The sequence below is a fragment of the Nipponia nippon genome, unplaced genomic scaffold, assembly GCF_047370975.1.
Source record: "Nipponia nippon isolate SJK-2023a ecotype South Korea unplaced genomic scaffold, ASM4737097v1 scaffold_5, whole genome shotgun sequence".
NCBI classification, from domain to species: domain Eukaryota; kingdom Metazoa; phylum Chordata; class Aves; order Pelecaniformes; family Threskiornithidae; genus Nipponia; species Nipponia nippon.
The window spans coordinates 48,812,471-48,934,366 of record NW_028262369.1 but is presented as its reverse complement, the minus strand read 5'-3'; the positions used below and the strand labels follow the sequence as shown (position 1 = coordinate 48,934,366).

General features: G+C 44.6%; 2 protein-coding genes across 9 annotated transcripts; both read left to right on the top strand.

Moving 5' to 3' along the window:
* The first annotated feature begins 1,491 nt into the window (after positions 1–1,491).
* On the top strand, positions 1,492–44,139 carry SUCO (SUN domain containing ossification factor). Of its 8 annotated transcripts, none has more exons than XM_087732342.1 (24): positions 1,492–1,759; positions 14,664–14,769; positions 17,116–17,217; positions 18,487–18,632; positions 21,948–22,088; positions 22,278–22,428; positions 23,529–23,649; positions 23,872–23,996; positions 24,485–24,552; positions 25,225–25,332; positions 26,456–26,561; positions 28,259–28,279; positions 28,513–28,568; positions 29,504–29,595; positions 30,338–30,403; positions 33,249–33,323; positions 33,826–33,919; positions 35,003–36,169; positions 37,078–37,165; positions 38,586–38,690; positions 40,123–40,277; positions 40,636–40,727; positions 41,958–42,013; positions 42,184–44,139. In XM_087732342.1, the coding sequence occupies exons 1-24, from the start codon at positions 1,695–1,697 to the stop codon at positions 42,628–42,630; spliced, it is 3,753 nt and encodes a 1,250-aa protein (XP_087588468.1). In that variant the 5' UTR covers positions 1,492–1,694; the 3' UTR covers positions 42,631–44,139. The 8 variants fall into 8 exon arrangements, with proteins under 8 accessions (XP_087588468.1, XP_087588469.1, XP_087588467.1 ...); XM_087732343.1 differs by having other exon boundaries at positions 33,823–33,919; positions 40,636–40,718; XM_087732341.1 differs by having other exon boundaries at positions 33,823–33,919.
* Positions 44,140–48,075: 3,936 nt separating this feature from the next.
* Positions 48,076–57,071, top strand: FASLG (Fas ligand). Its single transcript, XM_009462511.2, has 5 exons — positions 48,076–48,100; positions 49,597–52,868; positions 53,244–53,289; positions 55,201–55,254; positions 55,674–57,071. Exons 2-5 carry the CDS (start codon positions 52,479–52,481, stop codon positions 56,066–56,068), a joined length of 885 nt encoding a protein of 294 aa, XP_009460786.1. The 5' UTR covers positions 48,076–48,100; positions 49,597–52,478; the 3' UTR covers positions 56,069–57,071.
* The last annotated feature ends 64,825 nt before the right edge of the window (positions 57,072–121,896 follow it).

The window sequence follows — 121,896 nt, the reverse complement described above, 5'->3', positions numbered from 1 at the left end:
GCTCCCGGACGGCCGTAAGGGCCGGTTTGTGGGCTGGAGCTCCTCTGGGGGAAAGAGCAGCTGTGGCCTGGGAGGGCCCTGCTGCTGCAGGGACTGCTGTGATTCACACCTTCCCATGCCTCCCTCCAGGCAAAGCTGTCCTTCCTTGTTCAGAGTCTTGACATGTGCCTGTGTCCAACGTGGCGCACTCATGACTAATCCACCTGTGCCTTTCAGGGCCGTCTAACGCCCTGTGGGCTGGGAGAGCGGCGTGTGTTGCTGCTTGCTGCAGCTCCTATTGCACTGCAGCAGTGGGAACCCCGATCCTGAGCTGTTTTTTTGTCAAGAGTAAGTTGCAGGGATGGTTGTGTTGGCTACCGCAGCTCAATGTAAAGCTCACCTTAATGAGGCCATGCTTCAGATGGGCAGATTTAGGTCTGACTAGCTACAAAATCCCTAATGTTTTGATATTAACTGTGGTGTAGTTCTAGGAGTCTACCCAAATGTGCCAGTACCAGGGACGGCAACTCCCTCCTGTCCCACATCAGGAGCGGGCGCCCACAGCTGCTGGGCCTTCATTCACCCTGAGCATCTCCCAGAGGCACTCCCCCAGCTCCCAGAGGGAAGGCAGCGCTGGGGAGGGAAACACGGAACGCCTGTGCAGGCAGCTGCGGGGCTGGGGAGAGACGCTGGGCCAGCAGGGCTCGGCCAGGCTGCCAGGCCCGGGGCACAGACCCACGGAAGCGCTCCCCGTGCAGGGCTCAGGAAGCGCCGGGCCGGCTGCCAGGCAAACCCTGGCTCGGCTCTTGCTCCTACAACGAATAAATGTGCACGGAAACACCTTAACCGCTTACTCCGGCACCCCTTGTGCCTGCTCGCACGGGCCCGCCTGCCGCCCGGCGGCCCCTCACCGCCCCGCTCAGGCCGCCCGCAAAATGGCGGCGGGGACCGGCGCGCGGCAGCCGACCCCTCCGCACCGCCCACCCGCCTGCCCGGAACTACAGCTCCCGGCAGCCCCCGCGCGCCCCGCCCCGCCCGCTCCGCGGCAGTTTTCCGCTGGGGGCCTCATCCGATACCAATCAGCGCTCGGCTCTGTGGGACAGTCCGCAGAGAGGCCTGGTCAAAAAAATTAAAAAAAACCTGTCATGTCGGAGCGCTGTTCCTTAAAATGTCCCTCGCACGGGAGGTAATGACGTTTCTCGCGCGCCCCGCGGCCCCGGGGTTTGCTGTCAGCCGTCATTTATTACTACGGCGATTTCCCTTTAACGGCTTATTTCACGAGGACACCTCAGCGGGGTCCTTGGAGGGGGACGGGAAAGAGAAGGCCGCTCTCTTGATTCGCCGCCGCGCTGGAGGGGAGAAGCCAATCTGCGCCGGCAACTGGGGCTGGGGGGCGGGGCCACCCCAGGTGCGCAGGCCATTGGTGGCGGGGGAGCGAGGGGGCGTGGCGGAGTGGCGGGGAGGGTGACGCGTATCCTTCCAGCTCAGCGCGTGAAGGGATAAGGGGCGGGGGGGAGGGGCCCGGTTCGGCGGGCAGTAACGGCCGCGCTCGCGCCGCGTCGGAGCCGCGCTCGTGCCGCGCGGGGGAGGGGCCGCTCCAACGGTCGTTCCTCCTCAGCGGCCCCCGCCGCCGCCGCCCGCGCTTCTCCCGCTGTCCCTCTGCCGGGGAGGATGCGCCGCCTCTTCCCGGCCGCGGCAGGTAGACGGAGGAGACGATGAGGGAGCCGCCCCGCCGGCTCCTGGCCCTGGGCTCCTGCCTCTTCCTCTGCGCCGTGCTCTGGTGAGTCCCGGCCGCGCCGCGGGCCCTCGCCCTCCTGGGGGGGAGGCTTCTCCGAGGCCTCCCGGGGGCGGGGGTGTCCTGCCGCTCGGGGCTCTCGGGGAGCAGAGCGGCGGCGGACCCCGCAGCCGGGCCCGCCCTCGGCCCTGCCGCTGCCACCTTCCCCGGCAGCCCGGGGCTCTCGGGCCGCTCCTGCTGTCCCGGCTGGGGAGCCTTTTTCTGCCCCGGCTGCGGCGGGGAGAGCGCCCTGGTGGGGATGCTGAGAGGCGATGGTCGGCGACGCGCGGAGCGGGCGGTGGAAGTGGGGATGGTGCCGTTAGGGAAAGAAAGAGGCTTTTCTTTGGAAAACCGAGAAGGTGTTACTGTGCTGGCAGCACGCGGTGTTGCGTTAAGGGAAAGGCAGGTAACAGCTTTTAGGAGGGTACTTCCCGCTCCTGTGAATAATAGTCATTTGCTGCCTTCGTGAAAACAAGCGGTGTCAGATGTGGAGTTAGTCCTCAGATATCGGGGGTGCAAAGTTACGCCGTGCATTTCTGTATGTATTTTGTTGCCGCTCTGTGCTTTTAACTGGAAGGCTTGCTTGCTTTTCCAATTTCAGGCTGAACTCTGGCTGCATTCTCTGAAAGAGCACGATGCCTTATTCTTGAAACTGATTTTCTGTGGCTGGCTGGAGTGGTGTTAAATTAAAGCCAATGAGCCCTTTCATATTTGCATTGGTTATGTCTTTGAGAGTGTTTTTTCATAGTGTTTACCTTAGCTATTCCTTGTTCCAGCATCTTCTGTTTACTTTGTTTTCAAACTCCCTTAAAATGTGACGTTTATTAGAACACAAATATGAGAATATATTTCTGTATGGTAAGTTCTAAGCTGCTTAAACTTTGGCCCCCTTTGAGCTCTGTGACTCACTGTTTGAGAAACGTTAGCCAGTTTGAACAGCAAACTGCAAATACTGAAACCTGAACAGCAGCAGGTGTTAGAAATAATTGTGTACCTGGTGTATTATTTTAGTACATTTCCTGTAAATTGTTTAAATAATCTATTTTAAAAAAAAGAAAAAATTGAAATAGTCTTCAAGTTCTGGATTGTCTCACAGTTGGTTCTAGTTGGATGAAGAAGGGAGAGCCCAGGCATCTCTCTGTACAGAATCAGTTGCAAATCTGGCGCTGACACTTGCATTACTGGGTTCGGACTATCCTGGAGCAAATTTGATTCGTGTCATCACATTTTTATTTTTAGAGACAAAACGGTGAGTCTAGAAAGTACCTGAAAACTCTGTTGCCGTGTTTACATTTAGCAAAATTTTAAAAGAAAGAGCTCCTAGCCATGTAGGTTAACTGAGCTGTGAACCTGGCATAACTGTCTCTACACAGCTTTTCTTTTACTTGTTGGACAATTAAGTTTTTTCTCACGGAAGGTTCTACAGCCTTTTTATTTATATGAACTCTACAATTTTTATTTTTCTTACTGTGTCTTGAAGGCTGATAACCTGTTTTTGCCTCGAGGTAATTCATTAACGAAGGTGTTCTCAGCTTAATGATATAGAAATGGTCAGAATGATTGTTTGGTGCTGTGTTCTCAGTCTGCTCTTTTAATGAAACTGTTTGATTTAAGAAGTGGTTCAGGCACCTAGTCCATATTGATAAAGGAACATCATGTTCAACTAACTTGTTGAAATAATATACTTGTTCTGTAAAGCTCAGACAACTTCTGTGTTCATCTTTGGTATATTTAGCAGAAAAATTGAGCTGAGTTTTTTCTTACTCTTTCAAGCAGTGTCTTAACTGATCTCAGAGCTTGCACTAGAGTATCCCAAACCTTTTGCTATTTAAAAAAAAAAAAAAAAGTTCAGGCTGTGTGTTCACCCTGCTCACTCTGGCTGCTTTTGATTAAAGAGCCAGTAGATTAATTCAGATGTTGGGAGGGGTATGACTCTAGTTCCCTAATCTCTGTTGTCCAAACATAAGTTCACACTAGAGAATTTAAAGTCCTGTGTTTGCAGGATGGCATTGTGGCTTGCTTTAATTTCAGTAGTCGTGTCAGATTTGTAATTGAAAAGTCTCAAAGTCTGTTAATTCCTGCCTTGTTGCTGGGCTATGTAACATGATAAGTTGTGATGTATTTAACTTTTTCCTAAAAAGAAAATCAGCAACTTTGTTCACATAAGCAGTTAAGAAACTTTAAATAGTAAATTGAAGGCTTTGTGTTATAAATGTTGGCATGTGTAATAAATGTTGGCTTTTTAAATTTAGTTGTCTTTAAATGTAATCTTCAAAGGAGAAGCTCTTTTCTTACAGATGAAAGTAGTGGTCAACAGATTACCAAATTAAAAAAGAAAAAGTGGGGGGGGCATGACACACAAGGCAAAACAGAATTGCTGAAAGAATACTCTCAGTGCTACTTGGGCTCTTTTTAGTTTTTTTTTTTTTTTTTAAACCTGGACTTTGTTTTATTTCTGGATAGACAGTTGCTTCTTTTGCTTCTTTTTTTGATGAAACTAAGCTTAAAAATAGGAAGTTTTTTTAATCTCCCATCATGCATTTTAAAGCTTGTCTAAAGAAGTTGGTCCAATGAAGAAAGATCAATGGGTAAAAATCAAGTGGAGAGAAAAAAGATTAACAGTTTAACTGGAAATTATTTGAAAAATCTCATCCTGTAAGTTAAAAACATGACTGTGTATTAGGAAATGTACAAAAAACGCAGAAGCTGGAGTTTAGGCATTTGTTAGCCGGTGTCTTTTCAATAAGGGCAACGCGGTGCTCTTTGGGAGTGCAGGATCAGAGAGTTGTTGGTACTTGAGGCTCTCTGAAGCAAACGGTGCATGGAACAAACACAGCTCTCTGACAAACCTGAGCCAGTGAGGTTGTTCCAGGTTGTGGTGGGTTGACCCTGGCTGGATGCCAGGCGCCCACCAAAGCCGTTCTATCACTCCCCTCCTCAGCTGAGCAGGGGAGAGAAAATATAACGAAAAGCTCGTGGGTCGAGATAAGGGCAGGGAGAGTTCATTCACCAGTTATGGTCATGGGCAAAACACTCAAGTTGGGGAAATCAGTTTAATTTATTACCAATCAAATCAGAGTCAGATAATGAGAAAACAAAAACTAAATCCTGAAACACCTTCCCCCACCCCTCCCTTCTTCCCGGGCTTAACTTCACTCCTGATTTTCTCTACCTCCTCCTTGCCGAGCAGTGCAGGGGGACAGGGAATTGGGATAGCAGTCAGTTTGTCACATGTTTTTTCAGCTGCTCCGTCCTGCTCAGGGGGAGGGCTCCTCACACTCTTCCCCTGCTCCAGTGTGGGGTCCTTCATGGGCTGCAGGTGGATATCTGCTCCATCCTGGACCTCCATGGGCTGCTGCGGGGGTCAGCCTGCCTCACCATGGTCTTCACCATGGGCTGCAGGGGAATCTCTGCTCCAGCACCTGGAGCACCTCCTCCCCCTCCTTCTTCACTGACCTTGGTGCCTGCAGGGTTGTTCCTCTCACATATTCTCACTCCTCTCTCTGTCTGCAGTTGCACTGTCATCCGTGTGTCGTCCGTCCCGTGTCCGTCCGTCCCCGTCCCCCCGTCCCCCCCCCCCCCTTAAATATGTTATCCCAGAGGTGCTACCACTGTCACTGATGGCCTTGGCCAGTGGTGGGTCCGTCTTGGAGCCGACTTGCTTTGGGTCTGTCAGTCATGGGGGAAGCTTGTAGCAGCTTCTCACAGAAGCCACCCCTGTAGCCCCTCACCCCTGCTATGAAAACCTTGCCAAGTGAACCCAATACACAAGTAGTTCAAAAGAGTGGGATGCCTGCGTGGTTTTAGATAAATACTTTTGATGGAGGTAAGGCTTAGGAATGTAGCGCTCTAAAAATAATACACATCTGTGCAGACTGGAGCTTTGACTGTACATGACACAATGACTCCCATTGTCCTGAATTTACAACGATTTTTTTTATGCTTCAGTTAATCCCTTTGTGTGGATGATCATAATGTAAAAAATACTTCTAAAACTTGTGGCGCTTCATAGTTTGACAACATAGAGTTGAATAAGTGGAGTAGATTTAGAAGCTTATAGGGATACTAGTACTATCTGAATTGAGACTAGCTGTGACAGTTGTTTGAACAGTAACCTGTATAAATTGTTCCGACATCCGCTTTTGCCTGCCATAAGCTGCAGTTTCAAACTGTTAGCTGTGAGTTTAATAAAGAAATAATGCATACACTAATTTGTCGTTCTGTGATTCATTCTGTCCCAGAAAGTGCTTTGCGTATCCTGATCTACTTAGCTTTTATGAACTCTTATTGTCCTCAGTTTTACAACTATGAGTAAAAGGAAGATGGGGATTAAGTGCATGTGGACATCAGGATTCTTTAGTTGTAGTTACATTGTGAGTATGCTGCATCAGTAAAGTAAGGCTTGCATCAAAGTGACTGGGCAGCAAGATGTGCTGTTTCTGATGAAAAACTCCTAGTCTAGTAGCTCTGACTCTGAAATCCATAATGAGAGCGTACCCTGAAAATTGTAAAGGTCAGATTGGGTCAGTGGCATAGCCAGGAATAATGCCTAGATACAAGTACATCGGAAGTGGGTAGATTCTGATATTGCTTTGTATTCCCCCTAGAACATTAAATGTGAAGATTGATGTGAATTTTAATGAGAGAAAATATTTCTAGTTTTAGTTCGCATTAGTCTTCTACATTTTTGAAGGTGTGCTTGTTTAGAGCTTCTGTAATGCAAGAAGAGCTCTGAAAAAACAGTGCTATCTTGGCAGTGTGGTAACATCACTGGTGTTTATTTTGCTGCTCCTGTCCTGCACAGGCAAAAGCTATGCAAGCCAGATTAGAGATCACAGAAGTAGAGGTTTTGCTAATTGAATACTTATTGGCCCTGGCTTTTGGCTTAAACCTTGAGCTTGCATCTGTTAATAACAGAAAGGTGTCAAGTGGTAAAGTTGAGGAGAGGCTTGTGTTCCAGTATAACACACCTCTTACCATAGAAGTCCTCTTTTCAGCGGAATATAATGTTTACAGGAGACTGCCCTACTGGTCTGGATAGAACCACTAGTGTAACTCGCTTGTACTGGGGCTCAGTTTTACCTGGTGATTCTCCTCATATGTAGTTACTTAAATCTCTTCAGAAGGCTGGTACTAAAATAAGTGTTCTGTGTGTGCATTTTATGGCAGGAAGAAATGATCCGGGCACTGTTCATATAATCAAAACTTTTGTTCCAGGCATCAGATTTCAGAATGAAGAGTATGTTCCTAGATATGGAGTATCTTGTTTGGAAGTGTCTTTGCTCTGTAGTTAAGGTTGGAACAAAAGCTGCTTTGGAACTCTTGGAGTCTTAAAAATCAAATACGAATATTCCTTGCTTATAGCCTGCTCAAGTTGAAGGAGCTGTATGCAAGCAGAGGCTCTGGTGTCTTATGCAAAACAAATGCTTGGCTCAATCAATTATTGAATGTTTACCTTCTAAAATTATTTGAAAATCAGTGAAGTGCTTTCATGCAGTATCTTCTAAAAGATTTGTCCTAGAAACTTCAAATTTGTTTTTGTTATGCAAGTGGTGTACTAAAGTGGCAGGTACCCCCTCATGAGGTTGCTGTATTGATGTGCAAGACCCTGCCTGTTGCAATGAGATGTGCCTTACTTCAGCACTTAATTTCAACTTTTTCTGAAATGTCTTTCTCTAACCTGTTATTAATTTTTTCTCACTTTAATGTTCTTATCACTGTGAGAATTTTACAGAATATTTTTTGGCTCTTTTGCTTTTCTTGTCTTTTAGTTTTTATTACTAATCTAGCTTTTGGTGAAGTCTGTGCTTCTTTCAAGGGAAGGATGTACAATGTCTTTTAAAGTTAACACTTGGAGGTGCTAACAGCCCTCTGCCTGAAGAGGGTGTTATTTCTGAGTATGAAAACTGGCTGAGAACACAGTAGTACAGAACTGCAAGTCTAAAAACTTTCTTGTAATTCTTGGTGAAAATACTGAGCTGCTATAACAAACAGACTTATCCCAAAGCTAGTGCAAAGAACTTTTGCTCGGGTGAGTGAAAATATTGGTATAAATGACTTAAACTGGATTGGAATATCAGTACGAGGTTCCAACAGTTCAAAATTAGCATAGGTGCTCAAAGGAACCTTCATGGCTTGGATAAATTTTTGGAATGGCAATCAAGATATTGTTGATGTCCTTCAAAGGTAAAAAGTCTATTAAAAATACCTTATAAAATGTCTGGGCGTTAGGTGATAGCAGCTTTACAATGATCTAGGGCAAAATTCATGTTGCTAAATTTACGCTAAAATTCCACTCCTTGGCACTATGTTAAGCTGTGCTGCATTTGCAGTGAGTTTTAAGCATGGGGAGTTGGTGCAAAGCAGCTGATGATGATGAGCCTACCTGTAGCAGGCCTGCAGTATCGGGCCCATGTAGACAAGCTTATGAATTTAAGCGATGAGGGAAATCTTCAAAGATGTGTAAGTTAGACATTACTACAGGCTCTAAAGGCCTTAAAGTTTAATCACAGTTCATGGCTATTCCACTATTTTCCTGTACTCTTTCTGGTCAGTATCAGGTTTTACTGTATTTTTCCAGAGTGTGTTCTTTTCCCCAAGCTCTTGCATTAAAGATGATAACTAGAGTTTGACAATGCAGGGAGATTCTCTTAAGCTACAGTCTTAGGTGCAGTGTTACAGAAGTCTGTTACCAAGAATCACTAGGAACTGCCTGTTCCTTTCAGCACTTCCAAATGGGCACCTTTTGAGGGCAGGGGTTTGTGGCTTCTGTCCCACTTTAAGTGCCTGAAATAGGGTACCTGGATACTCCTTTCAAGAAAGGCGTAAGAGGTATGTGTTTCAGTGTTACTTTGCAGCATGCATCTAATATAGGCTGTTGTCCATTGTGGGCACTGTATCAAAAGAATATACAATTACAGTGCAGTGAAGGTGGCTGTTTTTCTCTCATCCTTTCCTAGAAAAGGCTGCTGAGATAACAGCAGCCTTTTCTAGGAGAGGATGAGAGAAATACTGGTAGCGCTGTAAGAAAGGAATGAAGAGGTTTTCCACTGTTAGTCCTCGGCCTTGATTTCTGTCGTTTAACTTATGACAACAGTGGACAGTCATGGATGTATGGTATGTCCTCCCTCTGTCTTCTTGGATTTTTATATCTAAGTATATATAAGCTAGCTCAAAGCTAGCTTTCTTTTCCCCTCTCAGAAGTTACTGGCATGTGTCCACAATCTCAAGATCGGATCAGGGGGTGCAGAGAAATGTGTGGTTGAAGGTGGGATGCAGGACTACCCCTTCAGGCAGTAAATCAGTTAAATCTGATGAAGTATATGGTGCAACTGTAACCTTGTTTTGCAGTCTTTGCATGCTAATGCATTTAAAATGCTGAAAGCTGTATTTTGAACTGATGGTTGGAATCTCATTGTCTGAAGCTATGAAATTCAGTACTGTCAGAAGTATCTTTGTGTTGGGCTCCTCTGAATAAGTGAAGTAACTGTCTTTTTTTGTGTCACATTCCAGTTAGGAGACAATTTGGAGAGCACATTCTTTGCAAAGAGTGGGCAAGATATTGAAAACCTAAATTAGTTGCAAAATACAATGGATTGGTAAGGGATTTGCAAAAAAGTGCCAGTTTCAGTTGGTAGGTTTTTTTTTTTTTAGCACATGAATCAAGTTAGTGGATAGTGGTAGGAAATGAGATGGATCAGTGCCTTGCTGGCAGCATCCTTGCTTAGTCTAGATCTGTAGATCTTAGTCTTCAGCTTTTTTTCTCCCTTAAAGGTCCATCATCACTTTTAAAATTATTTAAGTAATGCATGCTACTCTTCTGTAGTAATAAATGCCTTTTAAATGAATGGTGTGGGTTTTGTTTTTGTTTTGTGTTTGGTTTTGTTTGTTTGTTGTTTTTTTTAAACCAGCATTAAGGAGGATTAATGGTTCTTCATTGCATTTATCAACACTTATTTCCACTTCACATGCAGAAATCAGTGTTGTGTCTGGGGAGATTGTGCTAAAGCAGTCAGTGCCTTGCAAATGTCTTTCCTCCTCTGACTGGTTGAAATATCACTGTTTTAAAAGCCCGGTCTTCATTTTCTGAGAGATTTACTTCGTTATGCAGGCCCTTTTAAATGCCAGTCCCTCTAGCTGAACTCTTTTGAGAGAAAGATGGATTCTACTAAGTTACTGGGGAGAGGGTGAAGGTTCCCTCCTTTTGCTGTTTTTTTCTGCATTACCAGTGGCTGGAAGGCAGATTACTGCTGACTCGAGAGTCTGGTAGTGGATCTGCTGAGCTCCCTGTTCTTACAGAGCCTTCTTTCTCTTTGACAGTTAGGCTAGTGATAGCAGTCACAGATCTGTAGGATTTGTTCAAAGCAAAATATATTTTCCTGCCTTTGTTGCCCTTTCATAACTTCTCTCATTTTTCACCTGATTAATCCAAAATAAATTCTGTAATCAAGTAGGTAAGCTTCAACCAACAAATAGGCACCTCTCCCCCATTCATAGGCCTGCTCTGCTGGCTCTCTGCCCCATACATCCAAAACCCACCCACCTTCTCTTGCACAGGCCGATTCTGAACTGATCCTATGAATATTTTCAGTAGAGAAGTGTCACACGGCCGGGACGGTGACATCTTCCTTCGCCCTCTTAACTGTTGGGCATTGGTGCATCTGCACCTGTTGGTAATACAACCCTCTGAGAGGTGCAGAAAATGTCAGTGATCGTCCTGGAGAGAGGCTGTTCCCTGTGTGTTCAAGGAGGGCTTGGTAATTGGTACACTGGTGATAGCTTCCTTTTATTTTCCCTTTGCTTAAAATTACTCTATCTTGCAGGTGTCAACTGTAAACTGTTTTGAACTGTTTCATTCTCTGGTGTCCAGAAATAGGTCTTGTTTGGGGAGAATTTAAGAAAACTCTTGAATCGTTTAGAGGACAGATGTGTGTGAACTGAATCTTGTGTGTCAGTGTTTTTGTATGAAGTCTTTGGAAAGGAAAGCTTGGGCTGTTTTTCTCTGGGAAGATCAAACTGTGGAAAAAACTGCTCTTGCCTTCAGATTTTGCTAATTTGGATTTTTTTTGTCAGCTGTAACTTGTATAATTTTCTTACCAGTTGTTTACTTTCTACTTGATTTTTATGCTTGTCAAAACAGCTATTAATAGCTGCACTATCTCTGATAGTCTTCTGCAGCCTCCTTCACAATTACTTAAGAGTTTGAGCCAAATTAGAACTGGATGGTCTTTGACATGTAGCCTACACTGCAATTTCAAAACCACCTGGCCTTTTGATTTTCAGTGCGTTCGTTTTCCAAAGCCTAACAGCCATCAGTAGACCATAGACAATTCGTATACCAATATGTGTACCGTACCATTCAGATAGGGGTGAGCAGACTTTCTGCTTCAGTAGAGAACCACAGTATGTGCCTGCCCTGTGAAGAATAAAGATTCCTCCCCGCCCCTTCTGTGTCTGGGCTTGCAGCTTTTGCTTTTGAGTTTCTGCATGTCAAGCTGAAAAATTCACGGTGTATTAGATAAAATAGCTTTTACAGTACATTAATGATGATACTAAAACACTCATACTTAAATTTCTTTTTTCTTTGAGATTTAATAGCAGCTGCTATTTTGAGTCATACTTAGCAAAAATGGAACTATTAAACTTTTGTATCCATGTAAGTCACTAACTGTTGGTTATGTGTTTGGGACAATCTTCTGAAGTATTTCTACATTGTTAGGTCACTTGAAGATATACCTTGTACCTGAGACAGTGTATCTAGTGACTAATCTCACTATTTGAGTATTAGATCTGCTTGCTTCCAAGTCAGCATTAAAATACTCCTCTTTTGTCATGAGAAAGGGAAGGATGTATTAAACATGCAGATGCAGAAGCTGCTGTGCTTTCACTGGACGTACTGTGCAAGTTTACTGAACTCAAGGGGAATTCTGTTCTCAGTAAATGAACATTTAAGTTTTCATGTTTGTTGTCTTTCTGCATATAGAGAAATGCTTAACAGAGGTGCTATGACATTTGGCAAATTTTTTTATTATGGGCTGTATCATTTATCAGCCTGTGGCTAAAGAAGCCTGTTGAATGAATATGCAGAATGCTGAAAGGCAGAAGAAAAAGAGTAGCAGTGGTCCTGATAAGGTGATTAATTTGATTTCTCACAGAATGACTGGTCTCACGTGGCCTTGCATTCCGTGGATTTGTGTTCTTAATGCTGTGTCAGAGCTTGATGGCAGCAGTTGAATGATACAGCCTGCCTGCTGCGTCCTCTGTTGTAGTGGGGCTCAGGTTTTCCTGTGGGTGCACGCATGCACACATACAAAATGAATTCTCAGTCCCCTCCCTTGCTTGGAGGGCTCTTGGGAGACTTGAGGCATCATGTTGGAGTTGGGCAGTAGACTGAGAAGAATTTCTGAAAATAAGCAAATCGGATATTGGACACAGATTATGTCAGAATAGCTTAAATCTATGAGCTGTCAAACTGCATTCTTCTAAAAGCTGCATTCATGCTCTAATAAAGCATGATTTGTTGAGTTAAAAGTATCAATATATTAAGGCAAGAAATGTATGCCTTTTGTGCTAAGTGCTTTTTGTGACTGTAAGTGCTAAAGTAGTTATTAATGCGGTTGTGAAAATATACCTTGTGTTTTAAAATTCTGATTCACAGCCAATGATATCTTTCCTTTTCTACATTAAGGGACTTAATTGTTGCTCTGTACAGCTCACTGAAGATCCCCCCCTTAGTGTAAGCAAAATAAGAAATAACTTATTTGTGTGCATGTATAATAGGGGTGGAATGAGCTACAGTATGTTCTGTATAATTTTTGATCTTTCTCTTGTATTTTTATGAAGAATTAGGGAGTTGTTATAGCTGAAAGGAGAGACCAGAGGTACTGGAATTAAGAGCGTGACGAAATTTCTCTATGAAATGATTCAAACTACTTTTCAGAAAAAGAAATGACTCAAAATATTTGCATAACTAATTTTTCCAAGTGAGAGCTAGGAAGTAAGGCCATAAAAGTCTGGTAACATTTCATTCAGTCTCTTAAATGTATGTCCTGTGCTTAGGATAAGACAGGTTTGATGGAAAACTTAATATAAACAAGTAACTACATGATAGGATGGGACTTTAAGATGTGTGAGAATGTAAACATCTCATTTTCAACTTAACTGAGATGTGACACTTTGTACCTGCTACAGTATGTGGTTATAAGTGTTTTCATACCCTTACATTCAGTGCTTTAGTGTCCAGTGACTGCAGCTGCTTCTGCTTGACTTGAGGGCTTCCATTTAGTTTACAGGAAAGCTGTTACCTCAAAGATAAAAGGAATTACTGAGGTGCAGTGGAGCCGAGACAGACCTGGGACACCTTATTTGTCCATCTCCAGAATAGTATGTCAGATCCCACAAGTTCCTTGTCCACTGTCTTCTGCTCTTCTGGTGGTAAGAGACCTGGATTTAGAGTGGCTAGTGCCTTGCTAACGCTCCCCACTGATGTGGGTGGAAGAGGAGCAATAGGTTTATAGCTCTATAAGAAAAGCCCGATTTTGTGATTGCTTGCAACCTGGAGAAGTAGTGCTCCGTGTGTGTATATATGCATGACACTTTTTAAAATTTGGTACTTGACTGTGGTCTATTGCAGCATGGGTTCCTCCTCGGTGGAGGAATCCACACTGCATATACTTTCCCATAAAGGTGATCTTCAAGTTTTTAAGACAGGTGGTAATTCAAATTCTAAACACTAGACTCATCTCAGTTGTGTAAGTGAATCCTGACCTACTAATATTCTTACTATTATGACTGACTTAGGGCTATGTTTTAGTTTTCAAAACTTAGGTCAGAAGGTTGCTGTATCCAGATTTCTTGTGTGCTTAAAGATCTGCTATGGACTTGTGTCCTCTTCGGAAGAGAAGGCCTTTTTTTCAGGGTGCAGAGTGATGTTTCTGTGAATTCACACGGGGTCATACTGATAACCTGGCTGTCACGTAAACAGTATTTCCTGGAAAGTGTTTGGCTTTAAAGTGGCAGGTGGCTCTGATGTTCAAGGATAGTTGAAAACTCCACCAAAAGCTCAGTTTGCATAGCATTTTGCTGGACTTATTTGAAGTGTGCACATCAAGGCCTTGGCTGGCCTATGGGCCTTGAAGCCTAATGGTTTGCCCTACAGATGTTACCTAGGATGTGAAGGGGGCGTGCACTATAAGCAACAAAAGATGCTGTTCTGATGCAAGTGTTTTTATAGATGTTGGCTGCTTTTCTGTGGAAACAAATCCATTTCTACTGAGAAGCAAAATTGTTTGGAACTGAAAGTATAAAACAAATCTCTGGAGGTTGTAGCTAAAGCTGGCACCTGGATTGCCATTTGTCTCTACATTTTGATTGGTTTTTGCATGGACCTTTTGTTTAATGTACTTATCTTCTCTACTTCTCTTAACTGTGCTTGATGATGCTGACCATACAGAATTTTCTCAGGTATGATCTATACTGGGAAATAAGGGGTTTTATTTTTTTAATCTGTGGCTTTAGTTTTTGCTTAGTAATAATCATGGCTAAAGATATTGCATTACTATATGATGAAGGATATAGTTGATTCAAATTCTTTCTAACTTGCAGTAACTTAAGTCATTTGTCAGCTTCCACTTTGTGGCCTGTTATCACTCCAATAACTGTTTTGCTGATACTTTTGTCTTTTGCAAGTAGTAAATTTGTAATGTGTTTTCTGTTATAATTTCTTAAAGTTAAGTCCTCCAATAGTTCTGACGAATGAGTATCTATGAACTGTGCATGTGTGTTTTTGTTTTTTAGGCACCTCATGGGAACAACTGAAAAAAGGCTGAGGAAGACAATGCTGAGGGAATTTTAAAATATTATTGATTCATTTTAAATCAAGAATTTGACACACTTTTTTTTTTTTAAATAGGCTTCCTATTTGGCATGTCTTTTGTAAAGACAGTCTTTCATCAGCAGTGCAATATGCTTCAGGTGATGCTTGTGCCCTGGCAAATGATGAAAATGCCCAGGAAAAGGTATGCTGAATAAATCATGTTAATTAGCTACTCAGTCTGACTTGATATTAAATAAAAAAAAAATTGATTCATACACTTTGATTCATAGAGTTTTCTTGACCAGAATGTTTAATGTACTCAGTTGTTCTGTGAATCATGATGTTATCTTTCCAAGTTTTTGTTTTCCTTTACTTCAAGTTTGTTGCTGTTATGTGACCATACAGCTGGACAGTTTGCGAGGTGGGGGAACAAACGGAAAGCTAGTAATGGTGGCTCAGGTTTTTTTATTTGGGTGCCAGATGTTAGAAGAAGTGGTCATCAGGGGTAGAATGTGGCTCTGTAGAGACCACGATAAGAGGTGATGGCCTGGATAAGTCTAGGCCACAGTATGCCAGTTGCATCTGTGTTGTGTTAAAAACCCAGTGCACAAATGATTGCTATCCTAAATAGAAGATTTAAGATTGTTTCATTAAGTCAGTATTTATCAGTTTGTTTTCTTCCTGTTTAATAAAAATTAATAAAGCTAAAATACGTATGTGAAATGCTAAGAAAAAAGATTCTGTCCCATTCTTATTTACATTACTCAGCACTTTAGGTTAAATGGAGTGTGATCGTCCCACCCGGATTAACTCATTAAAAGTTTCTGCATATTGCAATTTCATAGTGAGTTCCCAAGCAGTTGAGTCATATCAAAAGTCATCATAATTTCATTTATTTATTTACACAGGTAAAGAATCAGTCCTATGATAAGCATGGGTAGTATTGATGTTACTGGTCTTCCCATCGCCTCCATCAATCAGTAGTAGTGCTAATCGTGGTCCTCATTCCAAGAAAACTTTTATATGCTACATCAAATGTGGAAAATGTGTTGAGCATTCTAGTTGACTCAAGTGGAGAGCTTCCTAACAAGAAAAAAGTACTTTAAATATTGTAGGTTTCTTAAGCATTTCCACATCTAGGGTAGCTGTATTTTTTTTTGCCAGTTTGTGTGGCCAAATAGCATTCAGTCCTGTTCTTCTGGCTGCCTGAAAAACGTCCTGCTCGAGTTTAATGGCTGATGTAACAAAACTGGAAAGATCAAGTAAGCTTTGAGACTGAGAAGCCACTGGTGTACGTTTTTCTACTTTTTTCCAACGTTCTTCCCTTCATTCTAGTAACATGGCTGCATTGTTAAGCAGATTTCTCAACTTAAAACCAAAGATATGAAGTATACTGTACTTTTTACTTGTTAAAGAAAAATCTCTTGGGTGTATAAGAAATCTTGGGCATGTCTCTGTTACTCCTAACTAGGCTGCTGGTGGTGTCCTGCTCAAGAAGAGCAGTCTTGCAGCCCTTGATCAGTTTTCCTTAGATCAGTTGCCCCTTTGAGGCATTGATGCTATTTAATCTTAGGGACTAGGATGTGAGCTGCTAATAATTGGGGAAAAATGTTGCTTAGCTGTTGTCTTTAATTTGTAGAATGTTGTCTAATGTTGTCTTTGAGCTCTTGCCTGCTCAAGTTTGTACTTCCTGCTCTTCCAGTGTATGCCTTAACTCTCTCAAATGAATATGATCATGTAATCTTGTAATAGCATACCAGCCCATTTTGGATCTGAACACTAGCACTTCCAGTGTTTGACCACAGGATTTTAGATGGCCCTTATAAAACAAAGGGTGTGTAAATTTCTACCAGATTTTTTGCTGTATTTTAAAGTATTGCTTAAAAATAACTTGCATAGGTTGTAGTCATAACTTAAAAAAAAAGTTTGAGGGGCAAGTAAATTCTTGTTAGTTCTACAGTCTGGTGTTTTTAAAACTCTTTTTTCCTGTGAGTAGGTATTCTTTTTTACTTTGTGAATTCACTGCACCTGGTTGTAAATCTTTAGCTGTAAAAGAGAAAGTTGCTTTAAAAGGTTACAGCAGACTTGTGAAATTATTCTAGTTCTGCTGCTAAGACTGCTATAACTGAAATGTGCCGAGTGTTATTTTTTAACGGTTGTCTGTTGCAAGTCATTGTAGGATCACTTCCCCCCCCCCCCGCCCATTTTGGGCAGCACGGATATAGGGAGGATTTGTCAATATGGGAAGACATAGCAGAATGATTGACTTCCCTTAGCACAGAAATTGAACAATTTAAGACAATGCTGAAATGGTCTTTCCTGTGAAGATTTAACCGAATTGTTTTAACTTGCTGTGGTCTTCGTTCAGATGAGATTTTAAACATAAGTGAGCAGTGGCTCTGAGGATTCATGTAGCTTAACTTCTTGTTGATATTTTGGTGGTTGTAAAGGTAGTAGTATTCAGTCTGTACCAAACGTAACTCCTCTTACTAGAATAGAAGGCCTGTGTTACTGCATACTTACTGTCATTTTACCTTTAATATACTAGGGGGAAGAGGCTGGTCCCAGACTGGAGTCTGAGCATGCAGGCTCAAGTGCACAGAGTTACTCTACAGAAGAGCTACTTGATGACTTTACAAAATCTGACCAGGCAAGACTTTTATTTCATTCACTCTCTCCATACACTCTTCAAATGCTTCTTGGGTTTCAGTGTCTTTCATATTTGTTATCTAAAGCTCATAGTAACCACTTATCGCATTTCACTTGCACGTAGGGTTGCTGTCACTTGTGTTTCCAATGGAGGAAAAAACGTGTGAACTAGCAGCTTTTTATAAATAAAACATAAAAAAAACCTTCTCACTGTGGTCTTATATATAAATCAGACTTGGTGATTGTAGCAGTCCATTTTAGCTTTGACCCTTCCTGGCTTCTGTCAGTTCCATTTCCTTTGTTAAAATGGAAAAAGGGTTGTATGTGCCATTGATAACATTAAGTCAGTGCTCGATGTTAAATGTTACAAAGCTCACTGTTACAGATGATTTATTTAATATGTATTTTGAGGTTTTGTAGATTACAAGACACCATATGTAGGACATACTTCTGAATATATATTGTGTGGTTTAGATGTGTAATTCCATTCCATATGTAAAACATTCCAGACCTCTTCATGTTCAGTTAAATGACTTGGACTAATCCAGCTATTGACAGGAGGCTCTTGTTTAATAGTGTTTAATAGTATTAATAGTATTTAGTATTGTTTAATAGTATTACTGCAAGAGTTAACTTGACCTGTTTCAGTAGTTATGTACTCTTCCAGATTCAGAAAGCCTTATTTTGATTATGCTGTGTGATAGCTTGTGAAAACTGAAGAACTAGAATAAGTAAGACTCAAGACTACTAGACACTCAGAAGTGATAAACGATTTACCTCTTTGCTCAGTTACAACATGGAATAGACTTCTAAATCATTTCAGACCTCCATTGCAGGGATAAAATTGAAAGCCTTCCCCAAAATTAAGCTTAGGATAAAAATAGTAAATGTAAATTTTATTGTAATGGAACATGCCAATAGAACCGTTTATTTCAGTTGCTGAAATACTCAAGCTTGTTTTCATGTGGCTGTCTATAGAGATGCATGGTTGAGGAAGCTGTTGCATATGCCTTCTCAAATTAATATTTTTACACTGTTATTGCAGACTATGGAAGAGTGTTGCAACTATCCCAAGTACCACTGAATACCACCTAGGTTTATGAAGAAAAGAAAATTTATTTCTTAACTGTCTTGCTGTTTGGTTTTCAGGTTCATTGATGAAAGAAATCTAAGCTACTGAACTGTTAAAACTCCATACTAGACGTTATTGTATGATGCTTTTCCTATTCAAGTTTTGAAAAACATATGTTCATCTGTAATGTTTTCACAGACTACAGAAATGAGTGAAGCAAGCCAGCCTGAAGTTGAGACTCCACCTTCAGTAGATATAAACGAGGCTTCGTCTAGCATAGTCACAAGCACTGAAAACATTTCCAGTTCACCTACCTCAGAGATACCTCCAGTCTCGCAGCCCGAGTAAGCTTTTTTTATCTTATTGTTTTGGTCTTTGAGAGAATATCACTTACTCTGATGTTGTTAAAAGGGTTGCCTCTTCAGGTTTAGTAGGGATAAGACTAGACTACTACACACGATTCTTTTGCTGTACTTTGGTTTATGGTGTCAGTGCTAATGGAATACACCATCATTTACTCAGTGCGTGGATTGAGAGTTGTGTACTTGCCTGAAGTGTCATAGTATTGCCGTTATCAGTTTCTAAGCTGCTGCTTTGACAGAAAAAATCCAATGTCTTTTATGTGCTAGATAATCTGTACTATAAAAGCCTTCAGGTCTTTACCATTAGGATTTCTGCCCTTCAGAAATGTGCTTTCACATCTGTGAATAACAAGCATCAAGGCTGCTTCGGTGATGGCCTCTACTTTCGTTAAAGGATGAACTTTGCAGGATTTTGCTCCAGGACTTGCAACCAGAGCAGTTTTAAATAAATTCTGATATTAAGAGACTTTTGATGAAATAGTAAATTTTAGTATAAATGCAGCCAAGACAGTTTGTAATTCTGGTACTTAGTAGTGTATTGCAGAGTTACCTCTGCTGCAGGCAGTCTTCAAGAGTTAATGTGCTTAATCTTGTTTCCCTTTTGTGGAATGCTGTGCTGTCAAACGTGAACTGTAGTATGGAGATTGATGTGTATATACTTGTAGGTACTTTCACAGAATTCTCCTGGGCTTTTTTGTGTGTGCTAAGGGAAATATATTTTTCTGATTGTCTGCTGATAAAGATCTAATATTTTGGTAGATAAAAATTTAACACATTAAAAATGAAGTAGACTTCTCTTGTTCTTTGGTGTTTCGGATTTTTTAAGAGTCCAGTTTTTCTGGTTTACCAAATTTAGTTTCTTTACCATAGAAAAGGTCTTGAAATCTTATCTGCTGACTGATCTTGTCTAGTCTGCTAGGGCTAATGCGTAAGTACCTTTTGGTACTTCATAAGTGTCTCTTTAATTGCAAGTCTTTGAAAAATCAAGCTTCCCCTATTCACAGTTTCTATAAGGAAAAACTGGAATGTAATTTCAGTGTGTTTCTTTTTATAGCTTTTGTTGGCTACTGTACTAATTTGTTTGTGTAACATAATGTAAGTCCTGCTGTTGTCAGGTCTTAGAATGGGATTCAGGATCTTCTTTTCTTTTGAACATTCAGCTTGGTATCTTGTAATTGTTGAAAATAGTCTTGCTGTCATAGTTGGGTAATACTGGAGTGATGAACTCTGAAGACTTGAACTATGAAACAAGTGAACATGGAAACTTGTTTGGGAGCACCTGATACAGTTAATGCTTGGCAGTAGTGTTCTGACACTAGTACCATTTACAGGAAGAAAGGGTAGAATGAGTGTAGGAGAGATGCATATTTATACATTATTTCAAAAGTCAGTTTAGCTTTAAGTAGTAATAGGTGGTCTGTTTTTGTGCAGATTAACTCTAATATCCAAAACAGCTGTAGTCCAACTCCATAGTTAAACACGATCTTTAAAAAGACTCAGTTGCATTTGTTATCTTTAGACAGAATTTTTCCTGGTTTAGATGCTGATTCTCATCACTGTGTCACAAAGTCCAGCTCCCTTAAGTGTTACTGGTCTGATATTCCAGCAGGACCTTTTAGTCAAAATATTCTGGAAGTAAGTTTATTCCAAACTGTTTTTACTTCGTAATGAATCTTTTTTTTAGGATAGCACTGATTGTAGCTTTTCTATCCAGACGTAACCTGGGGAAAACTTCTTGAAAAATAAGCTGAGCTCCTCTTCTGGCTGCAAGTAAAGACAGCTGCCATGCAAAGTGAGCTTGGTAATGCACTTTAAAAATTAAGGCAAAGCTACTAACAAATGAAAGTACCCAAAGGAGAGGGAGCACTGCAGCTCTTAGGCTTGTGCAACTTACCTTCTGCCAAAAGTAGTTACTTGAGGCCAGTCAGGTACACCCCGGTGTCAGGGTATTTTTAAGTTTGTACTTGTCCCATATTTTATTCAGCTGATAATTACTCATACTGTCATCTATTCACTGAGATCAAGAATATGTGGAGCATGTTAGTTTTAAGTGTAGTGGTCAACCTTACTTCAGTCAAAGTGTTACATGCAGAGCTAAACTGTGTGCATTTCAGATGTGTGCGTTTTGGGGCATTCAGAGAAACTACTCTTTGTTTGTAGCTAATAAATTCTTGTATTCCTAGCATTTGTTATGTTTTGCTACCTAGCAAAAAGTCTTGAATACCTATGAGTTTTTTTGGTTTATGCTGTGGGAACTTTATCATATGAAAGGTACTAAAATTGACTCCCTGTGTGTTTTACAGCTGCTTCTGTTGATGATTGTAGCAGAACCAAAAAGATCCTCTTTTAAGTTGCTGACATGCTGTTTGTGTTTTTGCAGCTCTGTATCATGATATTGGATTAACCTAGTTTGCTGATGTTGAAGAAAGCTTATGTTGAAATTTAGGAGGCAGAATAAGGACTTTTACTTATACCTGGTTTTAACTTTCTAGATCAATATGAAAGTCATCCCTGTACTGGAGAAGTGAGGAAAGTCACAAAAGTTATTATTTATCCATTTTCTCTTCCCCACCCATTCCATCATTCCTAAGGAGCATATCGGGAGGCTTTCTTTTTATTTTTTGCCTTTGGCACACTGACTCTGTTCAGTCTTCTTGGGAGAAGGGAAGTAAAGCAGTGGGCAGATTAGCCAGTTTGGGCTGTTTATGCAGCTTGGATAATGGTCTGTTGGCTTACCTCATTTTTATTACACCAGCAAAAAAAAAAAAAAAAATCCAGTGGAAAGGAAGTCTGGCTGGCTCTACTATATATCGGTCTGCCATCCCTTTTCTCCACTAGTTTTAGCCAAGTTCTGTTCTGACTGTTTCCCATTGACTTGGGAACTTTAGGAGCTTTTAGTGATGGAATTCAGTCTCGTGTTTGATTCCTTTGTTGAAAGGGAAAAGAAAATTGCTGGCAGTCAGGTAACTATGAAGCTGTTCTTAGTTTGTAGTGATGATGAGAAAAAGTATCCATTGCAGTGTTTGCTAAGATGTTTGAGAGTTCTGGGAGATGAGAAGCTAGCTCTGAGTTCCTTTGGTGGGACAGGCAGGCTGGAAAAGGAAATTCTATTCTTGCTTGGGTACAGCTGAGAATGCAGTTCCACAAGTATAGCATATTTCATTCCTCCTTTCTTAATTATTTCTGTGAGACTGTTGCTTTTTTAAAACTTTCAAATATCTTTAGTTATGTGGTTGATTAGCAGGGTTGCTTGTGTTAATCAGAAGGGTAAAAAGCATGTTATTTCTTTCCCTTCAGTGCAATAGAAAATTCCCGTGCTGATATCCCTGTAGTCAGCTCTAGTGAAGCTGAGCAGTCAGAACCTGACTGTGATATTGGTGGGACACTTGAGGCTGACCCTCAGAGTGAGCCTTCCTCTTTTGTCAGTCCACCAGAGAGGTGAGTATTGAAGTAGGTTGTGAGTCTGAATAATTTAAAGGTAATTGGTTGGGGTTTTTTTCTGTCCTGGCCTTGCAATGAACATGTGCATGTGCTTGCTTATGTACATTTGTGTGCGTGTATGTTTAAGATTGCATATGGCTGAAAAGGTGATAATTGTATAGGTCCTAATACTCTTAAAACTTTCAGCCTTGCAGGTCAACATATAGAGAACATATCATCTTCACATGGCAAGGGAAAGAAGACAAAATCTGAGTTTGAATCGAAAGTGTCAGCAGCTGAAAAGGGGGCAGATGAGCAAAAATCTGCTCTGAATGCCTCAGAGAACTTAAAAAGGGAGGTAAGCAGTGCTGATATCCACTCAGTACACACAGGAGCATAATGACTTGTGTTAGGTTATCACTATTGTTAAAGATGAGCGATATCCATCACTTTTCTGATTGCCTCACACTTTGAGCACTGTGTGTGGTTCTGATATGGCCATCTCAATAAGGGTATAATAAACTGGAAGAAAAGGGCAGCAAGGTTGATTCATTGGCACAGAACTGTTTTTCTGAGCTAAGTCTCTTCAAATACTTGGGGAAATCAAACAAAACTATCTGGAGCAGAATCCAGAAGAAATGTTCTTCGTGTAACGGATAGTTTAACTGGGACTTCCTGCAGGATGCTGTTTTGGCTCTTTTTTGAGGGCTTTCAGCTATAGAACTATATGTGAAATAATTCTTGCTTTAAGTGCAGAGAAAATGTCGAACTACAAAGCAGTCATTCTGGAAACTACCTGTAAAATGTTGTCTACAAAATGACCTCTACACTTGAAACGTCTAGCAAAAGCTTTTCACATGTCCGGTGGTGTATTGGAAATGTGTTTGTACAAAGGAGAAGTTAAGACTTGAAATGGTATAGCGTATGGTTAACTTAAAGGGTTGCTGCTTTGTCAGGCAAGTCCAAAACATTATTTCTTTGATCATTAAATAAAACATTTTAAAATAATAACTCATTCTGCTGTTTTCTGAGGTGTTCAGAAGCTTCAAGGGACCTCTGGAATTCTGTCATGACCAACGTTCATATTTGAAGATTTCTACTACAGGGAAACATTTTCTCCTTAGGAGGAGGAAAAGCAAAAATCTTGACGAAAAAGCAGATGTTTTATGAGACGGAATGCTTATGTTTTACTTTAAATGTATTAGTTTAGCCACAAAAATTACCGGCATCTCAGTGAAAGAATCTATAATTCTGGGAGTAAATCATTACATGTTTTTTCTGGCTTGTGAGCTTGCCTTGTGCCTTGGCACTAAGTTTTTAACATTGGTTCAAACAATGTATCTGCTGTTGACTTGATGAGAGCATGGTGTTTTTTTTTTTTTTAACCATTTAAGTTCATCTTTGTTTTCACTGTTGGTTCTGAAAAATATTCACAATTGGTGGCTCTTTCTTTTGCAGAAAGACTATAAGAAAACAGGAGAAATTGACCCTACGTCAGTCATAACTCCAAAGGACCCTGGAGACATTCCAACATTTGATGAATGGAAGAAGAAAGTCATGGAAGTGGAGAAAGAAAAGAGTAAGTTCAGGATTCATTGGTTTGGTCTAAATACAGACCACTTTCATCTTGTCTCAGATTTGAATAGTGAAACTGTCTGAATTTGGAATGCAGCCTGGAACTTCATTTTTCTACTAGAACTACATAATTGATAGCATTTATTATTCAAAAGCAGTTCCCTGAAAGTGAAAAGACTGTTTGTTTTTATGGTTTGTTATAGTAGCAATATTTTCTTGTTCCTAGGTCAGTCAATGCACCCTTCTGCTGTTGGTGGGCAGCATTCCACAAAAAAGGTTCAGAAAAACAGAAATAACTATGCCTCTGTAGAGTGTGGTGCCAAAATCCTGGCAGCGAATCCAGAGGCAAAGGTAAGCATTTACTAATTATTAGTGTGTATTATTTCAGTTTACTCTTATGCAAGAAGTAGTACAAAATACACTTATTTAAAACTGAACACTGATTTCTGAAGTAATCTTCTATTTTTGTGTTCGGGTTTATTGTGATTTTTGATTTACAAAAATTGAATGTAAACTATGATCTGTCCCTTGTTTTAAGAGGGATCGCTATAGAGAAATTTACATCTTTAAGTGAATTTGGAAGGGGGAGCAGAGTCTATGCATTACAGAAACTGAACAAAGTTGTATTAAATGGCTCACCATAGTAAGTAATCTGTGATTGCCGAAAAGTAGTATGGCATACTGTCTCCTGTATATTATCTTGCTAAGAACGTTATGAAACTTGGTATTAGTCTATGTAACTAATATAAAACTTATTTCTGGAGAGAGGAGAAAAAACCCTTGGTGCTGCATTAGTATCTACCATACAATTTAAAATACTAATTCTCTTCTTTATTCAGAGCACTTCAGCTATTTTGATGGAAAACATGGACCTGTATATGTTAAATCCTTGCAGTACTAAAATCTGGTAGGTTACTGAGGTTTGCTTGTATGACAGGGGTGATTATAGTTTTCCATCACAATGGGTCTGTATGTATCCTGTGGGACTGACTTGACTTTGGTGTGCCTGCCTGAAATGTGTGTGGAAGGAACTCGACAGATTTAGCAGTAGACACTTCGTTGTGCCCCCCATAGAATTCTGTCTCTGGTATTGAGAAGTAAGTTTAAGGGGATAACTTTATTCACTTCAGTATTTGTAGGTTTTGCATAATTATAATCTTGCAGAAGAGAAAGCACTGAGTGTTCAAGTAAAGATTTTGGTTTCTTTCCCCAGCTCTCAAATAATTGTAGGACACGTGATCAGCATTTACCATGTATTAACTGGTATTTCAGGTGTGGTTTAAAGGATGTTTGCTATCCTTAATTTTCAGTTCGGTGACTTTTTTGCCTCTGAGTACAAGATGGATGAAGCTTTTGTAGCTGCAGGTGCTATCTAGAGTTACTAAGCTAGATATGCAGGTAAATGTCACTATAATTTTGAAGGGAGCAACAAGTGATGCCTCCTCATTGTACAGCATTTTTGTAGCGTTCTTTTATACCCAATGAAGAATGCAGTAACAAGATAAAGGAGAGGGGATTGTAATTGTAGAAGGAAAAGTGCTTTTTTTTTTTTTTACTAACTTCCTTTTTTGTCTTCAAGGTTTGTTATTGAGCTCTGTGAACCAGTCCAAGTAAAGCAGCTTGATATTGCAAATCATGAATTATTCTCTTCCACTCCTAAAGACTTTCTGGTGTCTATTAGTGACAGGTATGTTATCAAAACCTGCCTTTCTGAATGAAAACTGAAATAATTATTAAATAGATGGCTTCGTGAAGCATGATCTCTGTATGCTTGTTGTTATGCAACGTGTAATTCACTGACGTTATATGGATTTTTCTTTGTGTATATTATCAATTACTAGCATTCTTTTTCACATGGAAAGGCAACTGTGAGGTCCTAGAATACATGGTTTCAGTTCTTTCCATGTTTCCTGTATTTTTTTTTTCTTTGCCACCTTAAAAATGAAAAGGAAAAATTTGTTGAAAAGTAGCGATGAAGCAGTAGAAGTTATACAATAGCTAGGTAGTGGATGGCAGATCATAAAATGAACATGCCTTAACAGAATGCCACTGGACTTGTGGGCTGTCTCCTCCCTTGTCATTCAGACCATTTTCACATGTCTTCACTGTCTTCAATGCTGAACTCTGTCCAAAAAAAAAAAAACCCCAAACTATTAAAAAAAAAAAATTACAGTACTGAGGAAGTGGAAGGGGTAAGACTGCTATTGGTTGGCCAAATGGCTGATTAAAGGGTGGCTTTATTGTGTGTTAGGCAATGTCGTACCCCCAGTACTTTTAGGAGTGAGCAGATCATTCTGGTATGTGAAAGAGGAGACATTCACACAGTGTATCAAAAAAACTCACTTTCTTCTTCAGTGCTCAAAGCGTGTGGATTCTAATTTTCCAGACTTGATCTGTTGCCTGTTTCTAACTCTACTTTGCTCACAGTTTTTTGCTGCTTGCTTACAATAATATTTACAACTGCCGCTTCTGTGTCATGTTCTTCAGTGTTCATCTGAGGTGACTTTTTCCAGAAACTTTACTGTAGGCTAGTTGAATTTCAATAATTGGATCAAATATTGGGTTTCATCCTTCAAGGGCTTGCAAACTGTTTCAAGTTTGTGAAGAGGTACTGCTGAGGTTTTGTGTTGGGACTAGCCTTATCTTGCAACTCTTCTCTCTGTGATAAAACACATTGCCACTATCTTGCAACTGAAAAAAAAAATAAATGTGTTTTTTCTGTGAAAAGGCATTTTGAGAAACTTCAGCAAATTTCTGTAAACAGTGGGTTCTTGCATTTCGTTAGTTGACTCCATTGTTTTTCTTCCTAGGTATCCAACAAACAAATGGATTAAATTAGGTACTTTCCATGCCAGAGATGAGAGAAATGTCCAAAGCTTTCCTCTGGATGAACAGATGTATGCAAAATATGTTAAGGTAACTTAACACTGCAAAAGCATCCATGCTTCTCAGGACAGGAAGGGTTTGCTGGGCTTACTCTGTATAACAGAGCATCCAGAGAAACATGTTATCAAAGCATGCTTTACCATTAATTGCACTAGTTTTGTTAGTGGCCCTAGTGTGATTGGCCGTGTACTAGACCCTTGTCACACAATGACAAGTATATTCCCGTCCTCATAATGGCAACTGAGAGGGTCTTGGGAAGCACCTATTACCTTGTGTCCAAGTTGCTATCTGAATTAAGAAAAATCCAGATAGCGTTCTATTCTATTTGAGTTAATCAACTGACTCCTGAATATAAAATTGCAAGTATCAACCTATTTTGTCTCTTGGCTGTACTTGCTTTATGTATACATATACACACTCCCTGGAGCACAGATTAGAATATGCATATTCTTGATACTGTTGTGCTGTATTCCACTATACAGTTTTAAGTGAATCTGAAAGAGTAAGCATTTGAATTCTGGTTCTCATCAATAGACCCCAAGTGCAGTTTTGCAGTTATTCAATCATAACTGCGACTCATGCAAATTATTTAGGCTTACTGCTACTGGAGCACTTGCATGATCTCTTGGCCTTCAAAATAACTTAACTGGGATAAAAGCTTTTGTGAAAATATTGGGGGGTAGTGGAGGTTTAAATGAAAATAAAATACAGACTTTTAGGTCCTGTCCAGGGATGTGTTATCTTCCAATTATGGTGCTTTCAAAAAAAAAAAAAATTTTTGTTTGTGCTACTGAATTACGATTTGTGCTTTCATGAAGAAGTAGCTATGAATGATAGTTATTTAACTTCTCTACCCAGAAATTCTGCATGAGTTGCAAGATAAAGATTTCATTTATGTTTAATTCTGCTTTCTGGCTGAATTAATGCCTTAAGGTAGCTGGAATCTTGCAATTTCTAAGTGTGCCTAGTCTACAGAAGAAGAGTCCGAAACACTTTTCAAAAATTGATTTTTGAACTGGCTTAATGAACTTGTATAAAAAATAATGGAATTTTTTTGTAAGAGTGCTTTTATGGGACTAGTTATCTTGATCTCACTTGCAGATTATTAACAGTCCTTCATTGGTAGTGTCTACATAGTGGTTTAATAAATGCATTCTACACTTGCAAATTAATTTAGATTAAATAAATACCAGTGTGTAGTCAAGTTCTCACTAGGAATACTGATGACTGAAGCTTCCAAATGTATCATCAGATGCTCTATACATTTTCTTCCAGTAGTGTTTCTATAAATTGAAGTGTGTTATATTGAACTTGAAGCAGCAGCAGTACATAGAATGCATGCTATGAAGGGTTTTTTTCCTTTTGAGTCACTTTCTGTAATCTGTGCTCTTTAAGGGAAAAAAAATACACTTAGCAAATTTAATACACTTCAGTATTCTGTCTGCAATCATGCTGCCTAGAAAAACTGAGTAACTTGTTAAGTTCATTAATAAAACACTTGTTGCATGTTACCTTCTATCTGCAAGGTACAAGGGCTAAATGAAATCTTGCTACCTAAGGCAGATAAAGTAGTATTGCAATTTTATCCTTCATAACTTGTCTTCTTAGGCATTTATAGTACTGAATTAAAACCAACAAAACTCTGTAGTTGCCTGTGGCATGTGTTCAGCCTTTGTACTGACATCTATTTTTTTTTTCCCCCCCTCTTTTCCTTTCTCTCGCTTCAGATGTTCATCAAGTACATAAAGGTTAGCAACTCTTCTTTGGAATGATGAATGCATGGGGCTTGGGGTGTTCTCTACTGCGACTCAGCACTTTAATGCATGGCAAGAACAAATCTTTGAGTCTCTTCTGTTATGGGCAATCTACAAATTCCTTGAGTAAACAAAACTTGCAATTTCAAGATTGGATGTATATGTTGAATGAACTCTTGACTCTGTGGGTCTTTGGAGTTTTATTTTAAGTACCTTTTATTCTTTAGGTGGAGCTGATATCGCACTTTGGATCAGAACATTTTTGTCCTTTAAGTCTTATAAGGTAATATCTTAAATGTTTTGCTTTGTCTTTCTAGCTCCTTGCAGTGAGGATTAGTGTGTTTTAATAATAGCTGGGCAACAAATTCTAGTTTTCAGTTTAAGTTATTTGGAAATATTGTGAATTGAAGTAGTTGCCGCATTTACCTGCTGCATAGCATGCTTCATATCTGTTTAAAGAAGCTTTGAATCTTGTTATTTGATTCTCCAGTATGTAAGGAATAGTTTATATTTGCGGGGGGGTGTTAGGAAACAAGAGCATGAGCAGCTTTACAGGAGGACATGAGCATTTCAAGGCTGACCAAGTAAAACAAGGAACAAATGGTGAACTAAAAAGAGCAGGTGTGGTGAGTGCTTTTGAGAAGTTGCTGTGTTGCATGGCACCCCAGGTACATACAGTTAGTACTGCTTGGAATATCTAAATCAGAACAACTGTGTGTGTGTAGTTCAGAGAATAATCAGCCTCTGTACTGCTCCTAAAAGATAATTTCAGTAGTTCTGTCAAAGCTATGCCAGCATTTGAACCTGGGAACTCTAGTGTTGTGAGCCAAACCGTATTTTCAGTTGACAAGATTGCTTTAAATTGGATTGATTTGATTTTGGCAGAACAGGTCAAAGAGAATATAGCATGCAAAATGAGGTAGTCATGAATAGATACTCTTGAAGTTAGTCAAAGGTGAAGCTGAAGAGGATGTGTAAGAGCTCATGAAGAGCTTAAGACAAGGAAGTCTAGGTATGAGTTCAAGTAAAGGAGGAAATGTCTCTTTGGAATTACTAGAATTAAAAACAGGATCTTGTTTTGTTGCAGCACTTGAAAGCATGCAATGGACTTCATGGATACGAGTTTGTTAATACTGCTTATCAAATTATCTATTATGTCAAGTAATTACATGATTAATAGACTAATATTAGGTTTTTACTTTAAAACTTTGTTCTTAGGGTATTTGGTACTAGCATGGTTGAAGAGTATGAAGAAATAGCTGATTCTCAGTATCAGTCTGAACGACAAGAACTCTTTGATGAAGATTATGGTAAGCAAATAATTTCTGGATATTTAGCCATTCAGACATGTCTCGTGCTAGTCTGGTCACTCACTCTTTCCTGCATATGAGAAATTATTTGACTGCTAAATTTACTCTTGGTCTTGTTGATGGTATTTCAGCATTTTTGCGTTTATCCAACAGTCCTTTTAAGTTTTAAACCATGTGTTGTAACTGTTTGGAGGGTTACTTTAAAATGCTAGTAATAAGTCTCTGTTTTATTTGACAGGCTAGGCATGTGCTGGTGGTAGTAAAGGATAACTAAAATAATCAAAGCAGCTCACATGAAACAGGTTTATTCTTAGTGTCCGTAGCCCATTTCCTGAGATTGTATGATCAATGCTGCAAGCAATTGGGAAGGTGCTTATTTTGGCTTGCAGACTTTGTGTTTAAATAAGAAATATGAAAACACCTACCTCCAGCTCTCATGAGGAGGAGGGGGGGGAAAACCCTATACAAAGCTCAATGAGCTGTTTGCTGCATCTGTGTCATGAATCCTGGGGAAACTGAAGCTTGAATCCTGAATCTCTTTTGAGTTTCTTGTCTTTGGATTTCTCATTGCTTGGAGGTTGATATTTCAGTATGTAGTCTCTGACCTTTAACTCCATTCTTATTGTTTTATTTTAGTGCTGTCAAACTGACATAGTTGAATGACATGTTAAATCTTGAGGTTTATTTTCTTTGCCCATGACATTTAATTTTGATAGTCATAAGTGTTCTTCTTCGTACATAGATTATCTGTTGGATTACAATACAGGGGAAGAAAAATCTTCAAAAAATCTCCTTGGTTCTGCTACAAGTGAGTATGATTTATTAGAAAGATTATTGCTGTGGTGAAACAAAATGAGCTACTTGAAAGTGGAATGACATTTTTGCCATGCAACAGCTATGACTTTCTTATTTTTCTGCCTAAACAATTTATTGTGATTCCTATTTAATTGCATATGAATAAATAGTAACAATTTGAAGTTGAGGTATCATTCAAGAGTTCTAAAAATAGAACTTTCCAGATCTCTATTTTTTTGGAAACTTCACTTTCTGTACTTAAGGATCCTGAACACTTAAAAATAGGAATGTTACCAAGGGCTATAGATAACCAGTATTAAAGTGCTGTAGAACCTTAATTATTCAGAACTTGGAAATCTGTGCTTAATTAAGGTGCCTTATTTATAGAGGGCAATACAAAGATTTACTTTGTACAACTTAAAAGGAAGGGATGGAGAACACTTTCTGAGGAGGCTTTATGTAAATATTGTAGCTTCTATGTTCTTTGTAAGAGCTGTGTATTTTTTTTTTGAGACAACTAATGGTTCTTGACTGTCTCTTGTCACTTTTCCATTGGTAGACCTCTAGATGTGGGGTTTGTTTGGCTAAGAATGCTTGAATATTCAGTTTTAATGGTATTCTTAACTGCTAAATTATTTAGGATAGTATCAGCTGCCACACAACTTCTTCTAAAGAGCCCTTATACTGTACCATTCTTCCTTCTGTCCCAGTTAGTGAAGATTTGTTACTGTAGTGTAGATTTGCACTCAAAATGAATGCTCTTTGTACTCAGGCTTTCCTTTCACCCCATAGTGGATCAGAGCTGCAGAGTTCTTTCCTACTATTTCCTAGGAGGTAGTTGTCACTTAAGAACTAAAAGGCCATGGCTAGGAATATTGCACAGCTTAGTGCAGTTTTCAAAGAAATAGATAGTGGAAAAGACACTCTATTTCTAAATGTTAGCCTCTGACAGATGAGAGAAAGCAGTACATTCTTCCCTGACACTGCTTATCTCTTATCTGTGACTTTCAAAGTTTCTATCTTCAAGCTGTCTTGATGAGGTGTATTCACGTGTTCTGTCTGCAAGTGCAGTATTGCAAGGGTTTTTTTGTTCACTGTCTGAAAAATGCAGTGACTTTTCTATTGCTTTTTTAGAGTACTAAAGCTATGATGAAAAGATTTGAAACACCTGTTACTGTTAGTGCTTTTAGAAAGGCAGCTGAGTACTGAAACATTGCAGTGATCATTATTTACTTCTGGCTGGTGGATCTTGTTAATGAGACCTTTCATCTCTGGCAGGGTAGTCAGTGTTCCTTTTTTGAAGGAGTACTGTGTTTGAGTGTTGTTTTTTTTGTGCTGCGTTTTTTATATGTGCATGCTTGGACAAATGTGATGGAATTCCATTTTGCATTGTTTGTCTTTAAATACTGATACACAGTAAGGAAGAGGGACCTCTGAGGAGGAGATAGTGGGCTTCTCGGACGTTTGATCTCTTAAGAAGTATTTTACAGTCTTCCGCTAGTCTAACCTGTGAGGGTAGCTCACTGTTCTTCCTCCTGCCATTCTCCTAGACTGGCAAGCTTCTATACCAACTCTTAATTCTCCCTCTTTTTCTGCTTCTCCATCAGTAATAAGAAACCATTCATACTTCATTTAACATCTTTTGTTTATCATGACTTTTCAAAGAATACAGCCCCAGATAAATAATGTAATTCAGGAATGTAGTCTCTGACGCGTTTTGGAGGAAAGGCAGAACCAAGGTTCTGAACAGAGCTTCCTGGAGTCCAAGAAATTTGTCATTACTACTAAAATGCCTCTCTAACTTTATGAACTTATCCATGTAATGTACAGTACAGATGTATGTTGGTGGGTGGGGGAGAAACGGGCAAAATTGGGCCAAGTTTTACATGTTTACAATAAGGTGCCCTTTCCCTGTTCTTCGTCTTCTAAATAAGCCTGGCAATGATGTTTCTTTTCAATATCAAGACCAAAGAGTTAGCTGTATCTAATATATGTGCTGATATAGAACAGACCCTCTTTGCACTTACTTCTGTAAATTTTGGGGTGACAAAACTGTTCTACTTAAGATTCTTAAAAAAAAAAATCTAAGCCAGATCTGTGGATATTTGTTATGGTTTTCTTCCAGTTGCCTTGACTGATCTAGATTGCATTCAAGTAACAGATTGTAAAGTGTAAATTTTCTTCTTCAAATCTTAAAATAGTTAGAATTGTTATGTTGCAGCAGTATCAGAGCCAAAAATAAGATTTGGGATTAAGGAGAGAGGTATGATGCAAAATGGCAGAGATTCCAGCTTAGTTTGAATGAATCTGTAGTTTTCTGTATCTGTCCTGCTGTGGACATCCTGTGTTCAAAGGCAGAATTCTATCTCGCTCACTTAGCAAATGACATTTCTTGAGTCACTTCTTTAGTGCTATTATGACAAATGATCCAACCTGTCTTTATTAGAGCTCCTCCGTTTGAGTGTTCAAGCTCTAAATTTCTGGCTTGAGACCTCCCTCAGTGGGTTCACACACTCAGATTGTCAGAAAATTCCATGCTTAAATATTCTTCTGTTTGTCTTACTGTTCCTTGGTTTCCTTGGTGGACTAATGATCAGTGAGTACTTCTCACTGGTATTAGAAGGTCTAGCTGGTGAAGGTTAGATAGGGGTTTTCAAATATAGGTTTCTAGCTTATAAACTTATCCCTTAAAAGCAAAAGATGCATCCAGTGTAATAGAATGACTAGGTTTTTTTTTTTTATGTCCTTATGCTGTGATTTGTTTCAAGCAAGTGTTACAAAATAGCGGATTACTCAGTGGTTCTAATTTCTGGACCCTCTGAATATGTCCTCTTTTGATTAGTTGTTTTCTCTTCTAGATGCTATCCTAAGTATGGTGAATATTGCTGCTAATATGCTAGGAGCCAAAACTGAAGAGTCATCTGAAGCTGAAGGTATTTTTGTTTTTTTAGATGACAATCACTCTGGAAAGTTTTAATTTATTTTGTTTAATTTTTTTTGTGAGGAGTTGGATGATCTATGTTTAAATGACTTTTTCACCTTTTATGGGACATCTGATTTGTGCTGTAGACTTCTTATCCTACTGACTGTGAAAAGTGGAACAAAGATGCTGAATTTGCTGAGAAAGGGAACTGATACAAAGATAACAGACATGTTTGTTCAGCTGTATTCAGAGATCTTTACTCTCTGTATTACCCAGCTTCAGGTGTAAAGTCTTAACCTGCTGCTTCTTCCTGGAAATATTTTGGGACTGTTCATAACACTGTATACGCAAACTGTCAGTAGCACTTTCATTCAAATAACTTTGAATGACATCTGCGGTTAATTTGGTGGTGCAGTTAATAATCTAAAAAAACCCAAACAAACCCAAAGTTCATTGAAAACAAACGTAGTTCTTGAATTTTTATGTTCATGTTTTCCTCCTTCCTGTAGCAGGGAACGAAACTGTGTCTGAAAATGTCACTGCCACCCCTGCAACTTCAACAGCTGCACCAAGGCTACCTGAACCAACTCCTGTTCCTTCACCAGAGTAAGTGATGGGTGTTGGGGTTTTTTCAGTGTGTTCCTAGCAGAGACTGACATGCACCAGTCTGGAATCTTTGGTAGTAGAATGTTCAGATATGGCACACCGCCTTAAATGAATAAAAAGGCAAGTACTTGAAATCTGTAGTATGATAATGTACTAACTAGGGAAATTTATTGCTTTAGTTACTGTTTATAGCTATTTCTGTTATGATATGTTTTGTTTTAACACTTTACTAAATGTCAAAATGCATCACTAACTTTCTCAGTTGTTTGTATTACTTTGTTTAGAAGAAGTAGGAGGAGTGTTTTGCCCTTGGCTATTGCAGATTTCTTGGGTGGAAACTGATGTAATATTCTTCCAGGTTTTGCAGGCTGTTTCCTGCAAGGGAGACTAATTAGGAATGTAAGTTGTATTGCTGAAACTTCAGTTATTGTATTGACAAAAATTCTGTTTTAGAAGCTCATATTTTTTTGCTAGGCTTTCCTTGATGAAAATACGTATGCAAAGATATGGAATTAGGTTGGGAGGAGGAGTTGTATATAGATATTATGTGTGTGTGGTTCCCCCCCAGTTGATTACAATTGTTTAGAATTGATCTGGCCACTTAGAGCTGAGACTCTATAATATTCTATAATAGACTCTCTTAAAATGTTAAGACATGACTTGTGCTGTATTTAGTGGGTTTATGGTTTCCTAGCACTCTGATTGTTGAGAGACTGAGGAAGGTCAGTGGGAAGGCTGTGATTCTTGCATTTGAAGATTGCAGCAGAAGAGTAAGATGCTTGCTATGTAAGAACTTACTGGTATTTGAACTGGTGACTTTTTTCAGGGGTGAGGGAAGGGGCAATATCTGATTGAGAAGGCTTGCTCTTTCAGAAGCAACGGTCGAAATAATTTGTTTGCAAATCGGGATTGAAAAACACCAGAGAAAATACTAACTTACAGAATTTCTGACTATATCCAAACTGGTCTTTGGTCACTGGAATAAGCTTTGCTAATTTTCTAAGAGATCCTGCTTTTGCAGTCTCCCAGAGCAGGCATGTAAAACTGTTGAAGTAACTTCCTGTCTTTAACTCTTTGTTGTAGACTTGTTACTACAGATATTCCACAAATAGATAAAGAGCAATTAATTGTGGATATGACAAAAGAAAGTCCTATTGTTCAGCTAGTACAAGAGTATGAAGAAGACACAAGCCAGTCAACGGTAACCTTGCTGCCCAGTGACGATCAGGAAGAAGAAGCATCGGCATGGTTTGAACTTGAGACAGAAAAGTACTGCTATGACATAGCAACAGCATGTTGTATTTCCACCTTTTCAGAATACCTGTTTAAATGGTGTTCAGTTGCAGTAGCCATGCATCGGCAGCGTAGTAAAACTGACAGTAAACAAGGACAAGATTACTCTGCTGATGGTCAGCAGCCACAGGCGGTTCTGACCGAATCTATACATACATCAGTAGATGAGCCTCTGCCCGAGCAATTAGACAGCAAAGTTGAGAGACCATCTGGACCTGCTGTTGCAGTTGACTTCAGCAGTGTGGTCCATGAGGGCATCAGTAATGAGACCACAGATTCCATTGAACTGGAACCAAGCCATCCTCAAACTGTCTCTCAATCCCTCCTCTTAGAAGTTACTTCTGAAGTTAAGCCATTGCCAACAACAGACATGGCATTGGAGCCTGCAAAAGAAGATGCAGGCCAGGTAGCACCAAGGGTGACTCCCCAGGTGGATATAGCTGAGATCAGTGCAGAAACAGAAAAGGCTGAGAGCTCTGTTGCAGAAGAAAACCCTGTAGTTTCCGAGACGAATATGGCCACTGAGGTAAAGGAGATGAGCACAAGAGAGACTACTGCTACTCCAGTGATTTTAAAGCCTACAGAGACTGTTCTGCAGCCTGAATATACACTGGGCGTGTTAGCCAGCGATGCTGGGGAAGGAAAGGAAAGCACTCCAGAAGTGCAGAAACCTGTTTTGCCTGCTGTTGAGTCTTCTGTATCTACTGAAACAAAGGAGGATGATCAGGCAACTGAAGAAGCTTTAATGGCAATTCCTGTCTCTGGGGGACCACAGAGAACAGCTACAGACTTCTACGCTGAATTGCAGAATTCAACAGATCTAGGCTATGCTAACGGAAATCTTGTTCATGGATCGAATCAAAAGGAGTCCGTCTTCATGCGCCTTAATAATCGCATAAAAGCCCTAGAAGTAAACATGTCTCTCAGCAGCCGTTATTTAGAAGAACTTAGTCAGAGGTAAGTCTGAGGAAGACTGGTAAGAGTCTTATCGCATGTAAACATGATTTTAGCCAGCTATACAAAGGAACGTACACATATGGAAAGCAGTACAGTGGAAGCAGAGTATAACATAAATCACAGCATAAAGCTTTACGGAAAACTGAGAAAAGTACCTAATCCTAGGTGGCTACTGGAGACCTAGATGTCTGCGGGTGACAGGGGTTCTTTTTCTGTATTTCAGATACAATCACGTTTATTTTGTTTTGAGGAATATTGCTGTGGGTTTTTATAGAAGGATAAAGTGTTGCCAGGATGTAAGCACTAATCCTGTCCATAATCCTTTCAACAAAAGGGCATATCCTGCTGTTGCTGTTACAGGGAATGATGCAGATCTACAATGCTTTCTTTACTGAATTGATTGTTTCCACTTAAACTACCGTGTTATCTGTAATAACTCTTGTTGAAGAAAGGAGCATGGAGAGGGAACCAAGAACTTTCTGTGAGGGATGGGTGTATATTAGCGTTATATATCTGTGGTGCTCCTTAGCCATAGGAGAATCAGAAAATGTACCCATTTCAGAATTGGTTCCAAGGAAGGGACTCTTAGTTATATTTACTGTTGTGTTGTCTGTCCTGGCAGTTGTGTTTGCAGAGAATTCTCCATAGTGAATTCCAGTAAATTGGCGCTAAGCTCTAAGGTGTTGAAATAGATTTGACTTTAACCTTGGAAAAAACCCACAAAAAAAAAAGACACACATCTCTGTTTTATGTGTGAAACTTTAAAAGAAATACTACTTGATATTTAAATAAAACTTCTTTGGGCAAAGAGACGTTTTCTGCTGGCATAGTTGTATTTTCTGAAGACAAATCTAGTGCCGAGGAGTTTTATGAACTAGCACTTCAGACCTTTACGCTCTTTGTTTTAGGTACCGAAAGCAAATGGAAGAAATGCAGAAGGCTTTCAATAAAACAATAATAAAACTTCAGAATACCTCAAGAATAGCAGAAGAGCAGGTATGGTTTGTTGGAGTACTTAAGTGTTTTCCTAATTAGGAAAGCTTACTTTTAAGAAAGAGTTGCAAGGAGGTGCAGAAATTCTCTTTAAATTGAAGATTTTTATTAGCTGCATGTCTGCCTTTTAAAAGCATCCATTCCGTACTTCCCAATTTTTTTCTCTGTAATAAAATTTTTAGATACGTTCCCAGTTGTTTTAGAATAAAGCCATTTCCAGCTCTGTTTTCTGATTTTGTATTTGAAGAAAAAATCAGTTGTCGGCTGGTAATGCTTAAAACTCTTAAATGTCTTTATCAATGAAAAAGTTATCCAGGTCATTTCCAACCCTTGTTTCCTGGTTGTAGATGTACTCAAAACCCCCCTTGTTTTTTTTAACTTGTTTATTTTCATCTCTGATTTAAAGTATAGATAGACGATTGCCCTGATGCTGCTTAAGAGACCTAGCCTTTAGAAAAGGGGAGGGGTACAATAATGGCTTATGCCAAATTTGCATTCGAAAGTGTAGTGCATTTAATAAAAGCTTTAGTTCATTCTTTAAAATGTGATTTAAGGAAGTGGGAGCTGAAGGGGTTTTTCCTGCTCTGCGATCCTAGCTTTCCTGAGCAGCTGTGAAATATAGTGCAAACTGCAGTGCTGAATAATCACCAAAGCAACTGTGCCTGTGGCATTGCAGACTTAATCCCAAACTATCTGAAAATTTCCAAAATGGAGTCCCAGGCCTGTAGTTTGCTCATCCATCAACAGTGAAGTAAATAGCAACTTCCCTGAGATCATATGCATGCTCTTTTCTGCTTTTTTTTTTTTTTTTTTTGAACAGTATGAAATGCTGGTCAGTCAGAGGTGCTCCTCTTGGTTAACCTCCCTTGATATTCTACTCACCTTTCTTAATTTCACATGGGATTAAGAATCTTGTTATTAGGGCTCTTTCTGGGAAGGAAATGATAGCTGCAAAGGACTTGTTCCTGGCTGGCTTGGGCTCCTGTCATTAAGTGGCTGGCTACCTGATCGCTCAACAGAAGCAATGCATCAGCCCTCAGACTTTAGCTGTGCTGGGTCATCTGTGTGTTATTTTGTAACACGACAGTGCTCAGCTTCCTGGTAGTTATTGCATGGAGCTGGCTACTTAATCTGCCTTTAATGAAGATAGCAGAAGTCACTGTAACGAAATGGCCTTGGCATAATGTTACAAAACGTTATTTGATAAGTGAAAATGTTGATGTTTTTAAGTGTGTATATGACTAATACTGCTTAAGCAGTTTCAAATGTGATATGAAAGTTGTGTTGAAAACAATGCTGAATAAGTCACATGGCTACAAATACCTGGCTGTGTCAGACAGAACGGTAACTCGATACATGCGAGACTATATGGTAGTGGGAACCTGACAACTAAATAGCATGGTCATGACTTTCTTTAATACAGGATCAGCGGCAAACAGAAGCCATCCAGCTGTTACAAGCACAGCTCACCAACATGACGCAGCTAGTTTCTAATCTGTCAACAACTGTGGCGGAATTAAAACGTGAGGTAATTATAGTTCAGCAATATGGCATGAGAACTCAAAGGAAACAGATGCATAAACATATCTCAATTTGAAGAGGCCTGGAGTGTTTACACGAAGCTTTTCATCTGAGAAGTTGTCTGTAGTGTTGCTTTCAGCCTACTTTAACAGCTGGCCAGGGGAGGGGAGGAAAGCTTGAGTAGCTTGAGCTGTATTGTACACAGCAAGATTGGTAATAATTTCTACTACAGCCCTACTAGCCCCATGATTGTAGTTGGAGCTAGGGATAAAGATAAGACTTAGAATAACTTAATATCTCAGCCTTCCCGTAGTGCATTGGAATTGGTATTGTTCTGTGAAATGATTCTTGATGAAATTAGACTAACCACTGACTTTGAAATGGCAATAATGGGATTTGTTGCCCATATAGAATGTTTGACCTGTGTCAGAGGGAATGGTAAAGTTCACGCTTCCAGAACTTTTCTGGCACTTGCTGCGTTATATGATGAGTTGGCTTTGTTATACAGCTTCAGTAAAACGGGATGCTTTGCAGTGTCCAGCACTTATATTGCCCACTTAAATATTAACAGACTCTTGCCATAGCAGGTTTAGTGTGCAAGAGCGTACTGGCCAGTGTGAGAACTGGGCTGTAATAACAGACGAGTATGTGGAGGGTTGCACTCTTAGCTACTGAATGGGAGGCTCGTATGGCTAAGGCACCCTTCTCCTTTCCCCTCTGGCTATTGTGATCTTTTGAGATTAGGGAATCTTGGCAACAATATTAGGAACATGTTCTCTCAGATGTTTACATTCTCCAGCAACTGTGCAGTTCATTTTTTTAAACATTATCTGCAAAATACTCTTGGATTTCAGCTGCTGTATAATTCTAATAAGCTTCATCTGTCAATCTTCAGAAGTGAACATACTTGAAAAAAATCGTTCTGCTACGTTGTGAAATGGAAGAGTAGTCAGAAAGATGAAACCCATTGAATCAAGTGAATATAATGGTATTTATTCTGTGAAGTACTGCAATGTCAGCTGATGAAAAGCATCACGTAAAATTGAGATAATATTACATCCATGTCAACTGTAAAGCAGAGAAGTTACTTTCTAGTACACTTTCTTATGGAAGTATATTACTTTCAGATAGGTTTGAATGCTCTTTGCAAGGGGCAGCTGCTTCTTTAAGTTATGGTAGTGCTGTAGTCAGTGAAATCTTGTCCTGTGTTACCAGGTAGTGGTTTTCAGCCTTCACTCTTTGAATGCTTTGTAGCCAGTAGACTACATCAAACCTCTGAAAAAATACTCAAATTTGGACAAGTGTTTAGTGAAATTGGAGGAAAGTGACTTGAGAACATGTCTATTGTGTTCTTTTAAAGATTTTAAGATTTGAAACACAAGATTAATAGCATCATTAAATTATTCTTTGTCTTTAACAACTATATCAAATTCTTCCAGGTTTCTGATCGCCAGACTTACCTTGTGATTTCTCTGGTTCTCTGTGTCATTCTGGGCTTGGTGCTTTGTGTGCAGAGGTGCAGAAGCACTTCTCAGTTCTGTGAAGATTACCTCTCAAAAATTCCCAAAAGTAATCACTACCCTAGCCCCAAAAGGTAAGGTATTTATATTTGAAAATTAATTGTTCTTGCTGCTTTTATTGATATTTCCTAAATCCTCTGGGACTGGCACAGCTGCTTTAATTGAGTCTTCTTTCTGCAAACGCAAAACTGATAGCAAAGAGCCATTACTGCTCTGTAGTAACGCTCTCCTAGGGGCGTTTTGGAGCTACTGCACTTAGCATGCCTTGATAGGTTGTTGCAAATGTAGCACTGTGTCTGTTTGCCAGGCTTTCTTGGGCACCTCAGTGAATAATTCTGTCGTTCTGGCAAAGATGTTTCTTAATGGAAAATGCATATGGCGAAGTCCTGAGAAAAATGTGTTTAAAAAAGCTTTGTGGATTTTGTTTCCTAGATGCTTTTCCTCCTATGATGATATGAATTTGAAAAGAAGAACTTCTCTTCCACTGGTCAGATCACAGTCTTTTCAGCTAGCTGGTAAAGAAGGTATTATTCACGTATCATACATCTAGTCTCTGGTGTTACTCTATTAGCGCTATACAGTGCATGTGTTACTGCCAGTGTCTGAAAATGGAGTTGCAGGTTAATGTCAAAGTACACTAGATTATAGTAGTGCGCGTATACATTCTGTAGGACAAGGTGGTTCATGAACAAGTTACCCAGACACTCACAGAACTGTGCTAAATTATGCTAAAACATTAAATGTAGTCTTTGCTGTCATATATACTCTACAGATGTTTTCTTGGGGTTAGTAGCAATCCATGCAGGCATTCAGGTCTACAAAGCCATGAAGCTTGCAGAAAGTGGCTTTTTTTTTTTTAATGCTAGCCATGGGAAGTCTTCCCTATGTCTCAGAAGCCCTGATAGCCTGTCTTTGAAACTTGGCAGATATTTAGGATTGAAATTTATCAACTGTAGTAAGAAAATTTAGACTATTTATCTTGGCTGGGGTATGAGGAATGATCTGGTCTTCTCAGTATTCGTGTTACACTCGGGACAACTGAATTTTGATTTCTTAGGCCGTCATCATCACGCAAAACCAAAAGTGTTGCAGATGACAGTAACTACCAAGTATGCAGCTGACACTGCTTTTCTGGGTGCAGCCAACTTGCTTCATGGGTTTTTGTACTGTGAATAAAACTGCATGAAAACTCGTGAGTTGAATTGGGAGCATGTTGCAATAGAGACTAACTAAGGCGTAGACTATTTTTTTTGCAAAACCACGCTTTTTACGAATTCTCCCCTGCTTCAGCTTGGAAGAATGATTTACAAAGCGCTGATGGAGGAATGCCAGACTGGTCTCATGTCAGTCTGAACATCGGTGTCCTTGATAGGTACACATGCTTCTAGTATCTGTCCTGTCATGGGCAGGCTGCACATTAAACACCATTATATTGGTAACAGTTCATTTTCGTAGAAGCTATCTTCTGCTGACTATTGTTCCTTTTCCCCAAGGGGTGTTCTCTGCACCTCTCCTATGGCCTAATCTATCAGGAGGTCAAGTGTACATCACTGACAGCTGCCATGGCAGCATACAGGAATTCCTCGGTGTTGACCTCACTTTGTGTTCATCTGTTGCACCTCCATTAACTTATAACGGGAGCAAAAATGTGTGTGATAAGTGGAATGTTTTGTTATGCCGTTATTTATTTAGAACGGTGTCGCTCTAGAGCTGGCAGTGTCAGGACTGCTAAATTTATGTTCCCTCTCTTACAGTGGATCCAGAGGACCTGTACATTGTAGAACCCCTGAAGTTTTCCCCAGAGAAGAAGGTACGGTGGCGGGGAGGGGGGGGGGGCGGGGCAGGCTGAGCTGAGCATGTTTCTGCCGGCAGGTGGTGCATGTCTCAGCTGCTCTCCCCTGCGCCGGTTCCTAGGCTTGGTTTTTACGCTCTGCTTGCCTTACAGAACCTAACTGTTTCTCTTTCTACTTTTGGTTTCAGAAAAAGCGTTGTAAATACAAAAGTGAAAAAATAGAGACTATTAAGCCAACAACAGAGCCTCTGCAACCAATAGCCAATGGGGAAATTAAAGGAGGGAAGCCGTTTACGAACCAGAGGGACTTCTCTAACATTGGGGAAGTTTATCACTCTTCGTATAAGGGTCCTCCATCCGAAGGAAGTTCCGAAACGTCATCGCAGTCTGAGGAGTCCTATTTTTGTGGCATTTCAGCGTGTACGAGTCTGTGCAATGGACAGACCCAAAAGACAAAAACTGAGAAGAGGGCTATAAAACGAAGACGGTCTAAAGTTTCAGACCAAGGGAAGCTCATAAAAACTCTAATACAGACTAAGTCAGGGTCAATGCCAAGCCTGCATGACATAATCAAAGGAAACAAAGATATAACAGTGGGAACACTTGGTGTCACGGCAGTTTCTGGACACATCTAAAACTAGCTGAACTTCTCAAACAGGAGAGTGTTTGTTCGTTTGAGAACAGTCTGTGGTATTCTGTGGGAGGATAGTGGGAGACGAAGAGCTCGACTAATTGGAAAGTATTCAGAAATTTGGTTTCTGCCTTTTTAAATAGATGGGATTGTGTCAATCTTGGCTATAAGCTGCAGCTTTACAAGGCTGATAATTTCCTATGAGAACAGCTTGGGGGGAGGGAGGGCAGGGTTCATTTTATAAAGGTTTTTTTTCATAGTTCCTGGGGCAGAGATTTTTTGAAACCCAGTTTGTTGGGTGGAATAGGGATAAAAGCCTAATCCTCTTCCTTTAGCTTTGTTCCTATTTCTTGCACCTTCCCATATTTATGTGCCTTTTGTCTATTTATAATGCCACTGGAAGAGGGGAGATACAATTGTTTGTCATTTGATTTATTTTGTAATTTCTCTAGCTTTTTTTGAAGATGCAACACTACAGTGCTGTAAAGGGACATGTGTTGGCCTTCAGCTGGACTCAGTAATGTGGACTGGATACTGTAAAAATACTAATAGATGGACTTGCCTGACTAGGCTCTGGTTTTGCAAACTCGGTTGAGGAAAATATCTCGCTGGGGATGGTAATCACGTTTATTTCCACCTTCAGTTACAAATCAGAGCTGTGGGCCGACGTACTAAGTGAATGACAGTTGCTCTTTAGGATTTCCTGCGTACGATGGGATTTTAGGCTGACGAACGCATTGTTATCTAAATTGCCTGCTGTAGTTCTCTGAAGGAAGTGAATGGGGAAGGCTCACTGCTTCTGTGCTGAGAGTTCGGGGAAAAAGCTCAGCTGAAGAACGTGCGGGCGAGCTGGTGCAGCTGGGCAGTTCGCCGCGTGAGCTCTGGGTGTGTTGAGTTTGCAAAGCCTTGAAGTCTGACCAGTCAGGCTGGTTCAAAGTGGATATTTCCGTAATGTTTGCTTTTGTATTGGCTAACAAATGTGCAGTGTTTGTATGGTTGGTATTTTCATATCCAAGTGTTTTTTTTATTTTGACTGTGATTGTATATTTGGATACTATAGGATGTGTGATTGCTAAAATGTTGAGTGTGTATCTGAGCGAGTGGAGCAAAAGGTTATTCCTTTTGGCAGGTGTTACAGGTTCACATTGTAAAAAATAAGTTAACTTATTGAGCACTTTTAGTGGTACCCTTTTTAACAGATCTAATGCCTTTCCTGGGTATTGTATGTAATGTGACTTATTTAAAGCCTTTGGTTTTTTTTGCTGCTTTCTTGTTAGTTTATGAATACTTTAAGGTGATGTACTTTTGGAGTTGATCTGCACAATTAGCCAGTCAGAGCACAGGAACCAGACATGTTGAACGTGAATTCAGAAGGGTTTCAAACCTGGATGAGGAAAATACACACCACCTGAGTGCAGCGTACAGTGTTGTGGAACAAGAGTATGTAACTACAGAGCTGTAGTGCCATTAGAAACTGTGAATTTCCAAATAAATCTGAACACTTTGTCTTTAATTTACTGGCATTTTTCCTTTGAAAATGAAACTTGTGGCTTAATTTCTTTTCTGAGAAGGACTAGTCTTTAAATTTCAGTGCAGAACTAGGACTGGGGTCCTTTGGGCCAAAATAAGGGGTTCACAAACTTATTTGTCAGCCTAGATGTGTTCCTCTCTTTAAAAAAAGAAAAGGAAGTGTGCTTTCCTTTGCCGCCCTGGCAATCACTGAGCGGTGGCTCTTGTCAAAAAGAATCAGCTGAAGCTGGGCACGACCGAATTCTTAAAACAGCCCATCGTCACTGTCTGGCTACAAACCGAAGCCTGACAGACCTAGAGTATGCCGATAGGTGTAGAATGAGGCCAAATGAGTCATCGTGCAGTATGCAGGTGACAAACGTGTCTCTAACGGGGGGGGGTGGGGTGTATTTTTCCTTGGTTTTAGCTGGCCTGTAAGTGTTAGATGAAAGCAAATTTCCTTGTAAAACTGAAATTAGACCAAAGATGGTGGTGGCCGTATATATTTATCAACTACACAGTGTGAGTATATAGCTCTGGGGCACGGAAGGGTTGCCTTTCCTGGAAGCAGCAGTTCCATGGATGGCCAGAAACTCTCTTTCTCGTCATTTTCTGTTTTGCTGCAATGGACAACTTCTCACTTTGTCCTGCGTACACTTGCCTCCTGGACTGGATTACCCCACAGCACTGGTGAGCAATCCTTGAAGATCCCTTGGAAGTGACAGTTGAGGAATTAGCAGCACTCCTCTGTGTCAGCAGGGGCTTGTGTGAATTCAGCTACAGGGAACGGGGACACAGTGTGATGGGGAGCAAAGGCGTTGCCCCCAGTGCAGACTTTTCCAGTATTTTAAGTATCTGGCTAACAGAAATTGGGGTCATATGGTGAAAAATGTCAGCCTGTTTTTTTTTGTGCTGGGTCAGTAGAGATGGCCGTTGGCGGCAATGACTCCCGTGAGCGAAGCACGTCTATCACAGGCGCCGCTGGGGTATGTCAGCCAACGAGTGACTTTCACGTTCCCATAAATACGCTGCCTAGCCATTTCAACTGCGTCTCGGTCTAAACTTTCCAATCAAAGCGTAGGTTACGCTTCAGCCACTGAGAAACCCAGCATCTGAAGGAACCTGCTGAGCCGATGGTGCTATGGCAAACGCGAGCATGTTTGTTCTGGCAGTAGACTGGAGAACGAACCACAGCTTCTGCCTGCTGCTGCCTTGCTGCTTTCAATTATTTGTAACCGCTTTGTTTTTTTTTTAAAAAAAGGCTCTTAATGTCAAGTTCGTATTGCTTAATGTTATCCTTTCATGTGGGCTCTTGAGTCATTTTTTACTTCCAGTTTTATTAATGTCACACAGACTCTGGCTTTCAAAACTTGTTTCTTCACTCTGAAATCAAGTCTCTCAAATTGGTCATAATCTTTCTATAGAGATAATAGTTTCTAATGAAGACAGCTTGTAAATCTTGACAAATTCCTGTGGCGTTGTGGATACTTAAAGGGAGAGCCTAGTCCATCTTGTGCTGCTGCATAAGGCTGGACGGCTGTCGGTGCGAAATACCAAGAACCTAGCGCGCGTACGCAGCGGTGAGGACTGCATCGCTGCAGTCCTTGGGCAGGTCTTGAGCCCAAGGTCAAAAAACATTTAAGCAACGCAAATGTTTCCATGGGAGGACGGATAGTCACAAACGTATGCATTGTATAAGTGAATTATTAGCCGTGTTTGCCAAAATAAGGTATTTAGGTTATATGCACTAAGCATCAGAGTGGAAATCCAATATTTTTAAAATATGCAAACTCGACCAGGTGTGTGGTATTGGTAAATAGAGAACTGAAGTGTACGGTGTCTTTGTGTGGCTTCTGCTTTTGTCAACTTGCAGCACGAGATGAAACAAGATGGAACAGCTTAGCATGCCTCATCTAATTAGATACAAACATGTTCCGCTTCATTTGGAACAATTAAAGTATAGAGCCCTGACCACAAAAGTGCGGTGGGTAGGCTGTCAGGCAGCGTGTGTCTCATCTCCTGGAAACCCTGAGTGTCAAACAGCAGCAGGCACCGCTGAAGAAATTACCGGGGTTTGTGACAGCTCGAGAAGAATTAGTGTTCCCAGAACTTGTTTCGATAAAACGTGTTAGCTTAGGAAAGGATAGCGAAACTCATGAATCTTTCTTACGTATCCCTTATCTAATTTAAGAATAGTAATTTTAAAAGAAGGTACCAAGGAGCTTTCTGCTGCCTTACTGCTGTCTCTCATATTGGACACGTGGCCTGGGAGCTGCAACTGGTCTTGCCTGTGCTGCTTTTCATTAGAGACACTAATTAGGTCACAGATTAGAGGTGTGGCTTTTGGCAGGGAATGGAGATGAAGTTAACTCTGTGCTTTGTAGACCTAGAAATGGAAAAGAAATTTGTTTGCCATCTTGAGGCTTGTTTTTCCTTCGTTAGATGTGGTGGCTGGAGCCTACATCCAGCTGCTGGGCCCTCTATGAACTTGCAGCAAACAAGAACCCTTGTCTGTGATTTTCTTTTTTCTTCAGAAAAATAACTCGAAGCAGCTAATGAGTATCTTCTATGAGTTGTAATGCGACACGCGTACTGCTGAAATGTCATGGTTGTGTACGTTGCCCATGAAACCACCTGTAGCTCACAGTTAAATCCCAGGAAAGTCAGCTGAAGGCCCCTTGGGGTTTTGGGAAGTTGGCTGACGTGGGTCGCTGGCGTCGGGGTGCTCGTGTGATGAGATGGGCACATCTTGTGTTGGGCTCTCCGTTTGCCAAACGAATGCCAGAGGGCCTGAATTCACTCGGTGATGCAGAGCTGAGGTGTGATCCTGGCGGAACTCAGTAGGGGTCTCAAGGTAGATCTTTTTTTTTTTTTTTTTTTTTTTTTATGGGCTGAGAGCAGCTGCTCCCAAGAAGGAATAAAATTGTCAAATACCGACTAGGCCACACAGGCCAGCAGAGCCAGCTGGTGTTTTCCAGTTCTAAGGCTGGCTCTGTGCTGGCAGCCCGGGGCAGGGCACGGATCCTGCTGAAGGGCTTGTGACTGCAGTTCTCGACCGCCACAGGGGAGGAAAGGAAATCGACATCTTGCGTGTTTGCTGTGGTCTTCCTCGCACCTTCTGAGTGGCCACAACAACATGTTCTATTTTCTCCCATGACTAAGCTATTGTAATGGAATGACCTGCTTCTCATGGTCTCAGATATTCAAGCGGTAGATCCCATTACCGCATAACCCCCATACCTCATTTCCTTGCTCTTATTGCAGACACAAAAAAAAATAAAATCTTACTCTGCCGCTTTCAATTCTTCTTTTTCTCAGGTGCTTTTGCTCCTTCTCCACTTGGATTCTCTCCTGCCTCAGGTCAGAGCCCTGCACCTCTTCTGCTGAACCCAGGGCTGCTGCCTGCTTGTGGGATCATGGCATAGCTGGCACATGCTTAATGAAGGAGAGGACAAGGCACCTTGCTCACTGGAAGAGGGCCATATTGAGCACTGCAATGCCAGGCCAGAGCCATTAGAAATGGATTTTGAAACCTGCTCTTGAGTGTGAATTTGTAAATGTCTTTCTCATGAGCTGTTGGCACCAAGACACGGCTCTACGTGTGCCGCAAATGCTTCTAGCAAAGAGCAGTTGTTGAGGAAATGAAAACTATCATCGTTGCCTGGGAAAACTGAACTGTTAAAAAAAGGTGATATAGAAACAACACTAAGATGTCAGTGCTCACCACAAAGGCTGGGTGAGTTCTGGTGTCTTCCACGCCCCTCGAAGGCTTCAGTGGATGGAGACCCTGCTACCTTTGGAGGCAGTTGTCACAAGCATCCATTCCAATGGTCGGTCAAAAATCCATGCCTCTCTTGCGCAAACTCCTTCAGCTTTGGCTCCTGGTTAGCGGCTCCCTGGGGAGATTTTATTTTCGGAGAGATTCAAGAGCTCTCTGCTGCTGGAAATCGTCCGTCTTGATACAGGTTTTTCACATACTGTCCCTCCCTCCCTCCCTGCCAATCTGCTCTTGAATGGACCAAGTTGAACGCCCTTGTCCAGCAGTTATTGCCACTTTCCCTGAGCCCCTCTGAAGTTGAGCATGACCTTGCAGTGTGGGTTCTGGGACTGTCTGTAGCTGCCCAGTGCTATATGTCAGCCCATACCTATGGGAGCCCGTGGGCTTTCCCTGCTGGAAGCTCATGTCCAGCTGGGCTGCTTCTCTCTCAGTTTCAGAACTGTGTTTTCTTTCTAGGATGTTATTTTCTATCTAAAGAGTTTGATCTGCAGTTCTTGTTTCTAGACTTGTTTTCTTCTGATTAAATTCTCTGTCCTCATAGTTACTTAGGATCTCTTACCAGTTATTTTAATCTGCGAATGTTACTGGTATGATATTTTGCTTGGTTTTCTCCGGATCCGTGGTAAAGGTGTTGAAATAGCGCTGTGTTGAGGACAATCCTGGTGGAAAATCAGAAGCCTTGTCCTGGATGGTGCTCTCAGTTACTCTTTCCCCTGTACCTGTAAGTGAGCGTTAACGCGTCCCATCTCTTCTGCCAGCTGTGGCTGATCCTCACTGGGTTTGCAGTAGTTGCTTCTCCTGGCTCTGATTGCGCGGTTTAGCCTGGGACCGCAAAAGGTTGCCGAGGCTGTTAATACCTCGGGATAATACTTTGAATCCCATTTTTTGAATGCAAATGGTTCTCAGCTTCTTCAGTTGTTCTTGGGTGTAATTTATGCAGCCCTGTGGGCTTTCAATAGTTGCTTTTTAGCATTTCCACTAGTCACTAGTGTAATAGGAAATATTTGTTAATCACTTTCAGACAGACACATATCTGACTCTGACCAGAGCCTGGTGAGATCCTGTCCTACACAGTGGTTCACACCTATGGTTTTTTAAAATTTTATTTTCTGTCAAGTATTAGATCTGGATCATTGTTCAAGTCCTGCTTTCTTTGGTGTATTTCAAGCGAGTCATCCTTCTGTCCTTAAATCTGCTGATACAGACTCTTAGCTGCTGGCTGATTCTCTTTGTCAACATAAACTTTAGCATAATGGTGTGTATCGTTAGTAAGAGCTCCCACCTCTCCTCTGGGGGCGAGGTGGGGATGGAGAGGGTTCTTCTGAGCGAGTCCTCTTTTTCTGTCTGTGTAACTGTGGCTTGTCTTTTGTTGTTTTTGGCAAAGGGGGGTGATTCTCTGATAAAGGGTATGGAAGGTGTTTATTTGAAAATATTCCCTCCTGTTCGAATGACACGGCTGCTGAAAAAAAGAGTGTGCATCTTGCAGACTGGGTGAAGAGGGGGATAGGGAGGCAGACAGACAAATCTGACACTCCTTATGTCCTCTTTTCTTGCCCAGCTGCCCTTGAGCCATAGTTTAGGAGAGCTCAACCTTGTCTAAGTTCTGGCTCTAGGCCTTCTAGCGAGGTAGATTCGTGTGACCTAAGTGTCTGTCTACAGCAAATTGTCCCACTATTCTTTCAGAAGCCCTGTTAACGTTGTGTGTCGCTTGAGCAATAGGAAGCCAGCAGAGCACAGAGCCTGCAGGCATCATGACGTGCTACATGGACACAGCCCCCACTTGCCGCTGTCTTCCAGCGTGTACCATCTTGGCGATCTCTGAAGGTGCTGACAGGGCAAACGGAGAGGGTGACAGCAGGACCGGCACAGTAGAGTGTGCTAGGAAGGGAGAGGTCTCTGAAAGCATGCTGTGCACCAAAAATGATCCTTTGATGGTAAAATAGCCCCAATCTTTGGCTTACCACAACATGTGGTAGTAGCAGGCTCTTGATCTGAGCATCCGAAACAGAAGACGCAGCAGACATGGCTGAAATGGCTTTCATTGGTTTCATCATCTCTGCCTTATCACCCACCCCTATAAAAAAGCATCTTTGTGAAAATAGGAAGCAGTAGGTGAGAAATAAGTACGCTTCTGACATTTAAGGGGGACTGCTACTGTGCCCACAATCCCACCAAGGCAAGCTGTCTGCATTAAACACAGTCAGCGTCAGAAAAAAAACTTGAGAGTGGATCCTCTCTGGGCAAAGCTGTGCGCTCAATGACTTTTGATGTTCTTGTCAGCAATGCCTCCAACTTTGAGGAAGTCCTGGGCTTCAGTCCCTGCTCCCTGAGCCATCGTTGTATTTTACAGCAGTTGAAGGGGCCACAGAAAGCATTAAAGAAATGGGAACTCCCTGACACCTCTGTCCGTGTTGCAAAGAGCCATGGGCACGCTGTGCTCACCGCTCTGAGAGCAAGGGAGTGCAGGCACTGACCGAGCGAGGAGCCTGCGTGGGTGATGAGTCCCCCCACGTGTGGCTCAGGCACCCGTGGCAGCAGCAGGGGCTGGGTGCTGCGCAGGCGGGGTGGTGGAGAGCGTGCTGGCAGGAGATGCTTGCCCAGCCGTCCTGCTGCCTCTCTTGGCTCCCTGTGCCTTGGAAGCACCTCTCTTTCTCTATGGCCAGCACTGGCTAGCAGGCTGGAGTTCACCACGTGGCATGGGAGGTGCGGAGCTGAGCCCAGCCCTTTGTGTTACTTTGCGTTACTTTCTCTTGTAATGGTTGTAGGAATGGATGAGGACCCGTCCTCAGACTGGCTGGGGAGCAGCCTTCTGGGGTGCAGAGAGGAGGACTGAGCGAGGGTAGGCATGACCAGGCTTGAACTGCTGGAGCTGGATTGATGTTGGTTTTGTGTCTTTTATGTCAGAAACCTAGAAGTACGAGAGCGCCAGACGGGTTGCTGAAGCCTCTCATGCTGCAGATCGCTGCTGCAGCAAACGACTGTGGTGAACATCTTCAAAAAGCAGTGGGGTGTCTGGTGGTGCAGGCAAGGCTTTGAGGACACATCTGACTTACTGGTGTGGTTGGAGGCAAAGCTGAGCCCTTGCTTTGGAGAAACAAGTGTGCGTATGTTGTTAAAGCATGCTGTTCTCAGACCCCAGTTTTGATGTTCAAGATCAAAGCCTGCGTGTTGGGATCGCTTCCTTCAGCCACAGAGGAAACAAATCTCCAGTTTGTTCTTGTATTAAGCATTTCCTTTTTTTAAATACTACCCCATACAAATACACACTTCAACACAGGTCTGTAAAATGGAAGAGCAAACTGCTGTTTATAATTGCCTGTGTGCACCTCTAAATCCGGGGGAAAATCTTATTGCTGTCACTTAGAAATCTGTGGTCAATGGGGAATGGAAATTGAGAAATTGGAAACTGAGGAATGGAAATGTCCCCGTCTCTCCTCATTATGATTTTGTAAAGAGCTCTTATGAGCGCTGATCCTTGCAGCATGGCCTGAATTCTGGATCCTTTCTTGGAAGGCGAGAGAAATTCTACCAAGATGAGTAGCACGGTGTCTATCCCAGGCTTTAATCACAGGTTACTCAGCCAGGTTAGGTCCTGCTGCAGTGCTCAGCGTTGTGCTGAAGAGATGATAAATAAAGCCCTTTCCTCTCTAACGCATCTTCAGGGTAGAAGAGGAGTGTGGGATTGGAGATAGTATTTGCAGAGGTAAGTGGGGCGGCAGAAGCTGCCGTAAGAGCCTGCTTGTGCCCCAAGGCACTGTGTGTTTCCCACATTACAGCGTGCTGCTGGTTCAGCCTGGCCAGTGCCCTACAGTGATTTGGTGTGGGTGAAGGCAGCCCACTGAGCCGGCTTTACTTGGGCTGCTAATGCTGGGGCAGCTCTGCTGAGGCCGCAGCACTGACAATGTCTGCCTCTTCTCGGGTAGGACGGTTTTTATCACAGTGGGACAGTGTCTGCGACCAGGGTTCTGCGACTCAGGATCCGTGCCCTGTAGAGCAGCCAAGGACAAGGTGGGATGCGTAACAGACAGCAGTAAGTAACTTGTCTTTTGTGAAATGAAGGAATTCCCCCGCAGCCACAGATGCTCTTGGGATCAGGTCTTCATCCTTCTGCCAAGGGGAAGAGTCCTCAGCTCTGCCTCTCCCCTCTTGTGGAGGATGCCCGAAGCAGGAGAAGTTTTCTCATTTCCTCTGCTTGTGGTCCAGGATACCGCAGTGGAAAAGCAGCTGCATCTGCTTGAGTGGGCTGCTGGAAAGGGTGGTTGGCTGGTGGGTGTGCGCTGGGCTGACTACTCAGCCCCTGACTGGCAGCGCAGCCCTCGCGTGTGCCCCGCAAGCGCTTGGCTGCTGAGTGCAGCATCTTCCCGAGCCCGGCCGCTGAGTGTGGTTTTGTGCGAGCAGTCTGCTGCTGGGCTGGTCCCGCTGTGTGTGCGTGCCTTGGTGTGGGAGGAGCAGGCGGGTGCCCCAAACTTGCAGCCGAGGGCGGAAGCTCTTTGGGGTTTGCTGTTGATGCTTGAGGCTTTCATAAACGTTTGCAGCATCTGAGCTGGGTGTTCACTGCTGGAGTGATGCAGGCGTATGAAGGCAGAGCTGGGTCTTCCCCCAGGGCTCAGTCTGGGACAGCCCCGGCAGTTTTTGGCTGCCGTATGGAAGATAACGCCAAGCACGTCCAGCCCATCCCGCTCCCAGCCATGCAGCAGAACTTGAACTACGTGTACCCCCAGATCTTTTGGGTGGACGGCTGTGCCAACACAAGTACTTCCTGCCCCCCGGCACCCCCTGTTGCTCCTTTCCCACCACCGGTACCCGACCGGAGGAGAAAGCCAAGGAACAACAGGGAAAGGAGGAGTGTCGGCTTCCTGGTGATCTCCTTGCTGATCCTGCTGGCCCTCACTGGAGTGGGGCTGAGCATGTTCCAGATTTTCCACCTGGAGAAGGAACTTGCTGAACTCAGAGAGGTGAGGTCTGCCTGGCTGGTCACAGAGGCTCTGGGGAAACAGGAAAAAAAGAAAAACTTAAAACTGGGTCTGAGATGCTCAGGTGGTGCAAAACTCCCCAAGGGGCAGGCTGGTGGCATTTAAATGTCTGCCACGCCAGTGTAAGTGGGCTTGCTTATTACTGTGGGGGACTGCTCTATTGGTGACTGATGTATCTGGATGTCTTCGTGTTTCTGAGTGCTGCAAGGTCTCTTTCCCTGTACATTTCTTAGCATTTTGCAGCTCCCCATGAGCACCCAGAACTATCCACTGTTGAAGATAGTCCTTGGCTGCTTTAGATGATGCCCTTATGCTCTCACTCTGCTAAGACAGCTTGTCGCTCTTCTCTTTTGACAGTCTGCCAGCACTGAACACATCCCTCCAGCTTTGGAGAAACTCATAGGTGAGTTGATGTACATAGAGGAGGAACTCCTCTGTGTTAGCACGTGTGAATGCTCCTGTCGAACTCTTCCCTCTCCTCATTGGGGGCAAATGCAGGGTCGCAGCTCGATGCTCTGAAAGTGCTGATTTCACTTGCTCGGCTGGAAAAAGAGCTTTATCTCCCGGGTGTGGGGAAGGGGTACTGCACCCTGCCTGCTGGAGTGCTTAGAGGTGTCAGCCACAGGTTCCTGGGACAGTGTGCCTCTACCCTGGGCCTCTCAGGCCCAGTGGGGCACCAGTACTGGGGGTACTCTGCTGTAAAAGTGAGTTTCTGACTGTCGTAAACATATAGTGACAACATGAACAGAAGGAGGAGAACGGAGATGAGCACCTCGTGTGTTACTTCCTTCTCTCCTTACTCTTTCTCTTTTTTTGGGGGGAAGATGCAGAGGGTTTCATTTTCTTTGGGGGTGGGGGATTCACTCTCACTCTTGAGAGCGCAACTTATTTTTTCCTAAATTCTTTTGGTACAAAGTCTCACTGCAGCCAAAGCTGTCTGAGAAGAGCCTGATTATATGTGAGGGTTTTTTTTCTTTTAGAAATGTCATTTCAGTGAAATTGAAACTTTCCACAAGAACCAGCTAATTTTTCTAAATTTCATTTAAGAAAAAACCAGACAGTTTCAATCTGAATGGAACAATTTAAAAATCCTATTTTGAACTTCCAAGCTATTATTTTACTTTTACATTCCATGTTAATGTTATCAGTGAGGACATCGCTTTTTAAAGATGGCCAAGTCGGAAAGAAATTTTCAGCTCTCTTAATTTTTGCTAGATCCGAAATTTTCTTTTTTTTTTTTTTTCCCTTGAGGATTTTGGTTAGGAGGAAAGTTAATTTATTTTCAAGTTTGTTCTGATACTGAATAAAAGCAAATTTGGAAATAGCAAAATTCTCTGGAAAGGGCAGTCCTGCTTCCCATCAACTCCCATATCAATAAATTCTGTAATCTATTGCTTAGGGGAAGGGGAACTGACGCTTTAACTGGATGCTCAGTGCCCTGATCACAGGCTGCTTTAGCAGTAGCTGAACATAAGTCATAAATAATAACCCTGAATTTCTTGAGAGAGATAAATACAGCCAGGGAAATTGTGTAAAGGAGAAGGGAGAGAGGAGAGGAAAATTTAATTGGCTTGAGAAAAGAAAAGGCTTCTTCTAAAATCTGAGAGCATGATACTTGGAAGAAGATACTGAGAAGAAGGATGGAGTGGGATGGGGTCCCAATACGAAGTCACTGTAACTGGCCCATCTTTCCAAGGGGAACTGAGCCCTCCAGGGAAGGCAGAATTTTCCCAGCTGTGCTCTGCCTCTCTGAGGACAAGGTCTGCCTGGCCAGCAGGATGGTGTCAAGTGTCTTCTCTGATCTAGTTGTAAGGAGGGTTGGTACTCAGCAGACAGAAGTCCACTGCCATGGGTACATCTGCCCTTGGCAGTGCTGGACTGGAGGGGGGCAATAGAGCAGGCTCATCTGCGACAGGTCATGAGCATGGGAGTGGAGTGCATTACTCCATGACCTTGGCATGGGCCAGAGATGCTGGGTAAAGGGGCAGTATTGTCCCTCTCCTACACCCTGATGCGAGGCCTCTGCTTGAGCTCACCAACTGAGCCATTTTAAGATGAAAGCTCTCCTTGCTCTTTCCCCTTGCTTTTGATCACATCTGGATCCTTTGCTGCAAGTCTTCCTTTTTAACTCCTCCTCTTGCCCTGCAGCGTTTGCCCAAGCACCACTCTGCCTCCCTGCACTAAGCCATGGTGCTTATATGCCCTGTGCTGCCCTGAATCTGCCCCATTTCAGCTTCGTGGTTGGCTCCCTCCTGCTCTCTGGGCTGGCTTCTCCATGGAGCATATGGCTAATGTCTTCCCTATTTTTGTGCAGGGGAGAAGGAGCAGTCAATGAAAAACGAAGAAAGGAAAGCAGCACACCTAACAGGTAGGTGCTGAGGGGCCAGCAAGGTGTGGGAGCAGGGGATAGGGCAGACGTGGCTGGGGTGAGAGGGTGCACGGTCATAGCTGTGAGGAGCCCACCTCACACAGGCTTTCCTATTTTCCTTTGGTAACACGTGTGCTCTGACAGCAGGAAGTTACTCCACAGCTAAAATCTTCCCCTTGTTTAGGTTTTTCAGTGAGGGGTTTGGGTTTTGGTTTGCAGCTGGGGTGTGCGGGCTGTCACAAGTGGCTGGTGTTGAGCGAGGTGAGAGCTCCCACCAGTGTGAGGTTGGGGCAGACTTTCCATGCTGCAGACAAGGGCTTGGAGAACAGTTGACTTGTTGTGACATGGGGTGTGACTTCAGGAAAAAACCACACAACTGCTTCTACTTACTGCACTTTTTCTCTTGTTTTGGCTTCCAGGGAACCCTGCCCAGAGTGACCTCCCTCTGGAGTGGGAACCCATCTCTGGCCATGCCTTCACCAATGGCATTCAGTACCGCGATCAGGGCCTCGTCATCAATGAGACCGGCCTGTACTTCGTGTACTCCAACGTGTTCTTCCGGGGAAGCGTCTGCACCAGCCAGGTGTTGACCCACATCGTCTACAAGAAAAACCCAGCCTCACCAGGCAGCCATGTGCTGATGGAAGACAAAGGCATCAACTACTGTACGAGTCAGAAAACATGGGCCCGGAAAAGCTACCTGGGGGCTTTATTCAAGCTCAGGAAGATGGACAGTTTGCACGTCAATGTCTCCAAAATCGCTCTGGTTAATTTTGAGGAATCCAAGACATTCTTTGGCTTATTTAAGCTTTAAATGGGGCTGTTGGAGCATGGCTGGCAGCCACACACACACACTAGGACCTGCAAGGGGTGAGTGCTGCCTGAGCGGCTTTGGCCAAGCCGGGGTCTTGCACCAGGAAGCCCAGCAAGAAACCATGTTTTGGCCTTCAGCATGAGAGGGCTCAAGCAACTGGTAAAGGCTTGAAAGCGGACCTCTGGGAAGCACCGGGGCTGTACTGTGTCAACCTGAAGAGATTCGCACATTTTCCCCCTCTGAAAAAAATTACAAACTCAAAACAGAGTATGCTGAAGACCCCGTTGAAACTCACTACTTGCTACCTGAGATGATGCTGGTGCCAGGGAGCCCACATGGTGTCATGGCCCTGGTGAGCCTGGGCCAGCAGGCGTGCGGGGACAGCCAGCGGGTGTCGAGGAGGCCCCTCGAGCCAGGGCTGCTGGTGCCTGGGCCGTGCCGCGCCACACCGCAGGCAGTGGTGTGGGAACAAGTAGCGCGGAAGCCTCAGCTGCCCGCACCAAGCTATGGCTGGCCACCCTGCCCAGGCACTCGGCCCTGTGACTGCTGTACTACAGGCACCTGCCTGCTAGCTGGCTTGTTACGCATGATGTGTTTGTTTTGTGTTAAGTTATCGACCGTTCCCATCCCAGAAAATGTCCCCCAACCCCTTTATTTAACTCATCCCGATTGCCTTGCAAGGAATGTGCCAGAAGCAGCGGTGACCTGAAGGGGGTCCTGACCCTGGAGAGAAACCATGACCGTGATGTGGTGGCAGGGCTGGTGGGGAGGCCACGTGTTCTGCTGACAGGACCTGAACAACATGGTGGTGGTGAACAGCGGGGCCTGAGATGACAGCAGCATCTCCAAACCCCTTCCTGCCCTTTTGACAGAACAGGGTCCCCCATGGACACCTGGTCCTGCCACACCCTGCACAGTGCAGGTGGGGGCATGCTGGCCACGGCATGGCTTCGGCTGGCCCCCTTCTCATGGCATATTCTCTCCTGAGCAAAACACAGATGGTAAATAAAGGTATATTTTTCTAGTAAGTGGTACTGTCCTGTCCTCTCCTTATTTGGGGCAGCAGGCTTCTGCAATGGCCAAAGCCCCAAAGGCTTGTGAATCAGGGACCAGCAACCCTGCTCCTTCTCCAGCAGCATACCAGAAATCTAGGAGCCTGACTCCGCTTTGCTGGCTTGGTGGGGCACAGAGTCCCCACCATGGAGCTTTGGGGTCCAGCATTGACACATCAAGATCTGGGGACCAGGGAGGTGTGACATGGGCAGCACAGACCAGGCAGCCCAAGCCCTGTTTGGCCATCAGGAAGGCAACTGATCTCAAAACACAGGCTTGAGCTTGGTTGGAGCCAGGCACTTGTTGCTGAGCAGAAGCGCTGCCATCCCCAAAGGCACCATGCTCCTCCGGGTGCCCTCCAGCCCCAGCAGCACTTCCCACGTGGCAGTCTGAAGGGCAAAGAAAGGAAGTGGTGCTTTGGCATTAAAAAAACCCCAAAAACCCAAAACCAAAAACCAAAACAAAACCGAAACATTTGCTCACTCTGGTGTCTGGTCCATGGAGCTCTTCCTTTGCATGAGTTAACCCTGGGGCTGTCTGCCATGTTGCCACCAGGCAGTACACAAAGGGTGCAGCTGTGGTGCATTATCATCTTTGCCTGTGGTCCAGCCTTCTTGTAACTCTGATGTTGGTCACAGTGAACAGTGGCTCTTCAGCCACCTGCAAAATTTATTTCCTTTTCCATGGTGCTGCTCTCAGCTCAGTGGTATGTGGCCTGTGGTTTGCTGTTGCTTGCTTCAGGGAAACCGGATTCGTCAAAACTTAGAAGTGGACTGGCTACTGCTGTGGTCAGCGTGAGGTGAACGCTGCAGCTCTCTGCTCACACAGCTGTTGCTGCACTCTGGTATTTCCACTGCATTTCTCAGGATGGAAAATGCCTCAAAAGGTCAAAGTTTAGGGACCTTTTTGCTTGACTGATGCTTTCTTACTGTCCCCACCCCCTCCTAGTATCAGAGGGGCAAACCACATAGTGCAGGGATGGGGGGTGCTGTATCCAGACCCCACCAGGAAAGGCTGGAAGTTGCTGTCCTCTTCTGATTGCTGTTTGTGCTGCATTGCTTTCCCAGTGACCAGACATCCAAGTGGGGAGTGGGCATCTGTATGTACACGTGCCCACAAGCTTGCAGCTATTTCTGTAGCAAAACTAGCTGTGAGCAGATAGTATGCTTCCTTTCTTTACTGGCAAGCAGCTTGGAGAGAGAGCAGTCAATGTCCAGAGGAAATTCACGCTGAGGTTATGCTCTCTGCTAGTACTGTGTTGGTGAAGGGCTGGAAAGCTCCCAAAGGTTTCTGTAAGTCAGCACACAGTAACCGATATAGACCGTGAATGTAGCCAGTTCGGGGGCAGGATACGGCCGTTGCTATTGCTGCACATCTGGAGGGGGCAAGGATCTGTTAGTCCTTTCATCTGAAATGCTAAAGGCAATGCAGACCTGCGCGTTTCAGAGACAGCAGCACAGTGGGGTGGACGGTCATGTTATAAATAGTGCTGGGGTCTCCTGAGGTGCACAGAGCTGGCTTATCCTTGCAGGGTAAAGCTAGGTGCTGCTAGGCTTGCTCCCGAGTCAGAGAGCGGCTGTGACTGCGTTGAGTCAGCAGCACGGCTGCCAGCAAGACGTGTTTCTGATTTGTGGTCCCTTTTTCAAATATCGCCCTAAACTGACCAGAGCAAATCCACTACTTAGCTTGTGGGCTCTGACTGAAGGTTCAGAGTAAGGTCACGACAGTATTAGACAATTTCAAACTGCGTAGAGTCAATTCATAGACTGCCTGTGCCACAACAGCTTTATTAAAGTAATCTGTTTATCTAGCTAATGAGCTGTTCATTTAGTGAAATACTTGCTTGCTACCATTGAATACTTAATGAATATTTAATACTGACATTATTAATAGCTCTTGGACTATATGTACAATTATTTAATAAAAATATTCAAATTATTGAAATTTATTTTGAAATTATCAAGTATTTTGTTCCCTCCCAGGAAGGGAAGGGTGTCTGCACTAGAAAGGATATCCCAGGTCCATCAGCAGGGCTGGCCATTGTGGTGTTTGGGTTTTTTCTGTCTTGAGGAACATAAGTGACTCTTCCCTGCAGGTCATGTTTCTGGATTGCAGTGGTCTGAGCTGACCTCCTCTCTCCTGATGGAGCAGCCTGGGCCATGTGTGGAGGTACCCCAGGGTCTGGGCACCATTTAACAGGGCTCCAGAGAGACTCTCCTCTGCGGAGAACATGGCTGACAAGAAGTGACAAGCCCAGATCATCTCCCGATAAGAGGTTTCTGGTCTGCTCCCACTTCCTGGGGGTCTTCTGAGGCTCACGTCCTTTCCTCCTAGGCACAGGCGTGCTTTCCCATGTGATCCAGCCTGAGGGACCTAGTCAGCACTGAGCCAGCGGGCACGTTGCAGGCACACAGGCAGCTCTTGTGGTCAGCTGAACCCTTCCCGGGAGATGCCTGTCCATTTGGGTGCGCAGCTGGCCAAATCGGGGCTCTGCATGACATCATAGAAACATTTGTGCTGCTGTGTGGCCGAGCGCAGCGAGCTGCTTGATAGTACGGCCTCTCTTGTGGTTGATGTGTATCAGACGCTGCATCCTATTTACCTACCCCGGTGGAGGAAATGGGAGAGCAGCATGCCAGTGTCTTAAAAACCTTGGGTAGGCTCAGTGTGTACAGTAACCAAGGGGGTAGAAGGGACTGTATTATAGAAAGGACTGTACGGACAGGGTCATCGCTGCTTCTACAGCAAAAGCACAGTGGAAGCAAAGGTATGCCCAGTGAGCTCTGAGAGACAGCGTACAAGCAAAGAGCAAGGTAGGATGAGCAATGAGCAGGGCTGGTGTGTGATGGGCGCTGCTGCGCGGTGGGTGCTGTTTCTTACAGATCTGTGGAGATGGGAGGTGGTGTGCTGGTAAATAGCCCCTGCCAGTGCCTGCTGCAGCTCTGCTTTCCCCAGCAGAGAAACCCCACTCAGAGAGGGAGAAATATACCCTGGACAGCTATGGCCAGCATCCCTCATATCGATACTGCATATTGCATCCATGTGTCCTGACTCTTTACCAGTCCATAGTCACTTGTGATGGGGAGGAAGGTGAGTGGCACACAGCAAAGGACTGAAGGGCACCTGTAATGCAAAAGCAGAAGGAGCAGTTGCTGATCTCCAGCTGATCCCTGGCGTGTGCTGAGGCATCAGGGTGTCAGAGACAAGAAACGGAGCCACAATGTGGACTGGCTCTCGGCAGGCTTGCTCGGATACATGTCTTGGCTCAGAAACCTCACAGCTTAGCTGTTGTAGTTAGCTGGAACTGTCACTGTTGAGACGTGTTATATATGACTGTTTTTGTAGCCCTCCCAGGGAGAAGAGAGAGCATGAGTAAGAATGGAAGAATTGATATGTCTGAAGCCACTCAAATCCCGTGAGTTCAGACAGCAACCTTCTATTTGATCTGACAAGTTTCATTGTTGCTTTGGTTGGTTTTTTGGGGGTTGATTTTTTTTTTCTTTTTTTTTTTTTTTTGCTTATTCATTTACCTGAAGCCAGCCTTGGGCTTTCTAAGTTTCTGTTACAATGTCTGATGGGGTTACTTCTTCCAGCCCACGGAGCTATAAGGACTCTGCCAGATTTTTACCAGGTTGGGAAGGAGCATTCTCTAGTGGTTAGAGAGGGGAGAAAAAAGGAAGGGAGGTAAACCTAAATATTGCTATTATTTTTCTAGTACTCTGACTTGTGGACATATTACATCATGGTTACAAAAGTGTAATTTTAGGCATGACTAAGTGACTGAGGTTTAACGTAAAGAGAGGATGAGGTGAGTAAAGAGAGGAAGTGTTTCGATGCAAGGTGAGGCAAGTTGCATGTGAATTTCTTGTTTATTTTAATTAAAAAAAGAAGAGAGAAGAAGAAAAGCTTGACAACTTGTTGCTGATTCATCTCTCGGGGTAACACGGAGAGTCAAATGTTCCGTTCCCTGCACATGACCGAAGCCCTGACACAGGAGACGTGGGGCTGCAGGCTGTGGTGCAGGAGACTGCTGGCAGTGTCTGCAACGATGTCTTCTGCCAGACAAAGGTGTGAAGAGATGCTGGGCTCCCTGCCCCCTGCCTGTGGTGTGACCAGAAATGCTGCTGTAGGATCCTACCAGTAGGCACTGGTCTGGCCGGTTACCCCTGCCAGGACATCGGCAGTCATGCGAACAGGCACATAGGCTTTCTGTTGTGAAGACTCATGTTTTTTTGAAAATAAGCTGCTCTTTTCTCTGGGTAGCAAAGAGTCAAAAAGCTCTAGGTGGAATAACAAACCCCAACGTGCTTTCTCTGCCTCACTTGTCTCACCATTCCTCAGCATGCTCTGTATGACTCAGTCCTCTCTATGGAGAATCAACTTCTCTCCCCCACTTAGAAACCATCATAGAGATTTTACATCCCTCTCTCTTTTTCCTGTACTCCACAACCAGTTTCCTTCCACAGCAGTTGAAAAAGTCTCCTTGCCCAGTTTCCTTTTGCCATTGGGGTTCCCCTTTGTCAGGTCAGTCTTGGGGAGTGAAAGCCTGCTGCTGGGCAGCTAATTCCCTGGGACGTTCAGCTTGGAAACCTGCACTGGCCAGGGGAGTAGCTGGCCTTTTGAGCCATCTGAAGGACTGTCAAAACCAGACTGTGTGCTCTCCTGAGCCCTGTGCAGGGGACACGCATTTCTCCTGGCGTTGCTAGTGAGGTTTATGTCAACACAGAGGCAAAAGATTTCAGAAAAAGGCATTGGAGGGGGAGATTTGTCTCTCCTAATTGGAACAGTCTACAAGCTAGCTGTTCATGCTGGAGGTGTGATGAACATGAAATTCTCTAAGCAGGGTGCAATCTGTTTATGGCTGGTGCAATTCTCGGCTATCGTGGGGTCAACCTAAAAACCGGCACAAGCTGCCCAGTCTCAGCACAGGCTCCGAAGGACATGCTGACAGAGTGGCTTGCTACCATTCTCTTTACCCATGCTTCCTGCTAAGTTTTCTGCATGGAAAACAGGTATCCAAGATTATTTTGTCATTAAAGTCCTGAAAGAGAAACCTAAACCATGGAACATCAGAAATGCTCTAGCAAAGAAAGAGGATGTAATTTGCTCTAATTCCCTGCTCAGTTTCAACAGGGAAGGAATGGGAGAAATTCAGCATATTCAATAGACAAATCCCATCGCTGCACTTGGTTTGAGGTGAGGGTGGGTTGGCTGGCTAGTTTTTAAGTAAGCAGAAGTGTGTTGTTGCAGCCTTTGTGGTGTTCCTTGCTGTTGTGCTCTGAAATTGGTACTGCGTGTCCTAGCCATCGAGTAGTCCTGCCAGGCTGTGTGCAGCCGTGAATGTGCACTGCTTTGCTGCTGAGAGCTAATTAAAGGCTTGGACGTGACAGGGAGTTATTGTGGCTTAGCCAGCTACTGTCTGTTACCACAGCTGTGGCCATAGCAAGCATGATATTGTTGTCAGAGCCTTTGAAGTTTGGGGGTGGAGGGGTGTTTCTGCCTCCTGCTTGCAGCTGCACTTGCTTGTTTATCTGAGCTGCCAAGGACTGGAGTGAGGAGCTTTGCGAGGGCTCCTCTGCCACCCTGGTGTGTGAGTTTGTGGTGAGGGTGGGGAACGACCGTTTTGAAGATTTGCTCGAAAATTGCCACTAGCACCCTGTGGAGACCCTGCTTGCTGAGCTGGAGGATGTGAGTCAGGCAAGGCTGCTGAAGGAGAGAAGAGGATGGTAATTTCTTGATTCAGGTCTGAACTCCCTGCTAGGTACTGTCTCCCTGCCCTTGAAGTGTTTATTTTGCCATCATATGCATTTTATTCTGCATGGAGGAGTTCAGTGGCAAGACGTGGTGTGATCCATCCATCAGTCTATGCATCCATGTAGTCACTGTATCTAGTGCCCTCCCAGTCACAGAATAAAGATGTCTCAGACCTGGCAGGGTTGTCTATGCAGTGCTACAAGAGAAGTACCAGTGCTGTGGACGGGGCCTTGAGGTGTGTGACTTTCATTTTAATGCTAACGTAATTTGCTGCTCTGAGTGGTCCTTGCGCCCAGAGTGCACACAGGATGGAAAAGATTCGGAGATGGTTCCCCAGCCTGGGATAAAAGCCTGGGGGAGCCTATCCTCAGTGCCTCCCCTGGTGTGTATCAGTGCAATGATGGCTAGTGGCATCAAATCTGCTTAGGAGGCCAAGGAAAACCATGCCACAGAACTCCCCCCCACCCCTTCCTCTTGTGCTAGGAAATGTCATTAGAAAGGCTTCTAAGTGCAGGTTGTAGCAGAAGGCATCCTGTTGGTCTTGTAATTTCTGTGGGTTTTAATTTTGTTTGTTAGCTCATCACACAGGCTGAGGAGAGAAACAGAAAGCATGAGAGAACCTGAAAATGGGCTTGGGACCTTGCACTGAGGGGCAGGGGCAAGCCTGTCCTGGCAGGGAACAGGGCACCAACAGCACCCATCCCTGCTGGCACCAGGCTCTTTGCTGAGGGCTGGTGGTGGCTGTAGGTGGCACTGGCTGCTGGGATCTTCTGCCTCCGTGCGCTGATTTCTCTCTCCTGCAGGACCCTGGCCTGAAAGGTCTAACCACCATTTCAGCCAGAACTGTTCCCCTCACCACCATCCTTTGTCTTCATGCAGGCGAAGTAAACAAGTAAACAAAAATCCAGCCTTGTTGCTTGGAGGCAGCTGGAGGATACACTGAGGGGACAAAGTAAGAGAACATGGGGACATGGTGGCAGACTTCAAGGCTGCCATGCTCAAGACTGCTCTTTGGGACTCTTGGGGCTGAATGCAGAGCATTCCAAAAGCCATACAACCACTGAATTCTTTGAAAAAAAGATCTTAAAATTGGCACTTGGTAGCAGCGCTTTTGTTTCTCTGTGTTTCAGCTCATTGCCTGTAAACCATGCTTAGCATCTAACTTTATACGGCACTGTGAAGAAAAGCTTGCTAATTTCTCTGCTGTGCTCATATTGGGGTTATGACCAGCATCAAAAGTGCATAAGGAAATGGTGACAGCGGTGAGCCTCCTCCCTCCACCAGCCCGCAGCCAGGTCGAATCAGCACACTGAGCCCTCTGGAGAGAGAAAATATATATGGACAAATGACATGGCTTAGAGAAAAAAAAAAAAAAAATCAATGTTTACTGTCTTAAATCATTGACTCTCCAGGAACCTCACTTAGACAGCAAGTGTTGCTTCTTTGCACAGCCTTTTTGGGAAGTCTGACCTCTTACTTGTGACCAAATTGCTCTCCTTTGCTTTCCTGGCACTGTTTTCTAGTGATTTGTACCCTTTGCAAGTCTGGTACTGCTGCTGAACACTTTGCCTTTGTTCTTAGGGTGTGAAAACCATTGAATTGCCTGTTAGCAGTGTGCTTCACATAATTGGTTTGGAAATTCAGTCTTTCTTTCACTGCTTTTACTCCTCTCATTGTTTACTTCTAATTTCCTCTGTGAAAAAAAGAAAAGAGAAAAAAAGAAATAAGACATGTGCCCCCCCCCCCGCCCCCAAGCCCTACTTTTTAAAAGTGCTATTTCCTGTGGTCTTGAGGAGCACATTGAACACAGAAATGTGAACCTGAAGTACCTTTGTGCTCTCTTGCTGATCGTAAAAGTGAGCAGGTAGGTGGTGAAGCCCTGTGCTGCCTTCCCGTAGCCCCCCAGCCTTGCGCAGGGCAGCGTGTCTGTCGGGAATCCCTCCTTCCCCATGCTGCTGCATGGGGCTGTGGTCTCCAAAGGCCCTGTCAGCACTGCAGACGTGTCTCCACTGGAGATGCAGATGGAAACACTGCTTCTTTTCCCTCTCAGCGTCAATGTGTACTGAACAGGGCCAGCAGATTACGTCCCTGGGGGGAGCCAAGGGAGGTTCAAAGTACTCAGAGTCTCGCCTGGAATATGTGATAGAAGTGACACATTTTAAACTTGTTAGATGAATACTCCACACACCTCCAAATGCTCTAAATTTAAATCATACTTGGTACTTGTGGTGGGTTGACTCTGGCCAGCTGCCTAATGGCCACCCGACTGTTCTCTTGTTCCCTCTCCTCAACAGAATGGGGGAGAAAATGAGATGGAAAGGCTCATGGTTGAGATAAAGACAGGGAGGTCACTTACCAATTACTGTCACGGGCAAAACAGACTCCATTTGGGGAAATTCGTTTCTTGCCAATTGAAAGAGATTTGGATAGTGAGAAACAAAGACAAAACAGTTTCCCCACCTCTCCTTTTTTCCTGGGCTCAACTTCACACCTTCATTCCCAACTGCTCTACCTGTCCCCCCCGAAGTGGTACAGGGGGATGGGGAATGGGGGGCTGCGGTCAGTCCATAACAGCTCCTCTCTGCCGCTCCTTCCTCCTCACACTTTTCCCCTGCCATGGTGCGGGTCCTTCCACAGGCTGCAGTCCTTCAGGATAACCCCACTCCCGCGTGGTCTCCCCAGGGCTGCAGGGGATCCCTGCTCTGGCACCTGGAGCACCTTTCTCCTCCTCTGCCTCTGTCCCCAGTGTCGCAGGGCTGTTTCTCACACTTCTTCCCCTCACACCTCACTGCTGGGCAGCATTTTTCACTTTCTTAAACGTGTTTTCACAGAGGCACCACCAGCTTCTCCAGCAGTGGGTCCATTACTGAGGCGGCCAGAACCGGCTGTGTCCAGTGCGGGGCAGCCTCGAGCTCTCCTCACAGACACCTGCTGCCAGTGCCTGGGCACAGTTACCCGATGCCCTGCTTCAGGTAATACTTGAAAGGCTTGGGAAGCAGCGGCACAGCTCTGGAAAGGTATTAATAAGAAGAAAGGTGTTAACGTGCAGACACGTCAACGTACTCGAGCTCTGGGACCTTCTTTGGGGCTGTGCCTTTGAGCACGAAGGAGCAACGCCGTCGCGGGAGGGCGGGCAGCACACGGAAGGATCTGGAAACGGCTGTGGAGGGGAAGAGACACAGTTGTGCAGGTACAGCGAAAGACTTGTGAGGAGATGGCTGTGGCTGGGACATTAGAAATGACTGGCCGCAGTCTGTGTGGGAAGATAGAGAGTAATTATTACTTAATAAGTACTATCTATGTCTATAGATGGGTATTCCCCCCCCCCCCTTTAAATGGAGCAAACCCAAACATAATACAAATTTCAGCCAGCCACAGAGCAGATAAAACTGTCAGCAATTTAGGCAGGACACTTGAAGTGTTTTGGGTTTACATTTGGAAGGAAATGGAATATAATCATATCATAACCATGATGTAATACTTTTATTTCCAATGGTAGCTAGTTCACTAATATCCAACTTAAAACCAGAAGGCCTGGAGGACTTGCACGGAGAACTTCTGTCAGTGGTGTTTCTGACTGGAGCTACCTCAGCTGCTGGTGTTAGGTCGAACCAAGTCTTTGCGTGCGTGTTGAGGATGGGCCAGTAGTCTGATGTCTGTTAAAAATGAAATTGCCAGTGTGAACGCAGAGCTAGCGGCTGGAAAGAAAAGCCTGAATAGAAACTAAGAAACGCCTCTTTTCAGTAAAAGACAACTCAGAGCAAGGAGGGAGAACAAAACAGAAGTAAAAAGGTTTCCCCGCAGTGCTCCCCAGGGCCGCTTGGTCCTCGCAGCCGGGACCTTGCCTCCAGCCACCAATGCACTCCTCCTGCCCCAGCGAGGTCTCTGTCACCCCCGAGGTTTGTCCTTGTGCCACAGGCTGACACCCAGCTCCTCCTGGGACTCCTTTCCCTGCCCTCCCCACAAAATCTTGGGGCCCTTTCCCCAGGCAGGCTCAGTACCTCCCTGAGGATGGGACAGGTTCCCACCTGACCTCCTCTTAAAAGCAGGTAAGAAATGGCGAATGCACAAAGTCTGTTACATGAAGCTTTATGAGGGATTTAAGGAGTGGGTCTACAGAAGTCTAGTCTAACAGCGGAGAACAGCCAGTAAGCAGCCGGTGAGGTCCATCCCTCCCAAGGACAGAGGGACATAGGGGCTTCAGACCTGCTGCCTCCCTGACAAGAGTGGGGCAGAGCCATCAAGCATGGGGCAGTGAGCAAACAACTCTGGGGTGCAGCCTGCCTGCTGCACGCCCCACACGCCAGAGGCACTTGCTTGGTATGACACCCAAAATGGCTGCAGCAGCTGTGTGAGGTGCGGAGTGGGAAGATGGCCGTAGCCAAGTGGGATGCTGCCTCATGAAACCCTGCTAGAAAGTGCATTTCCCAGCTATTGCACAGGGTCTCGTTGCCCCTTTTTCTGGCTTGATGTCCTGGGAATGCCCTGAGACCGAGCTCTTTCACATCGGGGACATGCAGGAGTTTGAGACGGTGGGTATAAAAGCATGAGAGCACAGTTCACTTGTGCTTTCTTTACTGCTGGGCCTTCTTCATCACAGCCAGTTTCCCCTTTGAAATTAGCAACCTTTGGGGTTGGGAGTAGTTACTCCTTTTTCACCCAGAGCAACATATGTTTGGTCCCCAGGCAGTATTTTCCCACGCAGCCTTTGCTGGCGGCTGAAATCTGTAGCTGTGGTTTGCACTCTGCATTGTATTGTTCTTTGGTCTTTATTTCTGGTTGCATTTTTTTGATGGCTTTCCAGGTTACGTATGATTCTTATTGTTATCTGTTTTGATGATTTACATGTTTCTTGTCAGCATTTATTGTGCTTTGATGTAGACTAGCGTCATGGGATGTGTGTGTGCGCACATCTACAAGTGTCACCAAGGTCCTCTCAGCCATCTGCGATGACTCACATTTTTCATGTTATCCTTTTGTTTGTTTTTCCTTCATCATTGTTAATGTTTGCATGAACTCAAGTCTGGGATGTACTCTATTTTAAAGTTCCCTCCAAGGGAGATACTCGCTTTATATTAAGACATTGGAATAAGTAACTGGCAATGCTAAGGATGAAGGGAGTGTGAGCTTGACTGGAGATGCAGTGCCTGTGCTAGGCAAAAAATAGCTTAAATTGTGAACATTGGCAGGTGGCAGCCAATTGTGCATGTATGCATGTGGGTGAATGTCCAAAACGGAACTATTTTCCACCTACCGCAGTGCCTAAAGCTGATACAACATCTCTAAAGGCAGCTTCTCTCCACGCAGCTTGTATGGCATACAGCCCTGTGCCCAGGCAGAGCAGGGTACAAGACTGGTGGTGGAGGGGGAGAAAATCATGGGGTGAGGAGCCGTTGTTTTCTCCGAAAGGCTGGGGCAATGGCTGGTGAAGTTGAAGGGTGCAGGACAGGCTGCAAGCAGCAGCACAGAACAGCTTCTTGTGCCTGGGAGAGTCTCCCGCTAATGCACTGCAGGCCCCCTTGCGCTGGGGCAGGAAGCACGTGCAAAGGGTTACAAGTGCCCCAAAGGAAGCCCTGCTGATGAAGAAAATACAAGGCAGAGTACCTAATATTGTATGGGCTGTTTATCCCACTCGGAGGTGGCTACGTTCCAGTGTTGGACGGAGGGAAGAGCTGGTCTGTAAAAATACTTCAGCTACCTTGTAAGCAAGGTTATAGCACCTTTGTCTTTTGCCACAGAGCTTTGCTTTGCTGGTATGAGGTGGGACCTGGAAGCTGAGGAACATGACTGCCACAGTGGCTGTGTTTGCAAGGTTTTGGGACCTGGCAGAGAAGTGACTTGAGTGAGCAGCCAGCAGATATGTTTGGGAGGGAGGTTAGGACACACAGGTCCTGTGGCAGCTGCTGGGGAGCGCGAAATGCCCTGAACTCCTTGCCTGCAGGTGGGAACTGGGTAAGGGCGGGTATGGAGGCTGACAGACCAGAAGGGAGGAACTATATTGGGGCCCCTCAAACTCTGCTTGGGTGAGCAGAGGGTGCATCCTTTCATTTCATAAGGAAATTAGATTCACAGATATAATCTCCTTTGTCTCAGAGCCTAGTAGCTTGGGGACACTGGTCTGAAATGACTCTCGGTGTGCAGTTTGTGAGTGAGGGCATGGTTATGGGGACATTTTCAGCTGAAGGGGAACGGATAAGAGGAAAGGTATGGCCACACTAACCCTGCAGTAAGGAGGAAGCTGAAAAAAGGGGCAGGACCAGAGGCCTGGGGGGAGGATCAGGATTTGGATGGACATTGGCAGGGGTGTCCACGCTGAATGAAGCCACAGGTCTTCCAACCACATGAAAAAGTTGTTTGGTGGCACAAAGAAAGCTGAACAACAGGTCCCAGCTGTAGGTAGGGCAGCTTCAGGCTCCAGCCCCATGGCATATGCACCACTAACAGTCAGCTAAGCCAGTGTCCCTGTGTCCTGCCTGTGTTCCTTGGCTCTGCCACTCAGTGCTGTCAGGAGGACTTGTGGTCTGCGACGTTAGCACCCTCACCTGCCAGGGCACTGCAGCATTGTGAGAGTGGTGTGATACTTCCAAAACAGCCTGGAGACAGCAAGGCCCACAGGTGATTCATAAATATTTGCATTCTGTAAATGACTCTTCTGCTGGGATGGGTGAATCACATCTGGTGGTGGTGAGGGCTTGGGGGGAGATAAGGCCCTTCTTTCCATGAAGGGCGATGGAGTCTTCCCTGCCCCAGGTGCTCTGGCAGCACAGCCTGTGCTCAGCTGAGGACCTTTGGGAAACTCCTTCCTGCCTGTTGAGCAAGGTGCCCACCTGATCCTGCAGCAGTCCCCATTCCCTGTGACCAGGTGGATGCTTGGGATGGTGCTGAGGGTGTGCAGCAGTGCCACCTGGCACCCATGGCCTGGGCTCCCCCCATGCTGCTGCAGGCGGGCGTATTGCCCGCTCTGGAGAGATCCCGTGTCTCCTGCAGGGCCACGGTGACCGCCCACGCTGCCCTCCCTGCTGGGTGGGAGGTGATGCTCCAATGTTTCCATGGTGCTTCGTGGCCGCAGGGGCAGGAAGCACTGATGATCTAAGCTGTGAGAAGAACTTCTTCCCTGAGATTGCTGGTTTCAGCCTTGGGTGGGTTGTGGGTCCCTGGGGGCCTGAGCAGGGATAGCACTAGTGTCTGGCTGGCCGGCTTGCCATGGGTTTATTTTAATCCCAGCAGTGAGGCTTGTCCTGCAGCTGGGAGACAGAGGTGACGAGTTGTGGGTACAGGATGAGGCCTCTGCATAAGTGTGCATTCTCTGCAAAACTTGCAGCCTCCCTCGGAGAGCCCCGAGCTCAGGAGGACACCCCTAGGAAGAGATTCTGGCTCCACGCGGGCCAGGGACTCTGGGACTGGGAACTACAGAGTGGGCTGACACATGCCAGCACCCTGCCTGGTGCAGGAGGCTGGGCAGGGTCTCTCCAGAGAGCCCTTCCCACCTTCGTATGCTATGGCTCGATGGCAGATCCTGGCTCAGCCCCAAGCGAGAATTGTCCTTTCTCTGCACAGTGTCTCTGTGCTCAGGGTGATACTCTCACGCAGGGAAACTCTCCTCCAGCAGCCAGGGAGGGGGAGAGGATGTGGAGGAGGGGCTGCACAGCTCCTCCCCATTCCAGACACCTTTGGGGTGACCGGCTTGTTCCACCCGTAGGTGCTCACAGCAGGCTGTCCCCCTGTGATGCCTCTCTGCCACCTGGAAGGGAGCGTAACAGCGGCGATCATGATAAACAGCTCGGAGCTTATTAGAACAGCAGATAGAAACAGAAAATATTTCCTCTTTATTTCATGCAAACACAGCTACAGGAAACCAAGCTACCTTGGGCAGGAAGCAGAGGTTACTGAGGACAGGGACAGGAGAGCCAGCGGGGTTTTGCATGCGGCAGTCTTGATCCACTGCTGCTCCAAAGAATTGTCACCATCTTCATTTTCTGATAGGGTCTCAGGAGCCTCAAAGGGCTTTGGTGAGGGGGAGCAGGGATGTCAGGCCTGTAGCCTGAGAGACAGTCTGCTTTGCTGTGCATCCTGTACCTCCCAGCCGTGGCTGGATGAGCACTCCCAGGAAACGCTCCGCGGGGAAGGAGCTGAAGTCAGGACAGCTTGTGAACTGCTGTAATGAAATATATGGAGGCCTTGAAGACTGAGGCAGGGAGGCTTAAAGAGCACAATTTAAATGGACACCCTGCTTTACACATGCAAATTTGCAGACTTGTTAGCATGTGATTTCTGGATGCAGATACCACATGTGACCATGTCAAAGCGGGTTTTGGCAAAACCATACCTGAATTGCTTTGAGAATGTTAAATGGGAAGCTGAGTTCAGAGTAATCTTAAAAGTAAAATCCTCAGGAGAGTTAAAAGTAGATTAAGATCCAAATAAGCATCTGACTGAGTCCAAAGAAGTTAGAGATAGCTATTGCCGGTATTGCATTATTGAGACTATTGACTAGCTAGCCACAATAATATTACTTCCAGCTGTAACCCTGCAGAGCTTTAGACAAATGAGGTAATATTAAAGTTCTTTGTGACTGGAGCTTTCCAAGTTCTTTTGAAGATTTGCCACATAGGTATCTTGGGACCAGTGTGGGCTGACTGTGATATGAAGTATATCGAATTGAAAGTTTGAGGTTGGCTCATCAGTAAAGTGCTCAGTATTGATGTGAAAGCAAAGAGCCTGAGTGCACAGAAGAGGCATCCTGTGATAAATCTTCACGGGATATAGTTTGCAGCCTTCCATTGCTCTTCCTCTGCCTTTGGTAATCTGTTTAACTGAAATGTCCTTTCCAAGAGATGGGTCACTGTTGTCCTCATTGCTAAGCATGCAAAAAATGTCCTGAAAAAGTCAAGCATTTGTAACAAAATTGCCATAGGCTTGGAAGACTATATTATTTGGGTAAGCAGGACTTCCTGTGAGAAGTGGAAAGAAGTGAGAGGAGAAATCATCTCTCTCAGTAATAAGAAGTTGTTCAGTGATTTCTGACCTGGCTTAGGGGCCCCTATCTAAGCCTGAAAGAGTTGTGTGAGAAAATGCATGCTAACTTTGAATCCTTGGAAGAGAGGGAAATTCTAGAGACTGGGAACATACCAGTGACGCGTGACAGTAGGTGTAAGAGTCGCCAAAGAGCTAATATCACACCTGAGAGAAGACTGGAAATCTTAGCAGGGTCCAATCCCAACCTGGTCAACGGGGAAGAGCTGAAGCTGCCTCCATAGTTTACAGGTGTCATCTGGAACTGCTTTATTGTCTGCAGGCTTGGCTTGCAGGCACTTTTAATTTCAACGTCAGTCTGCAGTCCTTAAGGGCTCTGAACTATTTCTAAAGGGACAGCAAAAAGATATCTAAAAGCAGTTTTAATTTCTTAGAGGGCCTCCGGATCACTGATGTGACTGATCAAATCCCCCCTGTGAAAATGTGGGAACAGGCAAATAACAGCAGAACAGAGAACGGAGGGGGGGGGGGGGGGGGGGGCTGGGAGGTCACCTACACCTGGGTGTCCAACTGCCACTGAATCATTTGTCACTGCAAACCCCAGCTCAAGGGTTGCAACCCTCTGGTATGATACAAAACCACTTTCTGGGATTGAGTGACCCCAGAGAGCCTCTAGGATTGTCCTGAGCAAGCAACTCCTTGTGGCTCATCCGTGCCAGGTAGCAGAAAAGTCTTTGAGCTGGAACAGACAGACAGAGGAGCAGAGACCAAAGGCAGCGGTGAGTGACTTTCATTCCTCCTACCTCTTAGACAACTTCTGCGGCATCTACCTTGTAGTGAGACTGCAACTTAAACCATAGAGTTTAAGGAATTGCTGAGAAGAAATTCAACTCTGGCTTGTAACCACTGTTCTTGGGGAAAAATACAGAAAACTTTTTCCCTTACTGGAGAAAGGCCTGAGATCCACTGGTGAAAAACAGCCTAATCTGGGTGAAAAATAAAACACCTGGTTTGCCCAGGGAGGGCTGATTAACCTGAGGAATTCTGATTTGAGGCATCCTCACATCTGTGTGGAGAACAAGGTTCAGCCAAAGGTTAATTGCCCTAATTGGGCAAATTACTTAAAGCAGGGTAAAGGTGAGTGAGGGCTACTTTAGTTGTGCTGTGCTGGCTGGGAGGTAAGGCTGTGTGATCTTCTACCTTCATGCTTTAAACTCTGCAGCTTAATGTTTGTGTCTAGGTCTAGGGCATTACTACTGACTTGGGTTTTGCCGTGTGCATTTGAAAGTGGTCTGGCTTTGTGCTAATTAATCTCTGGTAGCTGATAAAGTGCTGCAAAAGGAGGAGCTTGTATTCTTAATAATCCACCAAATATTTGTTATTGGGTAGGGCTAGAGAGTGGACAGAGGCTGAGGGGCCTTTGATCTGACCTAGGAGCTCGTGTGGTGTGGTTCTTGCATCCTTGGTGTAAACACTCAGAACCACGTCTCTGGTGGTTTGTTGGGACAGCTGGTGATATGGCGGCTGGACAAACTCCAAAGGCAGCAAAATCCGGTTCAACAAGGATTGTTCTGGTTTCCTCCTATGTCACTGATACCTGGACTGCAGAGGGATTTGTGCACCTTGGCTCTTAAAATATCAAGTCTTGTCTGCACTGCCTAGCCGCAAAAGTGGTGAAAGCTGTACCTCTGTGACCTTGGCTAGCGCGCAGCTCCATGTAACTACTTGCAGGCCTCTTCACATTTTCCCTCAGGAGTGGGTGCCTCTGAAGCCTTTGGGACTGCAGTCACAAAAATACTCTTCTGGGGTCATAAACCAAAATGTGAACCTTAAATCCTGCATGCTTTTTTCGCACAGGAAAATGCAGTCAAAGGAGAGAGAGTGCGAGACTCAACTAACCAGCAGTCACACAGGGATCAAAAAGTGTTTACAAGAAAGGAAACCGCTTGTGAAATCAGCCTTGATAATTTCACCTGACCAGATCTGCACTCCCTTTCTGCACATTGGAGCACTGGCTCTCCCTCAGGTTGCTGCCTCACACATAAGGGCCGAAGTGACTAAATAGACATGTACAAGGCTGCCCTCCAACATAGGCACCTCAACTGGAGTGTTTCCAGCTCTCATGCCATAAACCCACTGGTGCAGACTGGGATATGCTGGACCGGAGCAGAGCAACTGCAGGCACTGGATGGAGCTGGCTGTGGACACTGCTGTGCAAGGTAAGGGGGGAGAGGGACTCTGCAGCCTTATGGTGTGGAGGGAGTCCTGTTCCAAGTCTGGGTTGGATGCCTTGCCTGGTGTGAGTTTGAGTCTGGGAGCAGAGTTGGGGGACATCTCTAGGCAGCGTGTCTCAAACTCTCTCAGGCACTGTTTGATCAGAAGCAACATAGTACAAATGCTTCCCCTCTGAAAGCTGATCTGGTGAGATAAGGTACTATCAGTAGGTATTTCCATTAGACATAAAAGAAAATAACCCCTTTTCCACCGCCACCACACTGGTTCCATGCCCCAGTGGAGGGAGAGCAGCTCTACCCACTCAGCCCTCCTGCCTTCTCTGAAGACCAGTGCTGACCCAAGGTCTAGCAGCAAAGTGGCCATTCACTCTAACCCAGGACTTCTCTGTACTCTGGTAGCCTGTGCAGAAAACGGAGCAGCGGCAGGCTTCAGAAGAAATGGGTGTATACTGCTGCTCCAGAGTGAGCTGGCAGTAGCCCCTGTATAAAGCGGTCTTTTAACTCACTCTGTGCCTTGTCTTGTTGCCCAGTTGCACCTCAGCTGAGTGTGCTTCTAGCCTTCTCCTCTCTGCAGTGGGGCTGGAAAATGGCAAAGAAACTGTGTATGTATTGATTAGCTGTGTTAAGGGATTGAAATGTGGAACTCTCTCCATTGCTTATTTTCATTTGGCTTGTAACTATCATGTACTCCCCCCTGGTTTGTTTGGATGTCAGAGGCTGACCATCTTCATGCCGGAGACCTCAAAGCTGTGCACAGAGTGAGGCCCTCTTGCTGTAGCGCCTATGTAAAATGTGCTTGTCCAGGGTTGTTGAGCGAGGCTGGCAAGTGGGAGTCCTCCTTCCATAAGTTCCTGGGGAGGTTTTTGAAAGTGTTTTGAGTGAGGAAGGTTCATTCCTTGCAGTGCTCTCTCAATCCTGTACTGCCTCAAATTCTCATCCATGCTGAAGCGAATTATGCCACTTCTGAGATGTGGCAGCCAGAGAGTTTTGTCTTAGAGTTGTTATTTTTCATGTATGAAATGGGCTTCTTTTAAATAAGTAGGAGAAATACCATTTCTCTTTTCAAAGCCCTTTTGTCCTGCTCTAAACTCCCTGCTTAGGCAAAAGCATTGCAACAGCCCAGGCTTACTCATTTGGCCTTTTGCCAAGGGATGCATCTTTGTCACCAGGTCTGGGACAAGAAGATGTTTCCTATTTTCCAGCTAACAGGAGACTGTTCATTTAAATAGTTGTTTGGAAACCATGTTGGTGCCTTACTTTCCTGTGCTGTCTGGTAAAGGGAGTTGCTTTTTCAAATCCTTTGAAAAATCATCCCCAAAGATACAAGATCTTTGTGCTAGCTGGAACTCTGTTGTTAGAACAAGAATATTCTTGTGATGCCTTTTCCTCTGAGGTTTTACACCATGTTTCTGATTTTAGCGTGTTTATTTGTAGAATGGTAATTCCATGAGCGTTCCTCTGGTGAAAATGCTGCCACTTGGCCGGGGCAGTGGGTATGCAGAGGAGTGGTGAGGGTGGCCGGTGCAGTGGAGCATCACCCTTGTTAGCTCTTGTGTGCCTTGGTCTTTATTACCATGTGTATGGTTTTGTTCTGAGTGAGGTGAGAGGTGCGTTCATACCTTGGGTAGTGTAGAGGTTCGTGCTTACTAATTGCAGCTACTGAGCTGTCCTGGGGAGGGTTTTTTGCTCTTACCAAATGGTTAGTCTCTAGCAGCCGCAAGGTGAGGAGGGGCTGATGAGGAGGCCTTTGTCTGTGGGTGTGTGGAAGAGCAAGTGGGAGAGCTGTGACTGAAAGGAGATATGGCCCTTTTCTCTCCCCATGTGGGAACTGTGTCTTAGGCCTGCGTGCAGCCCAGCAGCAAGCAAAACCCTGCCCTGGGAGGGCAAGGACATGGAGAAGGGCTGTACCAGCAGACATGAGTCAGTTCCTGCTGCGGCTGTGCCTCATCCTGCCCTCTGAAAGGGCATGTACCAGGTGGGGCTGGTCCCTTGGCTGTGGGTCCTGCTGGCTGAGCTCATGTCAAGAGTGCAACAGAATGAATGTCGCTCTCCCAGCAAGCGGGCAGTTCATCTGGATGGCATTGCCTGCCTGCCCAGAACTTGATGTGCCTTTGCTGCCTAAAGTAGTACCTGGCGCAAAAACTTCCCCAACTCATCCTGCCCTGGGCTGAAGGCTGCAAAGAGGAAAAGTCTTGTATAAGGTGAGAGTCCCCAGAGGAACATATGGAAGGGGCTGCTGGGTGGTGGGCAGAAAGAAAGAGCAATAAGTATGTGTGGAGGCAGAGCAGAAATGCTAATGGCAAGGCAGCATGGTATGGAGCAGACCAAAGGGCCCCAGACTCTGGGACATAGCCACTGTGTTTATCGTCCCTGGCACAGGGGAGGGGAGAGATGCAAGTGGCTTTGCATGCTGATGTGATGAATGTTATACATACCCAAATAAGTAGGAAAAATACTGTTCTCCTGGTGATTCTACCTGCCCCCATAATCACTTGCATCTGCATTGTTTTTACCCTGCCCACGCATTTCAGCTGCTCCAATAGGCACATGAAGAAACCACCCTCCCACTGCAAAGTGACTCAGACTGTCACCCCTCCAGGAAACCAAGAGATAATCTCACTAGGGTTGATAACAGCAGCTCCTCCTTAGCTTCACAGGTGGTGAGAGACCTCTCAAATGCTGCTTGCAGCAGCTCCAGGGGCATCCCCACCTCCTCAAATTCAAATGTGCTCTGGAGATCAAAGAGCTGAGCTCCTCAGCTGCAGCCTGGGACTGGGTCACCTTTGCACAGAGCAGGCAGGGGACTCCTCCCGGGGGTGGCTTTTCGCTTTCATGCTTTGCACTAGGCTGCCCTTTAAGGCTGGCTGCTTTTCTGCCCTGCTCTGTCCTGTACTCCAACCCTTTCCTCTGTGGCAGCCATGCATAGCGCACTGTCACACATGGGATGGAGTCATGGTGTTTCTGGGCAGAACAAGACAAGGATGTCCTAGGGGAGAGCCTGATGGGGGAAGTCCAGACCAGGGTGGGAGGAGCACGGCCTTCAGGAGCAACAGGAAGGCTGTCTCTCTCCATTTTCGGATTATGTTTGCTTTAAATCAGAACTTCAGAAAACCAAGATAGTTTGTGGGCGCAGAGTCTAGTGTACACGCTGCTACCAGGGCAGCCATGATATATTGTGACTCTCGTGTTTTTCCCTGTGAGATTTCTGCTTTGTTTGGCAAAACAGTAGGCACTCGGGATTTCTCTTCTCCTTCCTGGTGATCCATGGCTGTCTGATTGTAAACTGTCTGAACCCTTACTGGTGTGAACCTTTAGTCACTCCCATCTGCTTCCCGTACCATCCTGTGTAAGTGACTCTGAAATAAGACTGAGTTTACTATCTTCAGGGTATGCTGGGGTTGGAGACAGACTATCCTCGTCTCAAAGAGGAGGGGTAGAAATGCAAATAAACTAAGGCTGAAAGAGCCTGTTTTGGGTACTCCAAAGCATCTGTCAGGGTGATGTGTATATTACTTTTAAGCAAAATCTGTCAATAGTCAGCATTCAGTCTGTTCAAAGACACCTAGCTCCGTGCAAATTCAGCACCGCCTCTTCATCCCACTGGGGAATGACTGCCAGAAGTCACAGCGGTGGTGGTGGAGGAGTGGGGGACAAGGTTGGGCACACTGATACCTGGGGCATGCACTGCAAGACACAGCTTTCTCAGCTTGCAGTTCCCTTATGAGATGGGCATTAAGCCGTGTATTGGGGACCTTTCAAGTATGCTGGGCCACAGAGGGGAAAAACAAACTCTTTAAAGCTGTCAGGCTCCGGTCCTCTGAGAAAATCCCTGCAGGACACAGCTGCCTGTGGGAGAGCAGAGGCAAGGGCCCTGTACTGGATTGGTAGGCAGTGCCTTTGGTCATGCCATCCTGGGGGGCTCTGCTTGCTGAAAACTCCTTTAACAGGTGCGACACTGGGTTTCCTATCACCCCTCAGTGCTTTTTATTTTGGATCTGGGAGGATTCGTGTTGGTAAGACACTGCTTTGTGACATCTGCCTCTTGTCTTTTCTGGTGTGGAGGGAGAGAGGCATAGATGTTTTACCAGACTTGCATCATACAGATTGTGTGCTCTCTTCTCTTGCCATAAGGACTGACCTCTCAAAAATGGCCAGAGCGCTGGACGGATATGGAAGTATTTGGTTTGTGGCATGGGCTCCCTAAATGATCTTAATTAACTGGTAGCTCTTTGGGGCACGCTGATTCATTATGTGTGCGCACAGTGTCCAACACAGGGACATGTTGGTTTTACTTTGACAATGCAAATAAATCATGGCGCTGGCACTCCTGCGCGGTGGCCCTGGTGGAGTTTGAGCACAGACCACTAGGTGTCTGTATAAACCAGGCTTTAGCAAGCAGCGGTCCCAGCTGTGGTTTGAGTTTATTGCCTATAAACAGCAGAGACAGAGCACAGATTCATAAATTGCAGTCTCATGCAGAGAGCACAAACGGGTGGCAGCAAAGAAGGGGGTCAGAAGCAGATCATGCAGCACGGGCTGGGGTGGCACATGACCAGGAGGTGGCTTGAAGGAGCCCGAGGCCAGGTTAATGCTACCAGCTCGCAGCACTCTGGTGGGACATGCTCTGACATTGTGGTTGGAGCTCCCAGCAAGGAGTCCCCACAACCCCAGTGAAATTTGTCCCTTGCCAAGAAAGCCTATTTTGTTTAATGGAGAAAGGAGGGGATTTTGCTCTTTGCCTGCAGTGAATCCTTCCAGTTGCAGGCTTGACACTGCCTCCATGGCAGAGCTTGGTCTCTGCTGTGTGAGAGGTCAGTACAGTTGTGCTTCCACTGGGAAAAAGGTGTTTTCTCAGCTTGCAGTTTCCCTATGAGATGGGCACTAAGCTGTGTATCAAGGACCTTTCAAGTATGCTGGGCTACAGAAGGAAATACAAACTCTTTAAAGCTCCAGGTTCAGGTGGTTCTCTCTACACTATCCTGGCAGCCATGTGTCTCTGAGCACAGTGACTGCTTTGAGCAAGGGCTCACAGGTCTCTTTGGAAAGAGAGGTCAAGGTGGTGAGAAGGAGCCCTACTCCCTCTCTGCCTCTCTGCTCCCCAAATCCTCAGGTGCTCGTTGAACCCGTGTCCCACCCCAGAGAGCTGCATTTCCCTGCCAAAGCAGCTTGCTTTGCTTTACCTCTGCAAGATAGGGTGCTGCCAGTACCAGAGAGCAGCTGCCCACCTGCCTGCTGCGGAGGTAGAGGCTCTCCCGGTGCTTGTCCTCTCTCACTATTCCCCTAAAACCACTAGAGGGCAGGGAAGGTCTCTGAAAGAGCAGGGTGGACTCAAAGCCTGCTAGAAAGAGCTCAGCTGTCCTTGAGGTGAGATCCTGCACCTGAGGAAGGATCCTGCTCTCGGCTTCCTCAAGGGGTCCTGGGGCAGGCTGGGCTTACTGCAGACAGGCCGGGTACAGGAGCAGTCCCTCGTTCCCCAAATCCCATTTCCTCCTGCTCTGCTCCCCTGCAATGTCCCCACATCTACATAGACCCTTCCTACTCTGCTCTACCTTGCTTCTACCCTTGTCCTAGCTCACCCTAGGCTGGAGCACTGCCTTAGCCCGTCCAGGATGCTCAGCTCTGCTGTAGAGATTCAGGAGACTTCTCCAAGGAACAAACAGTCTCCCTGCATGGTGCATCTGGCATTTGATGTCTCTGACACGTGGGGAATCAGAGGGCACAGTGGCTGAGCTTGAGTGCAAGCCCCTGAACTGCAGAATGCATGAGGATTGTGGAAGGCAGAGATTACTTTAGAGTTGTAACAAAGGAGTAGCACGTCCCCCTCGTGCTGGCTGTGTGGAGAACTGATAGGAAGTGGCAATGTGCAAAGAGACTGTGTCCCCTTACAGAAGATCATGGGTTAGCCCAATGCAAGGGGCACCCGTGGCTGTGGGAGGCAACTGGCTTGTGAACCACCCACAGCTGCACCTGACCCTGCTGATGTGACATTGGAGCTCTGGGAGCACAACAGGGCTAAGGGGAAGGTGCAGCTATGGGAAAACAGTTACTGCGTGTTGTGCTCCTTGTACTGCGTCACACCAGATGTGTGCATGAAGTCCCTGAGCCAAGGGACTTCATCAGGATATGGCTGGAGACGCTCTCTGGCTGGGAGCGTGACCTGGTCAGAGCTGTGGGTGTTTCCGCAATTCCCAGGCATGCGGATGCACTCTCCAAAGATGCATATCAGACCCACGCTCTGCTCCTCGCTGTACCAGCTGGCGGAGCCTGGGGTAAAGCAGCCCCAAGCAGAGTGGGCTGCAGCTGGCAGATGAGTCAGAGGAGGCTGAGGTACTGCACAGAGGCATCGGAGCCATAGCACAGGGTGTAAATGTGGAAGGGGGGTAATGTGGCAAAGCTGTCCCTATCTTCTACCTTTACCTTTAAAAGAACATTTGTTTCTGGCTTTTCTTGAAGGAAGCCTGGGCTTTCAGGAAGATCCTGCCTATGGATGTCTGTGCCCAATTAGGGTATTGCTCAATGGTGTTTATTCCAGGGCCGGCATTTGTAAAGTATGGAGCAAACCATGTGTCTCTTGGGGATCCTGTCTGTCTTTTTTTTTTTTTTTTTCTTTAATTCCAGTTAGCAAGGCAATCTATTGAAATTAGTGTGGACAAATAGTCTCCAAACTGATTGTTTAAGTCATGGTATTGGACAAGCTCTGATGTACCCTTTGAGGAAACCTATGAATTCATGCTTCAGGGAAAACACCACTGCTTGCTCCTGCATGCTCTTCCCTGTTGCACCTATTTTTGAATCCAACAGACACATTTGCCAGCTTATGTAGGGGAAGGGAAAAGGACTGTATTTCTTTCCTAGGAAAGAAAGTATGACCACTCACATTTCTGACACAGCTGGGAACAGAGTATGGAGCGCTGCAAAGGCAGGGCTAAGGCTCTGCTGGTTACCTCGCAGCTGGGCTGTGTCAAACCAAGACTTTGTATGCTGTGTCGATGGTGTGGGTACATGTATCCTCTGGCAGCCTGGTCACATAAAGGTTTTTTATAACTTCAAAGCTCTATGGACTGACATATTTCGGGCTTTTAAATCTTTAAGTCCTGGATTTATTCATAAGCCAAATAGCGTACTGTTAACACTGTTTTAGCTGTCTGGAAGTACAAGACCACCTTCTGTATCCAACACTAAGAGCAAGAAAAATGGCACCTTCTGCTACAGCCCCCTAGAGGCCTATGGCCTCTGGGTAGAGGTGAGAATAGGTTATAGCTGGATGCAGAGTAAGTGTGTGAGATAAGAGCAGGAGATGGGAGAAGATGCCTCAGAGGAGTGGAAACCTCCAGCCAGTGCTTGATGCAGCTTTTGGAAAGGCTCACTCAGCTCTGAATCTCTGTGCAGGATGCTGCTGACAGAATATGATAAAAGCACTGAGAGTCTGCAAGAGATCTGCCTTCTCTGGTTGCTGCCAGCCCGAGGCCTCCTACAGAACAGCAGAGGTAGAAAACTGCTTCAGTTTCATAGATGCTCTGGGACAGGGTGCCCTCTTCCAGCACTGAAATCGGTGGGTGCCCCAGGAGGCTCTGCGATGGGCAGGCCAGGATTTGTTTGTTGCTGAGCAGCTGTGACGTAATGTTGCTCCCCAAGCTGTGCATGCGGTTGGCCAGAGAAGTTCAGAAGCATCTAATCCTTTTGCAAAGTGCCCCCTCCTTTTTCAGATTTGCATCTGTTCTTCCTTTTGAGCTTTCTTCTTTGTAGAAATGTTTGTGGCACAACATTAGCCTCTGTTTTGTTCCCCATGACACAGCTGGAAGCGCTTCCAGTTTGTGAAGGAGACAAAAGCCAGCAGGAGAAGACAGAACATGGAGAGGAAATAGGGGGCAGCTAAGAGCACAGCAAAGAGCCAAGGAAGGGATAGAAGTATGCAGTGCCCTGCCAGAGATGTATTTTCTTATTCCCAACTGAGGACATCTTTTCAGTAACTATTGAATGAGCAAGCTGGTGCCATGGTAATCAGGGACACATTTGGCAGCAGCAGTGTCTGTGGTTGCAATCATTGATTGGTGATTGCAGTTACTGCTTGCAGCTGTGGCTTCTACTTGGTTTCTACTTCATGAGTGATTTCCTGTCTTTGGGTTGGGGGTCACATCTCAAGACACACCCTATTTTGTGACATATGTTCTAATTTTTTTGGGTGCTGCCTCTGTAGCAGAGTGCTGTGCAGTTGCTTCTGGCCTGTTTCTCCCCAACAAGCAAATTCTTGGCAGCATGCATGTTGTGGCCATGTGGGACCTGTTGTTCCTATGGCTTGGCCTCATCACTGCCACAGTGACAGTCTTGTTGGAGATGCTGGGGGAAGACTCAAGGAGATCACCCAGACTCACAGTGACTTGCTGTAAGCCCAGCCTTGTTCTGTCATAATGCGAGTGAGGTGACCTCCATGTGGAGAAGATGATGACAAGGGAAAATACTTCTTGGAGGGTTAAGGTGAGATCAAGAGCTGGGAGAATTTGCACCCACCAGCTGACCTTGTGAGGCCTTCCCAACTATGTTAACAGAAGTTGTATGACTTGCTTCTAAGCTTGGGGTAACACCCAGCCCTGACAAGGCTTGTTTCACACCCCTGTGAAATTATGGGGTCAGAACCAGCCATGGGTGTGAAAATCTTAACACTATTTGAGTGAGACGAGTCAAAACCTCCAACAACCAGTGTCCTGCACTGAGTGACTCTGACATTTCTGAAACATGATGCTGAGCAAGTCTGTGCTCCTATCTGAAGGCAGCTCCTTATTTGGCTGACAGCTTTCTATTGACAAGCTTGGAAACTTATTCCTCATCCCAGAAAAGTCTTGCTCTAAGGGAGAACCAGCTGAAATTCCCTGTGAGCCAAACATTGTAGCCATTTCTTTGCCAGTCTGATGGATTCACTCTTTTGCTCTTCAGACAATTCTTTCTGTGCCTAAAAATGCTTTGATTTGTCTGATTGCAGGATTCCTCCGAGCATCCTTTTTTCAAGCAAGCTCGGAGCTGTAGCTTCTCCCACCATATGAGCTGGTAGACTGGCTCTGATGTGGTTTGTGGTTACATGTAACACGGCTCATGTGGCCCTCCTGTGCTTTTGATTTTCTGAATCACCAGTGAGTGCACTTTCACAAGCAAGTGTGAGCCTTGCTCAGGACATGTGTGTAAATACCATGGAGATGCACTGAGAGGGTCAGCTTCTTCCAACCTGATCTGCAGGGTCCCTGTGCCTACTGGAGGCGTGGGTGTGCAGTCCCCAGGTGCTGCTGCAGCAGGCACTGTGGAGCCCAGTACTATGCAGCCCCAGGAACCACCCCACCAGGCACAGGCCTTGCACCAAGCTGCTGCAGACTCCAGCCACCCACCAGTATGGGATGAAGTTCCCCAGGGTTAGATGGTATCCACTGGGTAGTGAGAAGTTATCGGGGGCTCCATTCTCATTCCTCACTTGCCAAATTATCTCCTCTCTGTTGACAATTTGATGCAATGTTTGAATCTTGAAAGATTCAAAGAGTCCTGATGTTGACCTGCCACAGTGTGGGGACTTTGAAGACATTTGCTCTACTGGTGCCCATGCGGTGTGTCTTAAATAAATAAAGAGCAGACACTGGTGTCCCGAGCTGCCAAACCAGCCATGACATGTCAATGGCAAAGAGGCCGGGCATGATGCAGCTACTGGAACATGGTGTTGAGTCAGTGTGTTTTCTGCTAAAAGATGGCAAAGCAAATGACAGAAAGTAAGCTTTGCAGGAGCACTGGTTTCTCTAAATTGCAAGTCAGGCACGGGTCTGTGTCAGAGCCTGGGTCCAGTGGGTGCTGGCGTAGTCTGGAGCTACCACACTGTTGCTGGTCCTAACGCAACAGTATCTCAGACAGAGGCAGGATGTCCTGTTTTATTGGGCTGTACTAGAGCTAGACACCACAAGGAGCCGAGTTCAGTGCATCTGCAGAGAAGTGTAATGAATCACACAGACCCAGGAGTGGCATCTCTGTTGACTTAGCAGGGTGATTATGAAAAATGCGGCACAGCTGATGAACCAAGATGCTATTTAAAGAAGAAGATACCTAAGAACAGGAACTGGTGCACAACAGGGTCCTCCTAGCACACTTACAGTAACTTGTAGGTTGTCTGAATCTCTCTGATGTATGTGTGCTGCCTTAAATGCGTCTTCACCTCTCTACTTGAATGCTGCTGAGCTTACAGCAGTAAGTTAGCAAGCCAGCTAAACCGCAAAGTCTTCCACAAGGCCTGACCCCATTAATCAGCAAAGCAAAGTTTCCCCCCACCACCACCCTGCCGAACTGTTTCATAGCCAGAGATACAGCACATTGTGTTGGTAATGGCACCCAGTGTTGGTAATGGTAGTAGATGTGCAGGGTGTTTGAGCGGTAGTGGGAGGGTGATAGGAAAGAGGGTGCCCTAGATGAGAAGGTGACTGCAGTTCTGCTCCAAAATGGCACCTAAGGAAACAAAAACTGCTCAGTGAGAGGCACAAGTAGAAGGAATCATGCAGCTGGAGGTGAGAAATAGAAACTGGTGGTTGAAGTCACCTAGAATTGAGACTCAATCTGAGAAGAGCTTTCTTATGAAAACAAGAATGCGATTAGAGCTCTTGTTAGAAAGGAGAATGTTACACTCTGTAAAGATCCTGAGAGATTTCCCATAAAACACCTTGCTCCTTGGGGTTTTGTCTCTTTTAATTCCTTGGTGCTGCTTCTGTCCCAAGCAATGTGAGACAATACTGTCCCTTGGAGAGGAGGTAATGATACCAATAAAACCCAGCTTCTGATCCTACCCCGACAGATGCAAAACAAACGAGAGGATATGGCAACCATCATTACAAGACTCTCTAGTTCAACAGCTCTTCTGCAAAGGAAGTGACATTTTCCTATGGTGTTTTCTTCCTGCCATGGAGTTCATCATCCTCTGCTGTTTCCTTTAAAGAAGAAGAAGGAAAAAAAAAAAAGCCATACTAAGCAAATTAGCCAAGTCTTTGTGGTATATCCAGGATGGACTCCAGAGAGGTGCTACTCAGCTTGCTGAGGTTTTTTTGCAGTGTTTTCTTATGTCACTCATTTTGGGTAAGTCAAGCACTTGTGAGGCCCTTAGAAATAGAAATTTCAAGATTGTGTTTGCATTCTTGCCATATAGATAGGTGCCCTACACTCCTACTGGCAGATTTGATTTGGAAGTGCAGAGACTTTGCATGCCTATAGATCACATTTTGGGTCTGAGTCTTCTGGGACACAGGCTTGAGTGATGTTCAGATCCAACTCTCAGACAGGGCCTGGCCCGTTTCCTTTCATCGTGTTGTGCAATGATGCATTTACCTTCCAATATCAAAGACTGGCGGTGCTGTGCAGCTGTCTGAGAAAGGTCACCGAAAGCCAGAGGAGTTTCACAAAAAACATAGATGAAAAGTTGACTCAGATTCACTGAAATGAACAAAACTCTTCTCTTTTTCTTTTAGAATTATCTGTTTTTTGTGAAACTCACTGGTTTTGCTGTGACCTTTATCTTTTACTCAGTTGCAAGAGACTTTGTTTTTGCATGCACGTGGGGAAGGACTTTAATACAGACAGAGTTCACATCCTGTGCTCGATGCTGCAGGATGGATTGAGATTTCCTGTGGCAATCTTGTCACCAATGGCTCCCCTTGCCAGCCTCTGCTGTTGCTGGTGCTGCTGAGTGGGAGGCTTATAGCTGGCAGTGATGGGTGTTGCTTCAATCCAGCACCTGACTCTGGCAGCCTGGTGATATTCCTGCCTGCCTGGGTTACCTCAGGCTGTGCTAAGCCATCTGTGTGCTCTGGGGAAGGTATCCAGAATCCTTCCCTTCATCCATGCAGAGTGGTGGGGAGGCACCTCTTCTGTGATTTGATGCTGTCAGGCCAAAGTTTTTCTTGCCCACCACTGACCGATAAAGATCCTGGAAGATAAAAAAGAGCTGTGGCCTCTGTATGAGTGGCAGCGTCCAAGGCCGTTCATCAGCCTGGTCTGAATTCAGAGGATTTTGCTGGCATCTCTGATATCCAGCTACAGTGCCAGGCAGACATGCTGTTAGTGTGGCTCCTGCATCCTTTTCTTGTAGCACAGTTTATCTTTTCTTTGTGTAACCAACTAGGTAAAATAGATGCTCGATATCTGATGAGGTGTCAAGAAGGTGCCAGGGTAGAATAGAAAGCAATATGAGGTTGTGATGCCCTAGATACTTTTGCGGAGGAGTGATATTTGAGGTAAGAGGTCAGAGTCTCAGGTGACTTTAGGATGCTATTAATAGCCTGTCAAGCATGACACCTTGCTTTGAAACCAGCAGCTATTGGCTGTGGCAGCTGATGGCCTCTATGTGGGCTGGTGGTTCCCGCAGACACCACTGAAACCAGTGCTCTTGTCTTGCCACTGCCATCTCGAGAGAGAGGTAGGGGAGCACGGTGGAACCCCAGTGACACTGTGCTGAAGATAGAAGGGCATGATCTGTTTAGCTGGATTGTCTTCCTAACACATCTGCTTTCCCTTTGAGAAATCCCATGTACATGTGAGTTGTTTGTGACAAAGAAAGAAGCTTTCTCAGGGTGGAGTGCCCTAGCCATCAGCGAAAAGATGTCCTGGTGCTGCAGGGTGGGCAATGGTAGGGGGCCTTGGTTCTGCCCAGACAGCGTGATTTTTAAAAAGTGAATTTAACTGCTGGTTGCAGAGCAAGCTGTCCATGGTCTTATGTCTTGCTGCAAAGTGATTGAGAGGCCTCTTATTTTAGTGTTTTGAGGGCTGATGATGACTGGAGATGAGCAAGTTCCCCAGCTGCAGCTATCCTAGCCCAGGAGGCTTGTGCCTGTGGGGCTTGCTTGCTCTTTGACTGCAGTGGTAGCCTAGGGCTCTGAAACACTATTATGGTTCCAAGCCCAAGCAGTCTTTGTGTGCTATAACCATTCCCATATCTGTAGGGAGACCCTGCCTTTGTTCCCCTCCAATGAGAAGTGGATGGGAGTCACCATGCTTTACCATAGCCATGGAAAAAGAAGGGAGCTTGTCTAAGGCATGTGGGTCTCTTCATTGTCAACAGAGATGCAAAATACCTCAGGGATGATCCCAGCATCACCAGCTTGAGCATAGCCTAATCAATCTGCATGATGTGATTGGGTGGATCAAGTCTAAATGCACGGGAATATCCATCTTTGTTTTCTGTAGCTTTGAAACCAGATGGGAAGCTGGGAGGAGAAGACTGATCTTGATGAAAATGTGAGTTTGGGAGCCTTTTTGGTAATGTTTTCAGAAGCCTGTAAAGAAAGTACAGCCTAAATTCCCAAATAAATCCAAAGAAGTATTTTTAAACATATGCCTTCTGTCTCATTTGCAGTTACGAGAACAGCAGCTGGGCTCCTGTATCATTTTGAAGATCGATGGGGCCTGAGTCCTGGGTATCTGGAATGCTTATTCAGAGGTTTCCCTAGTGCCATATTGTCTATGTCTTGTCTTTCCCATCTGTCAAGGTGTAGAAGTCATTCTCAGGGCATGTTCTTATAGTCCTTTCAGTCAGTTGACTAGCTGATCAGACAAGGTGGTACAATTTCTGGGTTGAAACAGGGACCATGTGTATGTAAACAAAGATGTTGCCTGGGTTTAATTAAAGCTGTGATTAAAAGCCTTGTCCCTCAAACTGGGGTAGAACCTGGAGAGGAATCCTCAGGACTTGGGTATGCAGTTGGTTTAAGGTGCCTTTAGGTGAAGTGGCTGCATTTGCTGAGCAGCAGGAAATGTATGTGTGTCTACTGGCCTCCCTTGATCATCGGTGAACGGCATGTGAGTGCAGGCTGGTTGTGCAGTCTCCCCACTGATGCATGAACACACTTGTGCCGCTGATGATTCACAAATACTTATACAGGTTTGGCTGTCAGGCAGTAGCTCTTTGTCTGCTACCAGTTGGTTTCAGCCAACTAGGTGTCAGTTAGAGCTGACTTGGAAATAAGCAATTCCTTAAATGAGAACGAGCATCTAGAGCATTTGCGCCTATCCAGCTTAAGTAGTTGAAGTTCACAACTTAAATCTCACCAGCATAACTTGCTCTGCCCCTTCACTCAGCTGGACCTCATTCAATATGTAAGTCCATAGGAAATGATTCCTTATTAGAAAAGATGGGGATTGCTAAAAGGTGCATTGGGAGTTGCTCTATGGGGAGACAACCAGCAATACCAAAAGCAGAGATATTGAGAGGGCTGGAGGTGAGGAGTACTCCTTATCTACTATTTTCATTAATTCCTCTAGATTGAAAACCTGGTGCTGGTTAGCAAAATGTGCTTTGGATAGAAGTTGGGAAGCAACTTCAGCATGGGGAAGGGCCAGAATATCATACCAGGAATGCTGATACCAGAGTACTAGAAATGGCTGAAACTCAGCAGTACAGTGTGCAAGGGCGCTCAGTGACTAATAACAAAAACCTATTCTTAAGCAGAGGCCTCATCAGTTAGAAAATACTGAGAAGGGGAAAGATGTCAGTGTACTGGCCGATCACAGGATGACTATGAACCATCAATATGATGTTCTTGTGAAAAAGGCAAACTTAGCATGAGGATCCACCAGGTGAGTCGTGATGGGCCCTAGTCCCCTGTGTGGTGCAGTTGTGAAGAATGATGATGTAAATGTCCAAGGATGCTGGGTGTTTATTACACAAGATCATGTTGAAAGGAAGCCTACAATAAGACTAAGCAAAATAAAAGGATTGAATATTTGGAAGGGACAGGAGCCTAAACTGAAGGATAGTCAGAAGAAGAAAACCATGAGAAATGGTGATGAACATATCTGAGCTTCAAATTAGGATGTTTTCTAACCGTCAGGGTCTAGAATATTCTCCTCCTAGAAACAGAAGTGGCAAGAAATCTAGCCTTTCCCTGAAATGACATGCTGCAGCAGACTAAATGACAGGCCCATAATAGCACAGGATTGGCTTTGATGGTCCGTAAGCCTTCATCCACTTCAGTGCTCCCTGACAAGCTGTTGGTTAAACTGCTGCAAGTTTGTAGATAGTTTCTGACCACAAAGTTAATCAGTGGAAGCCAGTTCGCTGAAAATGTGTGGAAGCAGGCATTTGTAACCGATTTAACTACAGAATTTTGCAGGGATTTAAACTATGCTTTTCCAAGCTGTGGGTTCACAAGCCCCAAGTTTGCTGAGGCAAGAGAAGCCAAGATAGATCAAGGGAATGCTGATTTCAGGAAAGTGGCCCTACATGCATTCACACTGATTTAAGTACAGTATTTGAAACCTTGTTACTAGATGACAAATCTGTGATTTCCCTGTGTTGTTAAGGGCTATGATGAAGGAAGTGAGGGATACGCAAAGAATTCTTGCCCAGTTGGGGTAATTAAAAACTAGAGAGATTTGGAAAGCAAAGGTGGTGCTTGATCATCCGTGTACGCTTGGAGTGGTCTGTAGCTGCTGCAACGTTTTTCTGAACTGATGCTTCTGCAGCCACGCTCCAAGACAAAGCCTGTCTTGTAATCGTCATTGCTCTTACACAATGTAGACATCTGCTGATTGGTTGGTACAGACTTAAAATACTTCTTGCTTGTATTGCTAACTCCCAATTCAACAGTGGTTTAATTCCTGTATTTTAACAGTGGTGTAATTTAAATAGGAAGAGTCATATCTGCTGGAGAAAAAAACCTTCTTTCTTTAGAGTCAAAAGGGACTTGGGTAGTTTTGTTTGGGTCAGCGTGGCAGGATCAAAAAGTCAGCAGGCAGCCCTAGAAAAATTAAATTTAACAACACTGTTGTGTGATGCATGTTCTTCTGTGGTACCATACAGGGCCTGGGGATGTCGCTTCCTCCCACTTCTGTGCTCCAGCAGGCTGAGCTGAGCACGGCACTGCAGGGGACAGAGATGGTGCAGCTTCCCCACCTGCAGCCAGAGCACAGCACCCTCAGGTTCCATCTGCTCTGCTCGCCTATACATCAAATCCAGGGGTTTGCTTGCTCTCACCTAAAGCCCTGGGTGCCTCCATGGTCTGTTTCCCTAAATTGTGAGCAGAAGAGGGGCTGTATTGGGTCAGAGGGTGGCCTGAAGCAGATGACTGTGGCAGAATGTAAGAACAGAGAGCGAGCATGTGGTAGATTTCTGCAGCTTCCTCTCTGATCCACTTTGCAGCTTTTACTTTAGGCTTTAAACCTTTGTTACATTCCATGCTGCCCCAGCCTCAACCAACCTAAGCATGTTCCTATTAAGGGAGTATCTCTTTTTACCCATTTAGTGTACCTGCTATAGTACTGATCTGAGGGGGTCTCTAGTTAATGGCTTTTAGAGCTCAGGAGATGGTCCAGGAGCTTGCTCTGTTTGTGCAACACCTAAAACTTCTCCTGATGGTTGGGAGGGTGGGTTCAGAATGAGAGACCCGAGTGCTTTTCCAGCAAACCAGGTACAAGCAGTGCAGTGCCAGATCATTGCTGCTTCCTGCAGCAACATTGGAAGCCCTCACAGAGAGGAGCATCTGGTTTCCATCAGCACTGCGTTGCCTAACTTTTGCCAGGAGCCTATCTACTGCATCTGGTCCCACAAATGGATACCAAAGGCTTAGTCATCTCCACCAAGGCTCCTGATGTTGCTGAACCTGTTGCAGCTCAGATGAAATTAGAAATTGTAGGAATTTTCTATTAAAAACATCTCTAGTAACGTGGAATTAGAGAGAGGCTCACTGTTCTCTCCTGCTTGTGGATATGAAGATTGCAACCTGAAGTATTTGTTACGAAGTATAAGCTGATGCCTAGCAGGCTGTTCCTTAGCAAACCCAGCATTTCTTTTGATCATTAACTTTCCCTGCACTTCCTGCTTGTTCTGAGAATTGCTCTGAACTCCCTGGTAGCAGCTCATTCTCCTATTGCTGCTTTCTGCTGAGTTTATTTTCCATGGATGCCTTTTCCAGTGCCACGTGGTTCCACTGTGGCCACTCTTTAGAAACAGTACAGAGCTCAGTCCAGAGAGCGAGGGGGTCCTGATGAAGCAGGACTGATGTCCTCACCTTTCCTTTTGCTGGAAGTGGTTTGGTCTGCAGAAGGCAGCTGGAAAAGCTGAGAGCTCCCGGCAGCTCCCCAGGGCTGATTTCCTTCGTTTGCTTCCTCCTGCTCTTGTATGCCACCAGGCAAAACAAGGGGGAAGCCACTGGAGCAGTCTGGGAGCAGTTTGTCCGTGTCCTTGCTTTTAACTGAAGTGCAAAGCAGTCGGTATCTAGGTCTGGCTTCTCTTTGTGTTAAAGCGGTACTGTTGTTTGAAAGCCTGGAAACTACTGTTCTGAACATCGCTGGAAGGAAATGAGCTGGTTTTGTGTTTTAGCAATAGGGGATATTTCTTGCCTGGAGCCATACAGGCATGTGTCAGCGGCTCAGTGGTGGATAGGTCACACTGAAATATCTTTTAAACAGAAATCCCCATTTGGAGAAGTTAAACTTTGTGGGCTTTATTCTTTTCCCACTTGCATCCTCCTTTCTGAGATGTAACTTTGCTTAGTTCATTGGAGTTGTTATAACCCACCTCAATGTGAGTAAAATCAGGAGGAGCTCTTGTATTTTTAAATGCAGCTCTGCGCGTGTAGCAACTGTCAAATATCAAGCTTACTCCTAAAGCCACGGGTTTTAAAAGAACAACTGGAAAGTTTAGGATTTCACTTTGACTCATGCTACTTTTCTTTTTATGGGAACATCACTAAGACTCTCCTTTCTTGATACAGTTTTGAGCCAACAGGAGCTGGGATAGCCCCTTTGATGGAGCGGTGTGTTTGAATTTCATAGGAACTTAAACAGACTCCAAGGTGTGAGAGTTAGTTAACTCAATAGCATGTGTGTGTTTGTTTTTTGTCTCAGGAGAATGTTTATAAGCCAAAGTAAATGTTAGACCTTGTGTTTTCCCCATCCAGATACTGAAATGATCCAGACACCTGGCTTATAAAGAGTGACTTTCCAGTAAGAATTTGCATGTTGTTTAAGTTTGTCTGAAAACTGAGCACAGGAAAGTCTTTGGGTCAGAAAAGTCTGATTTTTCTACAGTAAAGTCTAAACAGGTCAGACTTCCTTTAGCAAAAGAGTATGTATTGTTCAGGGTTTCACTTATTTAGTAAAGCAGAGGATATTTTTCTCATTGCCAGTCAAACAGCAACAAATTACAGATAAATTGGCAATGCAACACGATAAACTTATCATGGTATGAAACCAAGGCTCTGCTCGAACAGCACCGCTAACAAATTCCTTGTGACTCGATATTAATGATGTGGTCTAGCTTATTAGAGATAAAGAAATTGAAGTGGGTGCAATTTTAATATTAAACCAAGAAACATACTGAAACTTAGACTTTATCAGAAGATAATTAAACAGTCATCTTTATTTACTGTAAGCCTTCTTTTTCTCTTCTGCCAAAGAGAGAGACTACTTGGACTACCAGCACTTGCTTATCTAAGTGAAAGATAGATGGGTATTTATCTGGAAATTATAACTGCCAACTTCAGCTGGGTAATTCTGACTAAGGGAGGTAGTTTGGGCCAGCAATACCGAGGGTTTTGACAGATGAGCCTGTGACTAACTGCAGCATTTTCTGGAGTTGCCACCACAAGCTCTCACAGCTCTCTTAGCTTGAACTGGCACTGGAAGTCATTTTAATCTATATCCTGTGCTGAGAAGCGTAGCCCTGAGCTCAGGTGCCTCTTTGTCTGCTTCTGGGAGAAGAGCAACTCCTTCACCCACCCCAATGTCTTGCTCTGTGCACGAGAGCTGGCCCTTGCTACCTTTGCTCAGGTGAAATCTGCAGGGCTGCTCATCTTCAGCATCATACAAAGAGGCTGCAGTGCTCGCAGGAGAGAAAGCTGGCTTGGGAGCTCAGCAAATCCAGCACAAATCTAATACCCTCTCTGTGCCTCAGTTTCCTAGGAGACAGGGACAGTAAAGCTTACTTTCCTATTAACAGTTATATGAGGGTGAATGTGGAGAAAAATAATGAATGAGAAATGTCTGTAGGTTGTATATGTGACACTTCATGCAAATCAATGCATTGCTGCTTTACAATGGGTATTGTGTCACCCTCCACTTGGAAACTTTTTGCCTTAATTGACAGCCCTGGTAGATAGAGCTGTCTTTGTCACTAAGGAAACTACAGGATGAGGCTCTGTCACCCCCTTCCTTGCTAGCGTGCAAGCCTGACTGAGGGGGAGTTTGCCACGGCATTTAGCAAGGCTGGCACTTAGCACAGGCTAAGTAAGGACATACTCAGGTGACAGACCAGTGTGGTAGAAAAGTTGTACTCTCAAACAGCACTTTCCCCAAGCGTCTTGGTGTGAGGACCCCAGGGGCATGGCGGATACTGCACCAGGAGAAAGGCTGTGCAAGAAGGCAGGAGAGCCTGGTTGCTTGTCATGCTCCCTGCCTCTTCCTCTGTACCAGCCCAAGGTTGGCTATGCCGTGCTGTCTGCAAGTGCTGGGAGCTGGTGCTTGGATGTGACAGGGAAGGGTGACACAGACAGTGAGTTTGTGACTGTCCCTGGGCACAGAGAGCTCGTTTGGTCTTCACCTCTGGCAGGTTTTTCCATCATTGCTCAGCCTGCAGATGAGGCACAAGGGCAGTTTGGTTCCTGTATACTGTGCAGGCTCTTGGTTTCCCAACCATGGCCAGCAGCGAAAGGCACCACAGTGGATGGGTCATCTGGGCGATGGCCACGTGGCATCTTCCCACGTGTCTGTGCCTGGGGTATGTAGCTGGAGTGAAACAGCTCGTGGCACATGGGAGTCAGACACAGTCTCCATGCAAAGATACTGAAATGGTCATGGAACTGCCAGCATCTGAGCAGTGTTATCCCTGAGAAAGGGGGCTTGTGCCTGAGAAAAAGACATCCATACTGCTCAGGCCTGCCATGGGCAGTGCTGGCACAGGGAAGCTCTCGCTGGCTTGGGGGCACAGCCAGCTTCCTCTACACTCACCAGTCTTGCAGTCAAGATGCCCCTGTCTAGCTCCCACTAGACCAAAAAATATACTTAGGAAATCCAAAACCAATGATAAGCCTTAGCACACAGCCTGGACTTGCGTCCAAACCCGATGTGGAGATTGCATATGCTTATTTTGAATTAGTCATTCCAGAGTGTGCACTGGTATTTGTTTTCCTCACACAAGAGCCATGTGTGGCTTTAACAAATTTAATCTGTCTCTTGGGCTTTGGCTGCAGGAATGACTGCTGACAGAGCCAGCTTGCCCTGCTCTTTGCGGTCCCATTCACAGTGTTGCTGGCCCCTCTTCTTCCAGTGTGGTTCACAGCTCCCTGAGTGGTGACACTGGAGCACTGGCAATGGGATCCCCTGCTCCTGTTGTGGCACTGAGAACAGAGCATGGGAAGAAGGTGTCTCCTGGTGCCAGGAAGAAATGACTCTGGAGATGTGCCTGGGCTGCAGTTGACCTGGGCTTGCAATGGGTAAGATGTGCAGACTGACATTCAAACTGATGGTGGAAAAGCAGCAAACAGACTGTGGCAGTTGTGCAAGGGAAAAAGGATCTAGTCTCTCTCCTTGTGCATGTGAAGGGCTTTCTTTGACTTCTTGCCCAAGAAATACATGATTTTCAATCCCTGCTAGTTAATTCCTGAAGTTTATCAATTACTGGTTAGTGAGACCATGAAGTGCAGGTCACTTGGTAGGGAGAGCTTGACTCAGGTTTCCCAGGCTGTGGGATAGTTTGTGGGGAAGACTTGCTTTCTGAAAGTCGCTCCTGACATGCGCTATCTGCCTGTGCACGCTCTGAGGGATGTGAGACCTGGCAGCTCTGCCTCCAGCTGGGCAGTGAGTCCAGCTGCTATTTCTATTTATCTGTATTTTTTACTATATTTGTCATTTAAATTTATCTTTTGTCTACACAGATGTATCTTTATTTACCTATATGTATTAATTTTATTAATTTATCTGTAAACGTCAAGAGTCTGCTCGTGTCCTTTGTAGACACAGACCCATGGCCCTTTCCCTGCCTCTGGCAGAAGGGCAGGCTGGTATCGGTGCTGGTGCAGCTCCAGCGAGAGCTGAGGCTCTGGTTCATCCCTCCTCATCCTCTCAAGCTGGGCTCAGGCACAGCCTGGGCACGTCCCAGCCGCCTGCTGGGGGAGCTCTGGGGCAGATCTTCCATCCCACCCAGCAGAGCTGCGGCTGCCTCCCGCCGCTGCCCTGCTTCTGGCTCTGCCTGCAAACTGCTGAGCAGAGAATGGGTGCTAAAGCTGCCGTGACCGTTCTGGCACTGCTCGCAGGCTTTCCAGCACAGCTCAGAGTTTTCCAGTTGCTTGATTTTTGTGTGTGTATAACTCTTGGTTATTGCAGAGTGCTCGGAGATGATCCTCACATCCCAAGCGTCTGCTCTGTGTGGGCAGGCTCTGCCCCTCTCGATATGTGGTTAGAGTAGTCACACGGTGTCCATGGTGTCGTGGTTCAGGATATATCGGCCTTTGACTCTTGAAGTGGTCAGAGTTCAACAATCTGTGTAGCCAGAGCAAATATTTCCTGCAGTGACCTGTTCTGTTCCAGCCAGCAGAGGTGCTGGGGCTTCTGTTGTGATTGCACTTGATTACACTGATGTTCCCCAAGGTGACTGGGGGCTGTGTGCAGGTCGGGCAGAGCTGAGCCAAAAGCAATGCCTTGAAAAGTCATAGGAATTAAGAGTGAAACACTGATGGCTTTGGCAAAATCAGCACACAAGTCACCTTTAAGCCAAAATCAGCTGCTGATTTTGACCTATGGCAAGATAAGCCAAATGACTTTCAAAGTGGACAGTTCTCTTTTGGTTTCTGTTTTATTGCCTTTGTTAAAACATTTATGACTTAGCTTCCTTCTACAACACATCCAGCTTCCTCTGTACAATTGCAATCCTCTCGATTTCTTGTTGATGTGAAAAATAACTGTGGTAATTATATTGCTGTTCCTCTAGGGTTTCCTGACTAATTCCTGAAACAATACTAATTGGAATGTAATGTCACCTTAGACTGTACATCTAGAAGAGAAAACACGAATGAGCGAAACCTAAAGCATTTCCTCCAGCTTCTCTCTATAGCAGCAGGAAAGGGAATGCTTCTTTTTTTTTTTAGGACTCGGATCTTGCATTTGCTTCCAATATGCAGTTCCCTAGGTAAGCCAAGCTGTTTTGTTGTGTTTTTAATTTGCCAGTACCCTTCAGATACGTTCAGTGCTGTGCTACTTATTAGTACTCTGAACTGGCTGTTCTCCAGCCTAAACATACATAAACTCTGCTACTTGTCAAACCTGCCACTGTGTTGCTAATATTGGTGATATGCCTGGACTCTGGCACATCGCAGAGATCTGCATCTTGCTGGTTTTATCTGCTGGGATATCCTCCTGGTGCCTCATAGGAGAACTCATTTTCCTCCCATGGCATCTCTGTGCAGAAGTCTTTTTCACCTGCTATCCTACCTGGCTGAGGAAACCCCTGGGTCTCTCTGGTTGCCACTCTTCATTTGTAGCCCAAACAACGCAGAGACCTCAGGAGGATGAGCAGCAGAATTTCCATGCAAAGAAGCAGATCACAACAGGGTTGTGAGCTTTGTCTGATCCCTAGCCACTAGCGTGTGTAATGAGGGATGCACACTGCTGGTGTTCCCCATGCCACCAAGCTGTCAGTCTTTGACCACTGCAAGTCAGCTGCAAATTCACTTGAAGCATGCAAGCGAGCCTGTCAGTCTTGTGATGATGGCTACACAGTCAGTACTTATTAGCATGACTTAGCTATGAGCACGAAGCATCACAAGTGAGCCCAGACATAATAGCTGGTTTTCCAGGAACGGTGATCCCCAGCTGCATGGGAGCCAATAACGAACGGGTGCTCACAGTTGGCACCACAGTACAAGCAGGAGGATGTACTCGCTGCCTAGCGTTCTGCTCCCTGTCTTCCTGCAGGGCTTCCTTAATAGCAGAGGTTCACAAACACCAACAGGGGAGTGACTGGAAAAGTGCAGGATGTTGGGAGTGCTAAGAGGATCTAGCTGGGACAAGGTTAGATCTTGTTCCTCCTAGAGACATTGTGATGAGTAGGGTCTCTGTACTATTTCCATTCTTGGGGGTGGGAGTCTCTCCATCCAGAAGTGGCTCAAGTAGCAGTGTACCTGCTGTCAGACCACTGACAAGGGAAGACTAAATTTTGTAATTTGGAATAGTTGGAAGATGGTGGCATATATCTTGGGCTAGCTGTTTCCTGTCACGGTTTTTAGATGCTGGTGAGGACCCTGGTGGTTATACTTTGCAGTCCTCATGTGGCTAATGTTTTCAGCTGGAGTAACTTCCAGAAGTTGGTGCTTGATATCCTTGGAGTCTGGCTAAAAGGAGCACAGGCACCATGCCACAGTGAACAAAGGAAAGCATTTCCCAGGCACATCCTTGCAGTTCAGGGAGAGGTGGAAATCTTTTTCAATTAGGTCTGCACTGCGGTTATGATTGTAACTGTGTTTATTAGCTGTTGATGCTAATTATTTCTCTTCAGGTTTTCTGAAAGTATGAATGAAAAGGAATTTGGTGATAGTGCAACTATGAAATAATTTAATGAGGATTTTGAGTACTTAATGTTGTTATCTGTTAGCATATGTGTGGGTTTTTTACTAGCAAAGCACTTCCCTTGGAAATGGGTAACAAAAATCCCCAAATGTTTGCAAAGCAAAGGCAGTTACATCAGCCTGCCCATTAACAGAGAGGGTGCCAGAGGATCTCGGGGAAATCTGTGTGACTGAATGAGAATATAGCAAATGAAATTTGTTACTGATCACTGCAAAGCAATGTGTGTGGGGAAATATGAGCTTCCTCTAGGGATATATGTTGACATTGCAAATGGCTCTTGCTTCTCTGGAAGGCTGTTGGAATCATTGTAGGTGGCTGGCTGAAAACCCCACCCCAGGTCTTAGTGGGAGTAGAAAAGGCAAACAGGGTTCAGAGCAAGGTGAAACATAACTTCATGTTGCACGCGCATCTGCAATGCTGGTGGCAGTTCTGGCCAGTTTAGAAACTCTACAGTAGAGCTATAGGAAATGCAGAGATGGGCAACTAGGATGATGAGTTTTCATAGGCAAGGTGACTACGCAAAGCTGCTTTGTTTAGAAAGAGGCAATTGTGAGGAAATGTGCTGGAGACTAGTGCATTTATCAACGGCAAAGTGAAATATGTTTCACTCATGATTGCTCGTAGTACAAGTGCAGGGGCATACACTGAAATTCTTCAGCAGCCGGTAAGCCAAAGCAAGCAGTGTTTTCATGACACAATCCAAGCGCAATGAATTGATACACGGTATTTTAGAGGCCTGAAATACACCTAGTCATAGGGGTTAGATACATTTGTGGAAGGCAGGTCCATGACTGAGCGTCAAAGACCTTACCTCAGGAAGTCAGCAAATTTTGCTTGCTGAGAGGTATAAAGCAAAGTCCCATACTATGCACACACATTTTTACATTCTTCCTGAAGAATCCACTTTTTACCACTGTCAGAAACAGGATATTGGGCTAGACAGAATAGCTGTCCTAGATGAAGACCACTGTGAGTGTCTTTATGTAAAATTGAGGGCACTGTGTTGGACACTGATGTTGTGTGCACAGCTTTGAAGGGAAGTCTTGGCTTCTTGGAAGAAAATGTTTGACCACCATGTTGTGCTACCTCCTTTCCTCTGCAGGCGCTTTGTATTGTGACCTGGGAAATACTAGCAAAGGTTACACAAGCTTTACCTATAAAGGTCGATGAAAAATCAAGACAACGGTCTTGGCCATGCATTAATACACTGAGGTCTCCAGGGAAAAAGAGAAGGTCTCTCAACCCTGCTCCTCATTCTTCTTTGTGGCATCAAGCATGGAGCATGAACACCAAGCTCTGGAAGCAGAGGATCTCAGAGGAGACTGAGTAGAGCTGAGCACCTGTTCAGAAGAAATAACAAGACCTTTTTTTAACAGCTGCTGCCTGTTAGTAGAAATTACCTGCTAACTTTCTTAATGCTCAGGTTTTGCAGGGATTTCTTTCTCAGAGGATCCCTTGTAATGCTCAGTTGTTTTCCATTCTTTGTCTTCATGCTTGGATTGCGCAGGGTGCATGTGGGCAGAATGAGAAGAAGAAGGAAGGAAAAGGAAGCCTCACAAAGTTTTTGTGGTTTCACCCGCAAGAGAAGCCAGATTTCCCCTATCTGCATGCTGTCCTTCTCTCTGGGATAATAGCTGCCCTTCACCCAAAGAGATGGTGGGTATTCCCTGGTCCTGTGAGCTTTCCCCTCAAGCCTGTGCTGTGAATTTGCATCTGCTCTTGGAAGGTAGGCCTAGTGTGCTGTTACCTTGTCATATATTCATGGCTTATGGAGAACGTGGTCTTTTTGTTGGGTGAGGTTCTTGAGAAAGGGTTCAAGATCTGTCAGGAATGTGTGATTAAACTGGGGATTTCATTGCTTCAGTATGTTGTAGAGCATTAATACATTAAGAAATGGATCTGACGCACGGAGGTTGAGAGGTTCTTAACCCAATGAATTCTGATGTAACTTCCTGTTAGGAAAACCCTAAATAAGTTTGCTACTTGAGCTCAGAAGATACACAGAAGGATGACTCGTACATGAATCCTAATCCTGATATTCCTTCTAAACCACTTGGTGCTACATACTGCTAGAGGCAGACTTCTTAGTTACCCTTTACTGTCTGATCTTGTGCAGCCATTCTTATGCACATATGCATACAGTGGTCAACAGTGTATAGTTGTTTGCAAATACACTTTATCTCCCTTCTTACTAGGAGACTGTCATGCAGAAAGATGAGTGCTCTACCTAGTGTGATGGCCAAGACAGTGTAGGTCCTCGCTGCAGTAAAGCAGGTGTGCAGGGACACATACTTACATCTGCCATTCCCTGCTGTGGTTTTGTATGCCAAGGTGGGGTGCTTCAGCCAGTCCTGCACTTCAAAGCAATGTATTTGATGTTCAACTCCACTGCCCTGTTTGAAGGTAGCTTCTGGGAGTTCTTCACCCTCAAAGTGGACTCCTGTCATTTGGACCACTTAGACTAAAGTAAAAGCAGGACACTGGTGTGTTCTGCCAGCCAGCCACACACAAGTTACAGGGTCTCTGGCTCTCAGAGGTGGATGGAGCTGCATAGGGAGTCAAGGAAGCTACGTGTGAGATGAAAAGTTATATGCCAAGCTGAAGTCTCTAACTTACAAGGCCTAGAAAGAACAGTTGTGAAGGAAAGCTGTTTAGATTTTAGCCAAATGATCAGTGTTTGCTACCTCCAAAGCACCCCATCCTTGGAAACATTCAAGGCCAGGCTGGGTGGGGCTCTGAGCAACCTGATCTGGTTGTAGATGTCCCTGCCAATGGCAGGGGGGGATGGACTGGATGACCTTTAAGGGTCCCTTCTATCCCAAAGCATTCTATGATTCTAAATGGGTGGAGGGTGGTGTGTAGTGTTATAAGCTCTCTAGAGTCTTGTGTGGTTTTGCTAGTGGAGGATCTGTTGCCTCCTAGATGTGTATAAGAGCTTTGAATTTGGCTGATGATGTGGCTTGCATGTATCTACTTCTGCCATACAAATAATTTCTGCAGTGATATTGAAGAGTGCAGGATCAGGTCCTGGCTTATTCATCTTGCCTGTCTACTGAAATCCGGTAGCCGACATGTTGTTTGTGTCCTTTCCAGTTTCCCCACACATTGCAATTGCATGGGATATTTGTATTTGCAATACAAAACACAAAGTAGGCTTCTGTTCTAATATCTTTGCTCTTCAGTTTGTTGTCTAGCATTTCCACCTAATCAAGTATGCCTGTAGTTGTCAAATTACAAGTAAAAAAAGTTGGTGATAATAAAGTTGCTCTTGAAGTATATAGAGCTGTGCTGATTCACTCTATAGAGAATCCGACCTTTTATTAGTGGGTTTCTGATGACTTGACCCTGTACTTAAGTGTTAGTCTGCCCCCACCCTTGCAGTGTAGGAAGTATCTGACTCAGATTCTTCTGTGATGACTCCTGCTTACCACCCCACTGTAAAAACACTACCTTCTTGAGTTTGTAGGGGTGAATTAAGGAATCAAGAACTGGGAAACCTTTGTTCTGTCCACCACTGAACTAAAGGACTTGAGTTACACCACTTAGCTACATCTTTCTGCGAGCATCACATTTGACAGGGCTCTGAGCAACCTGATCTAGTTGAAGATGTCCCTGTTCATTGCAGGGGGGTTGGACTGGGTGATCCTTAAAGGTCCCTTGCAACCCAAACGATTCTATGATTCTATATGCATGTGAGTGCTTATTTGAGTTGGATACTGCCACCAGCTCAGCTTTTTGTAGGATCAGTGATTTGTCTTTTGATATTCCTCTCACATATGAGCAGATAATTTTCTGTGTAATTCTTTAATGATTGGAGTGTCCCTCATCCTGCTGAGTTTGGCTTTAGAGAAATAAGAGCATTATCACTCCTCTCTTCCGACTATTGTGTAAATTTGTGTTCAAAATGTGTTTTAAAAGTAGTATGTGTAAACATCTGGTGTAAAGCAGAAAGTGTGAGTTGGCACAGTCTATATCAGGGAACAAACAGATGGCATTAGACCAGAGGGGGGAAAGATGTAAGAAAGTGTGAGAGAAGCTGAGTGAGCCTGATTCTTTATTCTTTTTGCTCTGATGTGAATCAGGAACATGTCCACTGGAGTCAATGAAACAACATTACTATGAGAGAAGTATCTCTAGTATGAAATAAATTAGATCAGATTGGCCTCAAAGCTTTTCTGCAGTGAACATACTCATAAGCCCTCATTGATGTGTGATCAATATGCTCCACCCACCTCAGGATCAACTTACTAGTACATAGTGTATTAAAGCTCTCTCTGAAATTGACTCCTCTAATCTTTTTTATTGAAAAGAGAGGAGTAGTGTGTCTGAGAGCAAGTAGTCCCACAAGATTGTCATTCTAGAGCTGCCAGCCAAAACTTGTGCCCTTCTGCCTGTTGTCACTTTGGCCTGATTCCTCTCCTCCTTTAGCTTTACATCATTGCAGTTTTTTCTATTTCAGAAGCGCTGCTTCTTACTTAATAGAGAAAGGAGGTAAGAGTTATTTCTCTCACTTATTTGTTCATCAGTGTTGCCAGCACAAATATTTACGAAGATCTATTTGTGTGCATGCAGTTGTTGTTCTTTGAAAGTCATTCCAATCCTTCATTTCTCCTCTTTTCTGCTGATGCTAACAGGCAATCACATGTTGATTCTGTGACAGATTTCACCTCTTGGCTTTCCTCTCTTAGCCTTGAGGTTTGAAGCTTTGGGTCTGCTGTGTTGCACCTAGCCAAGTATCCTTTGCTTCCAGGCATGTGATCTGACTGCTGTGTAACACTGCCTTGTCATCATTGTGCTTGCTCTGGTCCTTCCTTAGAGCTATGCTGTTGTTTGTAGCCCAGGGAAATTAAGGTTAACTGTGCAACAGTTATGACAGCATCTAAAATGTCCTGTGGTGGAACATAAAACCTACCTTCTATGTTTCTACCCTTTTATTAAATGTAGGGGTTGAAAAGAAACAGGTTTTTTTCTGCTTTTTCTGATGTGTCATCCTTCCACTGCTGAGGTGTGATGCCTAGCAGCGCTTGCAGTGTGTTCCTCTGCTACCTGGATTTCTGGTGAAGTATTTCAGAACAGTCTGTATAAACAGAGCTTTTGAGCAGTAGGAATGATTTTATTTTCTCTTTGGCGTTTTTGAATTTCAAAGAAGTCTTGTCACAGAAAGGTGTAGTCCCTTTGCAAGGCAGATGAGATGGCACAGCTCACATAGGGGAAGCATGCTGTGATCTCTTAGGCACAGATCACTTCTGTAGTTTTCCTCATCCAAGGTAAATCAATGCTTTCTTTTGATAAACGTATCTATGCGGACAGGCCTTGGATTGCTAAACTGTGCGCTCCCAGAGGATGGCCCTGCTGGTGTCAGAGAATTCAGTCTTTCACTGAACAGGGGTATGATTCATGCTGTAGAAACAAAGGTACTGGAGAGGCTGCATAAGAGGAAAAAAAAAAAAATCTTCTCCCATGGAAAATGTGAATGTTTAAAGGTACCATTTTTGTCCTGCACTGGGAATAGACAATCTCAGAGCTACTTGTGGAAGAGGGATATCAACAGTTACTTGAAAATTGCCTTGTTACTTGCCTTGTCCTCAAGGAAAATGTTAGCATATTGTGATCTGCCAGCTGGAGCCTTCTCTCTTAAGTTGCTTCAGCATGCTCAAAGGGACGTGGTGTATGGGAATTTGCATTTGGGAGCAATTCCTGTGAAGTCTCCTGCTGGTGCTGAGAGGAGGCTGTGATGCACTGTAGGAGCATCGGTCTGCTCATAAAGATGAACATGTAAAGCACTTTGACAGCTCTGGTGTTTCATCAAGGCCTTTCAAGGTAGTGTATCTGAATAGTAAATTGATGTGGAATAAAAGTGCTTCAAGAAACTGCCATTCTTTTGCCTTGGAGAACCTAACCAGAGATATGGTATTTCAGCTTTCCAGATAGAAAAATTATGAGGCAAAAAATTCTGAATTTTCCTAGGGGAAAATAGAGCATTTTACATTTTTTTTTTGGGGGGGGGGGGGGGGGAATGTTCCCCAAGCCTAAGCCTGCATTACCAGGAGGAGATGGAAGAGAGAGCCTGCGAGGGTGATATCTGCGTAGAATAATATTGCCCATTCCCTTGGATCCTGATAGAAACACTGGGTGGCTGAAGACCTCTGCACGAGGCATTACTACTCTGATTAACAGATGGCAGGGAAACACAAAACCTTTGCCTGCCTTCAGGTGGAAGGAGGAATCTGCTGCTTGGGAAGACTCTGAGCATGATCAGGAGGATTGGGGCTGCCTGTTTGCAGGTGCATTGACAGAACAGCTCATCACTCAGGCTAATTTTGGAAGGTTGCCTTGGGATGGTTAGAGCTAGAGTTTTAAGAAGTCAGCCCATCTGAGCAGGAAGATGGTGTGTCAACCAGCCCTAGGGACATATTGATAAGTTGAAATAATTATTTTTCCAAGGGCTCATAATTTAGATCCTGTTGCAAGCCAGGGGCTCAGGGAGCTAGAGGTCCAGCTGATGGAAGATTCCTTTCCCTGCTGCAATAATGCCTGAGAACCCTGTGCATTTTCTACTTCTGTCTGTGCCAATCCAGCTTCTTGTACTGATGCAGTAGTAGGTCTTAGTTTCCAATGAAGAATTAAATCAGCCACAGTGTAAGAATCGTATCACCTCTTGTCTCCTCAACTCAACGCACTCTCACAAAAGAGTGCAGCAGAGCCTGTGCTAAAGTACTCTCTATAGCAGCTCCGGACCCTGCCCTGGTGTTGCTGTCGCCCTGCCCTCACACCCATTTAAATGGGCTCAGGACCTCCATCATTAATTCTGAGCCTGCAGGAAATTGTCTTAGGTTTTGCTAGTCCTCTGATAACTGGTCTGAGCAGCTGAAAATGCAGCAATTTTTTATAGTTCCAGCTCTCTTCAAAACAATCTGATGTCCATCAGCTAGGGCAGTTCAAGACAAGCTCAGTTTTGTATTACATTGAATGACAGTCAGTTTGAGTAAGAATGTCAAAGCATTTAGAATTTATGCCTTGCTTAATCTTATCCTGAATAGCAAACGTGTCTTCTAGGAAACCATGGACTGAGCAACATAGTGGTAACAAGAAAGGAATGACCCTTTGGAAAGTAAATGTGTGTCCTCTTCAGAGGAGCACTGACATTCTCAGCCCATGTCGGAGGCCTTGTCCCACCACTCATGTGCCCACCGTGACCATTTGTCAGGTTGTTGTATGGGAGAGGAAGAGATGGGGATGGAGGGAAACCCCCCTCCCTGTGGCAAGACTCAGCATTCTTTCCATGGTTGTATGAACCGTGTCCGAGAACAATGTCAGAGCAATATGCTGCTCAGTAATATGCAGAGTGCCACTTGGGTTTCTAGAGCCAGTAGTCAAGGACCATGGCTGGGACTGCCTTGCACGTATTTGTTTGAACTCACCACGGCGCTTGTAGACTGGAATTTCCCCTTGCGCACTTTGCTCAGAGGGTGAGGGAGCCCTGGCGGGGTTGAAGCAAGACAGTCACCTCACCTCGTTCTAGCACAGGCGCTTTCTGCGAAGCCAGCCCTGGTGCTGCAGATCTGCAGAATGCATCTGGGCTATGAAGCGGGTGACACTGAGACCAAAAATTCCACTGGAGATATTTGCTTGAGCCCTCTGCAGCATAGCTGTAGATTTACTCAGCTGCACAGGGTGCCCTTCCCGTCAATGCCTTCACTGTAAAAGACCCACATGTGAAATGCTGAAAATGCGTGACAATGATGTTGGATCCTGACACCATGGGCTGTTAGGATACAGGCATTTGGAAACTAAGCTTCTCCTTTCTCCTTGCGTTTGAATACCTCAGCAGCAAGGTAAAGAGACACAACACATCATGAAAGGAAGTGGAAAAGTTGCATAGTGTTCTTTCAACTTGGTGCTGGGAGCTTCCCTGGAGTCATCCTCCTGCCTCCCCGTGCTTACTCTTGCAGCTCCCTGGGCAGTAATGATAGTGGGCAGGAGTTCAGGGCACAGGGACAGCAGAGTTGTCCTTGAAGGTTGATAGCTGTAAGAGTGCTAATAGAGTTTTCCACTCTAATAAATGGAATCAAGTCAGGAAAAAAAAGTGAGCTTTATTTTTTGACGAGTATGATAGTTCAACAGGGTTGCAACTAGTGTTTTGTAACTTTTGCTGCTGCTCATTGACTCCTCAACAAGCTTTTTAATCAAAATCTGTTTCTGTCTCTGAACATACTGTCTGAATTCAGCATGCCAAAATCATTAAAGGACTTCTCTGCAGAAGTGAGTCTTGGTTTGCTATGACAAGATGGTTTCATTGCACGTAAACTATTACAGTTTTGGGTCAGCCTTATTTTTTATAAAGTTCCATTTGCTTCAGTGGCTTTCAATGAGCATAAATGTGGTTTAACTTCATCATCAATGATATACACTTGCTGCCTTTGGGATGATAATTAAAATCACAAGCAGTCTTTAAGCTGGATGATGCTTGCCTTCAGTGAAAGGGTAGCTAAGTAGACCCTCAAGGGGTCAATCCCCAGGTCACCAGGGAAGCTGGTGCTCTTGAACCCTAAAAGGTGGGAAGTCGGTAGTAGTACCTTTGTAGCTATCCTCTTGTCTGGGCAGTGAAGTCCTCTGCTTACTCAGATACAAACTACTGGGTCAAAGTGCTGTCATTCCTATTTTCTTAACTGGAGTGAGCGGAACTCCTGATTTCTTTTTTGTGTGTGCTCTGATGCCTGTGCATCAGGCTGAAAGCAAAGGAGACTGTAAGACTTAATCAGGACTTTGGTATGTATTTTGAAGTTAGTAGCAATGGGGAATAAATAATGTGATTATCTCTAACATCTTCTCCTTTCCATACTGGGTTGATCTTGGGTAGTGGAGTATCCCACAGCTTCTGAGAAGATAGTGTTGCTACAAGTTAGAGGAAAAGAAGAAATCGCCTTTTCTCTGTGGCAGCTGATTACTGCATTTTACAAATTCTCAGCCAATTGTCTGAATCAAATATCAAGGTAGGACTAAACTGTGCATCTTTGCTGGGTTCTGTGAAGGCAGCATGAAGGAGGAAGTGATCTACTACGCAGGAGAATTGCTTCAAGTTTGAGGGGTGTCCACCATCACTTGTTGGGAGTCTATTTTTCATAAAAATAGGAACAACATTTTTTTCACCAATGGTTTGACTTCTTGGAAAGTGGTAGAGGTGCAGCTGGTTCCTTTTCTTATTATTAATAACAGCTGAGGCCTCAGCTGGAAACCCCTGTTTTCAGTTGTTTAAAACTTGGACCACCTCAACTATCTGAGCTGGAATTTTAATACTGTGAGTTGTCCTGCAGCAGAACTTTCCCAGGAAACTGGCACCCAACAACCTAGTGGTGTCTAGGCCTAGCTGAATTTTGTGCATAGCAAGTGCCAAAACAGAGCTGTCCAAAGGCTAACGAGAGCTGTGGGAGAGGATCACAACCAGAGGGGTCTTGAATTCTTGCATTATAACAGGATTGTTAGGGATTGTGTTGCCTTAAGACCAGCTCAGTCTGTTTAGTATGGCCCATGCATTTTGTCATGCCCTCTTGGGAGGGAGCTGTCTTGCAGCCTAGCTCTTGTGCATGTCAGTGCTGGTCATCAGCACTGCTCCCAGAAGAGGGGAATATATTCTGGCTTTTTTTGGACAAACTACCCACATCAGTGGTGTGCCATCTGGTCTGTCCACCTCCAAATGTCCTATTCCTTCCCTGCTATTATGCCTGTCTGCATCTCACAGGGTCATAACGCTTGTAAAGTTCTCTGCTGTTGTATAGTGACAATTATAGAAAATCCTCTGAAGAGAAGAGTAATTACCCCTTTTTAGTGGAAGTTTTAAATAATGTGCATTAATAAGACCAGGGTTTTATGTTAAACAGTAGGGAGGAAACAAATGCCAGCTAACACTCAGTAGATGACCATTTGATTGTCCTGTGTATGATGACACGATGATGCTTAGGGGAAAACACTACTTTTAGGGGTAATTGAAAATTATATCATGAGTGCATAAAAGGAAGCCAAACTGAAGTGGTAGAGGCAAAACTTACTTCAGGTGTTTCCTGAATCTTGCATCATTAATAATAATTTTTCCACGTGGTTTTATTTTTGTTGTACACTTCGTAAAGGGAACTAACAACTTTTTCCATGGTCTTTATAAAAAAGATAAGCTTGTAAGGTGAGACACCTGTTCTAGTTGCAAGAACAGTTCCTCTGCTTTGTGCTATTTTACCCAGTTCATTCAAAAAGCAGCAGATATACTAAATAAGCATCATGGTTCTGGAATGAGGCTTTTCCTGGTCTTGAACCCAAGAGGAAAAACGGTTTTTAGGAGCTGGCTTAGTTCGAAACAATGTCCAACAGTCTTCCCACGCCTGCTTTCAGGTTTTCACATTACCTCTGTGCTTTCCTCTGCCCAGCAGCACAGCATTCCTCCAAGGGAGAGATGAGGAGCTTTTCATCTTGGACCAGTGCTCAGCGCATGCTGCCTGAATCTCTGAAAAGCACTGCCACTTTAACAAGCAGTGGTGACAACAGAAGTGTCCTTTACGGAAGTTCCCTCTTTCCAATTTAGCAATGTCAAGCAATCTCATTTCCCTACTGAGGTTGGATAATTCTGGGGTTGCCACTTTCTCTAGCTTTCCCATCATGCCTACAGTTGGTTAGCTCAGATCTTTGCTACAATGTGCAAAACCTCACAATTGCTGAAGAAAGGTTTGTACCGAAACCTTCAGCAAACACTTGCAGGAGAGGGAAGGGTTCGGATGCCTCCACAATCTGTCTTGTTCCCCTCACAACAGGGAATGCTTTGGTAGATAGAAGATGCATCAACTTGTTAGCAGTGACCTGGCTGTTTTGGGTGAGCTATCACTTTGCACTTGTGCTACCTGGGACCTGAGCCCTGACAATCCAGCTTCTTCATATTCCCATGAGTAAGCTCTGTCCAAAGCACTAGTCCCTAGGCTTCTATATGCTGCAGATCACTTCTGTGGATGAGCTCGTGCTTCCCTCCAAAGGCAGTTGCTGTGGGCATTTTTAAGGAGGAGAGATCAGCCTCCCTAATGTAATTCTGCCTGTTGCTGGTTCTTCCCCGGAGTACGGTTCACAGCTGCTACAGCCAAGTCACCTCTTGCTACACTAATTGTTGTCTCCTGGTAGTCCGCTTTTGTCCTCATCTCCATTTGCTAATGCGTTCAACTGCAAATTCAGCCACATTTGAATATTCGTTAAAAAAAAAAAAATCAACCGTTGCTGTGAAAAGCTTTTTTTGTTTGACTGCCTTGCCGCACCAGAGGCAAATCCTCCATGCACAAGGGCAACATACAAAATAAATTCGGTGAGAAGAAGAATCTACTCTGGCATTTATATACGTTACACTTCTTTTTCCCTGAAGTCACAGTCCTTTTCTACTCAGAGAGCAGCAACCCCTCTCCAAAGGCTGTACTTTCATGGGAAGTGCGTAGGAATGTCCTGTCACTCCAAGAATGAAGCTTCTCTTATTCTGCATGCTTTAAGTAAAGCATTTCAAAATTTCTTTATAAATTAGCCTAGATAATTGCAAGGAGCAGAGGAACTGTTCCCTACTGTGCTTTAGAACTGAGATCAGCCCCACTCACAACCTCTAGAGGTGAAGTTCAGAAACCCCGACACCCACAACAGCCATGCAATTTCCTCTGGTCCAGGACTGATGAGCATTTTTTAAATTTGGAAATAATGATTGTTATGATCACTGCTCATTATAGTCAGTTATGAATAATGCTGCTTGTCATAACAACCCAGCCAAAGTATTTTAGCTATTATGTATGTGGAAATTGTGGCAGACCTATGTTGCAATTGTTTTTGATACTGAGCAATTTTGGCAATATCATCTTCCAAATACGTTGTATTCCAAATACGTTGTATTCCAAATACGTTGTATTCCAAATACGTTGTATTCCAAATACGTTGTATTCCAAATACGTTGTATTCCAAATACGTTGTATTCCAAATACGTTGTATTCCAAATACGTTGTATTCCAAATACGTTGTATTCCAAATACGTTAGCAAACGTATGGTAATGGCTTTCTTATGATAAGGTTACAGGGATGAGGAAGTTTTAAGAAAGCAGAGATGGATTAAATACTTTGGATGAAATAAGAAACATTGCCCATGGAACCGAGCCTTTTTCTACATCCAAAAAAATTCTTGTTTTTTGGCTTTTTGTTGGTGTTTGGTCAGCAAACAAACAGAAAACCATTCCTTATTCCTTTCTGGCATGCCCATCAAAAACTTTGCAAATAGCTGAGAACGAGCTAGCCCCATCACGTGTTGGGTTAGGATGTGTCATGCCTGTTTTAGGGATATGGCCTCCCATGTTGCTTTTAACCTTTTTTTCATCTCTTAGCATATTGCTAAATAGTGCAGTGCAGTATTCTGACATGTTTTTTATTCTTTCATATTCTGGTAAACTTTCTCTTACTCACCTACTTTTGATGTAGCTTCTTCTATGATTCATTAGTGGAAATAGGTTTCTCTCACATTTTTGTTTAGGGCATTGACTTTTGGCACATACTTGGAGTACTAGCTCCAAGGAGGAGAATTCATTCTGTAATGAGCTCAGTGAACTTCCAAATTCACTCTGGTGGAGGGAAAGACAGATGAGAAGTGGTGACGTGCAACAAATATTAGGATGCCTCAGATATTACTCTCCTTCATGGTTTTATGCTGTTTTGATGCCTGGTTTGAACAGACAGAATTACAGCAGGTTGGGGGGAAAAAATAAAAATTGAAAATATCCAGAATGCATTTGTTTAGGAATGCATTTGTTTAGCAAAGCTCCAAAGGATGCGGTCTCAGTGAAACGAGCTTTTTGTAATTCTCCCAGCCTTTCCCCAAACACAGGTTTTTTAACATTTATCGTTCTTTCAAAAAAGAACTTAGTAGCTTAAAGATATAACAAAAGATGTAACAAAAAGATACTTTGTTTGAAGAAGTAGACAAGTTTTGTCTGGAATTAAGAGGTGTTGTGTTTTATCAGAGCAGCTAGTCATTGAGGCAAATAACATAGAAATGAGCTTTTTTTTTGTCATTTTAAGACTTTAAACCAAATCATATCATTTTCTAGAGGAAAAGCTTTGATTAAACCTTAAAACTAGAGCTTAATGAAGGAATTAGCTAGCCTGTGGTTATGTAACATAAATTGGGATAATGTCATTTCAGGTCTTTGAATTCAGTCATCTGACTGTAAACTAAAAAAAACTCTTCTAATAACACACCTATGCAACTATATTTCTCAGCCTTAATGGTTTGGTAGCATCATCTACAGTAATCTGTGAATTCCCACTGACTGACTGTTTTGGCCTCTTGTCCTTTTGTGTACATTTCAGATGCTACTCATTTAGCATGGTGTCAGAGCTGTTATTACTTGTTTGAATTCTTCACCATAATGCCTTTAAGCACTGTGGTTTGCGTTTGGCAAGGGCCATGGTGGCAGGCCCTATTGTGAACATGATCTACAGTCATTCTGAAAATGGTATACTTTCTCCTCTCTTAAGCAAGAAGGCAATTCTTCACCTTGTTTGAAGCTCAGTATGTAGGAACTCTTCTGTCATTTGCCACGAGTGGACTATATATTGTCTTGTGTTTTGGTGAACTGATTTATGGGTGACTTTCCAGATGAAGCCCCAGAAAGCAGGGCACTCAGAAATTCGTGGGTTTCCTTCTGATTTAGCAATTAGTGTTTATGAGATAGGACAGTTGTAGTAATTTGAAGTCTAAGCAGGTTTTTCACGGATCACCTACTGTGGCATGTGGGTAGCCTGCCAAGCCCAATATGGACAGATACATCTGGTGGGGCGTCGATGTGGCTGAGTGCTCAGTGTTTGCATTTCAGAATTCCCTGCCTTTGCCACAGTATTTGTTGTTCCCTGGAACAGTACAGGGATTTCCCAGGAAATACTACCAAAACTGGTGAAACATTAACAGAGCTATTAACAGGAGCAGTTCTACAATTTTCAGTAGCAGCCACAGCGCTTGTCTTTAATGTGGCCATAGGAAAGAGATAACTTTAAAGTTTTATATATGTATTATAGCACTTCATTAAGCGCTTCCCTCATCTCCATGGTCAGTTTTTATCTTTGTCCTTCTCTTAGCTTATTGGCTTATAACAGTGAGGAATTACACACGTAGTCAAGAGCGAACACGTGTGGTAAATTGTAAGAGATGGTGGTTGTGGCTGAGCTGGCCAGCAGTTATGTGGCAGCTGCAAATGGCAGGGAGTCTCTGTTGCTCTGTGTCACTAGGCTAACTTGGTTGCTTTGGTCCTGACTTCAATCTGAGCAAGGGGAGAGCTTCTTCTCATGTCCAAATTGGCTAATCCTAATGCATTGAAACAGATGTAGTCGGAGATCTTTTCTGTAGTGATCTCTTGTCTAAACTGCAAACTCCTCAACTTGAACTATCACCTCCTTTTATTTTTGCATATTACTTTAACATCCCAGCCACATTTATGTGCTTATACCTTGGACTAGTGCTTCTTTCAGTTTTAGAAGTTGCAAATTTGATGCAGAATCTGTCACTGCCATCTACTAATGCAGATGGCAACAAATATGGTTTTTAATCTGCCTGTTACCTAGACTCGTGTTAGCTGGGGTGCTACATGGGGGAGGAGAGGAAGGAAGTGGGGAGGGAGGGAGATGGGACGGGGGAGTGGGGAAGGAGTGGGAAAAAAATACGTGAAGTAGTAATGTTTGACCTTTGTCGTGGTGATTTTCCTTTTAATTGAATAGTTCATTTACCGAACTTCCTTTCTTCTTTGCGGCTGTGTAAAATCCCCGTTCTGTGCCCCCAGTGGTAACGCTCACCCTTCAGCTGCATCTGTGATATCAAGAAGCACATATGCTGCTCCAACAGCAGGGATTCTTCCCACTGTGATGTGGGATGTAGAGATTCAGAAGAGAAATCAGTGTAGCTGCATCAACACTGAAGCATGGCAAGTCCAGCAATGTAAAGAATACCTTGGTTTTAGCAGCCTTTTTGGGGAGCAGCATCACCTGGCAGTGTTAGCAGTGATGAAACCACCAACAAGGTTTTCAAAGTGCTGGAGTCAGGGAGATAGTTCACCTTTTATGCCTTCAGGTTTTATTCTAGTATAAGGAGCTGTAAGGCTCACTATCACCCACACATTTATTTACAGGCAAGCATGCCCATATGTATTGGGTTTGCGTGGCAAGGTTTTGGTAGCAGGGGGGCTACAGGGGTGGCTTCTGTGAGAAGCTGCTAGAAGCTTCCCCTGTGTCCGACAGAGCTAATGCCAGCCAAGTCTAAGATGGACCTGCCACTGGCCAAGGCCAAGCCCATCAGTGACAGTGGTAGTACCTCTGGGATAACATATTTAAGAAGGGGAAAAAAACCCTGTGCAACGGCAACTGCAGCTGGAGAGAGGAGTGAGAATGAGAGGAACAACTCTGCAGATACCAAGGTCAGTGAAGAAGGAGGGGGAGGAGGTGCTCCAGGCACTGGGGCAGAGATTCCCCTGCAGCCTGTGGTGTGAAGACCATGGTGAGGCAGGCTGACCCCTGCAGCAGCCTATGGAGGTCCATGATGGAGCAGATAGCCACCTGTAGCCTGTGGAGGACCCCATGCAAGAGCAGGAGGGTGCCCAACGAAGGCTGTGACCCCATGAGAAGCCTGCACCGGAACAGGCTCCTGGCAGGACCTGTGGCCCTATGGAGAGAAGAGCCCATGCTGGAGCAGGTTTGCTGGTAGGACTTGTGACTCCATGGGGGACCCATGCTGGTCTGTTCCTGAAGGACGGCACCCTGTGGAAGGGACTCACGCTGGAGCAGTTTGTGAGGAACTGCAGCCCATGGGAAGGACTCACGATGGAGAAGTTCACGGGGGCCTGTTTCCTGTGTGAGAGACCCCCACACTGGAGCAGGGCAAGAGTGTGAGGAGTCCTCCCCCTGAGGAGGAAGGAGCGGCAGAAACAATGTGTGATGAACTGACCACAACCCCCATTCCCTGTCCCTGTGTGCCACTCAGCGGGGAGGAGGTAGAGAAAAATCGGGAGTGAAGTTGAGCCTGGGAAGAAGGGAGGGGTTGGGGAAGGCATTTTAAGATTTAGCTTTTATTTTCTTTTTATCTTACCCTGATTTGATTGATAATAAATTAAACTGATTTCCCCAAGTTGAGTCTGTTTTGCCCACGACAGTAATTCGTGAATGATCTCTCCCTACCCTTATCTCAACCCACGAGCCTTTCGTTATATTTTCTCTCCTCCGCCCAGCTGAGGAGGGGAGTGATAGAGTGGCTTTGGTGGGCTCCTGGCGTCCAGCCAGGGTCAACCCACCACACCATACTACAGGATGCATTGTGTGTGGCAGCAGGTCATTGAACTCCTGACCGCTTCATTTTCATGCAAATAGTGTCTGGCCCCTGAGGCAAATGCCTATACCTCTTTGGGAATTGGGCTTTGCCCTTTGTAGGGATAGAGTGGCTGTGTGCAGTGCAGGCATCCAGCACCAGGTGGTGGGAATGTTCCCACCTCTGATCTGCAGGGACCTGTGTGGTATGTGCGTTACTAGAGAGTATCAAGTTAAACCCACCAGCTGTGGATGAGGCTGTGTGTGCTGCCTGTTGTTCTGATGATCTTAGGCTGCTGGGCCTAAACCAAATGAAACTGCACTTACTACTTGTTTCCCTGTAGTTTTGCTAGTGAGTCTGGCCCAAGTAATATTTTTCTCTCTGTCAGTTTCTGGGGTGGCTAAAATCTGTTCATTCTACTGGGTAGAGGTTGTGGAGGGTTATTAAAAGCTTGTAATACATTTTTTGATTATTGGCTGGAAGATGCAAGGGCAATTGAAAATATTTTGGTAATTGTTTCACTGTGAGAGCAGAAGCAGCAGGTGAACAGATCTGTATGTGTATCCGTGTGTGTGTGTGTCTGGACTGAATTGAGCACACGCTCCATCTACCCCAGGTTATCGTCTTCACTGGCCACCACAGATTGCCTAAGAGAAAAGTGAAAGAAACCTTATGGAAACTGTTGAGTTCTACTGCAGGGAGATTGCTTTTTACTGTTCTTAGCCTGAAGTTAATATTTATCTTGGAGAAGGAGGATCTAGCTCTCTTGCAGACTTTCAGTTTTAAATCCTTGGTACAGCAACCTTGATATAGATCCTCATTCTGTAGTAAAACTTAGGCCATTCTTTTCACCTTGCCAAGACCTTGTCCTCTGTGGCACCGGTGGCAGTGTGTCTACAGGGAACCCAGCAGCAGGGAGACAGGAGTGGTGGACTTATGAGGAGTTTTGTGTGACTTTGGCTTGCCTTGTAAATCTGTGTACCAGTGCTGCTATTTGGAAATCTTCATCCCTTGCAGAGGACACTGCTTTTTTCTGTGTTGCTCATGTCTTAACTGAATTTCTTAGACTGCAGTTAATAAAAATAACCCCAAAACAACAACAACAAAACCCCTCTGAGTATCTAAAATAAACCAGTGGTCACCATGAAGGACTCCGGGAAGTGCTGTGGTGTCTTTTGAAGGCTGTGGCTGCCTCACTGCTTCACAGTGAGGACTTCCTTGAGCAGCTGCACAGTCTTCAAGCAATCTAAGGGAAAATAAATGAACTGAAAGTTGAGCTCAAGTCTCAAAAGCAGAGGGCTTTTTGTCCTTACTAGACATTCAAGCTGAAATGACAGCTTCATTCTGTGTAATCTTGGTTTTGTGAAGAAGCTGACATGGGATGAAAGAGCTCCAAGAACTAGTAAGATTCAGCCCTGTGCTGAATTAACCACAGACATGCAGACCCTTTCTGCCAGACAAGTATCTTAACTGCTTGGATTTCCACTCACCTTTTTTTGTACAGCTCAAGACCCTGCTTCTCTGGCATCTCATGTCTGGTATTGCCACCTGTGCAACACAGATTGTTCTGGACATGTTGGGATGCTGTTCAGGTTAGGTCCCTGTAAGAGAAGCCAGATCAGAATTACCTGGCTGTTTGGTGGCAGTGCTCTTGCATGGTTTTTCCTCTAGTCTTCTCATGGGTAAAAGTCCAAAACAGTATCAGCCCACCTTGCCAGGCCCTTTCCAGTTAGAATAAAGAACACAGGCATCACTTAGGAGTGCTATGAAGTCAATGCAGGTCTAGGTCAAGAAGGTTGCCTCCTCTCTGTTGCAAACTCTGCTGTGACCTGCTCTGTGTCCCCAGGCCTCACTTTCCACCCTGGCCAGGCAGAAGAAACAACTTAGGATCAGGGAGCTGCTGTTTGACATCTGTAAGGCAGGTTGAGAAGCGTGACCTGGGGAGTTGATGTCTGAAAAGGAGGATATATAAGGTTTTGTGTTTGCGAGGTAACGTTGAAACTAACAGGCTCAAAAACTCGCTATGGACTTCCTACTGAAATGGCTTGTGCAGCCACAGGGAACTTCCCTGGGACTTGCCACACATGTGCTGGTACAGTCCTGTTTGCTGTTGATGCCCATCTCCAGTGTGTAATAAGAAACTTCCCCAGATTGCACTGATGATGCAGCAGCAGCAACTTGTAAGCGGTTCTCCTTCAAGCATCTTGAAGTGAGTAAGGAAAACACCCAAAAAGAAAGTGATAGCTGCTGCAGCACTGACACTTGGGGACAACCTTCTGTTGACATTTTTGCAAAGCATGAATCGGGAAATTTGACCACCTTCCTCTGCACACATTTCTTGTGGTATATACTTCTGTGTGATCTCTGCTTCCTGTGACCCAGATAGGACTGTGGTACACTTACATTTAACATTTATTACGGTCTTCTTGCCAGCTGGACTTACCGTGAGCTAGACTTCACTGGTACAGATGAAGAAAGCTTCATGCTGTTTAGCAGTGGCTGTTTGATATCGAGTAGCTGGGGATCCAGCCTGTTGCTCCCAGGTGGTTGGGTTGGTTTTGTGTAGAAGTGTTGCAGGTTATCCCTAATCTTGGTATGTGGCTTGGCACTTCCTAAACTGGGGAAGGCCAGGCTTGCCTTGGAGAAAAGTGGTGGACTAAAGGAGTACCATAGTTGTAGGTAGTCTGCTAAGCAGACAGGTGGTAAGGGGAAAAACAGGGAGAGCCTATGAAATGCTGAGGCTAGAGTAGAGAGAGGCAGGAGTGGCTTAGCCGACATGTGATATAGAAAAATATTATCACTTGCTTTTTTTTTTTTTTTGAGGGTGAAGGGAAGAGGCAAGGAAGATGCTTATACCTCTGGGAGCCAGGAGATTAGGGTATGGGGGTTGAGATGGCCCGGAGAAGGGACTGTAGAGGTAGATATGCTTGTTACTTGTTGTCCTGGTTTAACCCCAGCCGGCAACTAGGCACCACACAGCCACTCGCTCACTCCCCTCGCAGTGGGATGGGGGAGAGAATCGGAAGGGTAAAAGTGAGAAAACTCGTGGATTGAGATAAAGACAGTTTAATAGATGAAGCAAAAACTGCACACGCAAGCAAAGCAAAACAAGGAATTCATTCACTACTTCCCATTGGCAGGCAGGTGTTCAGCCATCTCCAGGAAAGCAGGGCTCCATCATGTGTAATGGTTACTTGAGAAGACAAACTCCATAACTCCGAATGTGTCCCCACCCCCCTTCCTCCTTCTTCCCCCAGCTTTATATGCTGAGCATGATGTCATACGGTGTGGAATAGCCCTTTGGTCAGTTGGGGTCAGCTGTCCCAGCTGTGTCCCTTCCCAACTTCTTGTGTACCCCCAGTCTCCTCGCTAGCAGGGCAGAGTGAGAAGCAGAAAAGGCCTTGACTCTGTGTAAGCATGGCTCGCTGGTAACTAAAACATCCCTGTGTTATCAACAGTGTGTTCGGCACAAACCCAAAACATAGCCTCATACTAGCTACTATGAAGAAAATGAATTCTATCCCAGCCAAAACCAGCACACTTGTGAGGGGAGACAAGGGAGCAGTAAGGAAGACCAACACTGCTGCAGAGGGGAAAATACGGAACCCAGTGCAGGTCTGAAAATTGTTGCTTAAAACTGCTTTATGTCTTTAGGCTACATGTCTGACCTCGTTAAAGGAGCTGCCAAGTCTGTGGTGTCCAAATGTCAGAATTTGGCTACAGTTTGTAAAGAAAAGGAGCAGCAAAGGGGATGGTAATGACTGGAAAGAAAAGGTAGTAGGAGAAAAGGCAGGGAGAGATCAGTTCAATTCCATTGCATTTTTAGAAAGCCAGTTTGGTTTTTGAGCAGTACATCCGTGTTGCTGGTAACTATCAACAGGTAGTAACCAGCTGGGAACATGGGAGCAGCCTAGTAAGATGAGTATGAACGTTTTGTCGTATGCTTAACTTTTACAGTGTAGTCATTGGTGGCAGTTCCCCATCCCAGAAGCAGAGGACTCTTTTTGGTGGTGATGAACCTGGGGCAAGAGGAAGTTACTCTGGAGTTGGATCAGGGGGGCCGCAGTGAGGGGCTGTGGTTTCTTCTGATATTTGCAAGATTGCCTGGCAAACAGGTTATGCTGCACCTTTGCTTTGGAAGGTGCAGCATTTTCCTCTTCAGGGGATGCTTTTGGTGTTCACTGAGCTGCAGGGCATGTGTGCACATCTCTGAAAGAGGTGTAATGGTTACTTTCTGGCTCTTGCATGACTGCCTGTCCACGCAGGGGATGCTGAGCCATTCCTTTTCCTGACATCGGGTTAGGAAAGGGGGAAGCTCCAGCTCCAGCACATTAAGAATGCTGCAGGTGTGCCTTATGTGCATGTGTCTAATCCATGAACTGTGGAAAGGGAAGAGCGTGTTCCTAATTGCTTCCTGTGACGCTGCACCTGCCTGGTGTTCTGGTTACTGCCTCGATGCAGTCCTCCTGACTGTTAGCAGGAGCTTTGGGGTCAGTCTTAGTTGAAGTATTTTCACTGCTAAGTAACAGGATTTCATTTCTTCTCTGTACTTTTTATCCTGCAGAGGGAAGAAAAGAACATAAGGATTTTCTTTTCGTAATGCTGGTATCACTTAGTGGCATTAAAATTCAGATAGGGTGAATCAGTAGCAAACAGGAGGAGGAATTCCTGTGGGGAAGGTGTAATGCAGGGAACACTTGGTAAAATTCTCTGGTTTTGTTAAGCAGAATACAAGACTATAAGACATTCTAACAATCATTTTTGGGCATATTCCTTATTGCGTTGGGCCATAACACACCAGTTCAGCAAAAGAGGTAAATCTGTGCTTAACTGCAAACGTGCAAAAGTTCCCTTTGTATTTAGTGAGTGTTTAGGACTGTCCTACTCATGGTTGATTTTCCCTGGGTCTGTGCTATTACCTAATCTTTATGGCAGCAATAGAGGATGGGCTTTTTAGACATATCTGATGATGCCCAAATGAGAACACTTGAAATAGAGCTCATTTCCAAACAGTGCTGAGTGGTGGACCTTTAGAAAATCAGCTTCACTATGGTGTCTCTAGCAGAGACAAGTAGAAATTGAAATATTCATATGCACTAATGACCTTTGAAAAAAGCTGCTGAAAACATTTGTAGTAGCCAAGGGTAATTCCAAGGGAAATCCCAGAAAAATTGATAAGTCCCTTCTAGAGCGGTTGAGAGGCAGTGGTGCTTGCACCCTGTTAGATGGTTCATTTTGAAGGTGGATGTGTAACTGCTGCATCTTAAAGCTGCATGGACTATTGGCTGGTGACATGCAATCTAAATTGGTTTTATAACCGATCTCTCCATCCCGTGAATAACAACATTTGGTTTTATTTTATGACTTGCAGAGTGGTCATTGTTTTATCTCTGATGAACCTGACAGCTCTCACACAGCTACGTGACTCCAAAGCAGAATATCATTATGGCTTCAGGTTTCAGGCAAGGCTTCATGGTTACTGGTGCTACCAGGCTTTCCCATCTGGGGTGCTCTTACTGTTGGTAGGTGCCTGGGAGGATGAGGGAGGAGGCAGCTGTTCAGGTATGTGGCAGGAGCAGATAGGGATGTGTTGCTCTTCCTCGCCTTCCTGTGTCAGGTGATAAATGCTTGATCTTCCTTCTTCCTTGAAAGCAAGGGAATGCTTTGAGCAGGTTACTCTAAGGGACAGCCCCACTTCTCTGCTGATGAGCTATTAATTGCATGCTGTCACATGTGGTTAGTATGGTTTAGGAGAGGGAGTCCTCCCATCCTTGCCACAGCTCTTCCTCCTCATATGGATTCTCAGAAAGAAGAAAAAAATAAAAATCCCCCTAACCTTGGAAACTCCCGTTACTGAACCTCTTTTCTCCCTCCCAGGACCTGTCCCAATTCTGCGAACTAACGAAACTATCCACCTGAGAGTTGCACATCCCTTAGTCAGACTGCAATACCGCCTGAGGTTTGCAGAACTACTCTAAATGAGCAAATACTTATTCTTGAAATAAACCCCGAGACCGTGAAAAAAAAGACCTCCATTTTGTTTCTGTCAGACTTCTTACAGAGGTGACACTTTCTTAATGTGGAGAGCAAAATTATATTGTCTCTTCACTCCCCTTATTCCTGTTTACATGCCTTCTCTGAAACCTCACTTTTGTTTGACACAAATTACTCCTGCATAGCAGTTGTCTGAGCTACATGCTTAGCTTGACTTCTGCTTTTCTTACTCCAAATTATTGCATCTTCCTACTTATTCCACTCTTTGCTTGGTCAGCGTATGTGTTTGCTGTCATTTGTGTGGCAAAATCTTTGGGTCAAGCACTGGTATCTTTGTTGTTTGCTGGTTTTGTGCTGATACCGCACTGCATTTGACCTGCTGCTGTCTCTTCCTATCGATTGACATTGGTGACATGGAATTGGTGACTAATCTGTGCCTTACTGCTGGTGGCAGCACTTCTCGTTGCTTCTCCCCTTTGGCTAAAAGAAAAGATGAAAGAGATGCCCTCATCTGTCACCTTTCTCTGCTACAGGGCAAGGGAGGCAGAGAGCTGGGGAGGGGAGCTCCTTGCTTTGGTGTAGACGTTCAAGGGTGCCAACAGGCAAAGCAGCAATGGGAGGTTAACTTGCAACTCATCAGGTTCTGAATAAAAGTGGATTTATAACTACATTTTGTTGTTGTTTAAAGTCCTTCTTTCTGCCCAGCCATCACAGTGTGATTAAAATCCCAGGGAAGACAAAGGACTCTCCCTTTTAAAGCAGGCCTCTTCCTATCAGTGTTTTTTCAGTATGTGCTGTCTCCCTCCTGGACCAAGCACCTGATGGGGCTTTCAGTCCCCTTGGCAGCCCCTCCTCCAGTCTTTCCTGCCCTCCTTTCAGGTACAGCTTCCAGAGAGATGACAATGTTTTGCTTTTGCTTATCTGAGTCTCACTGTTACTGGCTGTTCCCCACACACAATCTTCCCCATCATGGTATTTATGCTCTGCCACATGTAGATGTTACGGGGAGAAAGCTAAGTGATAAAGGCAAGCTTGACATGCAATGGTGATCCCCAAACCAGTGAACACTAATATGCAAAGAATATAGCGCCTTTCTCAAATAGGGTAGACCAGGCTGCTCTGCCAACCCTGAGGAGTTTCCCACTGCGGTACAGGGCAGTTTCAAAATGACTTAGAGCTGAGCTGGTACTGGAGTCGCAATGAACTCTGTGTTTTCTATTTTCTTCTAGTCCACCGCTCATTTGGTTACATCCCCTGGGTGTCTGTGTTGTCCTAGGTCCCTTGGCAAATGCTGCCTTTTGGAGAAGGGGGAAAATGGCCACTGCTGTTGGGTCCAGGAGGGTTTTGGTGAATCCTCATGGGCACTTGGTGCTTGCTCTCCCCTCCATCTCCTGTGCAGACCTGTTGCAGGGGGATGGTGGGGCTGGCAGGGTGGATGGGAACTCAGGGTATCTGCTGAGTGAAGAACTGCTTATAACACCTCCTCTCTTCAAGTCAATGCAGTAAATAGATTTAGTCTGCTTTATTTAGTAACTAAGGATGCATTTCAGTTGAGATGCGTTAACTGGATTGAATTCTTCTAGGTCATGGTTTGAGACAAACAGCTATCACCTTGGCAAAACAAAACTCTAATAAGAAATAATATGTCAGATCAGTCTGTCTTCACTGTTGGACAAAGGACACCCTCTTTATTCCGAGATCCTCATATTTCGAAGTTTATTTCTCCCCTGTGGATCATGCAAATATTTTCTGCAAATAAATTCTAAATCTATAGAAGAGTAAAAACTGAAACATCTTAATCTAGACCTTATTCTAAAATCACAAATGTGGAGACAAAGTCTGGGGCAAAGTTTTAACTTCAGCTCTTCCTTCTTGGTTGTCAATGTAATTTTGAAGTTGGTAGTAGAGGACTAAAG

Coding starts and splice junctions, on each gene's coding strand:
- SUCO (XM_087732341.1), top strand. CDS start 1,695: ATGAGGGAGCCGCCCCGCCGGCTCCTGGCCCTGGGCTCCTGCCTCTTC. Junction 29,596..30,337: donor ACTCTTTGATGAAGATTATG/GTAAGCAAATAA, acceptor CTTCGTACATAG/ATTATCTGTTGGATTACAAT. Junction 30,404..33,248: donor TCTCCTTGGTTCTGCTACAA/GTGAGTATGATT, acceptor TTTCTCTTCTAG/ATGCTATCCTAAGTATGGTG.
- FASLG (XM_009462511.2), top strand. CDS start 52,479: ATGCAGGCGTATGAAGGCAGAGCTGGGTCTTCCCCCAGGGCTCAGTCT. Junction 53,290..55,200: donor AGCTTTGGAGAAACTCATAG/GTGAGTTGATGT, acceptor ATTTTTGTGCAG/GGGAGAAGGAGCAGTCAATG. Junction 55,255..55,673: donor GAAAGCAGCACACCTAACAG/GTAGGTGCTGAG, acceptor TTTGGCTTCCAG/GGAACCCTGCCCAGAGTGAC.